Consider the following 123369-nt stretch of genomic DNA (forward strand, 5'->3'; position numbering starts at 1 on the left):
CTGAGCCTGTCTTATAGACATGGGACACACCTGTGCTGTCATACAGGCCTAGGGCACACTGAACCTATCTTATATTCATGGGGCATACCTGAATCTGCCTTATAGACACAGGGCACACCTGTGGCTGTCTTACAGGTCTGGGGAAAACAATGCAAGTGTTACAGGCCTGGGGCACACCTGTGCAAGTCTTACAGGCTTGGGGCACACATGAGCCTGTCGTATAGACATGGGACACATTTATGCAAGTCTTACAGGCAGGAGGCCCTCCTGGCTCCTACCAGCTTTCTTCTGTATGTCTCCAGAGTGTGGTTTGAGAGGTCCCTTGCAGGAGAGTGGTCTTTGGACTTCTTCATATATAACTAAAGATAATTTTGGAAAAAAGTTGTCTTTTCAGTGTTTTTTTTTGTCAACATCATTTAAAATGGTTTTTATTCCTAATATTTTTTTTAGCTCAAGTATTAGTTTACACACATGAAATTAACATTTATTGATTGAAATTAATAATTTTCTACAATTTAGATTAATATTGCAGTGACTGTCTTGTCTTACTACTGTAAATATTTCAACATAAAGCTGGAGACAATGAAGTCATTCACGCCGTGAAAGCACCGTGAGCTGCCGCCTTCTGGCGGGGCTGCTGCACAGATGGCGGCTAGAGATGGGCAGCGTAGATTCCAAAGCCAGAAGAGTCTCCGAAGCTTTTACCAGAAAGGAATGTTTGAGCTCAGTGTTTCACTGTGATGAGATGTACACACTGGGAAACAGCACGTTGCATTCCAGTAGGGCGTGGTGATGCTTAATTTCAATGTCAGCTCGCCACAACTTAGAATCATCTGAGCAAGGAGCCTCTCTGGAAAGGTCCTGATTGCCTTGGTTGATGCTGGAAGCCCCAGTGCAAGTGTAGGCAGCGCCTTCTGGTAGAGGTTTAGGTGTGGAGGGGGCGTGGCAGGGGTAAGATCATCTGCTCTGCCCAATCTGTGTTCCCCTTTGCTTCTGAGGTTTTTTTGTTTTGTTTTTTACCATAGCTGCTGCTGACTTCTTCACTGATAATCAGAATCAGCATGTCTAGGCTTTCTTCATGGACTAAGGACTAGGGATCCTGGGATCAGGACCCTTCCAAGGTTTCAGCACTATATTGGGACTACAGAATCACTCAGCCTGGTGAAACAGGAAACTACTGGGCCGTCAGCCACTTCAGTGTTGGACAGCCACTGTAGAAGATTCCAACTGCTGAGGTACCCAGCCTCAAGGGCTGAGCATCTACCAGGTTTTGCCTCTAGGGTATGATACAGCTGTATAAGTAGACCTATTAAATTCTTCACAGTCTATATCCTATCGGCTCAAACAGAATCCTGACTAAGACAGATATGCATTTTTTTTTCAGTTTTTATCCAACTGTTAAAATAAACTTAAAAGAGCCAGTGAGATGGCTCAGTTTGACAACCAGAGTTCAACCCCCAGAACCCGTGTGCTGAAAGGAGAGAACTGACTGCTGCAAGTTGTCCTCTGACGGTCACACATGCTTCATACATGAACTTGAATGCATACACACAATCACACGATGTAAATAATTAATTTCAGAAACATTTTTGAGTCAGGGTCTCACTATGTAGCCTCAGCTGGCCTGGAATTCACTATGTAGATCAGACTGACCTCTGCCTCAGGAGACCTGCTCGCCTTTGCCTCCCGAGTGCTGGGATGGACGGTGTGTATGGCCATATCTGGCCTGCAAGCTAATTTTGTTAAATTAAAAATGTCATCATAAATTATTTTATTAATCTTTTTCTCATTACTTTGCATTTCCAGTGTACTTAACTCATAAAATTTCTGTTAGTGGCTGGCCTCTCAGCCACTCACAGCTGAGCAGGAGGCCTTGAACTGTTACCTAAAACTCCAAGAAACAAACAATAGCCCTATTAAAATGTTTTATAAAAATCTTCTATTGCTAGCCCACTCATATCTTCCCATAGCAAAATTATGTGTATAATTGGAATATTGTTTTCAAGCTTCTTGTGACAGTAAGATCTAAGTTTGAACATTTTCAACGCTTTCCAGTGTCATAATGTAAAGATCATAAGTGTGTATTTGATCAAAGCAACCCAGATGCCCAGATGTAGCAGCACATATTTGGACAGATTATTATTATTATTATTATTATTATTATTATTATTATTATAAAGTAACCTTTGCATGGGTAGGGAGCCCAGCTGGGCTGGGGGTATCTCCACCAGGTCCCTGGGTGGTATTTCTTGTCACTAGTTGGAAGTAGTTGGAACTTGCCCCAGCCCTGTGTCACAGAGTGTGAATGTGCTCTTGGAGAAATAGTCCCATGAAGTGAAGACACAGGAATGGAAGATGACTTTTTAAAGTAGCATCTCTCAAATCTATGCGCTTTCCCCAAGTTATACAGTCCAAATCATGTAATGTTTAGCCACAGAGGGGTTTTGCTTGTTTGTTTGTTTGTTTTCTTGTTTTATCACTTGGCAACTCAACTGAGGTTCTCTCTCTCTCTCTCTCTCTCTCTCTCTCTCTCTCTCTCTCTGGCAAATACTAAGAAAACATTTGACTTGGGAAAGTATTTGTTGTTCTGCCTATTGTAGCTATTCACTCTGCTCTTGGGAAGTACAGTCTGGTTAACAAAAATACTGTAAACTGGATATCCTAAGAAAAAGAAGCAGCAGAGAGTGGAGTTTATCGAGGCCAACCAGTGCACAGATATTACTAGAGAAGAGAATCTTAGGAAGATTTTTAAAAGTATGTCAGGATTTAGAACTTTTTTGGTCCCCCATTAAGATGAAATCAAACTTTTAAAAACATACAGCTGATTTAAACATCATAACATAAAGATCATAAGCAAGTATTTGATCGAGGCAACACAGATATAGCAGCAGATATTTGGATGAATTAATATTTTATAAAAAAGTAACCTTGTTTACAATGTATACATGCATTGAAATTTTACTCTAGATTGAAATGATACTCTAGAAATAACTTTTTTATGTTTTCATGTATCAATTAAAATTAATTTAAAAATAAAATCAAAATTGACATTGATAAAATATACCAACTCAACTAAGGACCATCCTAAGATTTGATGGTTTTTACATATGCAGTTGGTTTGTGTGTGTGTGTGTGTGTGTGTGTGTTGTTTCAGAATTCCATCACACATATAGATTTGGGTGTTGGTCACCACAATCAGGCCAAGGTCCTGAATGGTTACCACAGAGTCACCCTCTAGTTGTCTTTAAGAAAAAAGAAAAGAAAAAAGAAAACCACTAGTAATATTCTCCTTCAAACCTCACCCCTGGCAAACACTGCACTGTTTTGCTTCTCTTTAATTTTGTCACTTGTGGCACATTCTATAAATGGAAGGACACCATATGTGACCCCCTGAGATGGCCTTTTCATTCAGCTCAGAGCTCTTAGTGGTGTTTCAGTCCGTGTACATGTGTCCCCTGCATGGCTGGAGAGTCCCCTGTGTGGATATGCCTGGTTATCCACCCACTCCCCCGACAGGGGCCTGCGGGCCGCTTCTACTTTGGGACTGCTATAAATAAGCTGCCAAGAACATTCCTCAGGAGGTTTGTGTGGGAAGGCAGGTTTGCTTCTCCTGAGGATGAATGCCCAAGAGAAGAAGGCCTGCATTCATGGTAAATGTATGTTTAGCCTGCTAAGAAACCAACTCGATTTTCAGCACACCTGTAATGTTTTACATTCCCAGCAGCAAGGTCAGAGAGTGAGGCAGAGATTGGCTGAGTGTTCCCTGTGCAGTGCAGAAACCATTTAATTTTGTGTGGTACCACTGGTCAACACTTGCCATAGTTGTCTGAGCTGCTGGAGTCCTCCTGGGAAAGTCTTTGCCCGTGTCTATATCTTACCATGCACGCCTTCTGATTCCGCTGCTGAATCCTGCAGGGCTCCAGGCAGTGATGCCTGGGGCTGTGGGAGAATGGAGAAAAGACAGCCACACAGAAAAGCTGGGACCGGGTAGACCCGGTTCTCTGGTGGGGTGGCCCCAGCACTCTGGAAGTTCAGCAGATTTATTGGGTAAATTTGAAGAGAGAGGGGAGGCCATTGGCTTTAGCTGGATGGGGTGGCAGGGTTATTCCATACTCATAAACAAGGAAGCATCATTGATGATCTATGTCCGGATCAAGGAGACAGGTTTGGCTGATCTGAGTAGGAGAAGCTACAGAGGGGGGAAAGATTTCAGGTCATAAACATCTGGGGGCAGATAAGCCTCCATAGACATTTTCTTCACACACCATCAACACTCACACTTGGACCCCCACAGGAAGGCTTTGTCATTTCTCCGAACGTCACCCTGGGGTGTGTGTGGGTGCTTTGCTAATTTCCCTTGGGTCTAAGCCTAGAGCCCTTTGACAGGGCTGTCCAGGGTCAGCAGCACTCTGTCTTCACTCACTCAGGGACTTCCCCATCTTCCCACATCCATCTAGCGCAGGGGTTCTCAACCTTCCTAATGTGCTGTGGGCCTTTAATAAGTTCCTTATGCTGTGGTGACCCCAACCATGAAATGATTTTCATAGCTACTTCATAGCTGTAATTTTGCTACTATTATGAGCCAAATAATTTTTTGGAGGTAGAAGTTTGCTGGAGGGGTCACAACCCTCAGGTTGAGGCCCACTGTTCTAGTAATTTCCAGTTCCATGTCTTCAGGACTTTGGCCCATTTTTACCTTCTTATTATACAGGGAGAGGGGGGCAGGTCTAGTTTCATTCTCCTACAGGTTAATACTTTTCCCAATACCACTTGTGGAAGAGTCTGCCTTTTCTCTAAGGGATGTTTTTGGTAACTTTGTCAAGAATAAAGTAACTGTAGCTCCTAGAACATTCCATTGATCCATACACACCTCTGTTTTTATATCTCTGCCTTGCCATTTTTGTTTCTATGACTCTGTGATACAGTTTGAAATCAAGTATCAAGAGCCCTTCAACAGGGATGTTAATTTGTAAGGTTTCTCAGAGTAGACTTTGATTGCTGCATGGAAACATTAGACTTTCTTAACTCTGTTAAGACTCTCAACTCCCCCATGTAAAATCAATGGGTCGGCAGTGGTGGCGCACACCTTTAATCCCAGCACTTGGGAGGCAGAGGCAGGCAGATTTCTGAGTTCAAGACCAGCCTGGTCTACAAAGTGAGTTCCAGGACAGGCAGGGCTACACAGAGAAACCCTGTCTTGGAAAAAAACAAAAAACAAGAACAAAAAAAAAAAAATCAATGGGTACAGTTTTAGAGGCGGTCTCCCACTTCGATGCTTCTGCTCAGCAGATAGTTTTATAAGCCATTGGTTTTGTTAGTGAGATGGAGTCCCCTGTTTGATATGCTTTGTATTTGGTATTCTGTGGAGCTGATAGCTTTTGATGATTGTGTTTCTAGTCTGGAGATTGTCTTTGGAGAAGTACATCTGCTGCCTTACTGTTTTCACCACACCCCTCTTTGTAAGAAATCCACCCTTCGACTGGTGCATTTTCAAAAATGTAATGTTGATGATGTTTGGACCACAGAGTTAAAGCTATACTTTGAAGCAGAGGCCAAACTGGTGAAGCACTTTGTTCTAAAGCTCTTGTACTAACAATAGATTTTTGACATCATAGTCTTAAGTTTAAAATGCTATAAAATGATTCAGTAGAGGGCAAAAATGATCACACCACATAACCATTATCAACCAAAGTTCCCTGAACAATCTTATGTGTATCGTATTATTTTCAGTTAACAACTTGTGAGTTCAATAAATAAACCTTAATGTTTCAATTTATATTTCGAGAGTTATTTTTTTAAGTTGAGAGTGAGCGGCTGGAGAGATGGCTCAGCAGTTAAGAATGCTTGCTGCTCTACAGAGAACTCTGGTTAAGTTCCCATCCACTTTGGCTGCCTCACAATCATTTGTTATTCAAGTTCCAGGGGGAACCTGACACTTCTGGCTTCCTTTGGCACATGTGCATATCCAGCACACATGTACATGCAATTAAGATAAACGTCAAATCTTTAAAAAGATATTAAGTCCATGCTGAGACAAGGTTACTGATGTGGTCACACCACCTTCATCGAGATTATAGAGATGCGATGTAATTTGTGTGCTTTATAAGTTGTCATGAAAGCCCATTTAAAAAAAAATCTCTGCTCTTGTTAGGATGCAATGTGATGAGCAGCCGGATTTATTTGTGGAGCAGGACAAAGATGGAACATCCCTTTGGTAAATGGAGGTGCACTCGTAGATGAAGTCCATGACGAGTTTCTAGAAATACATAGGACTCACAAAGAAAAAACTCAGAAGTTACCTTATTAGAAGTCATGATCAAGTTTTCCAATGTGTGTTTACTATATTTTGTGAAGAAGCAAATGTCTGTATAGCTAAAAAGCTAGTAAATTTAGTAGTTAAGGAGGCATAGGCTATCCCTGCAATCAGCTAAGGAGTCATAGGCTGTCCCTGCACATCAGCTAAGAATGCATAGGCTGTCCCTGCAATCTTCTTTGCTATCATTTCCATGGAAGCATGGGCTCATTACATTTACACTACTGTTTTCTATTATCTATTCATTTCTAATAGTTAATGAATATACATTATAATTTTGCCATTCTTGAAATCCGAGAGAAATCCCTCAGTGTCTATCTACTACTGATGAGACACTTAATAAAACTCTTGTGCTAACAGTAGGCTTTTAATACAGTTTTAAGATTGAAATTGTATTAAGTGATTCAGATAGATTTCTACAAAATCCACTCTTCTCTAAAATTACCTTTGTTCTTGACTACTTTCAATTTTGTTTGAGGGGTACAGGGTGCTGGAGAGATGGTTCAGTAAAGTGCTTACTGTTCAAGTATACGTACCTGAGTTTGGTCCACGGCATCCTTGTAAAAGCTAGGCGTGGTAGTCTTCTCCTCCATGTACCTGGTATAAACTCCTTGTTTTGTGTTTTGTTGTTGTGACACTAGTTTCTGATATCTCTGAATTACTCTGGATAAACTGCTTTGTGATGTTTACTTTTGACTGATTTTTAGGTTAGCTTTCAGGGTAATGGGTTTCAATATGGCATCCTCGTGCATGTGTGTCATTGGTTTCTGCTTGTCCCTTCCCTCCATTGCCATCTCCGTGCCTCCTCCCGTGGGCTTCCTTCCTTCCTCAGGCAGTCCTCCCGCCTACTTTTACATCACATCATGGGTCCTGTTACTCTCTTTCCACCTTGAGTAGTGCTACTTCTCCCCCAGGGTCTTCTGGGTTTCATGACTGACCCCTTATATGTAAATATAAACATACATATGTAATTTAAATCTGAACTCCACGTTTGAGAGAAAACTCTGTGATGGTTTGACTAGCTTTCCCTGCTGTCTGGCAAATCCTTTGCCTTGAAGTCTCCACTCTAACGCTGCCTCCTCTATGAAGCCTTCGGGTCCTTGGAGGATCCCAAGGTCACCCACAGGGTGTCTCATATTATTGTAAGAGCAAATGCTTGATTGCTGACTGTAAGCCATACACCTGTGTTAAACACTCAGAACATTGACTCCGGGTCTTAAAAACAGCTGTTGGGAATCAAAGTTGGTGTGATTCTCTCTACAGATGAGATGATGAATCGAGAATGGAAACCAGCACCAGGGCCACACTGGGATGGAGTATGGAGTCAAGCATTTAGCTGACTCTGTTATACCCTTCAAAGCACTTGAATTACAGCAGAATCCTTGACCTGCGTCACATATCCCAGACAAAAAGCTTTGAGTGACTCTCCTGAATAAGGCCCAGTAGAGGGCGTTGAGTGGCACATTGTGATAAATAAAGCCAAGATTAAATAAAACTCCAAGGGGCTGGAGAGCTGGCTCATTGGTTAAAAGAAGCACTTGCTGTTCTTGCAGAGGAGCTGGGTTCAGTTCTCAGAACCCACATGGTGGTTCCCAACTGTCTATTACTCCAGTTCCAGGAACTCTGACACCCTCTTCTGACTCTGGTGTTACCAGGCATGCCGATGGTACACAAACATACATGCAAGCGAAATACTCATACACATAGTCTTGAAACAAACAAACAAACAAACAAACCAAAAATAGAGAGGGCCTAAAGACAGCAATTGCAGACTTGAGGACAAGGTGACAGGTCGCAGGAACAGAGTCAAGCTCTTGATACAAATGTGTGTTCTGTTTTAGGACTTCTGACATCCACAGGCTGAGAAGGTGGGAAGTTCAGTAGTTTCCTTCCTGGTGATGGTGGCAGGGCTAGGGGTGGAGAAGTGGGAGGAGAGGTTAGTCTCATGTAACTCGTAGCAATTGCATATAACCTGTTCTTTACTTCACCTCTAGATTGCTTGCAACACCTAACAGTGTAAACGCCGTGCTAATAGGTGATCTCTGTATATAGTTCAGAGTATACCGATGGTTTCCATGTTTCGAACAGAAGCAGCCATCCTAGGCCCAACACACTAACAGTGTCAGCAACTAGGTAGCATCTTGATCGGTGTGAGAGCTGACTGACACTGTACGGGAACCTGGACTCAGCCATGTGTCAAGTAATGTCTAAGAAGTAGTCTGTGGTGCACGGATAAGACTCCCCAGAGGAGAATGATTGGTAGGCAGAAGAGAGAAAGAAGTCACCGAGGTGCTAATCATGTCTTTGCACCTTCTTGTCTTGGTGTCCCAAACAGGACTTAGCACAACAGGTACGGCACACCCATCTGGAAAAGGGAGGATTAATGAATGAATGAATGAATGAATGAATGCCTCTCTCACCGTTGGCAGGATTATGTCCCCTCTTCTCTCTCCATAAAACGGCACGACTAGCGAGGTGGTCCGCACATGGGCGGCAGCAACTACGGGTGCCTGGAGCGAAGACGGCCGGCTGCGCAAGCGCGTCCGCTGGAGGGTGAAAGTCGTTCGGACTGCGAGGACAGTGACCACCTTCCTTAGCGGTCCCTGTAGAGCGCCTAGGGTGCGCTGGGTGGGAGAGGGCACGAGGAGGGAAATGGGTTCTATGGCTAGAGTCGGGCTAACGCTAGGGGGAAGCCAGCGGATCTTGGAGGTGAGAGGTCCGCGGTGGCGCAGGGCTTGGCCATCGCCTCTAAGAGACACCCCTCCGGGATAGGGATGAGAAGGAGAGCGCTTTGGAGAGAGAAGCCTGAGAATCCTACAGGCTGGTGGAGTTTTTCATCTGGGACACTCCGGAGCTCAGGAGAGAGCAGGTGAGTGTACATAAAGGATCCTCACGCGTAAGCTGGCAGACCCTGACCAGTACACCTGCATGGTACTGACTACAGAGCAGCGCCAACGGGCTTGGCGAGCCGTGGGGTGCCAGGATCCAGTCCTCTCCATAGAGGGCTGATACCAAGCCCTGGAATCTGCAGACGCCTCCCTCTGCCGCAGGGTGGCAGAGTCCTGGGACAAACCCCGAGGGGGTGGCTCCGCCCCAGGACCACAGGGAGGCCCGGCCGTGGGGGGCGGAGTTGTAGCCGCCCCCAATCCGGTGGGACCGCGCGGCCCCCTTTTAAGCTCGTGAAGCTTGTAGCTGCCTCGCAATCTTTTCTCCCTCCAGTCTATCTCCCTTTCACGCGATGGCTTCGGCGAAGACTTGTGTGAACAAGTTCAAGTCCTTCGTGATTTTGTTCTTCACCCCGATCCTGCTGCTTCCACTCATCATTCTGGTACCTGACAAGGTCAGTTGCGTGTCTGGGCAGCCTGGCGGAACCCGGGTGCCCAGTGCAATAACGGGCATGGAACTCGGGAATGCTGAGCTGGAACGTGCGGATTCCTCCGTGGGGACAAGCTCCCCTGGGCGCGTGCTCAGACACTCCAGGCACCAGATAGGAGGTGCTCTGCAAAGAATCCGAGGGACGCAGAGACCCTAAGGCGAACACGTCCTACCTAGAGTGCACCAATTTCAGGGCGCAAGAGCCGTCCGGGTAAACACAGAAACCTGGACGTACGTTAGAACAGATCTGAACCACACAGACCCGGACAGGCTTAGCCTGACTCAGAATCTCCTCCCAGAGGGCACAACCAACGCTAGTTCAGCTCAAAGATAATGCTCTAGCCAGTAGGCACTCCGAGGGCTGGGCTTTCCCTCTGTGCGTCTTCTCTAAGAAAGAGACATTTCCTAGCTGGAGATGCCTTCAGCCAGGGAACTGCAGGAACACGAGGGTCACCTGTGTGGATCCCGCCTTTGCCATAATCTGGCCTTGATTTTTGAAGCTCGGTTTCTCCATCCATTATCTATATTTCTTTCTAGCTCTGAAGTCAAGGAAGTCACTCTCGAGTCCAAATCCTGCTGCAGCCTGAAAGGCAGGTCGGGCGCTGCCCACCGCCTGCTGTGGCTGTGGCAGCAGGCAGGACATGTTCCCAGAGCTCACGCCTTGGGTGGCATGGCACTGGGTTATAGGGAAGCAGTGTCCCCTTTCCTGGCCTCCTAGTGCTCCGGGGAGGAAGGGAGAGAATGAATGGCTTTGGCTGCGGAGCAGGGGAGGGCGGGAGCCCTGGCCAGGCTCTCTTAGACTGTGTGCGCCAGTTTGGCCAGGCCAGAGCTCTTTGAAGCCTTTTGTGGCTGCCGGAGCGGCTGCTCCTTCCTCCATCTCCTCTTTTAGCCCTTTCACTCTCAGCCCAGACAGGAAACCTTGCTCGGATCCTGCTTCCCCTCCACAGGCAGGTTTGAGAAACAGTGGCACTCTTCAGAGAAGGTTTTGAGAGGAGAGGGGTGTCCTCGGGTGGACTTCTATTCACTTCACATTGTGCCTTTCAGCAAGACCCTTTGCTCTCCGGGCCCGGGTGCTTTGATGGGTACAATCGGGTGATTGGATTCTGGGAGTAAAAGGGGATCATTCTGGCTCCTAGGATGGGGGAAAGGAAACCTACTGAGCGAGGCTCCGCATGGGCTGAGGAGAGCAGAGCAGCTGTAATGGCTCTTTAGTGGCCACTGTTAGCAAGCATCCAGACGTTAGGGGCCATTCCTATCTGTGGGAGGCATCCAGGTTAGGAAGCTGTGATTTTAGCTGTGCTGGCGGGGAGTGATGTTCCCTGGAATAATTATAGTTGCTTGGTTGACCTTTCTGGTAGAGGACAGTATATCCAGGATCCCACTTTATTCCTGGCATGTGCATATGCATGTGCACAGGTGTACACACACACACACACACACATGCGCGCGTGTGCGTCCTCTTCTCTGTCTCTCAAGACAGACACACACACACAGAGAAAGAAAGAGAGAGAGAGAGAGACAGACAGACAGACAGACAGACAGAGGGGGAATGTATATTTCAGTGAGCTAGGTTCCCAACTGGGATATGTAGTCTTCCTCTACCTTCTCTCCAAGTGGATTGGAGCCTGGAAGCCCGGGTCGTAGGCTCCCTACTTTTTCTCTCTTTCCTTCCTTTTTTATGCTCACCACCAAGGAGCACCCTGCCCCCACTCACTGTGCCGCCTTCACTGGGCAAGGAAACCCAGAGATACAGAGCACTTCAGGACAGAGAGTCAGTCACTGTCCCCACCGGATGATGCCCTCTGTGGCCCTGAGCCTCACTGTCCCCACCGGATGATGCCCCGAGCACGCACTGCCGTCTGTGGCCCTGAGCCTCACTGTCCCCACCGGATGATGCCCTCTGTGGTCCGCGCCCCCCCTCAGGCTTTCTTCTTCTCTTCCTCCTTGCTTGCTTCTGGCCTCCCCTCTGATCCACTTTTCTCTGAGCCTTCTTCTGCTTCTGAAACCCATTTTAATAAAGCCAGTGACAACTTTAATGATCATATACCTTGTATCTCACTCATCACTGGTCTATATTTCCAGTTGTGGCTCTATCAGATTGTATCATAGAATGATGTCATAGCCACATCACTCTGCCTTGGTTGATGATAAAGATGCCACCTAAGGACATACGGCTTCGAGCGTGCCCCTTGCAGACCAGCCTGTGAGTGCCCTTAGATGATCTCTCAGTGCTGGCCGATTACACTGGGCATGCGTGTGCCTTCTGGTCACCTCTGTATGCTGAGGGTGGGCCTTTCAACCGCAGTGCCCACTTCTGTCTCAGCTTCCAGGTGCTTTTCCAGACACCTTCTCAGTTCCAAGGAAGTGCAGTAAATTTACTTAGACTTCATCATCTTCTCCCAGGTTGCTACTTCCTCCCTAGACATTAGTGTATTATTTGTGTGTGTGTGCGCGTGCTTGCATATTTGGAGGATAGACATCAACATCAGGCTTGGTTCCTCAGCTGCCATCCAGCTGTTTGTTGAGACAATCTCTCAGTGGCCTGGATCTGGCCACCCAGGATGGGTTGGCCTGTCTCCACATTCTTAGTGCTGGTCCAAGTGTGTGCCACAGAACCTGGTGTCTTCCTTTGTTCTAGGGATCAAGTGCAGGCCCCCTGCGAAAAGGGTAAGACTTTCCCGACTGAGAGCTCTCTCCAGTTGCCTCCCCAGACTTTCCCAACATCCTATTTCTACTCTGCACTGTCTGTGGACACTGTGGGGTTTGCATTAGCAAGGGTCTAGCATGTTAACTGATTCATCAGGGCTGAGACATCTCCTGGGCTTCCTGCTAGTGGGTGGAAATGAGGAGTCAGTTAGCCTAGTGGTCTATCCTCTTCCATGGAGGTCCTAGGACATCTACTGTCTGAGTTCTGAGGATAAATGTTATTAAGGAGATTCTGGGTGTCACACCTTCTGTACGGCCCCTCTGAAGTCATCAGTTTACAGATAAGGATGGGAAAAGAGGAACTAAGATTGGGAGATGGAGGAGACTCGTTAATGACAATGTTTAGAATTACTATAACATGATGGTAGACACAGGCTGACTTAGCATCGTTACTTAAAATTTCTCTACAGTATACCTCCTTATTATCCATGCCCCAAAGGAATCCCCTCTATCACCCATCCCTGGAGCTCATATCAATGGCTTTCAACCAGTATTCATCCTATAGGAGATAAAGAGAAAGCTCACCTTTGCTCTCTGGCCGTAGACTAATAAGTGAGGGGTGGCATCTACAGGTTCATTATTCACAGGAAATGGGTCCTTCCCACAAACCATAGTAACTCCAAAGCTCACATACCCTGTTCCAAAGGGGTGCGGAACCTTGGGACTGTAGACATGTTTTTGGGGGATACGAAATGGTTTTTAGGGTAATCTAGTGAGGTTAAGGAGACAAACAGTGGCTAGGGACAAAGTCCACTGGATCTCACAGAATAGACAATGAAATGGTGCCTAAAATGGAGGGCAGTGGCATTTGACAGTTGCTCCTAAGGTATGTTGACAATCCTTGCATTTTTGGTTGTCATGTGATCCGTAGCTTTGTTATTGTTTCAGTGGTCTTACCTTGTAGTCCAAGCTGTCATGCTCATACAGGCCAAGCTGACATCAGATTTGCAAATATCCTCCCATTTCAGCCTCTAGATGCTAGAATTACAGGCATCTGCCACGGAGCCCGGTTCAGACTTCGGTCTTTTAGGAAGATAACTCTTTGTTGTGACTAGAGAGAACGCCACTGGAGTCTATTGGGTGGAGGACAAGGATGATGCTAAACACCCTACTGTTTAGAGAACAGTCCCCACAACAAGGATCTGTCTCCACCCCAGATGTCAGTGCACAGGGTTGGGAAACACTTCTTTAGCCAACAGGGAGGTGTCCTGGGATGTTTATGGGGTGCAGTCTTTCTTTGAGAACATTTGTGTGTTTATCGTGGTGCTAGGACCACACATAAGGAAAGAGGGGGGGCAGGGAAAGGTTGGACTTGGGGACATCCTGGCTCTTCTTGGCCGTCCTGAGCCTTGGAAAGCCACACTGCCCAGGAGCAGGGCATAGCTGTCCCCATCACAGAGACAGCTGCCCTGCTGTGAAGCTGGTATACAGAAGCGAAGCCTGTGGAACCTCAGAATTGTCTCTTCAGTTTGCCAGGTGTGCCTATGTTATAATGCTCATGGCTGTCTACTGGTGCACAGATGTCATCCCAGTGGCTATCACCTCCCTCCTGCCTGTCTTACTCTTCCCACTTTTGAAGATTCTGGACTCCAAGCAGGTGAGTAAGTCAAGCAGGAGCTGGTGACTTCCTGGTCCTCCCATGTACCTTCCTCCTCCTCTGAGTCCCTCTAAGCTTCTGAGGCCTAGGAATAGCTACAGACGTTCAGAACTGAACCCCTCAAGAACAAGTATGAAGACAGATCATTCCAGGCTGCTTTTGAAATCAGTATCTGGCTTGCTTAGCTATCTAGAGGACTTGAGTAGCAGCTTTGGACCCGTGCTGTATGTGATTGAGGACTTCTCTGATGGGACATTCCTGTAACCTTCCAGGTATGTGTCCAATACATGAAGGACACCAATATGCTGTTCCTGGGCAGTCTCATCGTGGCTGCGGCTGTAGAACGCTGGAACCTTCATAAGAGGATTGCCCTGAGAATGCTGCTCTTTGTGGGAACCAAGCCCTCGCGGTAAGCACACCGTCTTTCTCTAGCTATATGGCTCTCCATGGGACCCTGGAACAAGGGAGCAGGGGCATCCAAGGAGGGGGTGGAAGGGTGACCTCTGGGTAGGACAGGATGGTTCTGCGTCCGTCTTTGGGATTCAGGAGAGGAGAGACTATGTAGGACAGTGGTGATCTTTTCAATCTAAGTAGATAAGCTAAACTACCTACACGTGGGCTGGCCTGCCAAGCTCTGGGTCTTGCTAAGCCAAACTTCCCCGCTAAATGGGAGTTTCTTAGAGCTACAGTTGAGTTTGAGGCCTGCTGACCCAAGAGCCAGCAATACTGGCATCAGCAATGTTTGTGAGAAGAGGGAGTAGCAGAGAATCTGTAGTTAATGGTTTTCATGTCTCTGACCAAATCCCTAAAAAGGAAAAAAAGGATTTGTTTCAGCTTATAGCTTTGGATGGTGGCCGGTCTGAGGTCAATTGGTCTTATATACCTGAGCAGAATGTCATGGTGGCAGAAGTATGTGGTAGCAGAAATTCACCTACACCAGACAGGAAGTAAGAGAGGAGCCAAGAGCCAATGGTGCGAGATGCACCGAGAAGGACACACCCAATGACACACTTCCTTCAACTAGGCCCTACCTCTTTTATGGCTTGAGAACTTCACATATGCATATAATGGGTTTTGGGTTTTTGTTTGTTTGTTTGTTTGTTTTTATCAAATCCACCTCATCTCCAACACTACCCCCCAATTCTTCTGCTATCCACCATATGGCCTTTGGTGTAGTTGTGACACAAGTGTTATGGGAGTAACTAACCACTTTCAGATTGGACTTGAAGACTTCTCTAAAAGATGGAACTCATGTCTGGTACCATTAATGCAGCCCCAGTCCCATGGCCGGCGAGGTCCTAAGCTCCACTTCCTTTGTTTTACCACTTCCCAATAATGTGGTCACATTATAAATCCACTGAGGGGTTAATCTGTCTGTTATGCCAGAGCCCTATGAACTCATGGTCTGCCCTTCACAATTACACTCAGAGTTGTACTTCCTGATGAGGTGTGTCCTAGTAAGTTGACCATGAAAATTAACTGTCACAAAGAGGAAAGGGGAAAGGGAAGAAGGGAAAGAGAAACGAGGGCTGATTAAACTGCCACACCATGTTAGAATGCCTGGTCTGGAGTTGACAAGAAGGGTGGCTCCAGCCCCTAGTTATGGCCCTGGGATGTGACCAGTAGGGCACGAGGGACTCTGGCTTTCCTCTCTGCCCTCCTCTGCAGGCTAATGCTGGGCTTTATGTTCGTCACGGCCTTCCTGTCCATGTGGATCAGCAATACTGCCACCACGGCCATGATGGTACCCATTGTGGAGGCCATGCTGCAGCAAATGGTAGCCGCCAATGTAGCTGTGGATGCCAGCCAGGGGACACTGGAGCTGCTGGACAAGAACAAGGCCAGCGAGTTGCCAGGTGCACTCTGGCTTAGATTTTGCAGCCACAGCCTTCTCTGCTGTTGCCAGATGCTGTGGCTTCCTCCTCCTTCCAAGTCTCCTCGTGCCATGTTTTAGGGATTAAACATGCATAGAAAAAAATAGGAAAATAGTTTTGTTAGTATTAGTATTATTAGTATTAGTCTTAGTTATTACATAAAAGAAAGAACCTTTACTCAAACTTAGAGCATTAGCCAGAGATTGTAACTGGTCACATGATAGAAAGCATTGAGTATTCATTTGCTAATTCATTTAGCCTTCCTTGAGCACCTGCCGGATGCTTCTCACTCTTGGTCCCAAGATGGAAAGCAATGAGTTATTAATTTGATAATCCATTCAGGCATCTTTGAGCACCTTCTGGATGCTTCTCATCCTTGCTACATTTATTTTCTTCAGGACTGCCTTCTTGGCTCTCCCAAAACCCACCACCCTTGCTCTATTCTTATAGGTCTTGGGGTCTGCTTCCTACTAGGCTTAGGACTTGGAAGATGCAGGATAGGATCTGCCTCTCCCTCTGCCAATTCCCTGTTCTTTCCCAGGAGTCTACATGGGAGGACCTTGGGATCTGTGCCTGGGTGAGGTCCAGGCAACATGGAGGTGACCAGGCACACTCTGACCACTGACTCTTGTGAAGCCCTGTATGATGATCTAAGTGGGTACCCCTATCCAAAGCACCTGCCTCAGGATAAGCCCTTGGGAGGTTGGACAGCACAGCAGCTCAGAGAGGGAGGACCTCTCCAGAAGGAGAGCCATCCGAGGTAGACTGAGACACCCTTAGATGCAAGGGAGTGGCCTGGAGAAACAGTGAGAAGCCAGGAGATGGATATATATATGTACCTTAAGTTTCTAGGCTTGGCAAGTATAATGGAGATCCCCAAGGAAGCCATGGGAAGGGATTGTGGGAAGGTAGATGGGGCCTGACTGCGATTTGGGGTTGCAGCCAAGGAATACATGTGCACCTGGCAAAGTGTATGCTGGATCTCACATTAGCAGCAATGTAAAGAGCTTTTGAGTGGCTGGGTATGACTGACATAGCTAACATCCCCGTGTCCACCCCAGGAAACCAGGTGGTATTTGAAGACCTCAGTGAGCAGAAGCACGAGGATGAAGAAACGAAGAATATGTTCAAGGCTATGAACCTATGTGTATGCTATGCAGCCAGCATTGGGGGTACAGCCACCTTGACTGGGACGGGACCCAACGTGGTGCTCCTGGGCCAGATGCAGGAGTGAGTCATGACTGTGCCTTCAGGAGACATCACCAGGGGTCTCTGGGGCTGGAGGTCCTTACTCAGCTCTCTTTCCCCCCTATCTTGGCCTGGAGTCATCAGCCTAGTAGGGTGAGAGGATAAAGCAATGTAGTCTTTATGTCCCCTGCACCCACTAAGAGTCTTCCCCGGGAATGCAGACCGGATATGCTAGAGCTCTTGGACAAGATGGCTCTCTGACACAGGGCAAGTCCAACTTCTTTCAGTGGCTCAGGGTTCTAGCTCAGGCAGGAAGTGTGGCCTGGACTCTGAGCTAACATCATAGGAAATGGCAGCACAGTCACTGGCAAATGGCAGTGGGTGGAATTCACAGAAAACAGACATTTCTAAAAGAGCCCCTACCAGCTCACTGACATTGGCTGATAATGGGCACCTCTGATCTCCAAGGTCTACAGATGGCACAGACAGGTGGGCTTGGGCCACTAACTGCTGTGCAGTTTCCACCACATAATTCCACCAATTGGTGGCCTCAAGTGCACTGTAAGCTCAGCCTAGGAGTGTCCCGCTTTGACTGAAAGGGGATGTAAGCTGTGAAGATCCCGTGTCAGAGCTCTGCCTTGTGCAGGGTGGGCTTGGAAGATCATGGGGGAAAGAGAAGTCGAGGCCCCACCATAGGCTTTTCATGGTCTGCTGAGGGTGCCAGACTCAGGGAGTTTCAGGCAGCCTAGTAAATACATGTGTTAATTGAAGCATGTACAAATTATCATAGTAAGGAACAAAAAGGAGGTGGTGCCTCTTTTGTGTAGACAAGAGCTTTGGGCAGGGGTGGAAACGACAGCTGGCACTGGGACTGGGACTTACAAAGGACAGAGTGGCAGACAGAGCAACAGCCAGCTCGTCAGGCCAGAACCCCGAGATTCAGTAACTAGGGTCATTTGATCCTCCACACGTTTTCTGTGATCCTAACCCTAGAGCTTTCCCTGAAGTTCTTCTGCACAAAGGGACTTGCCAAGGCTGAGTGGGGGGAAGCCTTAGGTGGGATTTGATGTTTTTGAGCTAGACAGAGCTAAAAGGCAGCTTAGGGAGGAAAGCAAGGCTCAGAGAGCATCTTCCAGCCCCACTCTGGGAAAAGACCTTAGGGAAGTCTCCCTCAGAAGCACACAGAGGGAGTTTTCAGGGGATCCATGCAGCCCCTTAAGCTGTCAGCCAGATCGAGTGCATGTGTGACAAAGGCGTACTTTTCTAGAGCCTGGGCCGGACTTTTATGAGACATTCAGCAGGGTCTCCATCCACAGAAATGCCCCTGGTCATTCATTCTTCAGTCTTATCTCTTGCCGAGACCATGTACTGGGGTCCTCAACAATAATGAACTGTGGTGTCTGGACCCCAGATTTATGTGGCCTGCAGTCAGACCCATCTTTCAGAGGTCACCTGCCTGGCCTGCACCCCACGCTCAGCATGGTGGTGACAGTACAGACCAACCTTTCTCCTTTCAGATTGTTTCCTGACAGTAAAGATGTCATGAACTATGCAACTTGGTTTGGATTTGCCTTTCCCAACATGATGTTGATGCTGGTGCTGGCCTGGCTGTGGCTCCTGTGTTTATACATGAGACCCAAGTAAGTGTGGGCTGCTCTTGGGCTGGCATCCAATGGTCTCAGACCCCTGCACCAAGCTTGGAGCCCTGGGCCAGTCGACAAAGTTCTTGCACCAGGCTCAGTTTCTCCAGCCTGACCTGCTGGCTTAATACTCTCGGTCTCATCCTAGCTGGAGGTTGCTGTATCTTTGTGTGTATTGTTCCAGGCCAGATGGAGACTTCCTACCTTCCACCTGCTCACCTCCTGAGCACTGAAGACCTGCTCAAGGGCCACCCTTTTCCAGCTTTTCCTGCTCTCTATTTCACCATAGAATAATAGAATAACGTACTCCTCTGAGCCACCAGCGGGTGTGTCCTCTCCCTAAGCTTTGGCACCTATCCTTGTGCCCCAATGGCATCCCTTGACTGTGAACCAGGTCCTCTGACTCCTACACACCTCCCATCTCAGAGAGAAAGGACAAATGTGCCATCCATGCGGTTCAAAGCAACCAAAGAGAGTAGCCTGTCCCCAAATGCCAAGCCAACATGACTGGACGCATTACCGCTTGGTCACGTGGGTCTAGTAGGCCAGGTCACAGTGATCCTCTTGATACAGTCTGAGTTATTAAACTCAGACCTTCACCAAGTTCCTGTGGTGTCCCCCGCAGTGTGCCACGCCTGGAAAGTTTACCTTCCCATTCCCGGCACACTGTCAAGTCCAACCAGAGTCACCTTTGAGGCGGCCAGACTTTGCACAGAAAATATGACCAGGGGTGAGGGGCCGACAAATAGTTTTAGTTTGTTTGTTTGTTCATTTGGGTTTTGTTTTGATTTGATTTGATTTGATTTTGTTTTTTAAGACAGGGTTCCTCTGTTAGCCCTAGCTGTCTTAATCTGTAGATCAGGCTGGCCCCGATTCAGAGGCACCTGACTCTGCCTCCCAAGTGCTGGGACTAAAGGCATGCACCATCACTACCACCACCTTGATAAGCTGTTGTTTTAAAAGATACACATTTACCAGTGGCATAAAGGTGACTGTGCCACACTGGGAGGAAAGGCTGTTGGTAGGAACCACCAAGGAGCCTGCACCTTGTCTCAAAAACTAAAAGCACAGGGCCAGCAGTGGTACAGGGGGTCAGCAGGTAAAGGGACTCGCTGCCAAACCTGATGATTTGAGTTTGATTCCCCAATACCTACATGGTGAGAGAGAACTGATCCTACACATTGTCCTCTGCCCTCCACACTTGCACGATAGCATGTACACACACACACACACACACACACACACCATCCCACCCCACACACAAAACAAACAAAACCCCAAGAGCTTAGAGTGTGGCCCAGTGGTAGAGCACTTCCATACTATAAAACTTTGGATTTTGCCACCAGCACAGCCAAAAGAAAAGGAAAGGACAGGAGATACACCCAAAAGAAAAGGAAAGGACAAGAGACACACCCAAAAGAAAAGGAAAGGACAAGAGACACACCCAAAAGAAAAGGAAAGGACAGGAGACACGTTGCATGCCAGATTTTAAGCACTATACATTTATGACTTAATTTTCATGACAACCTGTAAAGTAAGTGCTAGTATAGTAATTGCCAACATACAGATAGAACAGCGAGAGAGGTTATATGGCTCATGACATATCGTACATTATGGAAGTGCTAGGCCTAAGGTTGGAGTCCAGTCAGTCAGCTCCAGGGCACGTGCCAAGGGTTGCTATCCTGGTGTTAGGAGGATTTCCTATGGCCTTGGATGTCCCTAAAGCCCTAAAGTCAAGTATGCAGCTGAAGCTGGCTGAGTAACAAGACTATTAGGACACCATCAGCCTCCCATCTAGCAGGTGACAGGGACACAAGGGCCATGAAAGCTCAGCTGACAGCCCCAGATGCGGTTCACTCAGCTCTGCGCAGCCTCCACTGTTCTTGTGGACCACAGGAATTCTGAACAGCATTTACCTTGAATATATTGGGACTTCTGGCTATAAGAAGTGGGAGAGCGTGGCTTTCTTCTGCCCCAGTCTTCCTTGGCATGGCACTACGACTCAGACACCAAGTGCAGTGCGGTTTGCAGGTAGCCTAGCTTCCATCCCAGATCCGCGGGATAGAGAACAGCTCGGCAGAAACAGGAGCACACCCCACGATCTCCCTATGCATCTCTGGCCTCCTGGACCAAGCGGGGTAAAACCAAGAATCATGTTTCTTAGCCACAGGAGAAGCCTCTAGTGTTCCTTATGTCCCCATCATTCCTAAGACCCTCACTTGTACCAGTATCCAAGTCACGGCAGAAAATCTGTTTTGCTTGAGTTCGTGGGTAGTGACAGACTTTTACCCAGGACCACTAAGAATGATGTGACATATTATAACTGTCTTGCACTCAAGCATCCTGACCAGGCTCAGCTGAAAACAGGACAAGTGTTCTTTCTGAGAGTTCTTTCTGTCTGGCACCATGGTGAGGTGCTTGAGGACCCAGAGATCCCCCTCTGGGTAGCTCTGTGGCTCTGCAGCGTATCCACTTCACTGTGACTCACCATAATGAAGGCTATTCTTCAGCAGGACACTGTAGTCCCTAATAGAATGTCAGGACAGCCATAGGATCTGCTTGTCTATCTCAAGGGCTACCAGATAAAATGAACCCAGAGAAGTTGCTCATTGAACAAGGGTCAGGGGGTTTGGTGTCACCATCTTAGTGGTCAGCATCAGAAGACTGATTATCACACTTAAACCCAGAGTCTGTGCTATCAGGGACACTTTTTACCAGCAGGCCCAGGCTTCTCACTGTCTGTTCCATGCCAGGCATCTAGAAATGCCAAGGCCATCCCTTATCCTGGAAATCAGGCTTCCCCAGAATAGGTCTGAGGTCTCTAAATGGCAGGTACTGGCAGGTCTGTGCTTAGAAAAGCATAGACTCTGGAGCCAGTGGTGGCAGAGAGGCTCCCACTCACACCAGCAGAGCCATCCCGACACTGAGTGTCTTAAGAGGAAGACCTTCCTCAGTTCAGCATGGCGGTCTCAGCTGACTATAGACACAAGATCCTCACTGCTGCCTCCTTCCCTGACTCTGAAGTACACCAGGAGGCCAAGTTCTGATGCCCTGGTGTCCTTGGGAGGCAGCCATGCCCCTGGGGCCGATGTTGTCACACTGCCCTCAAGGTGGTTCCCATTCAGCACAGCTGTGGGAACCCCCTTTTCATTAGCACAGCCCTCCTGGGACTTTTATGTTGGGCCTCGAAAGGGTTGTGGAGGGGAGAGCTGTCCGTGGACAATGGCCTTGCTCCACTGCTTTGAGGTAAACAGAGGTGGGACATAAGTGTGACATATTTTCTGCATTGAAGCCCAGTTACCCAGTCACTTTCCCCCATAAGTTCCCCTCCTTCTTACCACTTCAAGTTAACGCCACCTGAGGGGAGGCCAGGTAAGCCATCCTAGCAGGCCTATCTTCCAGTGGAACACCCTGAAGGGACCATCCCAAAGTAGAGCCTAGATTGGCTTCTTTCCTGACCCAGCCATAGATGCTGCCCACTCTACATCTCCTGAGCCCTTAGTCTTACACCTTTAGCACTATGGAAGGCGGCTGTGATGGGAAAGCTTGGGGGATCATGCGTGGATGGTACCGGTCTGGGTCATGAAGGCTCTAGAACTTCCCACAGCCCTCTCACTGGGGACCCTGGAGCACAGTCAGTCTTTCCTTTGCCCATGGCTCTGTCAACTCTGCCATGATGACTGCAAGTAGCATGTTCTACCCTCCCGCCACACGCCCTACTCTGCACTGCCTCTCAGCCTTTTAGCCTCTCCTGCTGCTGTCCCTGTGACCTGTCTGAGGTGGCGGTCCACCCCTTTCGTACCATCTCACCCCTATCTCTGGAAGTGCTCTAGGCTCTCAGCCTCTACTTCTCAACAGTCTCTCTGTAAGACGATCTGGGGCAGAGGGTGGGGGCGGAGAGGGAAGCAGAAAGAAATCAGAAGAAGAAAGAGGGAAGGTGGGAGTTGCTCAGGCCCCAGAAGCTTCCCCCCACCCCCCCCCCACCCCCGAGGCATTCCATCTGACGCCCTTCTCTTATTGTTACATGGCCCAGTTTAAAAAAAACTTGCATCTGCTGTGGGAGGAAGAAGAAGGACACTGAGAAGGTTGCCTACAAGGTGCTGACTGAGGAGTACAAGAAGCTGGGACCCTTGAGTTACCCAGAATGCAATGTGCTCTTGTGCTTCTCCCTGCTTATCATCCTGTGGTTCTCCCGAGACCCCGGCTTCATGCCTGGCTGGCTGTCCTTGGCCTGGGTTGAGGGAAAAACCAAGTAAGTTGATATGGAGGGAAGCCTTAGGTTAGGATAATGCTATCTAAATGTCACTGTTGTCAGCAACAGGCATTAAGAGGAAGGTACAACTTGGGCCCTGTGTTCCGGAGCTAGGCTTTCGAGGGACATTCCATTCTGTGGGCTTTGGGGTGCATTTGTTTTCAATTAGTCTTCGGGATGAAACTATGGTTGTACTTGTTTCTGTGGCTCCCTCATGTCCTCAATAAGGCTGAACCAGGAATGTTCATTGGGCTGCGAGTAGGCTCCTTAGAGCCCTGGTTTCTGCCTTCTTCGTTAAGAACCTATCCAAGATGCATCTCGGTTGCTTAGAAACCTAGTTGGGGGGGGGGGCGTGTGTGTGGATTCTCTCCTTCCTCTGTTAGAGAAATATACAAGAAGTGTTGAGGAATGACTTTCCTAGTAAAGGCAGAGATGTGGGTGAGGAAGTAGCTGTCTGCAACTGGCTACTCCATCTTGGTTACTTAGCTTAGTACCAGAGTCCTTGAGACTGCCTAAATCGAGAAGTCTAAATCTTATGGTTGAGAAATCATAATGCTTACCTATAGAGCAGTGTAGGCTGATGGAGGCGGGGGCTGAGGTTCTGGGGTGTGTGTGTGGGGGGAGAGTTTACCCAAAGTTAGAGGCCAAGAATTTCAGGGTTTTAGTTACATCCAAGACTCAGCCTACCAGCCTTTGGGGCCTCTAGTTTTCATACCTCACAGAGCCTGTTTTTTTTCTGAAGGAACATTTAGACATGGAACTGTGGGTTGGGGCAGATCTGTTGTATGACTATCACTGAGTTCCTATGTGCGTTTCCCTATCAGGCATATCACGGATGCCACGGTCGCCATCTTTGTGGCCATTTTGCTTTTCATCGTACCTTCACAAAAGCCCAAGTTCAACTTCAGCAGCCAGACTGAGGAAGGTAAGGTCTGTCTCATGGCTTTATGGCCCTGAGAGCAAAGGGCCCCTATAGAATGGCCCCTGGATCTCGGGGGCCAAGAATTCTGTACTACTGAACAGGACTGACCACATTTCAAAGCCTAGGGAAATGGAGGTTTGTTAAGATACTTGTGTTATCCTCTAGGCCATGTAGAATCTTTTCTTGTGTTTAAACATTTAAAATATCATTTATACACCACAAGAAGTATAAGTGTTTCAAATTCTCCAAAATGCTGTCAATATTTTTTCTCCCTTTCCTGTTTTTGTAATACACTTTCACATTATAAAGCTGTCATCCAAGCACACACAGCCCGAACCCTGCTCCTTACTGTTTAGCATTTTATTTTGTCTCTGTGTTTCACTACAAGCATTCCCACTATACTACGGCTGCCAAATTGACCTCAGATACTTCATCATACAGGGGTCCTATATCCACCCTGCTGTGGAGTATTTTGACATTTTGAATTTTTCTTTAAAGTAATTTTAAATCAAACCCTCCCCATCTTGCATGTGTTCCTATGAGCCATTGTGCATTTGTGGTGGTCAGGGAATAACTCTTGGGGGTTGTTTCTCTTCTTCCAACCACGGGGGTCCCAGGGATTGAACTCTGGTGTCAGGTCTGGTAAGAAGTACCCTTCCTCCCTAATCTTTCCACTGGACTTTTCATGATTATAAGTTAAATAATCTAGATATAGCTGTTTTTTTTTCCCAAAAGGTGCTTCTTTAGGCTAAAAGTCATTATCATGGTAAAAGAATACAGATGACCTAAAACATCTAAATAGTTTTTAAAATATATGACCAAATAACTTTTCTGAAAAGGTGGTTTTGACTTACTGTGCCCTCCCTCAGACAAGCATATAGCCAAATCCTCCCCCAGAAAAGGGTACAGTGGTTATTGAGAATTTCAGTTCATATGCAGGCATGAACTGGTACCTCATTATCTTTTCTGATTCTGTCTCTTACTTTCTAACGTGTGTACACACGTGTACATGTGTGTGCTTTTTCTTCACAGAGAGGAAAGCTCCGTTCTATCCCCCAGCACTGCTGGACTGGAAAGTCGCCCAAGAGAAAGTTCCCTGGGGCATCGTGCTGCTCCTGGGGGGAGGATTTGCTATGGCAAAAGGATGTGAGGTACTCCCCACTCCTCCGCATTGCATCCCTGGGTGTGTGTCTCCACCACAGAGCTGCATACCCTTTAAGCAGGAGACTCTGTGTTGCCATCCTGAGTAGTGTCCTGCGGGGGTAAGCATGGCTGAGGATGCTTCAGCCTTGAAGAATCCTAGGCATTCACCTTGGAGGACTCTCTGGAGTCCTTTATGAATATTCGCACCATGTTCTTTGGATCCTCTAGTTGCTGACCTTTTTGTTGACATGGTTTCAGGATTTCAAAACTTTTCTCTAGCTAAGAACGTAGCATAGGAGATCAGCTTTTAAGAGAAAATGCAGTTCAACTATGTCCTCAGCCAAAGAGGCTGAGTTAGTGTGGGGCTGCTGTCTATCCTCATCCTCTCCCTCAGGCCCTCCCTCTGGCTCCTCCTAGCTCGTCTTTGTCATTCTCTCCCACCCTCCTCCTCCTTCCCTTCCTTCCCTTCCATGCCTCCCCTCCCACTCATTCACCCTCTTCTTTCTCTTTCTCCTTTCTATTTTCTTCTTAATACTTCCTTCCTATGTATCCATTCTATCCATGTCTGCGTCCACCCAACACATTAAGCCATCTTTCCACCCATCCAGAAATGTGATGTCACAGATAGACTTGGTTTGTATTGTGTTTACAATTTTCCCAGCATCTTGGACAAAACTGGCATACCATGAATACATGCATGCTATTTCTTTTCTTTTCTTTCCTTCCTTCCTTCCTTTCTTTCTTTTTTTAAAGATTTATTTACTTATTTCATATATATGAGTACACTGTTGCTATCTTCTGACACACCAGAAGAGGGCATTGGATTCCCATTACAAATGGTTATGAGCCGCCATGTGGTTGCTGGGAATTGAACTCAGGACCTCTGTCAGTCTCTTAACTGCTGAGCCATCTCTCCAACCCCTCTGATCCATCTCTCCAGCCCCACATGCTATTTCTCTAGTGATGGGGATCAAGCTCACAGAAAACACTATACCACCGAACCATATCTCCAACATATATTTATATAATTTAATACACATTTCAGATGAACAAATTCACCAGTCTAGTTACCCCTCTCTCTATCATTCATCTACCCACCAATTCCTTTCCCCATGTGGCATTTTCCTTTACTTATCAAACATTCTAGTATGTTCCTAATGATAGGCCAGGCACAGAGATTACAGAAGACACCAAGACATGGCATCTGTTTTTGAAGAGTTGACAGGCTAGAGATCAGAGTGTGTCTACAAGAGCCTTTGGAAAGAAGTGAGATGAGATCAAAGAGGTACCTGGTTGAGGCAATGAAGACCAGCATTCTAAGGTCTGCTTTAAGGATAGCATGCATGGCCTTGAATCTGAAGGCAAAGGGAAGCAGCCCAGAGTGACCTGGTCAGATGTATACTTGAAAGCAGCCATTCTATCGTCTTGAGTGGTGGTCTGAGGCCAGCAGGGGGAGAGAAGAACTAGTGGGCTCTCTGTAGTCTTCATCTGACTCCTCTGAACTTGCTGCTATTTTGACCTTTTTTCCCTGCCTTCCTTCTTCCATGGTCCCTGCTTAACCACCTCTTAACAACCATGGCTCTTCTTTAGTTCTCCCACAAATATGCTGGTTTCCAAGGCTCTGCCGTTGGCCTCTTGCCTGCCAACTTTCTGTTCTTGTCCTCCTATCTCAGAGCTCCAAGACTAAATCCTCAATTTCTGGCCCAGGTCATTCCTCTAAGCCTTAAGAGTGTGGAAGACTAAGAGGGAGAAGGTGGAAGAGCCATCTAGGGTGACTTGTGACTGACTAGGTACAAGATATTATCAGGAAAGAAACCCTTCGGGAGTACTCCCAGCAGCTGTGAAGGGTTCATCAGCTGCAGATCCCAGAGGAAGAAGCAAATTCTAAATTAGGTCACTGTCTTAGTCAGGGTTTCTATTCCTACACAAACATCATGAACAAGAAACAATTGGGGAGGAAGGGATTTATTCAGCTTATACTTCCACATTGCTGTCCATCACCAAAGGAAGTCAGGACAGGAACTCAAGCAGGTCAGGAAGCAGGAGCTGATGCAGAGGCCATGGAGGGATGCTACTTACTAGCTTGTTTCCCCTGGCTTACTCAGCTTGCTTTCTTATAAAACCCAGTACTACCAGCCCAGGAATGGTACCACCCACAAGGGGTCCTCCCCCCTTGATCACCAATTGAGAAAATGCCTTACAGCTAGATCTCATAGAGGCATTTCCTCAAAGGAGGCTCCTTTCTCTGTGATAACTCCAGCCTGTGTCAAGTCGACACACAAAACCAGTCAGTATAGGCAGGCACGTTGAGCCTGATGTGCTCATGGGGACATTTAGACAGATACTTTTAGATGACTTCTGATGTTTAAATCTAGTTAATAGATCAGCTGAGCCACAAGCAAAGTTGTAGGAGTCAAAAGATTAAGGAGGAAGAAGAGGATGAGGAAGAGGGACAGGGAGGGAGCAGGAGGGGAAGAAAGAAAATTGTAGGGATAGATTAGATTATTACCTATGTGCAAGAGAGAGGATAGAAATGGACTGAGCTCCTTGGACCCTGGAGGAACTGTAAGCCAGGAACCCTGAAATGATGGTCTCTGTGCTTCCTAGACTTCAGGGCTCTCCGAGTGGATGGCAAGACAAATGGAACCCTTGAGCTCAGTGAAACCCGCTGTCATTACCTTGATCCTGTCCGCTCTTGTTGCAATGACCACAGAGTGCACAAGTAATGTGGCCACTACCACCCTGTTCCTGCCTATCTTTGCCTCTATGGTAAGTAACTCTTCTGGGGAAGGGAAGGGGAGAACATTTTGTGGGAAGTTGTGAGCCCACGGCCATTTCCTGAGTCTCTAGAGAAGCAGTAAAATTCGGATCCGGAGCCTCACCAGGCTTGAAGACCAGGATGTGGCTCTGGCTCTGAGGTGGACTTGTGTACACTTGATGACTCTGGTCCTGAGGCCCTTCCTCACTGCTTGGTCTACTCTTCTTTGTAGCTCCCCACCACTTCCCAAAGCATCAGATGTGGACCAGGTGCTTAAACTTTGTTGCATCAGTGGGTCAGATGGTTTGGGAGGAGGAGGCAGGATAGTTTCAGGTTCAAAGTCTACATGATCTACAGGGTGAGTTCAAGTTAGTGAGACCCTGTCTGACAAACAAAAATAAAAAAGACTAAGCTCTTGTCTGGCATGTGCAAGGCCCTGGGTGCAATCAGCAGTACCACACACATCACTACACACTCACACAAAGCAACAACCATGCAACTATTATATTAACCTAACTATCTGGGTTATTTTTCAAGATGGTGGGAGGAGGGCATATATCAACGACTGAGACTACAGAAAGAAGCCCAGGAGGTGGGGGGACTTGAGAATGGGAGGATGGGACAGGTCTTTCCAGCAGGGTAGGCATGAAGACTGAAGGCCTGAAGACTTCCCAGAGATAATAGGGGTCACTAGGATCTGAGACAGAAAATGGAGGCGATGAAGAAAAGGCTGTTAAATATTGATTCCAGTGTTCTATGGGCAAGCTCAATTGTGTGCTGGGAACTAAGGAGGAAGCTAAGCCTGTAGGGAAATAAGCTGTCATCTGTTCTTATGTTCCTCTGTCCGAATCAAAGGCAGCACTGACCTCAGGGGGTTCAGGAAAGCACCAGAAGACCTGAGTCCCCTCCTAGAAGTGTGATGAGAGTCCTAAGACACACGTGGGCTACAGAGAACCTGAACGAGGAAGCCACTGAAGTGTACCCTGGAGAGGAACAGGAAAAGGCTATGATTAGTCTGAGCTCAGAAACAGACTCACAAAAGATCTAAGCCCAGTGCTGAGATTGGTAAATTTCCATCCAAGCAGCATGCGGCATCCACTTTAAAAAAAAAAAAAAAGCAAATCTTAGAGGGTGGTTTTTTGTTTTTTTTTTTCCTATTCCCAAGGACAATAGAAGTGTTTAAAGGTAGCTGTGTCCTTCCCTAAGCGGGCTGCTCAGGGTTAAGGAAGTGGAGAAATGTAGAGGAGGAAGAAGAGGAAGAAGAGGAGGAGGACTGGAGAGGAGAAAGGGGAGAGGACGGAGACAGGTGGAGGAGGACAGGGAGGAGAGGGAGCAGGACTGGGGGGCAGTGTCTTTTGGTGCTGGGCACACAATGGGGATGCTCCTCTCCTGAGCAAAGTCTGGCTTTGTCATCTCCTGTGAACCCTGTGAGCACAAATAGTCCCAGCTGGGCAAATACAGGCTTTAATCTAAGGAGGCAGCTGGCTCCTTTGAAAATAAGCTCTGCTATGGGGCTGGAAAGATAGATCAGCGATTAAGAGCATTGGCTGCTCTTCCAGAGGACCCAGGTTCGATTCCCAGCACCCATATGGAGGCTCACAGCCATCTGTCACTCCAGTCCCAGGGGTCCAACACCCTGTTCTGGCATCCTCTGGCACCACACACGATGCACAGACATACATTCAGGTAAACACTCATGCATGTAAAGTTTTAAAAAATACCAAAAAAGGAGGCTCTTCTAGAGCCAAAATCTCTGAGTAAAATGGCCCAGAACTACCCTGCATGTATGGCCCTGCATGTTCCTGCCTGGACACCCACATGAGGAAAGCGAACCGTGAGTGGTGCTGTATGAATACAGCATCCTGCGGTTTCTGGCCATCAGGTCAGTTTCCACCATTTTGATGTCAAATTGTTACAGTGAGATCTCTGCAGACATGTTTACATGTGGAAACATGCGTGATAAAGAGTCTCTTTGGCAGCTATTTAGATTATGTTATTTACTTATTCGCTAAATAACACAATGAATATCAACTCTGTGCTAGTAGATGTAGCTTAATTTTAATACACAGAATGACACTGGGTTCCCAATACAAAGGGATCCCGTGGAAATATTCACAAGTAGGTGGCTCACAGTACATTTTAGGATTCGATGCCATCTAGAGGTCCACTACGGCTTCTGACTCACAGTAAGTGCCCCTCCCCAGAAAACGCATGAACTAAATTGAAGCCGAAAGGGCCTCCACAGAGGTGGCCTCTGAGCTCAGACTTCTGTGCTCGCAATTATCAGGTAGAAAAGATACATTGAAAGGGATTCACACAGATGTGAAGGTTGGACTGTAGCCCAGGCCTTCGGGAATGATTGTAAAGTCTGGCCCGGGAGCGTCCGTGTGCACTGTACTGTGAGAGCCGCAACGTCGTGTGTCTCTCCAGGCTCGTTCCATCGGCATCCATCCGCTGTACGTCATGATTCCCTGTACCCTGAGCGCATCACTTGCCTTCATGCTGCCTGTGGCCACCCCACCAAACGCCATCGTGTTTGCCTACGGACACCTCAAAGTTGGTGACATGGTAACAGCCCCCTTTTATTTTTGCCTATTAGACGATGATGCTTTTGGTACAAGGGATGTCCCACTTGTGAATGACGTGTGAGTTTCAAAAGGATGGGGCCGGGGCGGTGGTTCAGTTGGGGAAGAGCTTGCTGTGCAAGCGTGAGATCCTAAGTTGGTGTTCTCTGCACCCACACTGAAAGCCAGGCATGGCTGTGGTGAAAACTGAAGGACCTGGGGCTCCTTGGCCAGTCAGTGTAGCTGAATCAGTGGGCTTCAGGCTCAAGGGGAGACTCTGTCTCAGAAAACTTAAACAGAGGGCTGGAAAATGGCTCCAGTGGTCAAGAGCACTCACTGTTCTTACAGGGGACCCGAGTTCCATTCCCAACATCCACACATCCACTGTGGCTTACATCCTTCAGGGACCAGGCACAAACACTGTACACATATACACATGCAGGCAAAATACTCATACATATAAAATAATTCTAAGAAATACTTAAAGGCAGAGAATTATAGAGGAAAACACTCAACACCAGCCCCTGGGCCACAAATATGCAAGCATGAATGAGCGCACCTGCACACACACGAGGCGAGAATGACAGAGGACCTCATGGGATCTGAGAGTACCACAGGACACCTAAGCCTATAGCTGTCATTTTCATTTGTGGTGTATCTCTTCTAGTTTATTGAAATGATCTCATATTTCATATGGCATCTGTTCCCATAAAGGTACTAGAAACCCCTCTCTGGGGAAACCTTCGTAGGTCCCAGGGAAGTCCTGGCTGAACACTGGGAAGGGATGGAGTGGGGCCCTCACGTGGCCGTAGGATCATAACTAGCCAGAGCCTTGAGGACATCCAGGAGGAGCACAGTAGTCAGACAGGCTTGTGGGGTATCTGAAGAGGGCACGCATAGTGGGAAGCCCATTTTCTTGGGAGTCAGTGATGCCTTGGAAGCAAACACGATCACAGGCAAAGCTTTTCAAGCCAGGATGGGCTTTCTCACCTCTGGTGGGGGAAGGACAACTCTGCGGCCCTGGGTTGGGGTTGAGCTGAGTAGGTAAGAGGGAGACGCCAGACCTCCTTACCTTAACCAGTCAGTTAATAATGATCTCAGACCCTCTGCTGGGGCACTCTGGGGGCTCCTCCTGCATATTCTCATTATGTATGTGGATCCCAGAAACCACATGCTGCAGATCTGATTCTGAGCCACAGGAAAAAGTCCCTGCTGGGTGTTAGAGTAATGGCTCATGAGTGTCAGGAAGGCATACAAAGTAGGTGGCAGAAAATGCTACGGGAAGGTCACAAGCAGAGGCTAGTGTCTCTCTGAAGTCACTTTCCAAAATCATAGTGGGTGTAGAGAACCTACCCGTGCTGGCTCCTTCCCAGGAATTCCTTCAGCAACAGTGACACTTGATTTGCTTTGTTCGGAGATGAGAGGAGCCCAGAGTGCAGGAACACAAGGCCCAGCTGAGACCAAGTTGCTGACTGATGCTGTTTTTATTCCCTAGATGAAAACAGGATTCATAATGAACTTCCTTGGGATCCTAACTGTGTTCCTGTCAGTCAACACCTGGGGGCGGGCTGTGTTTAACTTGGATAGTTTCCCTGACTGGGCAAACTCAACAAGGATTAACACTTAGGAAGAACCACAAGAGCACAAGCATGCCCCCCACCCTTTTGAGGACTATGAACCTTTCCGGCACACCTTGCACAAAGCACTGGTGCTCAACCCCCAGTGTGATCCAATGATGTCAACACCCCATGAAGATCCAGCCAACTAGCCACCTCTTCCTCCAGGCTCAGATTCAGAGATGGCAATGGGCAATGGGCAATGGAAAGATAGGCTCAGAAGGGAAAGGAACCCCTTTGAAAGGTCGTAAAGCCCATCTTTCTTAGGACCCTTCCGTCTCTCCTGGGACATGCTCAAATCCTTGAACCATGAAACAGAGGGAAACAGGAGACCAGGGCTCAAATTCTGTACCATGTGGCTTTGAAAGACTACTGGCTCCATGCTGGGCTCCTGGTTCTCACATACCTGTTCCCACGGTCTCCACACGGGGGTTGGATCGCCAGGCTGAGAACCCAGCCCCTGTGCCTCTTCTGGATGTCCCCAGATCATCATCTCTATCACCACAGAGGAACTTTCCATCTAGGACAGAACTCTGATCTTGAACACTCCCTACTTCCAGAATGAGAGTGGGAGTCACAGCCCCCTGAAGACATGGACTCTGCATTGTGCCATCACCGACCACTGAGCAACCTGAGGTGCCAACATCAAGGCATTCCTGCTCAGCCTTGGTTGGCCTGTCCCATACTTGCCTCATTCCATATTCATTAACAGTTTGACCCCCCTTCCCCAGTGAGCCTCCTTCAACCCCTAAATTCTCCCTGGGTGAGGCTCCCCGAGAAAACCCCTGCTTTTTTCCCAGGGAGCTCAGTTTGATCATTCTGGGAATGCTCATCCTGCCAGCCTGGTTCGGATGGGATCACGCTTCAAGGATGGACAGTGGTGTCTCTTTGGGGGGATGCTTTTTTTAAGTGGGATACCCAAGTCTTCCCTTGACTAGATCCAGAGCAGATTCAGCAGCTCACTTCCAAGGGCTGGACTACTGCAGTTTGTCTGTCCTCTTGGACTCTTGGGTTCCTCTGGGAAGGCCTTTCCCTTGCTGGCTGTGCACTGTGGCCAGGCCTGGTGGCAACAGAGCATGGTTGAGAATGAGCAGTGCATGTTGGTGTCTGAGCAGACAGACCTTGCCAGAGTCAACTGACTGAGCCTCCATGAGAACCCATAGGACCCCACACATGAAAGGGAGACAGGAGAGGAAGCTCTCCCTTGCCCTTCTTCCTTGCTTAATTTGCTCTGAAAAGAAGCTTGGGTGGGAAGATAAGGCCCATGGATGTCATTTTTTTCTGGGCAGAAGACAGTATGGGGACCCAAGGAGTCCCCATCAAAGACCAAGTATGCGTCTGGCTCCTTGGGAGGGATGACTTCTGACCACACTGTTGAAGGCTTGCTCTTGTCAAATACTCTGTCTGCTGTGGAAAGTTCCAGTGTGCTGACTGGTCTGTGATTTCGTGCCTTGTGAAGGAGACAGAGGGAGGCAGATGAATAAACAGTTGCTCTCTGTCCACCTCCTGGGTTCCTGGCCTTCCTGGACCCAGGGAATTTACCAGTTATCATATTCCATATTTGCGGCTACCCTGTGAGATGGCCGGTGTTAGGATCCTTGCTCATCCTTGAAGAAAAACAAGACCCAGGGAATCCAGGGGATGAATTCTAGGTCCAGCTAGTGGCAATTTTAGATCCCATAAAGACAGGCTTCTTCTCCTTTTTCCTCCTCCTACCCATGAAGGGCTTTGGTCTTTTGGAGCTTATAGGGAGAGGTATGTGGCTGAGAGCCAGCCTACCCTAAGGTCCTGCTTACCCAGGGAAGGTCTCTAAACATGAGAGCTTCCTTGCTGTTCACTCTGAGACAGACTCAGGACAGTGCTGAAGCAGACAGAACTGGTCCTTTCCCTCAGACTCTTCCAGAGGAAAGTGTGATCAAAATAGTGAACTCCTGGCCAGGCAGTGGTGGCACATGCCTGTAATCCCAGCACTCTGGGAAGCAGAGGCAGGCAGATTTCTGAGTTTGAGGCCAACCTGGTCTACAGAGTGAGTTCCAGGACAGCCAAGGCTATGCAGAGAAACCCTGTCTCGGGAAAAAAAAAAATAGAGAACTCCTGTCTCCCATATCACATTGACAGTGTCTCCTCCCCTAAAACTTGCTGGTCTCCACAGCCCTACTATGACTGACAACCCCTGACTGCTTCTAGGTTCTAGAGCCAGCACTGTGGCTGAGCCAGAGCAGGCCAGCGTGAGTATGACCAATACCTCAAGGACTGGTCTACATAGAACAGGCACATACTTGATGCAGTGAGCCACGCTGGGGCCTTGGAGCCTCTCGGGAGGGTGGCTGACTGGGAGGAGAGGGTTTGGTGAGGTGGGCGGAGGACTCTACCACTAGACACTACCCAGCTGAGGGCTGAAAAGAAGCTCCTGGGAGCAGCACCCATAGTGGAAGAGGATGACTTAAGGCTGTCTGAGTGACATCTCTTGCAGCTGGGTAGAGGTGCACCAACACACCTGGCTTGTGTTCATGTGGAATGGTTTGGGTTGTGAATGACTGAAAACCAAGTGGAAGGTGCATTATCATAGGGCTCTTCGATGTTTACTTAATGGGAGTGTGCAGGTTAGACCATCCAGTCGTTCACTTAAGCCACCACAGGCTTGGGCCCCACGGTCCATTTTTGCCATCCTCAGGGAATTGTGCTTTTGCTCACCCACTGCAGCCGTGGGTCACATCCACATCTGTGTTCCTTCAAGGAGTGAAGAGAAGGTCCAGGAGTTGGGGGGTCTGGTGTTGCCAAAGTAAGTCTTTCTCTTTTGTTAGGGAAGATACAACCTCTCTTGGAGGCCATGTGGGAACTCCCCTTTATGTCTCATCGGGTAGAACCAGGGGACACACGCTTCCTTTGACCAGACACTGACAGAGGAGGTGGGTTTCATTTGCAATACTATAGATCAGGAATTGCCCTGTGTTGCTGATCAAGGAATTTCCACTCACCAAACAAATGAAAAACCTAAATCCTAGCAGAAAGGCCAAAGCAGGGGGAGCTGCTGGGTAAGTAACAGTGTCAGGTGTCATCTCTCCAGGCCACTTGGTGCTCTGTCTCCACAGAATGCAGCAGGAAAATGTTAGAAGATTGCAAGAGAGCAGGTGGCGTGGTCATCAAGGGGCTTCAGCACCACCCCCTTTTTCTAAGGCTCTGAGGGGCCCACTGGACCTCTGAGGTTATAGCGTGCACCATAAATGCAGCTGGGTCCATCCTCACATGTGACAGGGAGCAAGTCAGTCTGGACTCTGGGCCTCAGTTTCTACTGTGGAAGAGCCAGATTGGACAGTGGGAAAGGGCCTTTTCTAGAGTTGGAGATGCCCATCTTAGGTGACCGCCCCACTCCTTCTGCCAGCTATAACGCCTCCTCAAAGGGCCTCTCTGTCCCTGTGCATCATCTGAGAGTGAGTCTGTGACTTTCGGCTCCCATCTGAGGTTTAGCTAGCTGCAAAAGGCCATCTTTGAGCAACAGCTATATTTGCCTTCAACATTTTGTATCCAGGCCCCTCTCTTCTTAACTGTGTGAACCAGATATTTGGGGTCACAATTAGCTGAACACAAAATTCTAATCATTACTGTCTTCTGAATGTATTTACCGGGAACTTAGGAGTTCATAAAGACCTCTCATGCCCAAGCCCATGGCCCAAGGGGATCCTGTGGGTGTCCTTTTCTGTTCCCTTTGAACTCAGTTTCTTTGGGGAATCTGCCTGGGACAGGTGAAGTCACATCTCCCAGAACCCCCTGCTTGCAATAGACAAGCTTTGGCTCCAGACCCTAGACCCTAGGACATCAACTCATTAACAGAGCCATCCTTGAAATGGATAGATATTCTTGGTATGACCATGGCTATATTCTTATTTAAAGAAATAAAAGCTGACTCCTGAATTGTCTGGCGAGAAATTATATCTAGTTTTCCCACCCTAAAGCAGAGCCCCTTCTTCCCAGCAACCTCTTCCCAACCCTGCAGCATCTTAAAAGCCTTGTCTCCTGGCATCAGCAGAGAGTGGGAAGTTTTAGCTTCCTCACATTCGAAGCCTTTTACACAGATGAAACTCCTCACATCACAGGAGGGAGCTTTTCCATTCTACGAATGGAGGTGTCTCATCAGCCTGAAATCTTTGCAACAAGATTTTCAGTTAAGTTGCACTGGAAATTATGGAGCCAGATAGGACTCAGGAGCTTGGAAGAATCATGATCTGCCTGTCCAAATGCCATTTCTAACATGGAGCCTCAGGCTGCCCACACCTTCCTGATCTCAAAGATAGAGGTGAGAATTCAACCTCAGAACACCCTGAATCCAATCAAGACCTTTATAATAAATTATCCAATCAGGCTTTATAGTAACAACAAGTTAATATGAACAAACAATAAGAAATACCAACAGATCAAAGAACTATCTTAATGTTTCTCCCACTTTAGACCTTGAGTCCCCCGAATTTCCTTGCCAAAGGTCACTGCCAACTCTGGCTCACATAGCCTTGTAGAAGCATTGCATATACACAAGACTATATAAAAAGAAAAGCTGGAGAGATGGCTCAGTGGTTAAGAGCACTGGCTGCTCTTCCAGAGGTCCTGAGTTCAGTTCCCAGCATGATGGTTCACAACCATCTGTAATAGGATCCAATGTGCTCTTCTGGTGTCTGAGGACAGTGACAGCGTAGTCACATATATAAATACTTGCTTCCTTCCAGTAGACAGAAGCCTAGAGCATGTATATTCTGCCGCGTTTCCTTCCACCACACGTGAAATCATCTATTTGGGGGTTATTCTATTTCAAGGCATATTAAGCTTGGATAAACTTTTTTCATTCAATAGTTACTTTTAAATCTGAATTAAGACAAAAATCAAAGGGAATGGAGAGATGGCTTAGTGATTAGCAGCACTGGCTCTTCTTCTAGAGAACCCACACTCAATTCCCAGCAACCACACAATAGCTCACAGCAATCAGTAACTACACTTCCAAGGAATCCAATATCCTCTTCTGGCCCTTATGGTCACCAGAAATGTATGTGATACACAGACATATGTGTGGGCAAACACTTACATACATGAAATAATAATATATACTTCTAAAAAGATAAAAGTCAAATTTTGTAGATGACACCATCTTGAAGTGTGTCCAGTCTAAGGCATCTACCTAGTGAGCCATACCCTGATTCCATCACCCTCCCCTCAAAAGATTTTCCCATCTCTTTCAGCGATCTGTGCCTCCTGTGGGAAGGCGGGTCCTGGTTTGTGTTCTTGGATTGGTTTTTGCCCACTGAACTTCACAGGAATGGCATCATATAGTTCATACTCTTGAGTCTGATTTCTTTTGCTTAACAAAATACTTTTGAAATTTATGCTGTTGCTGCGTATATCTGTTCATTTCTTTTCTGCCATTGTCTTGTAGTGTTCCGTTGTGAATTTGTTATAATCTGTCTGTTCTGTTGGTGGACACTTAGGTGTTTCCAGTTTGGGGCTATTATGAATAAACCTATTGTGAAAGTCTCTAGATACTTTGCTTTTGTGGACATATGTTTTCATTTTTTTTTTTTTTTTTGGAGGGCCTGAGAGTGAGTCTCCATCTTTTAAATAGCTGCTCATGTCTCACTGTAATTGGTGCAGGGCAGAGTAAACAAATCCCCTGTTGGTGGACATGTAGGGTACTTTTCATGTATGGCTGGCACTATCCAAGAGAACTCTGTGCACTAAATTTGTGCACATAAGAAGAGTATGTTCTGAGAATGACATGTGGGCTTGAAGGATGTGTATTTGATTCTGAGAAGCCAACATGAAGCAATGTGCTTTCTAAGAGGCTCTGTCCATGTGTGTCTGGGTGTCTGGGTCTGCTCTCACACCTGGGCAACTCCATGTGGAATCATATTCAACCCTTGATCCTTTAAAAATGCTATTTCATGGCATTCATTCATCTGTTCATTCGTTCATTCATTCATTCATTCATTCACTCATTCATTCATTCATGTGATGTCAGGGCCTGATGAATGCTAAGCTCTACCACTCAGATATAAGAACTGTGCATTTCTTTGTTATATTTCTTTAAGTTGTGAATAATGTTGGACATTTCCTTGTGTCTATAGAGTTATTTAGCCTCTTTCTGTAAGATTTCTGTTTCTTGCTCATTTTTAAGAAAGGCATTTAAAAGAGTTCTTTCTAGATCCAAGTGTTGGTGGTGCACACCTTTAATTCCAGCACTTGTGGAGCGGAGGCAGGAAGATCTCTGTGAGTTTGAGACCAGCCTGGTCAACATATCAAGCTCCAATACAGCCAGGGCTACTTAGTCCCTGTCTTAAAAATACAAGAAAGAGAGATGTATAGGGGAGAGACTAATTCTTATTTGTCAGAATTCTACGTGGACGAAATTAGATATGTCATGAGATTTTTGTATAAGACTCTCTGAGACGACTTACCCTGGCTTATTTCTTCTCATTTTTTGTTCAAAGTCTCACATATTTTTCCATAAGAATTTCTGAATCAGCTTCTCTGGTTCCAAAACAACTCTGGCTCTCTGGCCAGCATCTACCTCTCTGTCTCTATCTCCTATTCCTCTCACCCCAGGCAGTCTTGACCCCACTCTATGGACAATCTGGATGGGATAACTGTGCTGTACAGGGCTGCTGTTGCCGGAAGCTAGGGGGTTTTATTAGCTGCATGCCAATAGCAATTCCTCCTCCAGCTGTGGCAATGAAAATGTCTCCAGACATTGCCAGATGTCCCCAGGAGGGCAGAATCCCCTGTGACTGAGAGCAGTGGACTCCCTCACATCTAGCTGCATTAATGGCTTCTGATTGTTCCTTCTCCGCCTCAAATCTTTTCTTAGAAAAACTTCTTAAACTGCTTCACATCGCACACCCTCCCTGCCCGCCTGGCACTCTCCCTGCTGCCCTTGGCTTTCCTCCCTGGCGCTTCCCCCTTCTAACTTGCTTGGTAATTTACCTATTTCCTTCTATACTTTGTCCTCTCGCTCCCATCTCTAAGAATGCAAAGCCCGTGAGTGTGTGTTCACCTGTGGATCATCCTATGCCTAGAACATGGTAGCTACACAATAAATTCTGGCTGGCTGGCTGGCTGACTGGACCAGGATAGATTTGTACATCAAGTGGAAGGTGATACCTTTACAAGGTTGCCTTCTGGGAAAAGATGCCATTTCCTCCTATGGTCACTTTAAAAACAAAAAGATTTATTTATTTATTTTATGTATATGCGTACACTGTAGCTGTACAGATGGTTGTGAGCCATCATGTGGTTGCTGGGAATTGAACTCAGGACCTCTGCTCACTCTGGCCCCACTCTCTCTGGCCCAAAGATTTATATCATTATATGTAAGTACACTGTAGTTGTCTTTATCTGTAGTTGTCAGATCTCATTACGGATGGATGTGAGCTACCATGTGGTTGCTGGGATTTGAACTCAGGGCCTTTGTAAGAGCAGTCAGTGGTCTTACCCTCTGAGCCATCTCACCAGCCCCACATTTTGTTTTACTGCCTCGTGTATGTAACAATTTGTTTTAAACCATCTTTAAAAAATCATTTGTAGGCACCAAGGGTGATGGTTAGGGGCTCTTTCTGGGCCAGCTTGATAGCTCAGCTCGGTCTTTAGAAGCCAGACATGGTTGTTTACAGTGAAAATCCCAGTGGCCCTCAGCTGAAGCCCAAGGGCCAGCTGACCCTGGGTGCACAGCAGACCAGCAGAAACAAGAGAGACTCCATGAATGATGGATTGTCCCTCATACCCCCCAAGTCTTCACCAGGTAGTCTAGGAGAGTATTAGAAGAGAGACCTTGCCCTAGCAAACTGAGAGGAAGGCTCAGCACAAGAACCCCGTTATCCCCAGACCCTTCCAGATGGGCCCGTCTTGCCTAACATGAAGTGGAATCCCCAGTATCCTGGAAAGACAGCCAGCTCCAACCTCTGCACTGGGACACAACTTTTCCAAAGTTCTGAGAGCTCTTTCTTGGCTGCTACTCCCCAGCGTGGTCCTTGCTGGGTCTGTGATGAGGATGAATCTCAGACCCATCCCAACAGATGCAAGGTAACATTGACAGTATCCAGGGTACCTCCAGAGGCCTGGAGCTGTGCCCTACTACCACAAGCACCGAATCCCCAGTGTGGTTGCCAATGTCCTCACAAAACCAGGATTGTGAGATGAGCCCCTCTACTATACTCGGGTCACCAGACTCGTGACAGTTGTACAGGGCAGCGCCCTCTGCCCTGGACACAATGGTGCTTCTCTGAGAAGGGAGCTGGGTTTCTGAGGCTTGGCAGTCCAGACCTGCAGCCTGCAGGGCAGCTGAGACCAGGCTCTAGCCAACTGCTGGGCTGCGGCAGTGTCTGGCGGTTGGCCACTTCACAATGATGGCTACAAGGCTTCTCGATTTACTGTCCCTGTGGTGGGAAACCACAGCTATGATCGTTGGAGGCCTGTTTGAGTGTTGTGACAGAAAGGCCCAGTGCCCAGCCTTCCAAGCTCTTGGAAGCTCTTCCAAACACATCAGTGAAGTTTCCTCAAACACCCTCCTCCCACCTTATGCTCTGCTAGAAGCAAGAAACCTGCTGAGGGAGCGTTGGTTTCTGTGCACCAGTGAGAGACCCGTGATGACAAGGCTGTGGATGGAGAGCAGGGGCAGGGACAGGTGACAAAGGGCTTCCTGACCCTTGGTTCCCTTATCAGTGTTTTTTTCTGAGCCACTGGCTCCTTTCCTCAGGGCCTCATTGGGTGGCTCACAGAGCCAGGGTGATGCTACCTGGAACTTGGGTTTGGTACACAAAATGATTTTGAGAACAGGCAGGAAGCATCAGGACAGAGCTACAGCCCTCTAAACTGTGTCTTTTGGGCTACTAGGTTTCACAGAGGGGCTCATTCTGAACCTGCCAGCTTTACTGTGAAACTAGCTGGCCCTTTCAGCAGGTGACACTCCTTCAGCCATGGAAGAGTTGGGCTCAGGATTTGGGCATAGTAAATTGTAAATGTTGGCAATAATAGTGTAGAGAGGCCTAGGACAAGAACCCTGGGTCCAACAGTCCTCTCTCTCACATTCTAACCCCAAACCGCCCCACTGCTGTTTGAACTGTAGAGTGGGGTCCTCTGGCTTCACAGGACCTAGCTCCTCCATGTATCCAATAGTCAACCTGCCCCTCACTGGGCTAAAGAAGAGACAGTTGTCCTCACAGACTGATAGCCTTGCCTGCCAAACCTTCTGTCCAAGAGCCCTAAGTCTGGCTCTGGTTTGGTCTTCACTAACTCCTGGGTCAGGAAAGGAGAAAAGGAGGGAGGGAAAGAGTCTAGGTCCAGGTCTGAGACAGGCCCCTGGGCTGTCTGGAAGCTTACACCCTGCAATCGAGGGAAACCCTGCAGGGCAAACAGGAGCAGAGAGAGGGCAGGTAGAGCCATGATTATTGGGTGGGGTGCAGAAGAGGCCTGTGGGAGGGCAGGGCCCACCTTGAGAAGGCTGTGACCTAAAAATGGAGCATAAATGTTATATAAATAAAATACCTATGGAGAGTGTTTCTTTTTTAAAGTTAGGATTTATTTTAGTGCTCCCATTCTTAGCTAGCAAACAGTCTTCTCATGCCAGCTTCTGGTGGTTTCTGGCCAGCTAGCTGTTTCAGGTTGGGTGCCCTTAATCGGAGTCTACAGGTGTGTGTGTGTGTGACTGTAAAGAGCAATGCAATTTTGCTTTTATTGACCTTGCTCTGTGCCAGATCTGTGTTGCGGCAGGAGGTCACAGAAAGTAATGGCGTTCTCCTCCTGCCCTGGAGGACAAGCCTGGAGGCTAAGATTAGATTCATCCACGTGAACCACACAGAGGGCCTCGTGGAATGACTCCGTAGGCTTAGAGTCTTCAAAACCTACTTTAATAAGGGTTCTTAAACACTCCAACCTCCCCTCTAGCCCACTTACCAGACTTAAGGGGAAAGAAAGGTTAATAGGAAATGGGGGATGTGGGCCTGTTTAGAACTAGTTCTTTGGGGCAATTCCAATCTTCATTGTCAGGATATCAGCGGTCAGTACAAAACACCAAACATGCATCAGTAGCAGTAGCTGGATCCAGAAGAAACCTCGAGGCCAGGGAAGTGGCAAGAAGCAGCCAGAATACCAGGAGAAGTTTGAGAAGTTCTGTTGTGGATTGCCCTGGTGCTGTTTGTATTTTGATGCTAATTCCACTTCCCCTGGAGGGGCTGCCTGGGACAAGGAGTGAATCAGCAGTTACTCTGGTGACTTCTTGCAAACCTTTCCCTAATGAATAAAGATTTCAAGGAACCCATCTCTGGGAGAGTAGGAAAGACTTCCAGGTTGGAAAAAGGGACAGCGGAGGAGTAGAGGAGACTTGGCTGGCAGACAGGAGCATGGAGGCAAAAATGTAGGTAGCAGAGGCCCCCGGTTCAGGTGGCAGATCCATTGGGATCTGCTATAGGAGGATTTAACTTAGAATGGCTTATGAACTAGGATGCGTCACTCAGCGATTGATTTACCTGTTGATTCTAAACCAAGATTAAGTGGTGTTTTCCTTCACACAGAGACTCAGTAGAGTTCCAGAGAGAAAAGTATGGCAGCAAAGTGTGGGTTTACAAGAGGTACACCCCCAAAAGCCATGGGAATTTGGAGGCGTGGGACTGGCGTGGCAGCGACCTACCATGGGAACTTAGCAACCAGGTGGAGAGATTTCGGAGCTCCAGCTCCGGGTCAGAGAGTCTGCAGAGATGGGATAGGCTGGCCTGCCTGCCAGTGCACTGCCTGCATAGCGTGGATTGTCTTTTTAATATTTCACACTACAAAGTTCTCTGGCACACTTCTCTCTACCAAGTCATGACAAGTGAAGATTAGGGAAGACCAGCAAAGCGCTGCAAGGTGAACAAATGCAAGAGCATCCTCTCACTCTCTGTGGGGTTCTATTAAGTCTTTCTAAACATCATGCTCCCTCTCAAGTGTTCACTCTAGCAAAACATCACATCCACAAGACAGATCTAGAAAAATACCATGTTTCTGTTCTCAGCAAGACATCCACTCATGTGTCTACTCCAGAAAAGCATCCTCTCACGTCTGCTTCGGCAAAACATCTTCTTATCAGGCAGCTTCCAGAAAAACATCACATGACAACAACAGAGTCTTCAAAGAAACCAGAAGTTTCCATTTCAGGATTCTTAGCAAAGTTTGGAAGGCAGATGGTTTTTCAGACTCTCTCTCTTTTTTTTTTTTCTTACAAGAGACAGTTGGGAGCACCTGCTTGTGGGTCATATAAGGGCGAATAACAGAGAAACAAGACTCAGGCCATGTCTTGAGAAGTCTAGTGCTGGGCAGTGGGTGGCGCACACTCTGGGAAGCAGAGGCAGGCGGATTTCTGAGTTCGGGGCCAGCCTGGTCTACAGAATGAGTTCCAGGACAGCCAGGGTTACACAGAGAAACCCTGTCTCAGAGAGAGAGAGAGAGAGAGAAAGAGAGAGAGAGAGAGAAGAGAGAGAGGAGAGAGAGGAGAGAGAGAGGAGAGAGAGAGGAGAGAGAGGAGAGAGAGAGGAGAGAGAGAGGAGAGAGAGGAGAGAGAGAGAGGAGAGAGAGAGGAGAGAGAGGAGAGAGAGAGAGGAGAGGGAGAGAGGAGAGAGAGGGGGGGGAAGAGAGAGGAGAGAGAGAGAGAGAGAGAGAGAGCCTTCAGGGCAAAATAAGAGTATATGCAAAAGGTATCAAGGCAGAAAGAGAGAACCACTAGCCTATATAGGGTTATAAGACAAGGGTCTAGGGAATCTGACTTGATGGGTGCTTGGGAGCAGTGCTCCAGGACAAATCATACTGACACACAGGTCCTGAACTAGGCTTCCTCAGGCCCAAATACTTGTTAGCAAGGACATGGGAACAGCCACGGGGCTGCTGGATCAGGCTAGAGGTTTCAGGACAGTTTTGTGTGGCCTGTGGTGTTCTGAGAGTTGGGTTGTAGATCTTTCTCATGTGACAGGTGGCATTTTGTGGCATACTTTACATCTTTGAGTTTCATGTCCTCATGTCTAAAATTTAAGTTGTGTTGATTTGATACAGCTGCCTGGTAGAAGGTGTAAGCAGATGAGAAGGCTGGCACAGTGCCTTAGAGCCACATTCTGCATCTCTGGATGGATGGCACTATTCAGGCTTTACCAAAGGGCTGCCAGGAGGCTGGACCAAGCCTGGGAAGACTACTCTGACCCCCACTGGTGATACAGATTCATATCTAGGAGTGCCCAATCCCACCTTGGCTCTGTTGAGGTATTATCATGGGCTAAGAGGTGTACTACTCTCTGGCGGGTCTACTGGGAGGGGAGTCTTAATTGGTCCAGGCATGGTTGGTGAAGGGGGCTATCCATGTACCTAGCTGTTTTGTATTCTGATTTTCTTCCCTCCCTCCTTCCTCCCATGCTTCCCTTTACCTTTCTTTCCTCTCTCTTTTTCTAAACTTGGCAACATGAGCCTGCCTGTAGCAACCACGCCGTACAGTCAAGCAGTGGTCCATCCATTTATGTGAGTCCAAATCAGGAAGTTGAGCAGCATCCTGGAATTTTCCAGAGGGCAGAGGCTCTAAGACGGGCTTGACCCAGGCCTGCTCCTCACCTTAATACTGCAGAGCACAGACCTGAGGCCCAGAGCTGGGCTTGGGCAATACCACAGCTCCCCAGCTGCTTCCCACCTTCAGCAGCCTTCTGAGAAACTGCTGCTGACTTGGCCTTTCGAGCAGGCTGCCTGGGAGGGGCTCCAACAAGACCGGCCTTGTGAAAGGCCTGTTACCTGCCAGTGCAGGGCATCCAAAATAGCCTCTCAAAGGGCAACAAACCCTCTAATTCCATGTGTCCCAACAGCAGGTCGGTGTGGGGATAACTGTGATCTGGCTGGTCTCGGGCTGTAATTATGGAGTCAGAATAAAAAATTACAGGCATTGTGTGGGCTTGTTTTAAATATAACGTAATCCATACCGTCCTCTCTCTTATTTTCTAGATTTGAGGTGAAGTCTTTGGCAGCTGGCGTAGGTTTTGCCTGACGTGTAGCAGATAAAAATGGCCCTTTCCCAGTGAAGAGGGCTCTGTGGGAGGCCTCCCCAGACCCTTAGTGTTCCTCACTGCCCTCTGCCCACAACCACACATGGATACCCATCCACGGCAGTCCTTTCTGATTATCATATTCTCCGTATGTGATTTCTCTCCCCAACTGGCCAGAGTCCCTCGTCTTTCTTGAGCCAGACTACAGAAGCATCTTTGTGAAGCTTGGCCTGATACTTAAAAATCTATTAATGGTGCCCATCTGGGTACAGGGAGGCTCAGATCCAAGTTCCTCCTTGACTTCCCTCAGTAAGAGCACAGAAGTGCAAGGTGAGGTGAGGGCCCTGGATTTCCACAGCATGGGACAGACACTGGCTGCTGCTTGTGTGTGTGGTGTGGACCTGGACAGGTTATTGAACTCCAGTGTTTCGTCCACCTCTCTGCCTAGAACGCATGCCAGCATCTCTGAGGCAGACTAGAAGCTTCAAAGTCATGAGGAGATGCCCCTCTCCCAGACTGGCCTTCAGTATGTCCCTTAGGATTTCCCTATCCAAGCTTCGCTGAGTAAGCATGAAAAGAAGGCAATAGGGGCTGGAGAGATGGCTCAGGTGTTAAGACGCCATACTTCTCTTGCAGAGGACCGACCTGGTTTTGCTTCCCAGCACCCACATCAGTGGTTCACAACCACCTGTAAATTCAGCTTTAGAGGACTTGAACACTTTCTCTTGCCTCCACAGTCACTACACACTCACCAGCAGACCCCTCACACAAATGGCCAAACACACACACACACACACACACACACAAATAAAATTATTTTTTCAAAAGAGAGCAGTTGATTTATTGACTTCCAAATAGACATTTCTTGTCATTGCTGGTGTTGAAATATGCAGTCTTATAGCATATATACATATCTGTGTATATATACATGCACAGATTTTACATATATATAAAATTTTTACGTGTGTGTGTGTGTGTGTGTGTGGTGTGGAACCTGAACAGGTTCTTGAACTCCAGTGTTTCATTCACTTCTCTGCCTAGAGAGCATGCCAGCATCTCTCGATGCAGACCAGAAGCTTCAGGAGGAGATCTGGAAATGGACATATACTTCCTGGGTAACTTTGTTTTTAACTGCTAGAAGTTAAAGTGAGGGAGTTGCAGTTTAGTGTTGAGTTCTGTGTCTGTGGTTCTTGTGCTCTGAACTACTCATGGTCTAGGAAGTTTACAGAGGCTTCAACTCTCCAAACTCATCTGCCTCTGTGCACTAGCTGCCAGCACCAGATGTGCTGTCAGGGCCAGGTATGCTGTCAGGGCCAGGTGTGCTATCAGGGCCAGGTGTGCTGTCAGGTCCAGGTGTGCTGTCAGGGCCAGGTGTGCTATCAGGGCCAGGTGTGCTGTCAGGGCCAGGTGTGCTATCAGGGCCAGCTGTGCTGTCAGGTCCAGGAGTGCTGTCAGGTCTAGGTGTGCTGCCAGTTCCAGGTGTGCTGTCAGGGCCAGGTGTGCTGCCAGGGCCAGGTGTGCTGTCAGGGCCAGGTGTGCTGCCAGGGCCAGGTGTGCTGCCAGGGCCAGGTGTGCTGTCAGGGCCAAGTATGCTGTCAGGGCCAGGTGTGCTATCAGGGCCAGGTGTGCTGTCAGGTCCAGGTGTGCTGTCAGGGCCAGGTGTGCTGTCAGGGTCCAGGTGTGCTGTCAGGGCCAGGTGTGTTTTCAGGGCTAGGTGTGCTGTCAGGGCCAGGTGTGCTGTCAGGGCTAGGTGTGCTGCCATGGGACAGCCATTTGCCCTCCATGTGCATTCACCACGTACATCTGAGCACACTTCCCTCAACATCTGCTGTCGTGATGCGATGCCTGTCTTAAATCCTCCTGAGTGCCATTGGAAGGTCAGGAGTGGCAAGAGCCCAGCCCTGGCCACACTGTTTCATAGGGCACTACTAATGGCCTTCTGTCTGCCTGGGGCTAAGTGGGTTTCCTGCTTGAAGGTTGAGTTCTTTCTATAACTTTGGGTGAGGGGCTGGTAGGAGTGGCAGAGCCACTGTAGTCTCTATGACACCCTGGTGCCCACACATATGAATTCTGAGAGACCTACTCATTGGTTCTGTTTAACCACAAATTTCCAACTGCCCAGACATGAAACCCCATTTGGCCAGTTGCCTTGAGGTGTGGCACTTGGGACACTTTATTGGAGAGGGTCACTAAAGGACAGTCTGGCCACTCCTAGCTACTTCATTGACCTTAGTGCCACTGTCTTTAAGCTAAAAGGTCAACTCAGGTGAAGGTATCTGGACAAATGAAAAGGGTCCTTGTTGAGGCCCAGGTAGAAAGATGGGCACCATTGGACTTTAGAGGGGCAGTTACTTAGGGAAAAAGCATTGTGCCCAGAGGCTAGCTTTCAGCTAAGCAGGACTTACCTGGACCCTGATGAAGGGGCCCCTCCCTGACTGGTTAGAATTCAGAAAAGGATCTGAGAGATGGAGACAGGAAGGCTTAAGAAAGAGTGTATAGACAGACAGAGACTGACAGTGCCGTGGAAATACAGACCAGAACAGTAGCTTGGCGGCTGTGGGGAGCCCATCACACAGATACTTATATTAGCACCTACAGGCATGTTCTCTCTCACTATAATCAGGCAAATTAGAGGAATCTTGATGTACCATTTTACACCCACTAAATTAGCGAACATTAGCAAAGTTATAACAGTGCATGCTACTTATATGGTAAAACCAGCCTAAACATACTGCCAGCTCAAGTGTGAATTAGCAAAGCCCTTTAGGGAAGAAATTGGGTGATAGGGATCCAGGGCTATTAAGCTGCTCATACCTTTTTTTTTCCATGCTAAATTCCACTCCTGGGAATGTGTTGCAAGAAAATAATCTAACAGTACAATAACTATTTTGTACATAAGGATGGCTAGCCAGGGCTATCTGCTACATCCAATGTGCTAGTGTACAGTTCTATAAATCATTCTGATTTGAGTCAGGTTTTCACTATGTAGCCCAGGCTGTCCTTGAGCATGGAATCTCCCTGCCTCAGCCTCCCCAGGTCTAGTCCTGAGCTGTCACATCTCCACAACCATTTTTTTAAAATAGGTATTATAATACCTAATTGATCACATTATCAGATTTCTTCTGTGAAAATAAAGATAACTGTACATTAAAGTTAATAATTACATGAAACAGCTACCTGGAAACTCCAAATGGCCCCACCCTGCTGAGGTCCTATATTCTGGCTGCCCATCTGGTTGACCAGTAGTCCCACCCTTGCCATATTCAGCCTACCCTGCCACTCCCTGTCTGGAGTTTCCCTAGGTGATCTGGAAGCCTAATCCACAGACCTCAGGCTGCAGTGGGTGGGGTACTGTGTCAGCAGAACCTGCCCACCTGGCTTGGCTCCCGTGGTGCCCCTAGGGATTTGGAGAGGGTCTCTGTGAGTCACATCTGGAAAGGCCCAAACCAGAAAAAGATAAAGGATGGGGGAGGTAGGGCTTCATTTAAGAAGGGAGATAAGGTGTTTTCCAGGTTCTGAGACATCTTGCTGTTTGCAAGCACAGTGGTCTGTCAAAGCTGGCTGGTGTCTGGATTCCTAGTTGGGCATCATCAGGATGAAGGCATCTTACTGACTGAAGACCAAAGAGGAGGGATCCTGGGGTCACGACTCTTAGCCTGCTCTGACTCAACATTAGGCACAATCTGTCTGCACCACAGTCATTGATTCTGGTTCTTCTCCTTGACCCTTGGTGCCCACCATGGAAGCTGACAGTCAGGGAGGAGTCAATAAACTGGGTGAATGAGCAGGCACAGGGACAAGGCCATGCTGTATGTGAATGAGTGAGTCAGCAGACAATGGCCTCTTTGTACAATGCCTTCCAAATGGACTCTAATCAAGCTCAGGGGATGCTGCACCCGTGTCTTTTTTTTTTTCTGCCAGGGGATATCCCACCACACAGAGGCCAGGGATAGTCGGTGTCCATGTCCAGGTCCACACAAGCCAACCTTGTTCATTTGGTCCAGGGCTGTCCTACTGAACACAAAGAGGCTTTATGGTAGGCTCTGCCTGCTTCTGCTGCTTACAATGTCATGGGAGGGACGGGAGCTAACAAGGAAGACACTATGGAGCATGCACAGAGGAGCTGTCCTTAGAGGTGGCAGTGGTGGGGAGGGAAAATGCCAAGAGGTGGACTTTGGAGCCGAGGGCTGGGTCAGGATCCCTGGGGAGTTGGGACTGGAACAGGGCCTGGAGGACAGGCTGTCTGTCTCACATAAGGCCCCAGGAGGCCCAAGGCAAGTGTAAATCTATCTGAGCCTTCTTTGGCTTTTTGCCCTTGAATCCACCAGTGGCGTTGGCTCAATGCCAGTCAATCTGACTCTGGTTGGTGTAGGATCCAACATCAGTCTTTGTGTTCAAACTCCTAGGACTCTGCATTGATCTTGGCCATTCATTCATTCATTCATTCATACACTCATCCGTTCATTCTGCAGACACTCATAGCATAGCTGCCGGGTGCCGGGGACCTTTACAGGTTTGAGGATATGTGGTGAACAGGTTTAAGTCATTGCCTTCCAGGAGGCAACGTGAGACTGTCAAGTTCTGTGAGTGTTTCAGCCGCTTGTTGTAGTAATTGTTGCAACCAGAGTTACAGTGGTGGCTGGGGATGGCTTTAGGAAGTATTTTGCCTTTTTTCCTGAAACCAAATGTATCTTTTTGTAGTTGCCCACCCTTTGATTCTTGAAGTCCTTCTTGAAGCAGAACAAAGCACCAATCTGGTCTTCCTGTTTAGGACTGACTTGATGACCTCAAGGCTCCTCCTGAGCGCACTGTGGAGGACTAGCTGTCTGACCCATGTGCACCAACAGTGGCTGATTAAGAACACCAAGCCAGAGGAGTCTGGATCCATGTCTGGATTCTGACCTTGCTTCTTCCTGGCCAGGAATGCTGGATAAGGCAACTCAACCTCTTGACCCCTAGTCTCTTTTCACCTACCTCATCCAGATCCGAGAAAGGTCTGGGTCTTTCAGCAGTACCTGGGGCGGAATGAGTACCAGGGCTCAGTAGCCAAACTTCTGGGAGTGTCAAAATGCACACACACACCCCTGCTGAACTAGGCTAGTCAAAAGAGTCTTTTGAGTCCACATGAGCATTTCTAGTGATGCTTTGACTTTACAAGATGAATACAGCTGTGGCCCGCCTGAGTCTCCATCACAGGGCCTTGTCTGACAAGAAGATACACGAAGCATCCCAAAGGGGGCTAGAGTGGCGAGTGGCTGTAACACTGTGGTCGTGAGTGTCACCGTGTCTCATTCTGAAGCAGCCACTTCTGAAGGCCAGCCCGGCTGAAGCTTGCGTGGCACTCCCTTGGTTTCAGCTGCTCTGAAGGGCAGCCTTTGCAGCTGTGCGGGGACTGACTGCCCTCTGCTGTCCGTTGTCTGTATGGCACCAGTAAGCTGACATTGGACTCCGAGCCAGTTCTCAGCCAGGGAGACTCTGAGATTCCCTTTTCTGCACTATTTGTCACAGTGACTCTCAGCAGAAATGTATTCTACCCTGGTGGCTCTACACAAACACTTCACAAGACAGTTTAAATTTTCACTGAGAATTCTGTGACATATTCTATTTTACCTCATGATCAAGAAAATGCTAGTTATGACTCACTAATTTAACATTACACTTTTATGTTTACTGGAATCTGAAAACATGGATTTAATCTACCAATGAGTCCTGCGGGCTTCCTAACTTTGCTGGGTACCAGGCCACTCCAGGCGTTAGCCACATTCAGGGCCAGCTACTCAAGCAACTGGATTATCATTCCTTTAAATCAATGAGCTTAAGCCTTTGAGATATCCACTCTGGGCTACATAAAATATTGGTGAAATCCCAATACTGAGGATACATGTTTCTCTCCCCAGGGAAAGATTAAAAATAAAAATAAAAAATTAACTATCAAGATGATAGAAGAAAACATGTTTCTATTCTCTCTGAGCTCGCCTTGTTTTTCATGCCTCAGCTGGAGAACTAGAGATTTTTGTCCAAACACAGGAGGGAAAGTGGGCCACCTATGGGTGGCTTCATTTATCTGCAGAACTGCCCAAATGTCTCAAAAGGGAGAAAGGTATGAGCAGCTGTCACAAAATGCTATGCTGGGTCACTCTTATGATTTGGTAGAGAGGCCCAACTCCAGAATCTTCCCAGGGCACAGTGTGTGAACCCTGTGTAGACTGAAAGGTTCCATACAGTCTTTTTCAGAGGTCTTGATTTGATGGGTGATACAAAATGGAACTGATTCACACTGGAACTTACTCCTTTTGATTTTATTTTGCATTTTCAGGACAATGAGCTTTTTCAGATCTTGACTATTTTTGTAAGTTCTTGGCAAATTCTGGAGCCCCAGGATTCCAACATGTCTTAACTAATGGAGAAGACAGCCTTGGGGTTTGGAGGCTTATAACCTAGGAGCATATATATTTAGGAACTTTAAGGCTCTTTCTCCTGGACCTTTTAAAGGACAATGTGAACAGACCACATTGAGTTTTCACTGCCAGCTCAGCTGATGAATGGGGACAGTGCAGATGACCCAAGCTGCTGTGTACCTGGCAGGGGATTTTAGCTGTTTCCTTTTTAGCTGTGTTAGCAGGGGTTAGAGTAGGTGGGTGATTTCGGAGTATTTTATTTTATCAACAGGACCCTTGTATAAATGAAATCTTATGAAGCACAGAGCAGAGCTGGGGTGAACAGATTTCTCAGTCTGTTCTGCAGACTGATAAGCAGATGACTCTGTGAGGGTGTTCAGAGGAACCCCACCAAGTGCCTGCAGAAATGGACAGGTTTCTTCCAGACAATGGCAGGTGTAAGCACCCGTGGAATTCTTGGACCCTAGAAAAGATCTCAGCTCTAAAGAATTCTTGAATTCTTGAACAGATCTGTGGCCAGGCATAATGGCCATTTGCCATATAATGAACTCAGGGGCTAACACCATTAGTCTAAGCACTCAGGAGGCAGAGACAGGCTGGCCAGGCTGGTCTATACAGTGAGACCTCTATCTCAAAAAGGAGGGAGAGATGGAGAGGGAACACAACACAGTGGTTTTCATACCTCTTTGACAGTAAAACACGTATGTTCTAAAACACAAGTTATCCATATATGGACATGGGCAGGGATATTGTATAAGTACAAACCACATACTTCTTTTTGGGAATCAATTACCTTACCAATAAAACCCATGGCCAATGTTCCAACGTGTTTTAATGGGACTAACACCTCTTCTGAGAAACCAGTTACCATGTACCCAGTTCATGCCAATCCTGTGAACACATGGCCCTCAGTGTCTGCAACAAGTCTATCAATCCTTAGCTGTACTTGATGTTTTCTTTTCTTCAGATTAATAATGCTGTCACTGTCCATTTCCTGTCAAATGTCCTATTACTAGACACTTGTTAGATGGCTTTAGTAGAAGCCACATGCTCCCTTGCTACAATGCTATAGTAGGAACTCTGGCTCCGGGTGGTGGTGGTGGTGGTGGTGGTGGTGGTGGTGGTGGTGGCGCACGCCCTTAATCCCAGCACCTGGGAGGCAGAGGCAGGTGGAATTCTGAGTTTGAGGCCTGCCTGGTCGACAAAGTGAGTTCCAGGACAGCCAGGGCTACACAGAGAAACCCTGTCTCGAAAAAACCAAAAACAACAACATCAAAAAACAAAATAAAACAAAACAAAACAAAACAAAAAAAACCCAAAAACCTCTGGTTCTGGGCTGTAAATTGTTCAGATCCAGCTGCTTTTCTTCTTCTCCTCCCTGTCCCAAGCAATGAGATGTGTATTATTGTATGTATATATGTCAACTCCATGGAATGGTACTTATGCCATAGTGCATGTATGGAGGTTGGAGGTGTGTTGTGCGTCTGTGTGTGTGTGTGTGTACATGTATGCAGGTGCCTAAGGGGGCAGAAAAAGGGTGAGAAACCCCATGGTGCCAGAGTTACAAGTTCCTGAGACGTTCCCATGTATTCAGTACTTGGAACTGAAGAACAGCACTCCTCTGTAAGAACAGTAAGTGTTCTTAATCTCCCTCCCTCTCCCTCCTTCCCTCTCCCCTCCCTCCCCCCCTCCATTTGAGTCATCTCTCCAGCTCCCTTGTTTTTTAAAAAATATTTATGACCCAATAGATTGATTTCTCTAGCCTTTAGTAGTTCTGACTGGAAGGTCAGTTTGTAAAGACAGAAACACCGCTGCCAATCATGAAATGACACCAGAGAAGGAAACAAGAGAAGGGCACACAGTGGGACTTGAGAAACTGTCTTTTGATATTTAAAGAGATGGGCTGAAAAAAAAAAAAAAAAAAGATGGGCTGGAGAGATGGCTAAGACAGGTTAAGAGAGCTCTTCCAGAGGTCCTGAGATCAATTCCAAGCAAGCACATGGTGGCTCACAACCCTCTGTAATGGGATCCAATGCCCTCTTCTGGTGTGTCTGAAGATAGCTACAGTGTGCTCATGTAAAATAAAATAAATAAATCTTGAAAAAATTAAAATTCAAAGAGAAAAGTGATCCCTGAACTTTAAGAATATGCATGCAGGGAGTGGCGAGACGGCCAGCGGCTGAGTGGTGCTCTCTCTCACAGAGCACCAGAGCTTGGCTCCTGCACCCACATCAGACAGTTCACAACTACCTCACACTCCAGCCCCGGGGAACACCGCTCTCTCTTCTGGCTTCCAGAGGAATCTGTACACACATGGCACACATTCACACACACACATAAGAATATGTACATAATGCAAATAAAATCTGAGCTTAAATATTTAGTACTCATAAACGAATCAGTAAAAAAAAAAAATAAGCAAAGGCTATAAACAAGCAATTTAGAAGGAAATGATGGGAGGGAGGGACCCTGTGTGATGGGAAGAGCAGAGGCTGGGATGACTAAAGCTGAGAAACTCAGAAGAACCCTGTAGAGTATAAACTATAGGTGTCTGAGAACGGATGGCCGGCTGGTGCGGGTGTTCCGAGGCTAGGTTTAATTAAAGGAGTTCTTCAAATAAAAACTGCCAAGTGTATTCAGCTACTCAGGGAAGGGAACTGCAACAGTCAGGGTGAAATGTGGCTGGTGTCTGTGAGTTAAACCGGAAGCATAGGAGGCACAGTGAAGACAGCAGGCAGGAAGCAGCTACTCTGACCCTCTAGAGAGAATGCGTCCTACAGCACCCCCTGGTGGCAGAATAGCAGCACCACAAGGAGCAAAGCAGAAATTTGCAGAGGTTTGCAGTCAAGAGGTAAAGTGTAACTGGTACAGCTAATAGCATTGATAATCAGCACTTATATTTAAGCTCAAATACTCTCCTAACCTTTTTCTTCTTAACTATTTCTCACAGGAAAACGATATTATCATCTTCTTAAAGAGACACAGTGAGCCAGGCAAAGTACATAAATGTAATTCCAACACTCAGATAGTAGAGACAGGAAGATCAAGAGATCAAGGCCAGCCTGGGCTACAGTGTGGCTCTGTTTTGAAAATGAGAGAGCAGGTCAATATAGTAATTGTGTCTATCGCAAAGACTGTGATATGTTCCATCCTGCCCTATGATAACTACTATAAAGGTTTGTTCACAATCCCACCTGGATATTCTGTTACCTAGATATAAAATAGTAATGTTAACCTCCAGGAAAATCTATATTAAATGATAAGGAGGATTTAAGGCGGAGTGGAATAACAGGCTTCTATCTGGCTTGCTATGAATATGAAAGTAACATGAGCCCTGAGACTGCCCATGCTCACTGCCCAGGGAGAGGCTTTAGTCTGCAGCCCTGGGGAAGGGGAGCCATGGCCGAGGCCTCTCACCATCCTGAGTTCAGGAGGGGGAGCTGACTCACAGGGCTCACACTAAAAACATGAAAGCCTTGTAGGAAAAGAACTCTAGAGACTGCACAGGTGCCTGCTAAGTGCTCAGCTGAGTACTGATCACTGCAGGCATTAAGGAAACTACTCAAGGGCAGGAAACTGAGAAGGCTTGTCCCCCCAGCCAGTCTCCTGACTTAGGGCTATCCAGAGAAGACATAACACAGTTTTTGCCTCAGAGAACATTACCCATTCACTTAAAACTAATTTGGACCCATAGAACAGCTTAAAAGTAGATACAAAGAACAAACTGCTTGCAAATAACTTATAAGTTACTAATCCAAAGTCCAAGAACTATAAAAATATGAAAACTATACAATAGTCAAAAAAGTTAAAATTTACAATGCATGGCATACATCAATAACCAGGCATGAAAAATAACAACCACAAAATACAACCCATGATAGAAGAAAAATCAATTAAAAGACACTGTGCCAGAGACTGTACAGATGATAGGATTAAACAAAACTAAACAAAATCATTATCAAAACAAAACTGTATATGTTAAAAGTAATCACAGGGCAGGCAAAGATGCTGAGAAGATATAAAAGGAATTCATGGAGGAATTTGTTTATGTGTGGAGGACATTTTAAAAGATCTAAGTTGAATTATTAGAGATGGAAAAGTTTTACGTGAACTTAAAGAGCTTTAAAAACTATACTGGATAGCATTTATGATAGGCTATGAATTGTAGAAAAAAGATTAGTATAAACATGAAGACGAAAACAACACAAAATATCCGGTGAAATATGAAAAGAAAAAAAAAACCCAGAAGAGCATCAGCTTCACACAGCTTATAAGACCTATGGTGTACGCCCATAGAGAGGCAGGAAAAACATCCGAAGGAATGGTGGCCTCCAAAATGTAAGAATTTTATGAAGACCATAAAGTCAAAGTTTCAAAGAGTATAAGCTACCCCAAATATAAGACAAGGGAAATTATACCAAGGCATATCATAGAGGGCTCCCTCAGCAATACAGAGCACTCCTGACAGAGGCCATGGACACCTCTGTGGAGGAACAAAGGTAAGGCTAGAACAGTGTCGTGTCACTGTTGCTGTTGGAACTAACACAACTCAGAAGAGCGTGAGCAACGTCTTGACTGTGTCAGAGAGGGAACGCAGAATTCCTAGCCTGGAAACATGGGCTACTCCACAGTAGCAACGAGAGAAAAAGCCCTGAGCAGTGACCAGTAAGTACTGGTCCATGTGAGGCTAAAGGCAAAGAAGCAGTCACAGCCAAGACCTCAAGGACCATGAAGGGCGCCTGAAAGGCACCACTGTGCTTGGAAGCATCTTGTAGAAAACACGATGTTGGCTCCCTGAGGATCCGTTCCCAGCCTCTTCCCTTTCTTCTAACGCCATTTAGGCTAGAAAGCTAAATACCTGTTTTCCCAGAATCCCTTGCAGCTAAAGATAACATGTATGATTGAGCTTGGGTCAAAGAGATACACTTATAAGTCCCTGGTATAGGTTTTTCCTTCCAGCTAACATGGAAAAACACTGGTAGGAAGAACAACTACCCTGCTTTCTGCTGTGCCTTCCATCTGAGAGGAACACAGGCAGGAGCCTACAGACACACAAGTATCTTGTAGCCATGAAGTAGTAAGCAAGTGTACAAACAGAACAACGTGCTGTATGCAGGTGGTGAGGCAGTCAATAGATTGATCTGATGGCATTTCTGGATGATAGACTGCGTGACTTACCGCAGGAGAGGTGGGCCGCTACTTATTTTGGCCACTCTGGGACAAGTTTTGTGTTTTATTTTTGCTGTTGTTGTTGTTTTTTTTTTTTTTTTTTCTTACAGCCATGAAATTCTAAGCATTGATTATGGTGTGTGTTAAGGACTCAGGCAGGGGAAATAAAGGAAAAGGCTATTTATTTAGTCCAGTATAGGTTGAGTCAGACATCCAGGCCTTGAATATATGCATTAGCTCTTTTAGGATGAGAGCAATAGAACAAATGAGGGGACAGGAATTCTGTAAAGTTCAGAAAAAGATGTGACAAATACACACCTTGTTAATTGGATTTCTGGTTCTTCCCAGGGCTGCGTAGTCTGGGGAAAGAGGATCCTATCAATGCAAACCTCAAAAATTTTTTAAATTAAATATATATTCAATATAGTATATATTACTCTACTATACTTTAAATTGTATAATATATTTTATATTTGTATTCAATGCACTTATATTAAATATATTTATATTCAATTATACATTATGTGTATTAAATTATATAAAATATTATACACCCATTGATATATGTGTGGAGGTCAGAAGACAACTTTTGGGAGTTTATTCTCTTCTTCTACCATATGAATCCCTGAAATCAAATTCAGCTTATCAGTTTTGGTGGCAGACACCATTACACTCCAGGCCGTCTGACTAGCCTTGCCCCTTTTGTCTCTTTCTCTTTTTTTTGCTTTGTTTTATTTTTTGAGGTAGGATCTTGCTATGTAGCTTTGACTAATCTAGTACTTTTTATATAGTCATATAGTCCTGCCTGATCTTATACTCATAGCAATCCTCCTGCATCAACCTCTTCTAGTCCTGGGATTTCAGGTGTGCATCACCATACCCAGCCATTTCTTTTCAATGCAATAGGCAGTACATATTGTACACCACTCCCAGGTTTTTAATACACACACACACACACACACACACACACACACACACACACACACACACACAAGAGTATGAAAATAGAAGTGATTCCTTTATAAGAATTTGCATTTATTTAGTTTTTCAAACTAACCTGGCTGGTACAGCTAAAGGCAAGACACAACTATTACCCAGCATAATAAATCCAATTGTTAGACTGTGTCATTAAAGGCTTTCTCCACTGCAAATGGAGAATACTGTTCTTCATCCATTATTGTTGCACATGCTGTCTTTAACACTGTGTAACACATGCTGGGCACAGCAGCACTATTTCCTACAGAGAACAATGAGGAAGACACGTGGCATGACTAACAGTAACATTTACAAAGTGCAACAGGCACGTTAGCAACCACCTTCATGGAAACACACTCTCAGTTTGAAGCTGTGGAATGTATAATATAGATTTATTGGCAAACGTGTTCGTCACATTTATTCATTCTCTCTCTCTCTCTCTCTCTCTCTCTCTCTCTCTCTCTCTCTCTCTCGCATTCCAGCTTTTGAAACATGAATAAGTGAAATATGGAGGAAGAAACCTAGATAAAAATCTCTTTTATGAGGCAAGGACAACAGGGAATCTACCAGGATCCTTCCTGAAGCACCCATGATCCAGAAGCAGGAGCCTGGCCTTTCCAGAGGCACATTCCAGTCTTCCAAATACTACTAAAAGAGGAAACAGAAGCTGTCATTAATGGAGAAAAGTCTGGACAAACACATTTCTGACATTATTTCCAGGCTAGTAATGGACAGGAAATCTGATAGTGTATTAAGCGCTATAACTCTATGATTTATTTTGTTACATTAAACACATACCACTTTGTAAGACAATAAGGAACACTGTTAAAGAGAAGCAAATGCTTTTTGTTTTTTATTTGTTTATTTAAGGCACAGTTGGCCATATTAAAAACAATCAGTAAACTGGAAAAGACTGACAATTCTTTGCTATTAGTTAATTCTTTGTTAAGGGGAGTTTTATGAGGCAGAGAGGCATTCGGGTAGCTTTGGGGTGGTGGGGGTAGTTATAACATCTCTACCAGTTATGACATTTCTTCTGACCTGTGCTCCCATTCTTCAGTGGACAGCACAGTACACTCCCTGGGATTAAATTAGTGCCTGGAAGTAGTAAGCACTATAAATCATGAGGAGTCCTGCTGAATCAGGATCATTTGCAGCCTTCTGTTCTAGTGGCAAATAGCACGTGCATTATTGAAGAAGGGCAGAGGGTTCCTTACAGAGCAACACATCCTCTTCCTCTGAGAACACTTGTTCTGCACCAGAAGATGCTCTCCACACACTTCCATGACTGTTTTTCCACTTTCCACAATTCTGCTATGCAGAAGTGAGGGATTTGCTCAGTGGACCATGCTCTAGCAAAGTTGCTAGAAACTTGAATGTTTCTCAACTTTACCACTCTGTCCTTTCTCAGCACAGAGATTCTTTGTTGGAGGAGGGCGGGGTGCTGATGGCCACCACAGGATGATGGCAGCATCCCTGGTTTCCAGGCACTTGAGGCTAACAGTAGACCTTCCATGCCGCCCCAAACACACACGCTTCTGGAGACCAATCATTCCCAACTTGGGTACCAATGCAACAACGATGGAGAGGTAGTTCTAAACTGTAAACTGCAACATGCACTTTGCTCCCTATTATCAAATTCTTTTGATGATCTCAAAATAAAATTCAAACTCTTTACTGTAATCACAGTAAATTCCCAAGACTCTATATAAAGTGGCATCTTCCTCTTTTTTTTCCTTCCTTATATCACACTCTCATATACTAACTGGTCTTTCTCTTCCATAAACATCTTCAATTTTTTTTTTTTTTTTTTGGAATTTGGGTTTTTTTTTTTTTTTGAGACAGGGTTTCCCTGTGCAGCCCTGGCTGTCCTAGAACTCACTCCATAGACCAGGCTTGGCCTTGAACTCAGAAATCCGCCTGCCTCTGCCTAACAGAGTGCTGGGATTACAGGCGTGCGTCACCACAACCTGGCTCTTCAATTTTTTTTAAATGTAGGTTTTCCTTCTGTCTAGAATGCACTTTCCTCTAGCTCCTGTTATGACCCACTGCTCACCCACACAAACTTCAGACCAAATGTAATCTGCAAGGCTTTCCCTGACCATAGCCTCTAAAGAGCTCCTTACTCTCTATCACAAGAAGGATACCTTTTCCTTCACAGGAATACAACAGAATATTGTCTTAGTTTGCCCTTTGTTGAATGCCTTTTCACTAGAGGAAGATCTTAGTCTTTTCCACTGCTATAGCTGACATGCTCTAGTACCTAGCATGCAATAGGTACTCAGTAACCATCTTCTGCCAATCTCACACCTCAGGTCAAGTGTCATGGCTTCTTCTTTACTTTCCCTTCCAAGATTATTATTTTATTGATTATTAGCTGTCCTATTTTTTCTAATACTTCCTGATCTATTTTTTAAGTGTAGATGGAATACTGTAACAACTTAACATGAGAAAACTTATTATGAAATATAATTAATATATTAATAAAGGTCAATTAATAAGCTATGAAAGATGATGCCTGGCCCTGTAGGTTTCAACGAAGTCTATGATCAGGCCAGTAGTCAAGAATCATGACACGTTTGGCCCCTCTTTGCAAATTTCAAGTTGTCAACACATTCTAGAGCTACCTTAGACTATAAAACTTACCTGGTGTAAAGACTCAAAGAATCTCTTTGTCCATCAGCTGGGTTTATACAGCACTACAAATCTGAAACCCTTCTGTGCTGGCTTCAAGTTAATAGTACACTGGGGTCAACAGCAGGATGGTCTAAGGTGCTGCAATGTCAATTCATGTTAAGAGCTCCTAGAAACCACAGCCTGTTTCTTCCACTGATTTATAGGCTGTTTCCATGAAACCAAAGATGCTCGGCTCTCCTGGAAGCTGGCTGGCTGGCTGGCAACTCTTCAGTCCTGGCTAAGGACCATGGCACATCATCGAGCCATTCTGGCACTCTGCCGAGCGGCTTGCTTGTCTCTCCTGGCTGGGCTCTCTACGCGGTGCACAGTAGTCTCCACCCGCAGGGATGATGACGCCCTGACGTGGCGGGAGGACGTTTCCGTGCACTGCGAGGAGGTTTCCACGTGCTGGGAGGACACCTCGAGGAACTGAGGGAGTCGCTTTGTGGAGGGGGTGAGGGAGGGCCCCTCTCGGTGGCGCTGGGAGGTCTCCACCTGCCGGGAAGACGTTCGAACCTGCCGGGAGGACGTCTCCACGCGGTGGGATGACGTTTCCTCGCGGTGGGACGATGTCTCCACGCGGACAGTCGATGTCTCCTTGTGGCGGGTGCTTTCCACTCGCGGGGAGGAGGACTTGCTCCTAAGGGGCGAGGCCATCCTGCCCGTACACCTTGGTCAGGAGGGACAAAGAGGCCCAAGGCTCATGCTCTGCGTCACGTTACACAGGGAAAGGTGACGTCAGGGTGGTGTATTACGTCAGGGTATGCAGCAGGGCTCTGAGACCCGAAAGCCGAGAAGTCCTCCGGCACGCCCCGCTCGATCTCTGCGCGCGCAGCCGGCCCGGGCCACACAGATGGGCGGGACTACTCTTCCCATAAGGGAGGTTGTCCCCGCCCTCGTGTCCCACGCTACCCCGCGACCGGAAGTAGGTGCCGAGGCTTCCGGATTCTCTCTCTCCAATCGAAGTCGCGGTTCGGTCGGGCTGATAGTGTTCGCGCTTCTCTGTTATGGCCGCGGCCGTCGCTATGGAGACAGGTGCGTTGTGTCTTGCACCCCGAGTCTTCACCAAGGGAATGGTCCTACGCCCCGAAATCCTCTCCCGTTTTCCTTTCCCTGCGCTGTTTTTCGGGCTCAACTTGGCATCCTTAGAGTTGGGACCGGCTGAGGAGAAGGCGGTGTTGCTTAGAATATGGCCTGTGAGAACACCTTTGCTCCTGGGTTGCTCACATCCCTACTTCAACCCTGGCTCCTGGCTCAGCTGTGGGAGAGGACTGAGACCTTCCACTGTCTATTCTTGGAGCTTCTCCCGAGAACTTGCCTGAAATGTCGATAACCCGTGTGTTCTAATGCGGACCACCGTCTTCTCTCCATTGTTTAATCATTTTGCATCATTCTTTTTGTGAAGCACTTGTTTTTGCTTAACTGTTGGTAGTTGTGGTTATAACAACATAGGGAGCCGCACAGCTATTACAGACTACCCAGTGATCTCCGCTAACATAGTGGCCTGCAGGTGGTAAATTCCCATTCTACTTACTTTTTCCTCAACTAACTTTAAAGATTTATTATTTTTTATTTTAATATTTTTGTTTTGGAAACAGGGTCTCACTACGTAGTGAATATATATATATATATATATATCTTTAATTTCTAAGGAAGTCTCTTCTGCACTTTGATATTTATTTGAGTTCATTCGTGCGGGGGGGGGGGGGTGGGGGGACGGTGCATGCCGAGGTCAGAGGACAACTTGCAGAGTCCGATGTCTTCCTGCAACCCTGTGGGTTCTGGGAATTGAACCCAGGTCATCAGACTTTGTTGTAAAGTAAGCACCTTTACCCGTTGAGCTGTCTCACCTGCGGTTTATTTTTGTTTCTACAAATCAATATTTGTATTGTGGCTTTTATTTTGGGTGATTTTCTTTTTTACTGTCACTTTTCTCCTAGATGATGCTGGAAATCGACTTCGGTTTCAGTTGGAGTTGGAATTTGTGCAATGTTTAGCGAACCCAAATTACCTTAATTGTAAGTTAAGTACATCATTAACTTAAGTAGCTAGCTCTTAACGATTTCTGAGAGGAGATGCAATTTGTAATAGTATTTATTTACTTCGATGTGTTTGAATGGGGTTTTATTTGAGCTGGTCTGTAAGAATTAACTGAGCAAACAAAGGCTTGTGTTTCTTAGTTCCTTGTGTTCTGTTGGTAGGGATAAGAATATGTTAGAGATTACAAATCAGTAGTCCAGCAGTTGGTTGACATACAGATTGTTTCTTTGTGTCTTTCAGTTCTTGCCCAAAGAGGTTACTTCAAAGACAAAGCTTTTGTTAATTATCTTAAGTACTTGCTTTACTGGAAAGAACCAGAATATGCCAAATATCTAAAGTAAGTTTAATTTTTATAATCCTAAATCTGTGTATACTTTATTATAAATACAAAGTACTGATATTGAGCAGCTTTCTCGGTGTCGGAATGGAAAACGGTATTTTGAATCTTTCTGCTTTTAGTTAACGTAAGACACTGCCATCTCTAACTTGGGTTATTATAGGAATTGCATTTATTTCTGCTACCATTCTTACCTTACTCCCTTCAAACAAACCAAACTATGTGAGAGCCAGTTTACTCTCTAAGTAATATAAGCCAGAACATACCGCTTCTGTTCTTGCAGGCTAAGATTCAGTGAACTGGTTTTAGACCATAGTTCTAATGTAATTTGGTCGTGTCTAACCAACCCATAATCCAGGAAGGTAGGAAGTATTGTTTTCTGGGAGTCTTAGAGGTACTGCCCTTCTTTATAGTTAGTGTCTTTTGTTTCAAGCACTGTGCTAATTGTATTGTGTACATTAAAAGAACAAACACAGACACGATCAAACTCACACTCTGCTTTGACTTAAAAAGAAAAATAAGCTGGTACACACCTTTGATCCCAGCACTTGGGAGGCAGAGGTGGGTGCATCTCTGAGTTCAAGGCCAGCTCAGTCTACAGCTACTTCCAGGACAGCCAGGGCCACACAATAAACCCTGTCTAGATGCCTCCCTCAAAGAAGGGGACAACAGAAAACCAGAAGTTAAGCCTGGCATCCCTTTAATCCAAGCTCTCAAGAAGCAGAGGCAGGCAGATCTTGGTGAGTTTGAGGCCAGCCTGGGTATGAGCATATTTCAAGGCAGCTGGCCACACAGAGACCCTCTTTTAAAAATTAGAGGAAAACATTTCATACTTCGCTTTTTATCCTCATCACTTTTCTGACTTGATTCCTGGGCTGTCTGTAGATTTGCTCTTCATGATGCAAACATAGATTCCTTTAGGAATCCAAATGATAGACTTGAAGTTATTATTAGAAGATTATAACATGTTACGTGCTAACAAATTTTTAGACTGGGGATTGAAAGCCTTAGCTATCTTCTAGTTCAGTCTCTCCAGCCAAGCTGTTGGAAGATGATTATCTCCACTCTGGTTGGAGGCTTTCTGTGAGCCGCTTACTTCATCGATAGCCAGAGGCTAGGGAGCACTTCCTTGTAGCTCTAACCTGTTTGTAGATTTGTTTTTTTTTTTTTTTTTGTTCATCTATGTCCTCTTGGCAGTAACAGCTATAGATGTTTAAATTCAAGAGAGGTTATGAACTAACTTCATTATATCTTATATAATGTTCTGAAATAACATGATAGGAGTGATATTACCAAAGGTACTATAGTAATAGAAATGGTAGGCTTGAGATAATTTCTAGGGGAGTATCTGAATTAGAACTTGGGATGCCTTAAATTATGTTGATAATTAACTTATGAACTTCATCCCAGGTACCCTCAGTGTTTACATATGTTAGAACTGCTCCAATATGAACACTTTCGAAAGGAGCTGGTGAACGCTCAGTGTGCGAAATTCATCGATGAACAGCAGATTCTACACTGGCAGCACTATTCGAGGAAGCGGATGCGTCTTCAGCAAGCCCTGGCAGAGCAGCAACAGCAGAATAACACAGCAGGAAAATGAAGAGCTGGGACAGACCAGGCTCTTAGGACATGTATATAATGTATTGCTATTGTACAGTACAGAGAAAAAGACTCTTCTGCCCCATTAGTGTTCAGAACCTTTATGTTTTGGTTTGCAAACTTTTTGTTAATAGATTATTTCTATTAAACCAGGACTGCTCTACTTTCTCTGGGGATTTGTAAATTTCAGTTGCATTTAACAGAACCAAGTGAATAAGAATGGAAATGTTAGGTATTTTAGAACAGTTTAAGAACATAGGGGTGACATACAGTGTTACCCTGGGCTATATCATTGATCCGCCTTGTATTAGTCATGGTTCTCCAGAGTCACAGAACTTACAGATTTCTCTATATATTAAGGGGATTTATTGTATTTTTAGTCACTACAGTCTGCTGTCCAACTAACCCAACAATGGGCAGCTGTGAATGCTCAGTCCCATGAGGCTAGTTGTTTCAGCTAGTCTTCTGGCTAGGCTAGAATCCTGAAGAAGTCGGTTCCAGCAGATGTGCTGGCAAGAAGAGTGAGCCTTCCTTCTTCCATCATCCTTAAGTAGACCTCCAACAGAAGGTATAGCCCAGACTAAAGGTGTGTGCCACTACACCTGGATTTGGAACTTGCTCCGTCCCAGGCTGGATTTAAACTCAGAGATCTGCTTGCCTCAGTCTCCTGAGACTAAAGTTTCCTGGGATTACCTCACCTGGGCCTAAGCTTTTCATGGCTACTATGCCTTAAAAACTGGATCAAATGTGTGCCCTCCATTTCTGAATTGTAGTTCATTCCAGATGTAATCAGCTTGACAACCAGGAATAGCCATTACACACTCCTTCTGTTTTTAGTAGAGGGGACTGGAGTCAGGGAGCTCTAAGTTCCTTCTTTCTGCAGGAGAGGATATGCTCAATTGCTCCATTTTGTAAGTTAGCTGACCTGCTGGTGGTGGGGAAAGACTAACTAAATGGACTTTTGTCCTTAAAGATGAGCCTCAAACACCTTTGGGAAAGTTAGCATTTATTTGGTAAGTACCATAAGAAGGTACTGTCGTAAAACACTCTGAATTCTTTTAATCTATTTCAAACAGATGTTTATATATCTGTGTTGTTTTTGTGAATGTGCCCCATGTTCTGGTCCTGAAGGAGGAGAGTAGGACATCAGATCCCCTGGAATGCAGTTGAAGGTGGTTATGAGCCACCACGTGGTGCTGGGAACCTGGATTCTCTGTAAGGGTGGCAAGAACTGTTAACTACCGCTCTGTTTTTTGAGACAGGTTCTCACTTTTTAGCTCAGCTTGCCTTGGAACTTGTGATTCTTCCATTTCAATTTCCCGAGTACTGGGCTCCAAGGTGGCTACAGGGCCCAACTTTTTTTTTTTATGTGTATGAATCTTTGGCCTACATGTGTATCTACATACCACTTGCATTCCTGGTTCTCTCAGAGGCCAGCAGAGAGTGTCCAATCCCCTGGATCTGTAGTTATGAACATCTCATGAGCTGTCATGTGGCTGCTGGGATTTGAAGCCACATCCTCTGGAAGAACAGCCAGTGCTCTTTAGCACTGAATCACCTCTTCAGTCCACATTCTTGTATTACTTGCAGAACAATAGTTGGGCTTTTCATTTGTGACAAGGTCTGGTTCTGTAGTCTACCCTTGCTTATGATCCTCCTGCCTTAGCATCTAAGGTAGTAAGATTATAGCTATGTGTCACTATGCCTGACACAATCCTTATTTGAAGAAATTGAGATTTAGATAGTAGTACTTTGCCTGTGGCTAAGAGAACCAGCCTGTTTGACACCATGAGAATCACATTTTAGACATTTGTGAAACAAAATTGCCTGAATTAAGCATATGACTTCCATGTATTTCCTAAATGGTTTAATGAAGTTCTCCATTTCAAAGGCAGAAAAGGGTCTGGCAAATACACAGAGTTTAAGGTAATAGATACTAATTGCTGCAGACTTGGAAATGAATAAGTTTTAATCTTCAATATTTCCTTTGAGCTACTACTACCATACTGAAGACTCATTTTACTCAAATCTTTTAGATAGCCATGTGTTAAAAAACTAATTAACGGCTTGTATTTTACTTCTTTATTGTTTAGACATACAATGATTTTAACAACATCATTTACTCATCAATTCAAAGCAATTATGTGGCTTCTTTTAAATGAAACAGGCAATCAGTACAAAATTGCAATCATTAGGCTTTTTTGTTTTGTTTTTTCCAGACAGGGTTTTGCTATGTAGCCCTGGCTGTTCAGGAACTCAATTTTTAGAACAGGCTGGCCTCAAACTCAAAGAGATCCAGCTCCCTCTGCCTCATGAGTGCTGGGACTAAAGGCATGTGCCACCACAGTCTGGCAAGGTCTGATCATCAAATCTTAATCTTCAGAGAAGATCATCTCCACGAGGTTGGCTTGCCGGCACTCAGACTCCACAAGTTTTTGAGGCTGTAAAAACAACGGTTAAGTTTTCACTGCTGTTATGAATATTCCTAGGGGGTGGAGTGAATACTTTGACAAATTTTTGAACACAGAAATTATGCCATCAGCTAGTTACAACAAGCTTTATTAAATAGTTAGGATGCTTGTCTCAAGATGAATCATTACAACACTTGGCCTGAAAGGCCTTAAATGTCCACACCACGAAGCCCCATAGGCTGGTAACAAGAGTTAGCATGCCCAGTGCCATGTCTTTCCCTCAACTCTTTAATTTAGGATCCTAGGGGCAGGGCTGAAATAAAGGGAGAGCCCTTTTAAACCTGAAAAATGGATTTAGAAAACATTAACAAAGGTGCTTTCAGAAATGAGTCAACTTCCTTCTGAATACAGAATCTTAGAAATGGCTCCAAAACATACCCCAGACACTAATATCTTCATTATTATTATTTATAGTTCACTGGGATTGGCAGAGGAATGGACACCAACTTGTGTGTTTCTGATGCACTCTGAACAACAATGTTATGTTGGAAATCAAAGGTCAAGCTCTTTTAACTTGACTTTAAAGCAACTTGAGTTTTAACTACATTATAGCTACAACATAAAGGTAGATACTTACTGTTCCATATTTAAGTAGTGTAGGCACTGCAGTTATTTTCAGTTTTTGTCTGAAGTCATTATTTGGGTCTTTCCAGCTGTTCCAAAGGGAAGAAGATAATGAAAAATACTTGGTTTATTACAGCTTACTCAACTGTTGACCTATATATAATATATTAGTAATCACTGCTTTTGTGTTAACTTTTCTGTTAACTTATGTGTCACTTTCTGCAAAGTTTAAATTGTGGCTAAGATAAAACATAAATGTAAAGTCAATTGAGTTCTAATTATTCCAGACCAAATTCATTGATGATATGTAGCTGAAACATAAACGGTGAATATGAATTCAATACTTCTAACTGGCTTACCAGACAATACTTAAAACACAGAGCCTGAGCAATTATCTGAGGTCCTTTCTACCCAACTTTTTAATCTAGTCCATGTTTGGAGATAACAGTATACATGATTGGTCACTTACTAAGGTTTGTCTCCTACTTGGCAGTAGATGAACACACAGTCTTCAGCCACATGCTTCAGCCCCTCTCGGATGACTGGCTCAGCTTTTTAAAAAGGTTAAAAAGTAATTATACATCGACTGCGATAGCCCGCGCCCTCCCCAGTCCCCAGTCTTAGACTTTAACCCCTTGTAAGATAGGATGCTAAAGTCGAGTGTCCTCTGGGCTCGTGAATCACTTAAGTCCTAGTCCTGGTTGTCTTTAAGACACACTCAGAAAATCAGCATACATATTTGTTAACGGAAAGATAAACTTGTGAGTCTGGTCTTTTTATAGTGAGACTAATCAATCGTTTGGGGACTGAGAATTTTAAAGAACTAGGTTCCAAGATCTGAATCCATGATAAAAATAAGGGTCATCCTTAGGTGGAGCTAGTAGGGACCTAACGAGAGGCAGGGTGCAGCTCAGACGCTTCTGCGGGTCTGCAGGACCAAGATCCTCATCTCATTCCACTTTCTGACTTCAGCAGGGGCCTTCTTCCTACCACTTCTGTGGCGCAGCAACCCCCAGTCCTAGTTCCAGTCTCACCTTCCACGCAGTCCGGACACCAGCTCTTCCCTTCGGTATCCTTAGAACCGCTGAAGTAGGCGAAAATGGTCTTGCCCTCATGCTCCTTCACTGCCTTGTCGAACTCCTCAAAGCCTAACACGCTCACCTCCTCGAAGGTGGCCATGAGTACAACACTCCAGAGAGGAGCGCAGGAGGTGCCCCAGGGTCCCGCCGCCTTAAGGCGGGGCCCAAGTAAGGCGTGGCTAAGTTTCCTGGTGGGCGGTGCCGCCGCAGCAGTACCGGGCTACGGGAGCCTTGGATGGCCAGAATTCCGTAGGGCCGTCTTTTTGGTCTGCTGGAGTTTCTCTTTTGGCGCCAATTTCCTTCAAACATCTAGCCGGCTAACCTGGTCTAGTCCCCACCGTGGCTTCCTGGACAATGACTGCCAAAGCCCGTCGCGATACGTTGATCTTCAAATGGCTCAGGAAACTCAACGGCTCTCAAACAGCCGCGCGCCTGTTGCCATGGTGACTGGGCGAGAGGCCGGAAGCGAGGCCTAGCTTGGGGTCGCCTTGTGGTCTCTTGATTGCCGCGCCTCGCCCTTACCAGGTGGGCTCGGGCCGGAGCTGGGGGAATTCTGGGAAGCTGCATTAGGCAGAGAGACAGTGAGAGAGCCTTCGCCCCGGGCTTGCCTTGCAGCTCCGCCCTTCCTATTACCTTTCCATTTGTCAGACTTTAGGGGGGCCGGGGCTGGGGGCGGCGTCCGGGATTGGGCGGGGGTTTGGAGAGAGCTGGCAGGCAGAAAGGCAGCGAGGCTGGATCCGAGTGTTGTGAGTGCGTGTGCGGGGCATGCTGTCTAGGGGAACAGGTGCAAAGACAGCGTGCCTGAGGTTGCATTGGGGAAAGGAATTGTCCAGGAGCTGAGTCCGGGCTACGCGGGTGTACGCTGGCAGCGAAGATGCCGGCTCATTGCATGAGGGCCGGCAGGTTGCGGCGGAGTGTTCGGCCTCTGTGGGCAAGGAGGTGGGGTGCAGGGCTGTCCCGAGGCTATGGAGTAAGGCGCCGGGTGAGGTCTTCAGTGCAGCGGATGCTCTGTGCAAACATAGGGAGGCTGAAGAATGGTCGGAGGCCTTTAGTGAAGAGGATTGTGAAACCCACAGCCCCCCCAGGGGTGAACAAGGCCTTTGGGACACCTGGGTCGGCAGGCTCGGTTGAGGGAGCAATGGACCCCAGAACAGTGTGGGTGAACGGGACTGTGGGCGAGCCCGAGGTGGTTGGGCCTGCTGGGTCTGTGTGGGTGACTGTATCTGGGGAGGAGGAGCTAGACAATAGCTCACCAAGCTGTGAGAGGAGAGGTCGCCCAGGAACACTTGGCCATGAGAGCATCCTGGAACTGTGGTTGAAGGTGCAGGCTATGAGGGTAGCTTCAGGATGCTGGGAAGGAAGCCGAGTGGAGCTCCATTCTGTTCCTGCGGGAGAGGGGCCGGTCGAGAAGGGTATTCCTGGGCGAGCTTCCTGGGTCGAGACCAGCCGAGGTGGTGTCACGGGTCCCTGGGTGAGAGGACATACTAGTACATTCCCCCAGGCCTCAGGACTGCCCACAGCTAGGGGAATAGGGGCAGGTTGTGAGAGAGGCTCCATCCTTTGTAGGCAGGGACAAGCTGGGAAGACGTTGCCTGCTGTGGGTGGACCTGAGGTAGTAGAGAAGATAGACTGTGCTGCCTCGGGCCCTTGGGAAAAAAGACAAACTGTGGCGTTGCCTGAGGCCTTAGGATGGTCTCAGGTCTTGAAAAGGCCTAGAGCTGGAGAAGTGAGGGAATGTGGGGGTACTTCATGTCTGTGTGGGGGAGGGCAGTCAGTGCAGGGTTCTGGGGCTCTGGCAGAAGAAGCTGAATATGGACATATGTTATGGGAAAGGGGGCAAACTGAAGGGGGGCCTGATGCCTTGTTGGTGCTACCCAGGGCTTTGGAAGATGAAACGGTCTCCCATGGGGGCCCAGGGTTGTGGCAAAGGAGACAAGAGGTGGAGGATATCGTTTCTAGGGGTATCCCTGGCCTAAGGACCATGGGGCAGCCTGTAGGCGTGCCTTGTGCTAGAGAAGAGGAAGCTAGATGTGGAGGTGACCCAGGGGCATGGGGAGCCACACAGGCTGCAGAACTGTGTGCTTCTGAGGAGCAAGAGATAGGTTCTCGAGGTGCCCAGGGCCTGTGGGGTGTAGAGCAGGCAGTGGGAGCACCCAGGGCTTGGGGGAAGGAGGCAGATGATGCAATAGTTTCAGGGCTGTGGGGAACAGGACAGCTGCCACAGACTGGGGTTGTATCCGGAGATAGGGAAGAAGAAACCAGCTATGATGTGTTAGGCCTGTGGGAGAGGCCGCAGGCTCTGGAAGCTCCTCTGGCTGAGCCATTGCCAGGGCCAGTTATGGAAGAGACATATGGAGGGAATCCTCTAAGCCTGTGGGAAAGAAGGCAGGTCATGAGGGAGCAGGAGGTTCAAGCGCCTGCTGCTTTAGGGACACCTGGGGCTGTGGATCAGGATATCAGGTGTGGAGCTCTCTCATGGCCCTGTGGGAGGAGGCGGGCTGTGGGATTGATTGAAGCAGTTGAGCCAAAGCACAGGTGTGCCACAGAAGGCGTACCCTCAGCTCTGGGTATACCTGCTGCCTTGTGGGTGTGTCAGGAAAGCAGCTCTACAGATGGTGTGAACCTGCAGGGCCAAACTCACGCTGCCTGTGGGAGGCTGGTGGCTCCTGAGGAGTGCTCATCTGTGGTAGAGCATAGTGAATCTGAGGCTCTCCCATGTGCATGGGGAAGGAGACCAGCTCTTGGGGTTCCTCTGGCTCCTGAAATACCTGGTCCTCTGAAGATAGAGGCTGTCTCCAGAAGTTTCTCAGGCTTATCAGGAAGGAGACAGACTGTAGGTATACCTGTGACTGTAGGGGTATCCCCAGCTGGTGTGGGTGTGCCTCTCAGGGTATCTAGTTCTGTGTGGGAGCACAGCTGTAAGAGAGTCTCAGACTCAGGAGGCAGGCCACCTACAAGGGTATCAGTGACTGTGGGGCTCCCTGAGTCCATGGGGGATGCGACACTCTCTGAGGGTTTACAGAGAAGACAGTCTGCTGTGGTGCCTGTGGCTGCTAGAATTTCCACAACTGTAGGAGAGCCCACAACTTCTAGGCTCTTGGGGCCTCATGGGGTGGTGGATAGAGGCTGTGGAGAAAGCTCAGGGATGTGGCAAAGAAGACAAATGGCCGAGGTGCCCACTGCTGCCAGTGTCCCTAAACTTGAGAGGGAAGCAGGCTCTGAAGGTATCTCTGGTCTGTGGAGGAGACACAGTGGAACAGTTCTTGGAGCAGCCAGGGAGGCTTCGCATCAGGGGATGCTTGCAGGCGTTGGGGTTCCCATGGTCAGACATGTACCTGCAGCAGTGTGGGCGACTGAACCCTCTGGAGAGGAGGTAAATGAAGGTGTCTCTGACCTGACAGTGGTTAGGAAACTGTCCACTGAGGGAGTAAGGACACCAGGGGACGAAACAGTGAGTAGAGGAAGCCTGGGACTTGTAGGGAGGGGCCAGGCTGCGGAAGTGTCTTACACAGGTGAGCTTGGTACCAGGATGTGGGTCATTCCAAGGGCTGCAGGGGAGGAAACAACCTCTGAGAATATTCCCAGAGTATCTGCAATGAGAACAACTGTGCCGGCAGTTTCAAGGGAGGAAATAGACCTTCGCCATTTCAGAGATGATCTGCAGGGGAATGGGAAGAGAGCTGTGGGAGGGATTCCTGAAGCTAGAGTGACAGTGAGTGATTTAGGAGAGATGGGGGAGGGTGGGTTGAGAGGCTGCTTCTAGTAGATACACAGAAAACAGTTGGAGATGGCCTGGGGTTCTGGGAGGGAAGAGGTTGGGGGACGGTTTGTCTTGGGTATGGATGAAGGAACTGATGTGTAGGGACCTCATGATTCCTGGAGAGATACTTTGTGGCAGATGTCACAGGGTGTGTAGGGTAACAAATTGGGAGACTTTTGGAAAGATGGGGAATGCATTACAGGAGAGGGCTATCCCAGGACTTTTTACAAGGGAATGGTATGGGTGTGTCTTTGGCCTTGTGTGTGAATGTGTGTGTGATGGTTGACTTGAGGTGTACAGTCTAACCTCTGCAGCTCATTCTGTGGCTTCAGCTCCATCCCTGTGGTGCTGGCAGGCCAATTGGCATTGCCTTACTAGTGTGTTTCCCATCTGCTTCTTGGATCATGTCACTGTAGTCTTAGAAACAAGCAATCGTGTACAGACAGCTGTCTTTATGTTCCTGCAAATGTATCTGCCTTTAAGTGGATCCAGTCTGTAAACTTTGGATTATTTTTTAAAAAGTTAAGCTAGGTTTTTTTCCTCTTAACCTTGAACTTCCCAATTGATTTACTCTAGAATTCTTTGAGATAACAAATTTTCCAGTATATTTAAAGTTTATAATTTCTCAGAAAATTGCTCAATGCAACCATGCATTAAATTGTTTACTGTGTTCAAAGTACTGATTGTGGGAAATAAAAAGAGTAAGACAGGCCCTCAATTCTCAAGGAGTCATGTATATCTGGGAAGCTGAGACACAGACAATGAAATAGGTAAATAGCTATGTGTAACAACATGGTTACCCTCAAGTGGCAGGGCCTTTCAAGTGTGTTAAAAGATCTTCAGAATAAAGAGAAGGATGGGGGTGGAGCTCCTCACAGCATCCTAGATTCTTCAGTAGCCTGAATATGGTCTCACTGTGAATGTGTACAGGGTGGGGATGGTGGGGGAGCTAATTCTAGAGCGCCCATTCAGCTAGTCAAACCCCAGCTCTAGTTAGAACTGCTTGGAATTTTATCTGAGCTACTTAACATTCTGGAATGAATACATTCTCCTCTTATAACCAGAAGTTCTTCTAACTTCTTATAACCAGAAGTTAGGATTTATTCATGTAGAACATGTCCACAAAACTATCAAGTCATAAAAACAATAGTTTGTCCCAATAGTACTAGACCCTTAGGATTTAAAATGAAAATAGCCCAAGGGATTATCATTAAAATAGTGGCTCCCTGTTCTTTTAAAAATAAGAGTTTTGAAAATAAAAGTGGCTGCTTTTATAAATGCGACCAATAGACCTCTTTTTAAGCAGTCCTTCTTGTGTGAGGTTACTGTGAGTTCACTCTGGAATATTGTTGTATATGCATGGGATTGTGGGTTTTTTAATCTGTTATTTGAACATAGTTGTACTGTTTAATTTGATACCTGTTTCATTGAAGGAAGATTTGCCTGATGACTAGGCAGCTGCTCATGTTCATTATCTGACGTGATGGGACCGAGCCAGCCAGCTTCTACGTGTGTTCATCTGGCATCCAGTCTCCAACTGGGTCCAAGGAGTGACCCCAGGAATCTTCAGCCCCAGGTTGTTTTGCTGTTTTCCTTCAGATATTTTTTACAAAACATTTTAAACATGAAGAAAAGTTGAAAAATAAAAAGACATTGAACATTTTGAAGCCATTTTCTAGATTTAGCAGTTGTTAATAATTTGCCCTGCTTTCTGTCTGCTCAACCATCTGTCTCTGAGGTTTGTGTATAAGCATTCCAAAGGAAGCTACAAACAGTGCCGCTTTCATTTTAAATATTTCAGAACACTTTACAAATGAACTTTCTTACCTAGTTGTATCATTTTCATACTTAAGAAAATAACTTAAAAAAACTTAAAGTGTGTGTCTCTGAGTTGTATGTGTACATGTGTGTGCAAGGATACTTGTAGAGGCCAGAAGAGGGCATTGGACCCCTCTTGGCGAGTGTGTGAAGCCTGGTGCCCCTTGTCCACAAACAGCTATTTAATCGCTCAGTCCTCAGATGCATGAATAAAAAGAGTTCAGTACTTAAAGCGCTTTGTGTGTCTAACAGTCAGGCTAGAATGCTTTTCTGCTCTCATTTTTTAGTGTGGTTGGTTTTGTTTCACTGTTTTCTGTTGATGTCCTTTCTGGGGTTTTCTGATATCTTATGCCCACCTCCGAGGTGTACTGAAGCATTCACATGGTTCCATTGCATACCTGTGCAAACAGATGATGAGGACAGTGTTGCCTCCGCCTGCTCATCCTTTTGTTCGTTTTTCATGGCCTAGGGGTAGCTGACCTCGTTAACTCCCAGTATCCTTTGTCATTTCTTTATGTCCTAAGGACCAGATGCATGCACATATTCTGTGGCACCTTCTTTTCTTGATATTATGGCTACTTTCCCACCATGTTTTCTAAGCAATACCGCCACACCAGTTCCTAGAGACATCCTATGTCTTCCATTTCTAGTACTCTCTTCTACGACTATCCCAAAGATTATTCCGTGAGTAACATGGACATGTAGGTTGATTTCAGTAATTGGCAATTACAAACCACATAATAGTAAGTAAGCCTTTATATGTGGACTATTGGGAGTGTGTACTTTTTTATCTCATGAATTTCACTGTCTTTTTATAAGGTTGAACGTTTTTTTAAAGATTTAAAAATTGTTTTAATTATGTGTGTGTGTGTAGATTTGTGTATGTAGTGAGTGTAGGTGTGTGTCAAGGTGAAAAGAACCCATGTTACAGGTGTTTGTGAGCCTCCTCTCTCTCTTTCTCTCTTTCTCACACACACACACACACACACACAAACACACACAAACACACACACACACAGCCCTTTGTACTTACAAATAATATTTTCTTCTGTGCTTTGCTTATTGGGGCTTTGTTTGTTTTTGTTTTGGGGGTTTTGGTTTATTTTAGTGTTCTTGTTTTTGTTTTGTTTTATTTTTCTAGACAGGATTTCTCTGTGTAACCCTGGCTGTCTTGGAACTCATTCTGTAGACCAGGCTGGCCTCGAACTCACAGAGATCCGCCTACCTAGGATTAAAGGCGAGCACCACCACTGCCTGCCTTGTTTAGGCTTCTTATGTGTGCGTGTTTGTTGGTTCTTAGTCAGGGAGAAATTTTACAAAGAAATTTTATTTATCTATTTATTCATTTATTTATTTTCAAGACAGGGTTTCTCTGTGTAGTCCTGGCTATCTTGGAACTCGTTCTATAGACCACGCTGGCCTTAAACTCAGATCTGCCCGCTTTGCCTCTAAGTGCTAGGATTAAGGGTGTGTGCCTCCAGTGCCCAGCTAAGAAATTTCTTTTAATGTAGTCAAATTTATCACTCATGTATCATTTCACTTTCCCTCACATCAGAGATCCTTTTATTAGGCATGAATTTTGAATCCTAATTTAAAGAGACTTTTTGTGTTCACATTAGAGAGGAGTTCATCAGTTTACCTGTCCCCTAGTGTGTATATCAGTCTTGGGGACATTGAATTGAGTTTAGAGAAAAGTCATTCCCCAAATAAGGTAATAGATTTCAGTTACTGTTTGTTGTTGTTGTTGTTTTAGTTTGTGCACTTTTGGTTGATTTCTCTTAGTGAAGTTTTCCCTACTCTTTTATTACCCACCTCCTCCTAAAAAGCTCCTCAAGGTTTAGCATATACATGTGATTGTTTGAGCATGTTTATTGTGAGTGTTAGAGAGACCTCCCAGTGCAGGTGCCCTGAAGTAGGGTCCACTGCATTCTGTGACATGGACGCCCTTACTCCCTTACCTAGTAGGCGGATTCTTTTAAGTTGTAAAGTCATAAAATGATTTATTTCTCTTGACCTGATAATCCGAGAGCATATTACTTCACCTAAGAAAATAATGTAAAAACAGAAAAACAAAACAAAATCCTAAATACACACCTGTACTAATAATGTACCTGTTAATGGAAAAACTAGAATAATCTTATCTGTTCAATACAATTGTAGCTCAGCCTGAAAGGCTGATTTTTGAAGATTAGAAAATGCAACAGTGAAAGTTGTCTTAAAATCCGTGAGGAATGTAAAAGGATGTTTATGTTTAAGTGTAGAACATCATAAGGCTGTCTGTTATGATAAACTCTGGTAAGAACGTAAGTCTGTGTAAGCCTGGGTAAGGAGACCGACTGTTTAGAACAAAGTGCTTTATGCGCTCAGGGTAAAAGGTGTGTCTAATGACCAGATGAAAATCCCGGGAAGACCTAGGGCTAGCATCTGCTGGCATAGTTCTGCTGTGTAGTGTATGCCTGTGGGGCTGTTGTTAAGAAAGCTCTAATCCGGGCTGCAGAGATGGCTCAGAGGTTAAGAGCACAGACTGCTCTTCCAGAGGTCCTGAGTTCAAATCCCAGCAACCACATGGTGGCTCAGAACCATCTGTAATGGGATCTGACACCCTCTTCTGGTGTGTCTGAAGACAGCATCAGTGTATTTACATTAAATAAATAAATAAATCTTTTTTAAAAAAAAAAAAAAAAGAAAGAAAGAAAGCTCTAATCCAGGGTCTTCGTGTCCTACTGGATTTTGACATTCTGAACCAGGGCATATCTGTAATTGGGAGTTGCAGAACTTGCTGGTTCTTGCATGAAGCTTTATAAGTAGCCTTTACAGGCAGACTCGGTATTCTGTTATCAGGTGGAATGCTGTTACTGCAGGATTAGATGTTTTAGTAGAGAACCTTTTATGACATGTATGCAGGTGGTTTTATAGGCACACCAGAAAAATATCTCTTCATACAAATAATCTTCTAGGTAAAATATTGGTCACTGGAGAGAGAGAGAGAGAGAAAGATATATAGAGAGATATATGTAATATTTTTCTAATGTGGGCTTACTTTTGTTTATTTCTTAAAGAACCAACTTCAATTTAATAGGAATGTTCCTACAAATCCCAGCAATTTGGCAGTCCGGTACTCTTGCCCACATGGAATTAAAATTGAAAAACTGAAACACTCATACAATGAATTGTATCATGGTAAAGACTTGGATTTTAGAGCTGGAAATGAGTTAAGCAGTTCTGTCTCATTTTCTGTCATATCAGAAGAGAGGCTTAGCTATGCTGTCCACCTAGCCAAAAGAGATGTAAAACGAAGACAGTTTGAAGAACATGTAAAAGATCATCTCAGAAGTCAGCCCCATAGCTCTCATAAGTGTATGCACACCAAGGTGGGAAAGAAAGACTCGAAGAATCAGGATGTCTGCCATTGCAGCCACCAGCCGTCCAGAGTAAGCATCGCCAGCTCAGGTGCCAAGGTGTATGTGTACACGTCTCATCCAGGACGATCTGATCTGACTGTGCCAAATTCACCGCCTACCCATGATCCAGGACTTCAGCCACAACCCAGACTAGAGGAGAACAAAAACCTGTGGGAACAAAAAGGCCTGCTAGAAGTTCAGCGACTCCAAAAGGAATTGAGCAGTTGTATCCATAAGATAGAAGCACTAACTAAAAAAGGTGAGAACAACTCAGTTCTTATTTGGTAAGATGCCATGGCCTGTGATAATTTAAATGCATTCATTCGTTTGGACCCCTCCCCCAATGCACACACCTACTGAGTTCTGCTGCCTCCTGTGAGCTAGTTGGCTCAGTGGAGCTTAGGACCACTACAAGAGAGTTGGACTTGGAGTCTGACATAGGTCTCCTTTCTTTGATGAGTTTGCTTTGCCCAGCTGCTATGTGTGGATTGCCTGACTGTACATCTAGCACTTACATACAAAGAATCCTATCATATTTGCTTCTTGCAAAATTATTTTAATTTGCTTTAAAAATATTATACAATATGTGTATTGTAGATAAACCCACATCATATATGACCACAGGGTAGAAGGGAAGAATTATAATCATCATATACTATTTTCACAGTAGTTAGTAATGTCAGTATGTTGGTTTGTATATGATTGGCCCAGGGAGTAACCCTATTGGGACGTGTGGCCTTGTTGAAGTAGGTTGTGTCACTGTGGGTATGGGCTTAAGACCCTCACCCTAGTTGCCTGGAAGTCAGTCTTCCACTAGCAGCCTTCAGATGAAGATGTAGAACTCTCAGCTCCTCCTGCACCATTCCTGCCTGGATGCTGCCATGTTTCTGCATTGATGACAGTGGACTGAACCTCTGAGCCTGTAAGCCAGCCCCAATTAAATGTTGTCTTTTATAAAACTTGCATTGGTCATGGTGTCTGTTCACAGCAGTGAAACCCTAACTAAGACAGTCAGGGTCTTAGCATTTCCTTGAGAAGTCATAGAGTCAGGAATGGAGAGTAGGGTTACTATAGCCAACATGTAGACCATCAAGCCCACCTCTTAGACAGTGGGCCATGAAAAGTTGTGTAGCAAAAGGTACTTTTGGGCTAGGAAGTACATAGCCTAAAATTATATTTTGCATTTAAAGCTTAAAACATATATGCTTGTTAGAGAAAAAACGTAAATGCCTTCTTATGTACCTGTTGGATGAAACAAGCTAAAACTACACACTGAGGATGTGGCTGGATAGGAGAAAAAAGAGATGCACTAAGGATGGGTACAGGTTCATCTCCAGGCTCTGAGGAACCAGCTATAAAGAAACTGCCTCTAGTTGCAGAGCAGCAACATCTAAAACAAAGTGCAGCTGCCTGAGGAAAACAGCTTCCACACACAGCCAGAAAGTATCTCCTTCAGTCTTCTAATGAGCACGTGTCCTGTAATGTTTGAGTATCATGGGTGATTCAGAACATCTCCATAGAACACCCCAGAAGTATTGTGGTTTGTTTCTCATTATCCTTAGTGTTGGATAGTGTAGCATGACCCCCCAGATGCTTTAGGTAGAAGCCAAGCTCCAGGGAACAGAGCTCTCCTGCTCTGGTGATCTGGCCTAAGACCAGGACCTTTAGAACTGAGTTTTAGAAGCTCTGTGGAGGCAAGGCTGACCTGGGTTACTTTGTTTACTTGAGTATTTCAGTGGGTCATCAGTAGTTGGTGACTATAATAAAAATGCCTTGACAAGGACACATGGATACAAAGACATGTGAATACATAGTCTCAGCTTCTGATTCAGAAGCCTGTGCTTCCCAAGCCTTCAAGGTGAAGAGTTAGCAACTCCTGCCAAAACCAGTTCCAATTTCTGTTTTTACAGGTCTGTGAGCTTGGATTTTCTCTCTGCTATGTAACTCAAATAGAGGTGGCAATAATTTGGCCTAGAGACTCCTATATGACTTTGACCTGTATGTGCAACTTTTGGCTTCAAAGGTTTGCCTTTCTTAGCAGCCTGGTTGCCTTATTGTTCCTGTTCACCTCATTTCCTGTCTGTGCTGGGATTTAAACCCATGCACACTTGGCAAGTGCTGTGCTGTCAAGCTGCTCTTCGTCCCCGTCTCTTGTGTGTAACAGTGAGAAGATCAAACTTGAGATATATTTACACAAGTAAAGTATTGCAAAATCAAACTTGTCTGTTAAGAGTTTTATAAAAGAATTTATGTAAATATATTTGGAAACAATAGCCTAGAAGAAATGGATAGTTGGCTCTCCCCTGAGCTGTATTCCAGAAATGGACTGCGTTGATCTTTACGAAACTATGGAGAGCCAGTGTGTACAAGAGTGTGTTTCTTGACACATAGCTTGACATTTAGACATCCAAATGACTTTAGCACTTCCATCTTAATATGCTAGAGAAAGAATTTCTCATTTGGATTCAAGATTAAATAATTCAATAAAAATAATCTCACTTAAATGAAAATAGTCCAGTAAAGATTTTTTTTTTTTTTTGAAAAATAGGGGAAGCATTCCACATTTTGGCTCAATATAAAAGAATTTTGAGACAGTGAACTTACTGTCTATTGAAATGTGTTTTGGTGAATTCTGGTGCACCAGAGAGCTTGCCAACATCTTTGTGTCCCTTCTGTTCCTGAGTCAGTACACAGATCACTCACTTAGTCTCAGCCTTGGCTGTTAGAAGTTAAGTCTGCTAAGGCAGCTTCTGTTTCCTTAGTAAAATTTGCCAGCTTACTTAAAGTGTCTGTGTGTGGTTTTAGCCTAACATGGGGAAATACTTTCAGACAAACTAGAAGAGGCTTTGGATCCAGATGAAGAGCATCGAATCCGAGTTAGGAGACAGGAGCAAGCTGTGCGCTGTGCCCGCATGCTCTATGTTCTTCAGCAGCAGGTATGGAAACGCCAGGGGGGTTGGAGCCCGGGGCCTGCATGTGGATTTCCTAGGGACTCACAGTTTTCCTTCAGTCACAAAAAGATGAACACAAGGGCCCTGCATAAATGCTAATGAATTTTCAGGGTTAATTTCCTAAACTTATAGACTAGTAATTTACATTCTTTTAACAGAAAGATGTGTGTGTATGTGTGTGTGTGTGTGTGTGAGTGAGAGAGAGAGAGAGAGAGAGAGAGAGAGAATGATATGCACATGACTAGGCTCCTTAAACTGTTGTTTTTAACTTTGGGGGCATAGACTTGAATCTACTAAAAGAAATTACTCCTGAAAAAATGCTTGACATGTGAGCCTGAGTCTTAAAGTGGTTTTTCTATCTGTCTCAGTTTTATTAAATGGGTTATTCTTTATTTTATGATAGAGAATGAAGACTATTGTCTTTCAAGAAACATTTAATGGTTAATAAACAGGCATTTGCAGTGGATTTCTGAGTGTGTATATATAATGGATCTTTTTAAAAGTTTGTTTTAACTTTAACTTTTATTTGTTAATAAACCTTTAAACCTATTGTGGTCATTTGAAGTTATATTTTGGTTTTTATTGCTTGAATCAAAATGTTTGTTTGAAAGAAAATGTCATAGTTAGATTTTCTTATGTATTCTTTTTGAATCCTATGTTGGTTCTTATTCTACACCATTGACACAAAAATTGTTCTTGGCAAGTGCTGAGATTGTTCTGAAGCATAGATCTACCATGTCAGATTCTGTCTTTGTGTGTGTGTGTGTGTGTGTGTGTGTGTGTGTGTGTGTGTGTGTGTGTGTGTTGTGAAATGGTCTTACCATGTAGCCCTTACTGGCCTGGAACTCAGATAACCACTGTCTATTCCTTCCTGGTGTGGGGATGAAAAAGATCTACTAGTATACTTAGTACAAAACAAGTCTTTAGTGTGGCTCATAAGACTCAGAGAGCTGGTCCTTCTATTGGTCATCCATGGTTAGTTCTTACGGTGGGGACCTGGGGATAGCTCTATTAACCGTTTTGAAACAGAAATCAGTCGTTGTTAGTGGAGATGGGCAATGAATGAGAAGCCTTTTCTCATTTTTAAGTGACTTGAGTTAGTAAGGGTTATGTTTGGATAAACCAGGATCTGTTTTTTAATAAGAAAGATCAATGGACAGGCATAAAAGTTTTGTTTCCCCCTTTTCATAAAACAGGTAAAAGAAATCCAGGAAGAATTGGATAAATTGAGTCCACAAAAAATTAAACATACTAAGAAGGTATGTTATGATTCTAATGAATGGTTATTAATAGAGTGCATTTACAATGTTTAGTCAGTGTTTCTGTATACCTGTTAGGAAGGATCTGAAGCAGGTCACTGTGTGGTCACTCCTGGTATAGACAGGTCACTGTGTGGCCATTCCTGGTATAGACAGGTCACTGTGTGGCCACTCCTGGTATATAGACAATGGGAGAAAAAAGAACTTATTTCTAGAGAATGTGAGGTTTTGCAATTCTCTTCTCTCTGAAGAAGGTTTTACAATAGGGAGCACTTTGCAGATAGACTGCAGATATTCTTAGAGGTTGCTATGGTGTCGGGAAGTCAGAACCTGGAGTAACCCCTTGCTTCTTGTTTGTCGCCAGTCATGGGCAATGTCTAGGCTGGCAGCTGCCCATCGAGCAGCCATCCGGGCCTTACAAGTGTTTGTCACTCAGTTTACTGACCGAGGGGAGCACCCAGTTCCTGCTCGGTGTAGGGAACTGGGCAGCCTCATTCGTCAGCTGTCGCTGTGTTCTGCCAAGCTGGATGCTGATCCTTCTGTGCCAGACGTGGTCATAGACATCTTGCAGCAAATCGAGGTAGGAAATGGACTCCAGTTTTTGTTAAACGGATGTTGTTTCCAAGCAGGGAAGAAACTCTGACTCTCGTTCCAGTTAGTGAGACTATAAGGCAAAACTACTGCCTTGCCTGGTAACTTGGTGCTTTGCAAAGAACGTAAGTTTGTATTTTTGTTGTCTTTACACGCTTTGATTTTATTACATAAAAAAAGAAAGGAAAATGGCAAGGAATTCTCAGATTAGTGCTTACTTACCAGCATTGATCTAGAGAGGTTCTAGAAAGGAAGCACCCATGCAGGTGGGAACTTCAGGTCGTGGGATGACTGGGAACGTCTGCCATTCCTCAAGTGGCAGTGCTGATCGGGAATGGACGAAGGTCTCAGTTCTCGCTGGTTACAGAGACAGCATTAGCAGTGAGCTCTGGCTTTCTGGCTTCATAGGTTTGGAAAGTACTGCAGTGCAGTGAGGCTACAGTTCCCTGACTTACAATATATCCTTACTACTAATTTATACTATTGCTGTTTTTAAAGCAAAGGTCAGAGAGATCTCTTGAGAGCTGAAACTAATTAGCCACCCATGCCAGTATTACTTCTCTCATACACTTTCATCAATAAATAGGAAAAGATAATTCTATATTAATAAGCTGTTGGCCCTGGATGAAGGGAGGATGGTGGAGAGAATTCTAGACAGAAAGACATATCTGACTAGCTCCAGTCCTTAAAGCCTGTTCTGCTCTGTAGTCCTGTTGTCTACAAATGTCTCTTATTAGCTTTGGTTACGTCCGTGTAGATAGAGCTCACTGTTAGGAGTGTGGGTGTCAAGTGCAGATCTCAGAACTTTTGACAACATATCATATCATGCCATTCATGCTCTTTCAACTTACCTGCAAGAGACATTTACTGGACAAAATAATTTCAAATAGAGGACCTATCTTCTGAATCCTAGAAAGGATTTCAAGAGATTGATTGCCCCATATTCTGAGCAAGAGCACCTTTAACAATGCACCTTAAGCCGGGCGGTGGTAGCGCCCGCCTGTAATCCCAGCACTCTGGGAGGCAGGGGCAGGCGGATTTCTGAGTTCGAGGCCAGCCTGATCCACAGAGTGAGTTCTAGGACAGCCAGGGCTATACAGAGAAACCCTGTCTCAAAAAAACAAAAAACACCAAATCAAACAAACAAACAAACAAACAAACAAACAAATGCACCTTAATGTAGATATCCCCTAGTTTTGAAAGTATTCAGTAATGTAGGAAATGAAACACTCGTTGAATCCTTTCCCGACTTACTATCTTGTTTTCATATGGTCCTCTGAACTCAGCCTCCCTCACTGTGCTCGGTTGCCTTTAACTCGCTCTGACCAGTACTGCCTGGTACTGAGTGTGGGTGGCAGAGAGAATGGGAACATAGACCTCCTGCCACCATCGCTGTGGGCACATAGCCACTGGACCCACAGAGTTCCATGAACTTATGCAAATGGATGGTCAGTATAATGTATTTACCCACACAAAACACTATTTGAGTTCAGGAAGTTTTGTTGAAATGAAGATTAACATGTAGCATGTACAGCTATAATCTGAAGACTGTGCTTAGTTTCCAAAGTAATGATTCTGAATTTTAAGGTTAGGGTGCCTCTTAAAAATGGTCGTATCTTTACTGTTGATTTTAACAAACTAGTAAAAGAACTGTGGAAATTACTTTTATTAATTAATCCCTATTGTAAATAATATCAATTTTAAATTACTGGGGACATCTTGTTAACTATTAGAGATAGCCATTTAATGACATGTCTCTTTGGACAGTGATTTTTTTCAGTGTTGTGACTAAAGTCATACTCTAGTGGGATAAACTGAGAGAATAATGACTGTTTTGTGACAGGCTTTGGAGTCTCTCCTGGAAAAGAAATTGTCACCTAAAAAGGCAAAGAAATGCTTCACAGAAGTTCAGAGCAGATTTCCTCTGGGAAGCCAAAAGATCTTAGAGAGATGGCCAACAGTACTGCCCAAGAGTGAGAGGAGACCCTTGGTCACAAAGGAGACATTCCCACAAGAAACCAGTCGACCTTCTGTGGCAAAGAGGCTACTTGCAGGTATATATCTCAAAATGTTACTGTGTGATATTTTGCTCTGTGAAATTGAAACAGTTACTGCATCACACTGGGAAGTCCAAATATGTGGCCCTGTCCAGGAGAGCTACTTGACCCTAGGATCAGGAAGTAGCACCTAGCATTTGTCCTAGGACTGGAGGCTGGAATATGCTTCTATAGAAGACCATGAGCAAGTCAAATCCCCTTTGCTCTATCATAGTGCTAAGCTGCCTATATTGTACTGTGTGTGGATACACACATGTGCACCTGACATCTGTGCATTGCTGGCTCCTCATCCTAGGAGGTGGGATTGTCAGGTTGTGTGGTATGCACATTTGAGCAGATTTTGCCAATTTACCCCTTAAAAGTGTGTATGCTTCTGTTTTGATGAGTGGTATTTTATATAAATGGGAAATGGTGTCTCCCTGTTGCTTGCTGAGCCTCTGTCCTCCTGAGACGTCATGGCTTCCTCACCTGTGCCTATTGCTGCACAGATCTCCCTGTTGTAGTCTTTATCCCTCTCCTTGTTGGGTTCCATGTCTTTACTTATGAATAGAAAAGTTCTTTGGATAGTGTTGTTCTTAATCTATCTATCTATCTTTCTTTCTTTCTTTCTTTCTTTCTTTCTTTCTTTCTTTCTTTCTTTCTTTCTTTCTTTTGTGGCTTACATGTATTATAAATATTTTCTCCTACTTCGTCACTTAGCTTTGGAATTTTGTTTATGGTGTTTCTTTCTGGTATAAAAACTTAATTGTGTAGGCAAATCCCTCAGTCTTGGACATATTTTAATATTTAACAAGACAACTAATTTTTCTTTGCTATTTTTTAAAGCTCTGTTTGCTATTGCTCACTCTGAGAACTGTGGAGTGAGCGGTGAGTGTGGGCATGATGCTGGAGTCTGTGCTAGCTCACAGGAAGTGGTGTCTGCTGCGCAAGAGATGGCCACGCAGATGAGTGTGCATTCCAGCTTCTTTTCTATACCTCAGTCCAGTGTTAGAGCTTTCTACATAGGGTTCTATAAGTTCCTTGCTATATCTATATATATCTGTATATATATATCTGTATATATCTGTATATATCTATATATAGAGAAATATATATATATATTTCTAGTTTTCTGTCTTATAGATTTTATTGCTGCTGTGAATGAAATTTTTATTAATTATGAAATTGGTTATTGCTACTTAAATAGAAGTTGAGTTTGTGCGTTAGCCTCACATCTGGCAGTGCCTTGAAGTCTTTTATTATGACACTGTGCTTCACTGGGCCTGCACGCTTGAAGATTTCTGAAACCAGAGAGCTTTTCTTTCTTAGAGCTAGAGAGCCAGCCTTTGCCCATCTGGGCAAACAGTACCCTCCAGCTGCAAAGCCAGCTGGAAGGCATCCCCAAGTCCTGAAGTAGAGCCTTCCTGCCTGTGTTACTTGGTAGCCCAGGCCAGCCTGTAAAACTGAGGCTGACCTAGAACTTTGTACACCTGTGTGTTAGCTTCTGGGTGCTTGGGACTGCAGGTATGAACTACAATATTCTGTAAGGTGTTAAGTGGGGCCCCATGTCTGCTCCACCACAGGGTTCCGCCTCTAGGGGAGGCAGGACACAGGAGTTTTGACTGCGCTTACCTCTTATGGGTAGCTGCGGACATGCTGAGGGTGGGGGAATTGCAGTCTGAGGTCCCAGAGATAGCTGGCTTAGGGGTCCCCGGGTGGGACTGCAGGGAGGCCGGGGCCTTCTGCTTCTCAGGCTCTTGAGCACCTAGGCGCCGTTGTGAGCTGCAGAAGAGGAAGAACTGAGAACGGAGTTGGGGCTCATGGGCTGGAGCCTAGGGCTGAGGGAGAAAAGAGGGGGGAGCTCTAGCTGGGTCCTGTGGAGAGAGGTCCTTGGCTGGCTTGGCTTAGTGGTTATGGCTAGGGGCACAGAGAGGCCTTCTTCCACTGGAGATTAGATGGCTGGGTCTTTAGACGAAAACCTTCTCCATAGTTCCTATGGTGATCCCTGTGAAAAGTGGCAGTCCTTGGTTTTAAGGCCTTTATTGTCATGATGAAAAGTGGGTGAGTAAAACTGTGCCCCACTTCTCAGGGTGGGCCTGAGGTTACATACCTTTGCAGGGAGGAGTGTCTGGGAAGGAAAGCTTAATTGGCTAAGCCTCTGGGCCTCTATGTACCTCATTAAAATGGAGATCTGTCTTGAGGCTATGTGACCAAAGGTCCAATCCTTTACCTGTGGAGGGTCTTGGGGCGTTGCCCTTATGTGACTGAAGGACACAAATCTATGGAGGGCTGTGACCTTGTGCCAGAAGCCTAGTGTCCAGGAACCAGGTGAAGCACCTGCTGTTCCTCAGGGTCACTGGGGTTTCCAGCCTGTGCTCGACCAGGAACCGACTGCCTTTCATGGGCCTATACTAAGGAATGTGTCTGGTAACCAATTGCAACATTTAAAATGTTTAATATTTAAAATTCCTAACGAATAGTGATGTGTGTTGTAAACTGATGTTTTAGATTTGATGTAATCTAATTCTGTTTTTAGTTTTAGAATCTAGTTCTGTTTTTAGTTATATGTATGCAGTGCCTATAGAGAGCAAAGTGGGCAGTGGATCCCCTGGAACCTGAGTTACAGGCAGTTGTGAGTGTCCTGGCCAGGGTGCTGAGGTGGGCACACATTCTTAACTTCTCAGCTCTCTCCAGGACAGAAGTTAATCCCCCTTCCCCACTAGATAGAGTCTCACCGTGTAGACCAGGCTGGCCTTGAACTGACAGAAATACGCCTGCCTCTGCTTCCTGGGTGCTAGGATAAAAGGCAAGTGTCACTATTTTCAGCTACTAAGATCAAGAAAAACAGACTTTAGATTTACCGAGAATAATGATGTGTTGAATTTTCTTTGATCTTATTTTGTGTATTTCAGTTGCCAATGTTTGCGAGTTTTCCCCTCATTGCAACTTACTATGTCAACATTTTTTATGTCATTTCTGTTCTCTTGTGATCAGAAACTTAGATGAGTGTCTCCTATCTATTAGAGCATTTGTCCATCTGCTGCTCTTTGTGGATCCTGGTCAGCTGAGTGTTTGACCTGCAGCCTCCGTGGAGCCCTGAGTGATGACAGCAGGGGCAGTTCATTGCGGGTGTGGGAAGGGGGTTTAACGCTCAGCTCAGTTCTGACAGGTGGCGTAGGGTCTGGTCCACAGACGGAAGGCTCAGTTCCAGAAGACAGCCCCACTTGAGATACCAGTTGCAGGTCTTAGGTTGTCACTTGCCATCCTAAATCTAGGCTGGTGGCATTACTAACCTAACTCATATATACCCAATACAAAGGCTACCACACAGGACGTAGTGAACAGCCAGACAGGGGGTACCTAAGGCCAGGGCTGTGGGAAGGGCACACCACCTCCAAGCTCCTCGTGTGTACAGCAGCCCAAGAGCTCTCCGAAGCCCGCAGTGTGGGAGGCTGTGGAGCTTTCTGCACATGGGCAGGGTGGTTAGGATGCCAGCCCTACCTGTGTGCTACCTTCCCGGAGTGTAGGGATGTGCAGAGTGCAGGAGGCTTGGCCGGCCCTCACTCACCCTCCTCGTGACCTTGAACAAATGCTTCATTTGTTTTCCTCACCTGAAGAATTTCAGTAATCCTGTCCTGGCTGCTCTGGGCGTCAGCATGATAGGGTGCACATAGATGTGAATTCTGTACCAAACATGAGGCGTGGCTATAGCCACGCTATCACCATTAGTGTGAAGTGAAACCTGGCTCTAGGTAGCTGTCTTTCAAGTGCCACACACTTGCTCCTGGGGAGCAATGTGCTGATCTTTAGCTTTGTTTTCCTTGATCTTAGGATTGTTCAGGTCACATTTTTCTCTTTCTATTTGAGATAGCACTCTTCCTGTTCCTAATCCTTCATTCTTATTTCTGAATAAGAAATATTCAGAAATATTTCTTATTTCTGAATAAGAAATATTCAGAAATATTTCTTATTTCTGAAGTTCCTGCTCCCTACTCAATACCTCCAAAATATTATGGTGAGCCCCAAGGGAGGGAAAATGTCTCTGTGTCATTTGGATTTATGATTGAGCCTAATTGGGTCAGCTTCCTTGTGATTTGAGTAATTGTTGGATAGTGCCTTTCTTAGAGGCTTCTAACCACTGATTGCATTAGTGTAGTGTGTGGGGATGGCTGGTGGCTGCCACTCTGCTGGCAGCTGCCACTCTGCTGGCAGGCAGCCGTGATCTTAGACTCAGCCTCCTGTGGATTTGCACAGCATTGCTGTCTGATTGATGCATTCACAACTGAAAAGGTGTCAGGACCTAGCAGCCAGCGTTGCTTCAATAGATGTAATCTTGGGAGTTACTAAGCTATAGATTGAGTAACAGGAGCTAGTCCTGGCATTCTTCTGTTCTGCTTTGTAATACTTGTTGTGAAACTGACTGAGCTTTGAGAACATCTAAGGAGAACAGTGGTATGGGGGAATCTGAGTCCTGACTTATTGTTGCTAAGGAAGAATCTCAATAAAGCTTTCCTTTGGTGGACACACACACACACACACTTTATATCTCAACTGCAGTATTCCCTCCCTCCCTTCTACCCCCACCCAAATTCACTCCTCTGTTTCCCTTCAGAAAGGGCAGGCCTCTCATGGGTATCAACTAAACATTGCATATCAAGTTACAGTAAGACTAGCCACCTCCCCTTGTATTAAGGCTGTAGGGACACCTCAGTATGAGGAAAAGGTCCCAAAAGCAAGCAAAAGAGTCAGAGACAGTCCCTCCCACAGTTAGGAGTCCCCAAAGAAGACCAAGCTACACAACTGTGACATATGCAGAAGATCTAGATAGTCTCGTGCAGGCTCTCCGGCTGGTGGTTCAGTCTTTGTGAGCCCCTGTGAGGCCTGGTTAGCTGATTCTGTGAGTTTTCTTGTTGTGTCCTTGGCCCCTTTGTCTCCTGTAATCCATCCTCCCCCTCTTCTGAATGATTCCTTCCTTCCTTTCTAGAGGTTTCTGTTATAAGCCTGTTCTTTATTTCTGAGCTGCTTATGTACATGTCTATAACATATTGTTTCACACATGTGACCACATAAATATATATCAGCCTATAATATGATTATTTAAATTAGTAAGACTTATTCATATTAATGGGTGAAGTCTAATTTTTCCAGTGCTAAGGTTAAAACCCAGGGCCTTACACACTAGAAATGCTGAATACCTCTGATCTACATCCCCAGTTCAGAGGATTCTAACTTTTTAACTCTTATATGGATCTCCTTTGTATGGATAAACCATATAAATGATTTTCATATCTTCATACATATTAACAAACAGTTGGGTTCCCAGTTGGGTTGCCGTCAGTCTGTGTGTATGGTACAAGGTCTCACTACTTGACCAGGATGGCCAGGACTCCTGGGGTTGAGCCATCCTCTCATGAACTTCCTGAGTCTCTGAGAATATACAAAGATGTCACCATGCCATTGTGCTGGCTGGTTCTGCTTACATGTGTGAGTTCCCTGTAACTCAGCTGTATACTGAGAATCTTCAGCTGGGGGAGGGGAGGAGACACTGATGGAGTCAGGGAGTTAAGCACCCTACTCCCACACCGCTGGCTTCCTCCTTCCTCCTTCCTCCTTCCTCCTTCTTCCCCTATGGCTGAGCCATGCTTCACATTTCCCCATTCTGCTGGCTAAGAATCCTAGCTTACGGCTTGATTTTCCTGATTAGTAAAGTTTATCAGCTTTTCTTTTTGAGTCAGGGTTTCTGTGTAGCCTTGGCTGTCCTACAATTCACTCTGTAGACCAGGCTGGCCTTAAACTCACAGACATCTCCCTGTCTCTGCTTCCTGAGTGCTGGCAGCAACGGCATGAGCCACCACCTGGCTCTTTATCATCTTTTCATGCTTTTTCTGCCTAATCTGTAGTGTCTATGCTTTGCTCATTTCTCTGTCGGACTGCTTATTTCCCATATACTTTGGTAAAAGTTCTTTGGGCAAGAAAGACTCCTGTCTCCACTTGATTTCCCATTTTGTTGTTGCTTTTCAAGTTTGTTGGATTAATTTTTAGAATTTTATTCTTCATATGAATTTTTAAAATTTGATTTATTATTTTATGCATGAGTATTTTGCCTGTGAGTGTATATGTGTACCACATGCATGTGCAGTGCCCTCAGAGGTCAGAAGAGGGCATTAGATTACCTGGAACTATAGTTAAAGATTGCTATGAACTGTCTTGTGGGTGCTGGGAACCTATCCAGGGTCTTAACTTCTGAACTATTTGTCTGGCCCTTTCATAAGAATTTTAGGATCAATTTGTTTAAGTTTTGCTTGTTTGCTTGTTTGCTTTTTAGTAAAAACTCACTATTGAGCCCTTACTGACTTGGGACTTTCTGTGTTTGTCAGACTCACTTCAAACTCAGAGATCTGCCTGCCTCTGCCTCCTGAATGCTGGAAATAAAGATGTGTACCATGATAGCCAGCTGCATCAATCTGTTTTCATACACAAACATTTTTAATTTGATATGCATTTGAAATTGTAGATCTCTTGGTGGGGAACTGACATGTTACAATGTTCAGTCCATAAAGAAAATTTGATTCAGATTTTCTTTTATGTCCTTCCAATGGCCAGGAATATAGTCCCAGCACTGCAAAAATAAAATAAAAGCTTTATAATGTTTTCTGTGAAATTCCTATGTGTTTTTCATTAGATTTCCTCCTCATTTTCTTGGAGTTTTTGTTTTTGTGTATTTGTATGTTTGTTGTCGTTTGTGGTTCTAGGACTGGAACCCAGAGCCTCCCACATGCTGACACAAGTTTTCAGAGCGGAGCATGGTGGCACACACCTTTAATACTAGCACTCTAGAGGCAGAGGCGAGTGGATCTCTGCGTTCCAGGACAGCCAGGGCCACACAGAGAAACTCTGCCTAGAAAAACAAACAAACAAACAAAAAACAAAGAAGTTTTTAATCTGATGATGGAAAAGATGGCTCAATGGTTCAGAGCACTGGCTGCTCTTCCAGAGGATCTGGGTTTGGGTTCCAGTACCCACATGGTGTCTATACTCTATGTAACGATCTATAACTATAACTCTAGTTCCAGGAGATCCGAGGTTATTAGGCATATATGTTTGTGCTCGTGTGCATGCAGTGCCCATGAAGTTGAGAAGATGGCATCAGAAGCCCTGGAACTGAGATTTAGGATGGTTTTGAGCCACTGTGTGAGTTCTGGGAACTGAACCCAGGTCCTGTGCAAGAGCGTAAAGTGCTTTTGACCACTGCCATCTCTGCTTGCAGTATTTCCATTTTATAAAGACATCATCTTAGTGAGAGTTACTATTACTGTAACTGTGATGAAACACCATGACAAAAAGCAGCTTGGGGAGGAAAGAGTTTATTTTGTTCACAGTTCCATGTAACAGTTCATCATTAAAAGCAGCAGAGGGGGAGGAGTATGGGGGGATATGAGGGATGGGGTGGGGGTGGAGGGGTGGCGGAGAACTCACAGGGCAGGAACCTGGAGGCAGGAATTGATGCCGAGGCCATGAAGGAGTGCTGCTTACTCTTGCTCATCATGACTTGCTTAGCTTACTATAGAACCCAGGACCACCAGCCCAGGGATGGCCCCACCCACAGTGGGCTAGGGCTTCTCCCTTAATCACTAAATAAGAAAATGCCCTACAGCTGGATCTTATGGAAGCATTGCCTTTCAAATGAGGTTCCCTCCTTTCAGATGACTCTGGTTAGTGTCAAGTTGACATAAATCTAGCCAGCACAGACAGTTTGGAAACCCAGTGGAAATGTGACTAAGATCAGCAGGGCGCCAGTGAGGGTAGTATCTCCCCCCACCCCCCTACCCCCACCGCCGAGACAGGGTTTCTCTGTGTAGCCCTGGCTGTCCTGGAACTCACTCTGTAGACCAGGCTGGCCTCGAACTCAGAAATCCACCTGCCTCTGCCTCCCAGAGTGCTGGGATTATAGGCATGCGCCACCACTGCCCGGCTTAGGAGGGGAGTATCTTAAAGTCAAGAAATCTAGAGGGGCCAACCATGGTAAGAACAAGAGATATTACAGAATTAAGACCACGGACAAAAACTGTCTTAATGTCAGTAAATGTGGTCCTGACATTGAGGAGGTTGGTGGTGGTGCTTGGACATTGGACACCTGTGGGGGTATTGCTAAGGAGGCAGTGGGTGTGGCAACAGAGCCCCATGCTTTTCACAGTGCCAGGCTTGAGATTAGATTTTATGTGCTTTTAAGTCATTTCCCCTGTGTGGCTTAAGTAGAATTTCTGCTCTGAAATCTTTGTGTAGATGCGTGCCAGCCTGATGCAGAGCTTCAGAGGCTGGAGAGTGAACTGGATGTTCTAGATGAAGATATTCTTCCAGAAGAAGCCCTCCGTGTATTGGACCATGGTACAGACTTCAAGGATGAAACATTAGCCTCAGCAAAACCACAAGCAGTGAGAAAGAAAACCGTGACAGGGCACATGCCACTAAGGAAGAAAGATACTTTGGAGTCCGCCAGACCACAGCAGGTATGTAGTCTTCCTTTCTTGTGATCCGTTTATATTCATCTGATATTGTCCAAGGTTATGCAAGCTAGTAAGGGGTAGGACCAGCATTTGTTTTGGGGGCAGATGGATATCCTTTCCTGTGTCAGTAAGATCCTAACTAATTTAATACCATGGTCATAATTAGGAAGCTCATCTTAAAATTCAATATTTGAAAATGTAAGGGTTGAGAGGATTTAATATTCTGTTCTGAGTGGTTAGTGGGATATGTTGTTCCTGGGACTGATGGTGGCTCAGTGCTTTTAAGGGTCTTCTAGAAGACTGAGATTAGGCTCCCAGCATCCACATGGTCACTCATAGCTATCTGTAACCCCAGTTCTAGGGAGTCCAATACCCTCTTCTGGCCTCTACAGGCATATGTGGTACACAGACATTCATGCAGATAAAACACATAAAATGTAAAACACATAAAATTATTTTTAAAAGATTATGTTTCTACTAAGGATAATTACCAATCTTTTATAGTCACTGAATGTTAAAGGGCCATTGTAGGTGAGTGCTTATTAATGTGGCTGTAGATGAGTGCTTGTTAATGTGGCTGCAGGTGAGTGTTTGTTAATGTGGCTGTAGGTGAGTGTTTGTTAATGTGGCTGTAGGTGAGTGCTTGTTAATATGGCTGTAGGTGAGTGCTTGTTAATGTGACTGTAGGTGAGTGCTTGTTAATGTGACTGTAGGTGAGTGCTTGTTAATGTGGCTGTAGATGAGTGCTTGTTAATGTGGCTGTAGGTGAGTGCTTGTTAATATGGCTGTAGGTGAGTGCTTGTTAATGTGACTGTAGGTGAGTGCTTGTTAATGTGACTGTAGGTGAGTGCTTGTTAATGTGGCTGTAGGTGAGTGCTTGTTAATGTGGCTGTAGGTGAGTGCTTGTTAATGTGACTGTAGGTGAGTGCTTGTTAATGTGGCTGTAGGTGAGTGCTTGTTAATGTGGCTGTAGGTGAGTGTTTGTTAATGTGGCTGTAGGTGAGTGTTTGTTAATGTGACTGTAGGTGAGTGCTTGTTAATGTGGCTGCAGGTGAGTGCTTGTTAATGTGGCTGCAGGTGAGTGCTTGTTAATGTGGCTGTAGGTGAGTGCTTGTTAATGTGACTGTAGGTGAGTGCTTGTTAATGTGGCTGTAGGTGAGTGCTTGTTAATGTGGCTGTAGGTGAGTGCTTGTTAATGTGACTGTAGGTGAGTGCTTGTTAATGTGGCTGTAGGTGAGTGCTTGTTAATGTGGCTGTAGGTGAGTGTTTGTTAATGTGACTGTAGGTGAGTGCTTGTTAATGTGGCTGCAGGTGAGTGCTTGTTAATGTGGCTGTAGGTGAGTGCTTGTTAATGTGGCTGCAGGTGAGTGCTTGTTAATGTGGCTGCAGGTGAGTGCTTGTTAATGTGACTGTAGGTGAGTGCTTGTTAATGTGGCTGCAGGTGAGTGCTTGTTAATGTGACTGTAGGTGAGTGCTTGTTAATGTGGCTGTAGGTGAGTGCTTGTTAATGTGACTGTAGGTGAGTGCTTGTTAATGTGACTGTAGGTGAGTGCTTGTTAATGTGACTGTAGGTGAGTGCTTGTTAATGTGGCTGTAGGTGAGTGTTTGTTAATGTGACTGTAGATGAGTGCTTGTTAATGTGGCTGTAGATGAGTGCTTGTTAATGTGGCTGTAGGTGAGTGCTTGTTAATGTGGCTGTAGGTGAGTGCTTGTTAATGTGACTGTAGGTGAGTGCTTGTTAATGTGACTGTAGATGAATGCTTGTTAATATGGCTGTAGGTGAGTGCTTGTTAATGTGACTGTAGGTGAGTGCTTGTTAATGTGGCTGTAGGTGAGTGCTTGTTAATGTGACTGTAGGTGAGTGCTTGTTAATGTAGCTGTAGGTGAGTGCTTGTTAATGTGGCTGTAGGTGAGTGCTTGTTAATATGGCTGTAGGTGAGTGCTTGTTAATGTGACTGTAGGTGAGTGCTTGTTAATGTGACTGTAGGTGAGTGCTTGTTAATGTGGCTGTAGGTGAGTGCTTGTTAATGTGGCTGTAGGTGAGTGCTTGTTAATGTGACTGTAGGTGAGTGCTTGTTAATGTGACTGTAGGTGAGTGCTTGTTAATGTGATTGTAGATGAGTGCTTGTTAATGTGGCTGTAGGTGAGTGCTTGTTAATGTGGCTGTAGGTGAGTGCTTGTTAATGTAGCTGTAGGAACTGCTGGGCAGTTAGAGCTTGTGCTTTGAAACTGCCTTATATTTTAAGCTTCCATCTAAGACTTCCTTATGGGGCTGAAGAGATTGCTCAGTAGTTTATCACTGACTGCTCCTCCGGAGGACTGGGAATTGATTCCCAGGACTCACATGGTACCTCAAACCATCTGTAACTCCAATTTCAGGATATCTGGTGTCCTCTTCTGCCCTCCATGGGCACCAGACATGCAAGTGGTACAGGTAAAGTACCCATACACATAAAATTAATTAATTAAAAATTTAAATATCAACAACAGTAGAACTTCCTAATAGTCCTCCAATGGAAAACTGGGGAGATGAGCACCTCTGGTCTGAACATACTTCCTGTGGTGACTGCCTCTCAGCAGTGCTGTCTGCAGGCTTCCATAGCACACAGGCCTTGTGGCATGGCCTTGGAAAAGCTGATACTGGTGTCTCAGCTTCCTTTCTGTTATTGTGCAAAAAGCCACCACACTGTGGAAGAAAGAGTATTTTTAGTCATGAAGGGAAGCCAGGGTGGGAAGTCCGGGCAGGAACCGAAGCAAGAGACCATGGAGGAATCCTCCTTACTGGCTGGCTCCCCGTGCAGCCTACTAGTACCACCTGCCTAGGAGTGGTACTGCTCACAGTGAGCTGGCTTCTTTCCCATCACTCATTAGCCAAGAAAATGCCCCAGACTTGCCTTGCAGCCAGTCTGGTGTAGCTACTTCCTTTCTCATTTGAAATTCCTTTTTGTAGAGGACTCTAGTTTGTGTCAAGACCACAAAGCACTAATCAGCACAGCCAGTAACTGACAGGTCATGGATTGGGATCACATCTTTATTCCTTCCTGATGGCTTCTAGTGAGGTCACTGGGAAGTCAGGCTTGAGCCTGTAAGAGAACACTCTACTTGGCTGCTCCTTTCAGCCTCATGGCCAGTGGGCATTTGAAATTGTGTGATTCGTCGTGATTAGAAAGGTTAAGTATTTTAGGCAAGAATATTTTGTAATTTACCTGTAAACAAGCATGAACTTTTGGAAAGGGAGATTTAATTAATGAAAAAGATAATAAATATTTTAATACAAATGTGGAAAAGCCAAGGATTCTAGGTCCCCCCTTTAGTGTGATTGGTATGCTTCCCACATTTCCTCAGAGTGTTTTCAGTAGCTTTTAGAATTAATGCATGAATAGCAAAGAAGCACCTGGAGCTCCAGTGAGTCAGAGGTTGACTCTACAGTGTCTTTGATACTGGTCTGGCTTTGTAATGCGTGTTTACTTCTTACAGGGACTACACATATTGGAAAGACATCGACCAAACCAACCTTACAGCAAAAGCAGGTTGCAGCAGACAACAGTGTCATCCAGATTAAAAATGAACCGACAGCCTGTGAAAGACCACAGGGCTCCTTGGATTCCTCCAAACCCCACATCCCCACCAGCCTCTCCTAAATGGTATGCAAACATTCAAGGGCCCTGGATTTATATGACTATATTTTCTTCACGTTAGAGCAGATGAACTAGTAAGTTTCAGTCTTTCCCGCGGGCAGAAATTCTTATTTGAATAAGTGATGCATGAGGTTTTTGTCTAGAAGTCTGTGGTTTCTTTTTGCACCTGTCTGTGTGTGGATGGAGCATCTCAATGTCCAGTGAGCATGTGTCTGTCAGTTTAGGAAGGATTATACGCTGTGTTGTCTGCTCTTTGAACAGATTGTGCTTACCTGAGCCTTGGCATTGTATCTCTGTCTTAATGTCCAGTGCCTACACATAATAGGCATTCACTTAATCTTTGCTGAATGAATAAATATTTAAAAAAATTTTAATTGCAAGTCAAGAAAGCTGTGAACTCTGAGCTCATCCATATTTGCCTAACTTTGCCCCACCTGCAGAAGCTAGTCATTGTAGTGCTAGCATTGCTGTCTTGTTACCTACACTCATAGGATAAGGACAGTGTGGAACTGCTGTCTATTCCACAGGGCCAGAGAGAGGGTTCTATCTGGAGCAGGGTCCAGTTTGAATCAGGCCAGGAGGTGGGTGGCTAAAGATAAAAGGGAGCTTGTTGGCCAAGATTTGGGAGTCTTTGAAAACACTGTGGAAAGAACTAGAAGGTCCAGCAGGGCAAAGGAGGAAACACAAACAGCATGTGAGAACAGGACAAGGGCTGACTGGCTGGAAGGGGGCAAGGGGACAAGTGAGCAGCCTGCTTCTAGGGAGGCTCCTTGCAGTTGTGCATGGTGTGAGTCTGTGGAGGTATGATGCACCCCTCAGCCTTGAGAGGAAGGAGAGCGAGCACTAGTCAGAGAAGCCCATGTGACCAAAGCAGGGTCTTCTGACCTGACTGGGGGTTTTTTCTTCGTTTTGCTTTTGTTTTTGTTTTTTATTTTGCTTTCCTAACTTTGCTCTGATTTCTTTGCATTATGCATGTCAATACTGGGATATAAGCTGAGTTGGTAATCTAAAACATCAACAGGTTGAAGCTTATACTGCTAACCACATGCACAATAGCTGCTAGACTAAAGTTTCTCAACCTGTGGCTCATGACCCCTTTGGAATCAAATGATGCTTCCCCAGGAATCACATATCTGATATCTTGCATATCAGATATTTACATTATGATTCATAACAGAAAAATTACAGATATGAAATAACTTTATAATTGGGGTCATCACAGCATGAGTAACTGTATTAAAGGGTTGCTGCATTAGGAAGGTAAAAACCACTGATCTTATGTATGATGGGTGGATATGTGAGGCAGATAAGGCTTCCTGGACCAGAGTGCTGTGTGAGACCTAACCCAGACACTTAGAGGAATGTGATCTGAGATATTATTAGTGATTCATATTAATGTATTTAAAGATTATGTTGAAGTACATTCTTTATTCTGTGACAGTTTTTTTTTTAATTTTTTTAATTTTAATTGAAATAGTGACTGCTTCTTGAAGCAAAGGAATCTTCTCCCTTCAACACTGGGCATGAGAGCTGAGGATCCTCATGTTCAGTTTTCTATGCAGGTGCCAGGCTCTGAGCTGTGGGACAGCATCACACGGTTCTTTTAGGATGAGTCCCAGTGGGTGGGTGACTGACTACAGTTACGTTTTCATCCCATGTAGTGCTGCGTGGCTGAGGGTGAAGTCCAGCCCTAGAGATGCTGCAAAGGAGCAATCCCTACAGCAGGAGGATGCCCACAAGGAAAGTCAGCCGGGAGGCATTGCTGAGCGAGAAGCAGCCAGGTTTGCATTAGCAATTCTCAGAATCAGAGGGCTCCATTAATACAGACTCTGAGGCAAAGCGCTCTTGTCTAAAGATGATTATTTAAAACTAGATTATTGGACTTCCCCTATTACACTCTCCAAGTTACTACAGGCCCACCATACTTTATTCTTTCTTGTTTCATTCATTCAAAAACTTCTGTGTATGTCATTTGCCAATTTGTATGTGGCACAGTAGTATGCTTTAAGTACTTTTTTAAAAGAGCAAATAAGACCCATAATCCCCGTTCTTGTTTGCAGCCAGTGGAAAATGCATGTAATTAGCTGTGACTGAAGATAGAATGTGGTATACACCCTAAGATCTGGGCAGGTTCAGAACAGGGAGTATTTCCCTCTTGCTGCAGAGAATGAAGCTTTGCACAGGGAGGTCAGCATTAAACCAGGACTTGCACAGGCAGGAATAAATGTGAGGGATTTAATGAGAGCATTCCCAAGGATGATAGCAGTGGAAACAGCTTGCTCTGCATTTGTTTGGCGGAAATTACCCTGTCAATTATGGGAAAGTAAAATTGAAAGTGGGTATTAGGGCTAGGGGAGCTCCGGAGGGCGGTGCAGCTCCACTGCATACGTGAAGTCCCAGCTCCACCTTCAGCCCTTAGAAAAGAGTGGGCTGCTAGGTATCGTTCGCATAGCCACAACCACAGGAATCAAAGCACTGTGACAGGCACATACAATAAAATTGTTTACAGTTAACGTCCTCTTTTGTTTTTATTTGGCTTTATTAACACCTACACTGGGCTCTGATTCTTTTTCTAAATAAGTAACATGTTCTGAGATCAGTGGTGGTTGCCTTTCTTGCTGGTAGCTTCTTGTGTATATACTAGTTTGAAGTACTCTTGTGCTTAAATACCCTTTGATAGGAACGTGGTGCGGGAGCTTTCATGGGCACACAGAGGATACGTTACTTTTGAGTCCTTTAACGGAGCCAGAATTGATGCTGGGTTAGAGGGAGGGGACTCACTTCTACTCTGTTTCTGTGGTAATGACACCCTGTGGTGTTGAAGCATGGTTACCTTGACTCCTTGTATTGCCTGTTAGGCTTTCTTGGCCAGATGCTGAGTCTTCCAAAAGACTGAAGGAACTGGAAGAATTGGAAGCCAAAGAAATGGAAAGAAAGCAAAAGCAGAGGTAAGTATTACTCCTGAGGTAAGCAAGAAGGCGTCATCAGTCCTTCGACAGTGAATCACGCTTGTTGACATCAGACATGCCCCTGTGCTTACTGGCTTTCTGCCTCCTTAAGATTTGAAGCCACTTAGAAAGTCTTCAGTAGAGCTGAGATAGAAGCCAAGGGAGTCCTGATTTGGCTTTGAGGAGGGCTGATGTGACTTTACTGCTCTTTAGGCTCGATTGGCTTGAGGCTGAGACTTCTAGAAGAACCAAAGAGTTGGATGAACTGAAAGCTGAAGAAGTGGATAGACTTCAAAAATTAAGGTATATATATGTCTGCTACCTGGGCGAGATAGGGTATGTGTCCCTATACGGATTTAGTTGATCGATATAGTTGGAACTCTAAGAGTGAGTAATCAAAATGAATGAGCATTTGCATGTTTCCATGTGCACTGTGGCACGGTTTCCTGGTTGTATGGTGTGTGAAGGAGAACTACAAAAGCATGTGTGATCTGGAGGTATTCTGTGTTTGCTTCTTGTTTGCTTCCTTATTTATATCCCAAGGCACTGTGCTAGGCAGAGCCAGTCTTCCTGCGTCCATGGCCATGGTCTGTGAATCATGAGTGTGTAGATGCTATTGTCTCACCTTAGCTGAATGCAGATGAGGTATTCTAGATGAGGCTGCTTTTCCCTGTTCATCACCTAAGAATACTACTCTTATTCTTAGAGAAGTTGTGAACAAAGGTAATGAAAAGATGAACTCAGGAATCAGGGCAGTAAGTACCTCTGGGGAAGGAGGGGTAGCGTCTACAACAGTATCATTGGTTTGGGAGGCAATGCACAGGTGTTCCTTTATAATATCTTGAATCATACAATAAAGAAATATGCTTAAGATGCAATGGGGACACTGCCACGGTTGACTGCTTTTTTCTAGCTCTGATGACCATTTACCCTGTAGTAAAATGAACAAGCACTAAGTGAAGCATCTGCACGTCTCACCATCATTCATAACAGCGTTCAGCTCCAGTTACAGGGCTGTGGCTCACCATCATTCATAACAGCGTTCAGCTCCAGTTACAGGGCTGTGGCTCACCATCATTCATAACAGCGTTCAGCTCCAGTTACAGGGCTGTGGCTCTTTTCTTAGAGGTCAAGGTGACTGGCGTTAAGATTTCAGTTAGACAGTCACAGAATCTTAGGATTTGAAGGATACCCCTGCACACAAAGCTGATAGTTCTAGATTCCTCTGGTGTTTCTAGGAAGTAAGTGGCCAACATGGGTATCCATACCTCTGGGATGGTGTGGTCACTGCTGTTGGAGGGAGTCTGCCTTGGTCCTCTAGCTATTATAAGGTTGATTGTCTGTCTGCAACTCCTATCCACTTGCCTTTTGCATATCATTTATTCTTTATGTGTATTTTTTCTGGAAAAAAAATAAATGTAGCATACACATAGAAAAACACTAAATTCACATGCATGATTCAGGATATTATAAATGTACACCCATGCATCGCCTCCTAAGCCAATAATACTGTTTTAGAAGCTAAACCTTCTTTCCCAGAGGTACCTACTGCCCTGATTCCTGAGTTCATCTTTTCAGTACCTTTGTTCACAGTTCTCAAATCTACTGATATATACGTATCTGGCATCTACCTTAATTTTGGAAACAAGTACAAGTTTAGCATGGAATGGTCAGTGTTTGCTGGTGTTAGATAGACTCAGGAGACTAGGTTTTAGAATATGGATCACAACCTGACTTTCAGCTTTCATCAGAGTACTCAGAGTACTACAGGAGTCTAGTGAGAGTGTGAGCGAGTCACGGCAGACATGACAGTAGGGCTCACCACTTCAGGCTGGGGGTGAAGTAGGCCCAGTGAGCACTGGGCGCCTCATCAGGAGGGAGACTGCCTGGCTGTGCTCTGCTTTCTCAGGTCTGGCTGGGCAGCCTGTGGGGATAGGTCACAGAAGGCCAGCACCTTATCAACATCGGGTAAGACAAGCATCCAGGCTAGCTTTGCTCTCGTGGATTTCCATGTTGTCATGTCCTCTTTCTGTTTACATTCTAGCACAGCCTAACTTAGCTTCTTTTTAAAATTGCAATTTTATATCTTTACTTCACACTACAGATAGTTCTCATTCACACTGACTATCTGTAGGGTTTGTGTGTGTGTGAAGTGGGGGCAATTTGATTGTTAGTAGTTTTTGTTGTTTTATCTGTAGGCTTTTAAATGCAGTAATGAGGACATAAATTACCAAAGTATAAAGCCTGCTTTGTGACTCTCCATCTCATTTTATGGGCAAATGCATGCAGATATGATAGGAGCATTTCTTATACACATGGCCCACATGACTTTGTAGAGTCTGGTGTCAGTGTGCACATCTAGAGTTCCCATCTCCTTTCTGGTAAGGTAGGTTTTGTATTTCTCTGAGCATTAGGGCACACTTACTGAAGTGCACTCTATAGATACCCTTGTGAATGTATTCAGGTTAGCTCAGTCTTAGTTACTTTTCTAATGCTATAATAAAACACCATGACCGAGGTAGCGTATAAAAGAAAGCTTGCAATGTCAGAAAATTAGACATGATAGCAGCATGAAGAAATGGCTAAGAGCTCATATTTTATTCTACAAGTGGTAGGCAGAGGGAGGGAGGGAGACACAATGGGAATGGCTTTGAAACCTTAACACCCATCCCCAGTGACACACCACCTCCGACAAGGCCACACCTTCTAATACTTCCCAAACAACAGTCCTACCAATTAGGGACTATCTGTTCAAAAAGGTGAGCCTAGGGACTATCTGTTCAAAAAGGTGAGCCGGTGAGGGCCATCTTCATTCAAACCAGCACAGCCATCTCAGTGATGGCGGAATGGATCTCCTTCACCCCGTGCAGGAGCCATTCTACCAAGCATGAGAAGACTAAGGCAGGAAGAGTGCCGTAAGGCCAGCTCATTCTATAATAGCTTGACCTTGTCAAAAAAATAATAACAGTGATTAATGAGAGGGAAAGGAATCTTTTTTATAGACATTTCAAATCTAAAATTCTTTGTTCTATGCTTGTATTTGCTAATTTTATATATCCATTATTAACCTTATTATAGAATTTTTTAAAAAAGATTTATTTTTATGAGTACATTGCATTTCTTATACACCAGACACACACCAGAAGAGTGCATCAGATCCCATTACAGATAGTTGTAAGCCACCATGTGGTTGCTTGGAATTGAACTCAGGACCTCTGGAAGAGCTATCAGAGCTTTTAACTGCTGAGCTATCTCTCCAGCCCTATAGAATTTTTGTTTAAAATTATTTTTAGTGGAAAAATAATTTTCCACTAATTTTTTTTTGTTTTTTTGTTTTGTTTTTTTGTTATTTTTTTGAGACAGGGTTTCTCTGTGTAGCCCTGGCTGTCCTGGAACTCACTCTGTAGATCAAGCTGGCCTCAAACTCAGAAATCTGCCTGCCTCTGCCTCCCAAGTGCTGAGATTAAAGGCGTGCGCCACCACCACCCGGCTAGTAGAAAATTATTAATATTAAACTTTTCATTAGTAGATAATTATACATTTACACAAAGTTGTAATAATACAGAAAAATTTGGGGTGCTCATTTCTCAGCTACCTAGTGTGACATCTTAACAAACTGTTGACTATAGCCAGAATATAGATAGTGACGAGTGAGGGTGCATGGCACTAGCTGGCAGTGACAGTGACACGGTTTATAAAACTGGGTGTGGTGCAGAGGGAGGGGTGCCTCAGTGGGCCCATGCTGAGGCATCCCCCCTCTCACCTGAGGTACAATGATGGGTCTAGTATAGAATGAAGTTTATTTGGGGGCATGGGAAGGGGGGTTAAGAAGGGAAGAGAGGCAAAGAGAGAGGGGGAACAGAGAGGGATATAAAGAAGAGAAAAGAAAAAAAAGGGAAAACATGGAGGGGGGCTGGGAGAGGGAGAAAGGGGTCAGAAAGAGGACCGCAGCAGAGAGGGGGAGAGAGGCTAAACAGTACCCTGTTGCTAGGTAACTGTTGGGCGGAACCTAGAAGGAATGCTAGCAGCAGTCTGGAACACACCCATCACCACCAGCATCCCTCGTGGTGCACTTTTATAGCTGTACATACTTCTTTGCTGCCCCAGCTACCTCTTGACTCGGTAGGTGTGGAAGCTAATCCAGAGGCCAGCTTGCAGGAACCAGTTCTTTTTTCAATAATGGAGATCAGACTCTGGTCATCAGGCTAGGCAACAAATGCCTTTAGCTGCTGAGCCATCTCACTTGCCCTAGAATTGACTTTTTTCCTAATATAATTCCATGGAGAGTCATTCTAGTTACTACATGTGTTATTTGTTCGTTCATCTGCTGGTGAGTTGGATCTCATCTTAGTAAACAACTGAGGGATATATGGGTTGTCTTTATTTGGCTTGACATTATTGTGACTAAGAATTGTATAAACATCCATGTATTATGTGATGTGTTTTATTTCTCTGTAGTAAGTGCTCAGAGTAAATTTGCTAGGTTGTATACTTCTTGTATGTTTTAGTTTCTGTCTTGGTCAGTGTTCTATTGCTGTGAAGAGACACCATGACCAGTGCAACTCTTATAAAAGAAAGCATTTAGTTGGAGGCTTGCTTACAAGTTCAAAGGCTTAGCTATCATCATGGTGAGTCATCAGACAGCTTGGCAGCAAGCAGGCTTAGTAGTAGAGAGGTAGCTGAGAGCTCCATGCTGATCAGTAAGCAGAGAGAGGGAGTGTTGGGAGAGAGGGAGTGGGGAATTTTGGTCTTACTTAGAACAACTGAATCCATGTCTACCTTTCACAGGAGGTGTTTGTGGTCATGGCAGGTGGAGAAGCTCTGTGGAATGGTTGTCCCTTTTTTTTGCCTTTACCAGTAGGAGTTACATGATTATTCAGAATAGAACATTCTGGCTGCAGACTTGAATTTTCAATTTTACTTCTAAACAGTTTCTCTGCCACCCAGTTAGCGGACAAGGTGGAGGAGGCAGTTCTGGAGCGGCTGAAGCCCCTCTTGATCAAGGCCCAGGTAATTGATTTATCTCGTTTGCTTGCCTTTGGCAGTTCTGAAATAAAAAGAGTTGTTGCCTAGGTCACACTGACCCTTTTTTAGAGGGCCAAGTGTCTCTCTGGTGGTGGGAGGCTGAAGGACAGATGAGCCTGTAGACAGAACGTAGTTTCACTGCTGGGCTCCTCACCACCTCCAGAATATCACACAGTCTCCACTGTCCACATGTCCTCTGTGTGGGGGGAGGGCAAGAAGGTACAGGGAAGTGAAAGAGAAGCTTTGCTTTTGAGAAGGGTGACATTTTAACTTGGGGAAGGATATGAGACTGCATTTTCCGTTCTCCGTAAATGGGAAAATTCATTTATAAAAATGGCATTCACTTAATCATCCCCTGGGTGCTGATCTCTGTGACCTTGATGACTTAGAATGATTGGCTATTTTATAGTTGGAGAGGGAGATCTGGGGCATTTCTGCATGAAGTAGGACTTTCTCAAACATGAAATGACTTACAATATACCAGGATTTTATGTCACTCTCCTGTAAGCAGTAGGATTCAATAGTGAGACTTGTTTATAGATGAGGCCATGTAAGAATATTATGACCTTAACTGGTTGAGTGGCTTGCTGAGTCTAAGAAGTGTTAGGTTATTAGAGTATTGGGTTATTAGGCTGTCTAGGATTACTAACCTTAGAGAACTCCTAGAAATGGAGTTGTGTAGTCTTATTTGACTAGTGAGCAGAATATATAACAGGCAAGTTGATGACTTGCACAACAGCATATAACCAGTCCAACAGTGCTTATAAAAATATCCACAATTCCGAGGACAACACATGGCAATTGTTTTCACAAGGACTGAGTACTTTAATTGCTATAAAAAGCATAGTACAGCTGGAGCTGATGGGTAGTTCCTCACAGGTTATTCTGCAACACGGCTCATTTGTTCTACTATAAATTGTGAGTTTTTATAATCCATGAGTGCATTTGTCCATTTTCATAGAGAGTGAATTCTTCAGTGGAAGCAAATAGTCATTTGAAGGATCGCCCATCATGGAACGCAGCAGTGGCAGCAGCCCAGCCTGCTGAGCCGGTGTGTGGTTGGTGTTCTGCTATTATCACATGATAATGTCTCTAGGTGAAGGAAAACAATGTGTGGATTACTCTGCAAACACTGCGTTATTCTACTCAAGGGGAAGGAAAATTCTTCTTCTTATGCAGCATGTTAATTCTTAGAGTGCCTGTTTAGTTCTGGGTCTGGACCAGCCATGCAAACAGCTCACAGACATCTCTAGAGCCAAGGTTTCTGTTGGTGCACTTGTATCTCTCCCCTTAGGACAGAGTGTAGATGAACTGTGGCCCTGACTGTGGATGGCCTGTAGCAGGAGAATGGCTGCTGCCCTGTCTCCTTTCATCCAGCCTTCTTTGGCTCATTACTAGTCTAATTTCCTTTCTCTGTAAGGCCTGATATTCCTGTTAGGCAAACAAGTTTTGAATACCCAGTACATGACTGTGTCTGGCCCAGCAGAGAGGAAAGGAGGTCCAAGAAAGAAATGAGAAAAAGAAAAACCTCTTTTGTTGTTCAGGCTAATATTTCTCTGCAGGATTTGCTTTTAATGTTTAGGGGACTGTCCCTGACTACCTGGCCTTAGGGACTTTGGAGTAGAAGGTACAGGTTGCATTCCTTTAGTCTTCCAAAGGTTGAAGTGCTTGCTGCTGTAATTGCTCAAATTAAGCAATAGACAGAGTATAAAGGAGTTAGAAGGGAACAGGAGTGAAGTATTTACTTATTTATTTATCTATCTATCTATTTATTTATTTATTTTAATGTATATGTGTACACTGTCACTGTCTTCAGGCACACCAGAAGAGGGTATCTGATTCCCATTACAGATGGTTGTGAGCCACCATTGCTTGCTGGGAATTGAACTCAGGACCTCTGGAAGAGCAGTCAGTGCTCTTAACCACTGAGCCATCTCTCTAGCCCAGGAGTGAAGTTTTAATAGCCCAGTGCCTTTGGGAGCAAGAAGACTGTAGGTCAAGAATGTATCTAATCCATTAAACAGGATTTTAGCTGTAGCTCAATTGTTCTAATTCTTTTGTGCTGCTATTTTGTATTAGAGTCCTACCTGTTGTGCTGAAGAAGAAGAGGGGGAGGAGGAGAAGAAGGAAGAGGAGGAGGATGGGGGAGGAAGAGAGGGAGAAGGAGGAGTTGGGGAAGATAAAAAGAAGAAAAGGAGAAGGAAGAATAGGAGAAGGAAGTAGAGGAGGGGGAGGCAATAATGACAATGACAACAAGCCCAGAAAACATGTTTAAAGTTGTAGGGCAGAACCAGGCCTTATCTCAGAAATGTTTCATTCTTTATCCAGAAGGCATTCTTTGCAAAACAAACAAACAAACAAAAACAAATAAATTAAAAACAAAAACAAAATAGATCAGATTGCAGACCTATATTAGGATCAAGATAAATAGCCAGGTGTGGTAACAGACATCTTTAATCCCAGCACTCTGGAGACAGGCAGGTGGTATCTCTGTGAGTTTGTGGTCACCTTGGTCTACATAGTGAGTTCCAAGACAGCCAGGGCTATGTAGAGAGAAGAGGGGCTGGGGGAGAGAGAAGCAAGCAAGCAGAGAGAAATGCTTTGCCAACTGTAGGGAAAGCACTTTGTGGATTTAAAGAACACAAAGTCTGGAAAGAATGGTAAAGCTCTTGTAGATTATACCAAGAGCAAAGAGAAGAATCATGTACTTGGTAGTGCCATGATGCTTTAAGGAACATTCCCCTAAACGTGGCAGAAGACATACGTGCCCTTCCAACCGACAACACAAATGAAATGGCTGCTTACATTGGCAGTGATGGTACTGCTTGGTTAGGGCAATCATTTAAGTGACTGATAAGAATTGTATAAGCTAGTGCTTTTATTACCTGCTGACTGAGAAGTTCTGTATAGCATCTCTGCCAGTTGTATCGCTATGCTTTGGGGTATAATGATCAGCAACAATCCTTAATTTTTCAGTTCTCTTATATCACTTTTCCACCATTTCTTCCTTCACTGTGTAGGCTTCAGATGTCCATTTTGAATCCAGGAATATTCATCAGCTGGATAACTGTTTGGAAGATACTGCTCATGAGCTCTGGGCTGTGACTCATGATAAGATCTTGGAGTCAGAAACTTCAGCCAGATTGGGGGACAGCAAGGACAGCCCAGATCTAGAGACCATGATGCTCCGGATGGAAGAAATGGAAGTAAGGTCTGGGGGTGCTGCTCTGTTTTTCCAGTAGGGGTCCACTTCTGCTCCTGATCACACTGTGGATGCTCAATATGTCAGAGCCACAACATCCTACTTTTTTTGTTTTGTTTTTGTTTTTGTTTTTTGTTTTTTGGATTTGGTTTTGTTGAGACAGGGTTTCTCTGTGTAGCCCTGGCTGTCCTGGAACTCACTCTGTAGACCAGGCTGGCCTTGAACTCAGAAATCCGCCTGCCTCTGCCTCCCAGAGTGCTGGGATTACAGGCGTGCGCCACCACCGCCTGGCAACATCCTACTTTTAAATCGAAGCTGTTGCCAACTGAATGTAAGGCTTTGCCTTGCTTAGTTGTTTACCTTAATATGTAGGGTATTTGAGAATAGAAGAAGATATAAAGTATTTAGCACATAGCCCAGTAAGTGTTATCACTGATCACTATATATATATACTGTATCACTATATATCACTAATCACTATATATAGTGTAATTCCAAAAACATAGAGGCCCAGACTTGGTGCCACAGTTTGGATAATTGATTTCTGCATCAATCCCTTATAGACACTAATCGGCTGCCTCTTCTACCTTGCTGCAGTAATCCTGTGAAATCATAGATGTCCTCATCTTCTTTAATTTCCAGACTACTACTTTCAGAATGACTCCTTTTATAGACCTCAGACATGAGCCATCCTACTGGATTGTTCAAGAGCAGGAAATCAAAACCAGTAATCAAGTGGTGTGGTCGTCGAGGTCATAAAAACTACTGAGAGCTCAGATGCCTGGCCCGGCTCTGACCCCACACTCAGCAGTTTTGCTTTGGTTGTAGTGTGATTAACTCATTTGTTTCTCATTGCTAAATAGGAAATTATAAAGAAGATAATCTTTGGTTGTTTTTGAAAATTTAAAGATATGCTGTTTGTCCTGTTTTAACTACTTTCCCTCTCTTGGGGTAACTGGCTAGCTCTGAGCTGCCCTAAGCAGTAGAAGTAGATGACTTATGTCTGTCGGAAGACAAACTAACAAACATTAGCATACAGATGGTCCATGGATGGACAGGGACACAATGTGTCTGTCATCACAGCAAGCTCTAGGGGACGTGCTACCGAGGTTGCAGCCATGCTCATCACACTGTCTGGGCCTCCCTCAGGGGCTGCTCCCGTTCTGTCCCAGCAGATGCCGGTTCTCATCAGTGTCTGTTTGCTGAGCTGTTTCTACACTTACTACTTCTGGTTTATAATGAAACTTTTTCTCATGAATTAAACTTTCTTTTTTAAAGAAATACCAGGAGACAGTTCGCCAAAGATATAATAAAATTGTCTACGCTGACCCTCACTTATGGACGCACGAAGAAAGAAATGGTAAGTGCTTCTCCCTAACCCCACCTTCAGTATTTTACTCTGAAAATTTTCCAGCAGAATGAAAGATTGAGAAAAACTGTCCAGTGACCAAAGTCCCACCTTGTAGTTAGTCCTGAAGTTCCCACATTGCAGTTTACCCCTCTGTCCTCAGTCCATCTCAGTTTGTATTTCAGATGACCTTATCTATGCAATTCAAAGTAAATTGCCAGGTAACGGTGCATTTTACTCCAGATGTGCAGGTCAGCTTGAGTTTCATATTTATGGTTTTGTTTTGTTTATCTGGGGTAAAATTTATCTATAAGGGTTAGTGTGATGGCTTAGTGAGAGGCTGAAACAGAACTGACAGAAGCTCTGGAACTAGCTAGCCTGGCATATGCAGCAAGAGAGACCCTGCCTCAAACAAATGGAAGGTCTTCATTAACACCTAAGGTTTTTCTGACTTCCGTGCATGTTCCATAACGTGTCAGTGCCTGCATTCTTACACCTAATATCTCTCTCTCTCCCTCCCTCCCTCCCTCTCTCTCGTTCTCCCTCTTTCTCCCCCCCCCCTCTCACACACACACATACACATACAAATTTGTTAACTAGGAAAATACTACATATAATGCAGAGAATCTTAACTGTGTCATTTGAGGAGTTTTGACAAATGGATCTGTTTCTTACCCAGACTCCTGTCTAGATGTAGCACACAGTGTTGCTACAGAAATTTCCCCTATGTTCTTCCCAGTCAGTGCCCTAACTTTAGGCAACATTGCTTTTCAACCATGTTGAGTACTCTAGAGGTTTAAGTAAGAGCAATCTATTGCTGGATGGATGTTTACTTGACTAACTCTTCCAGTCAACATAGCATTTGATAGCCCATTGTTGCTTATTACAGCTTAGAATACTCCTCACCCACAAATTACTGAATTAGAACACAGATTTATCTTATAAGATTATCTTATCACAGATCTTATTGTTTGAGAGGTCATAAGGCTGAAAGTGAATCTCAAAAAGAAGTTGAGGTACCGGTGCGTTTCCTTCTGGAGGCTGCTGCTGAGAATCTGATCCTTCCAGGTCTTCCATTTCCTAAGGCTGCCTCCATTCCCCAAACATAGCCTTGTCACCTGTTGTCTGTTTCCTCCTGTAGTCAGGCCTCCCTTTGTTTTGTTTCCCTGTTGTAGAGCTACTACAGTCACATACACTGATTGCTCCCCACCCATCTCAGGATCTTAAGGGCCTTTTTGTAAGAGAAGTAACACAGAATCCAGCTATTAACTGTAAACATCTCAGGGTCCATTTACCCTACTAATTAGCCCTCTCTCTTCTCCTCCCTCTTTCTTCCTGAGTAGTACTCTTTGGAAAGTTCATACCACATCTAATTTGCATGTTTACCAGTGAATCTGTATTTGTTTGTTCCTAGTTTGGGACTATTAAATCTAAGCTGCTGAGAGATGCTCAGTAGTTAAGGGCATCTGGAGTTCCCAACACCCACAGGAGTGGCAGCAGGCTGTAACTCCAGTTCCTGTGATCTAATCCCTCTTCTGATCACTGTGGCAACAGGCACACTTGCATACAGGCAGACACTTACATAGAATAAAGATAAATCTAAAAAAAAAAATTAAAACTTAATTACGAATCTAAAAGCCAGCATGGTGATCCGAAGCTGAGGCAAGAGGATCAAGAGTTCTCTCCTGGTTGGCCGAGCGTGGTGGCGCATGCCTGTAATCCCAGCACTTGGGAGGCAGAGGCAGGAGGATTTCTGAGTTCGAGGCCAGCCTGGTCTACAGAGTGAGTTCCAGGACAGCCAGGGCTACACAGAGAAACCCTGTCTCGAAAAAAAAAAAAAAGAAAAAAAAAAAAAAAACCAACAACAATAACAAGAGTTCTCTCCTGGGTGACATGAATTCCAGGCCAGCTTTGCTTACACACAGACCTGTGCCACATCTGCTGTAGACATACTAATTTGTAATCTTTGTGTGGCCCATCAGTTTTCATTTCTCTCAGTTAAGTATCTAAGAAGCAGATTTGCCAGGTCATGTGCTAGGTACCCCAAGCTTCCCGAGAACTGCCAGACTGTTGCCTCGGGGCTGAGCCAGGCCAGCTCCCTTCTCCACCCAGCTGAGCATGCTGGCCTCTGCCAGCCTCAGTCTTGCCTGTTGTGTTCTTGTAATGACTCTGGCAGGGGTACTCATTGGTTCCTCAGGTATCTCAGTTTCATTTTCTTCTAATATTTTAAGCCTTATTATTTTTAGGTCTGTGTATGTGTCTTTTGGGGTGGGGCCATACAGAGGTATTGATTTCCTCTTGTGCTAGATCTTCAAATGGTTGGAAACTGCCAGGTGTGCTGAGAGCTGAACTTGTGTTCTCTTCAGGAGTGTGTTATGCTCTCAACCACTGAGCCATCTCTTCAGGCCTTCAGCTTCTCTTTCTTGATGAGTAGTACTTCGAACCTTTTCAGATGATTAGTAATTAATGATGCAAAACTCTTAATGATATATCCAAAATTGTTTTTTCTGCTTTTTAATTGAGTTGTTTTTAATTATGCAGATTATTTGTGTGTTTTGGGCATAAATTCTTGTCAAGTACGTTTTGGGTTGGTGTGTTCTGTTTCTGTTTTTGTGTTTTGCAGTGCTGAGGCTCACACCCAGAGCCTTGCATGTGCTCAGCACTCCCTGTACCTCTGGGCTGTCTTCATGGCATTGACTTTTTTTTTAAGGTAATTCACATAGTTCTGATGAGTGTTCATTGCTACTTTGTCAGTTCCAGAACATTTATTTTCACACACCCCTCCCCCAAGCAACCGTTACTTCCTCCACCAAAACCCCTCCCAACACACACACACATACCACCACCTTTTGCTGGCAACCATCACTCAGTGGCATTAAAGTTTTAATTCTGATAAAACATCAATCACCTTTGTATACGATTCATTTTTTGTGGCCCAGGGAAGCTTTGCCTGCCACTGAGGTGAGAGGATGATGTTTTCTTCAGAAGCTTTATGGTTTGTTTGTTTGTCTGTTTTAGCTTTACTGTTTAGCCTCATGGTTCCTCTTGGATAACCGTTTGTACTTTGGGGAAGAGGCTGCTGGATATTCACTTGTTCTCTTTCCATTTGGAAAAACAAAACAAAACTCGAATGTTTATACTGTGGCTGTAATTGCTATGCTGCTGCCACACTGTGCTGGGAAGCATCAAAAATCTGTTTCACTCCTGTTCATCTTTCTCATGAAGGAGCAGACGTGAGTGAGCATTGCCCTCAATGGAACGTAAATCCAGTGCTCAGTACACTTCCCTGGAGACCGTGAAGGAAGCTGTAGGTTAGATGCTTAATGCCCTCTTATATCATATGGAATTATTTCAGGATACAAATTTGGGTCATTGTTGTAGGAAAGGGATTCTACATGCTAGGTTTTGACAGAAAGATGGGCCATCTAGCAGAACACTTGTTGTAGGGTATTCGATCACACTGTGAACCCCAAGATTGTTTTATTTACTGAAAAAATCTGTTTCTAGTTGTGGTGTGGTCCAGCCCTTAGCACATATCTTTAATTCCTCTGGCTGGAATACAGACAGGCCCTTAGGGACACACCTTTAATCCCAAACAATGGAAATAAAGTTAGTTTGTAGAGGGAAGCGCCCATGTTTGAAAATGATGTCTAATTGAGTGGCAGACAAAGTGATGAATCAGAGAAAGATTTGACAGAATAGGATCTGCCCAACTCTAACCAGAAAAGAGAGGAAAGGTCAGCTAGTAGAGCGGCAGTGCAGAGAGGAGGAGGCAGTTTTACCAGGACAGTTATAGAGAGATGAGAGACAGGTTGATGAGAGAACAAGCTAGACATAGGTGAAGACAGAAAGAGCCAGAGAAGGAGAGGGAGCCAGAAGATTAGAACAGATTGACAGTTTGAGGCCAAGCAGAGCTATTCAGGAGAGGCTAAGAGAGAAAAGCCAGATTGAATCAGTCAGTGTGGGGAGGATTTGAGCTGGAACAGCTAACTTGAACCACCAGCCAGACCTCAAGAGAGAACTAGCTCTTGAGCAGCAAGTCTCAGAGGCTGGAAACATTCTGGGCCTGAATTAGATTATAAGGGAGCAAGAAGCTTCCAGTTAAAGCAGTACATCCCTGAGACAACAACTGCATCAGGCAGATAAGACACTTTCACAGTTCTCATGTACTCTTCGTGTGTTTTCTGCAATTTTCATGCATTTAGTTGTTACTCACAGTGACAAACCCTGACCTCTACCTCATGGGCTGGTAATTGAATTGCTGTTCTGGGCCTGGCTTGTGTGATGCTACTCATGCAGTAGGATCTTATATAGGCTAAGCAGCCATAAACAAAAGTGCTGATATCCAGTGTGCATCCAGAGCCTTAAAGTACTGGACTTTCCGATCTGAGATGCTCAATGAAGCTTATACACAGATCCCAACATCGAAACAACTACTGCACCTCAAACATTTCTTGTCCTGAGCAATTAGGGATACTGAGCTTTTATTATAGAGCTCTCACCCTTTGCCCAGTTCTTGCCCATGAACACCTACGGCTCGTTCTAGCAGGCTACAGCTGTTTGTCAAGGTACCTTAACTTTCCCAGCTAAGCCCCAGGTTCACTGAGATCTAAAGAGTTTGTCAGTCAGTCATGCTAGCAACATGCCTACTGTGCAAGACCCTTCTAATGATTGTGTAGTCCGACAGTGGATATTTTAGCATTTCTTTTTGAATTGGAGACAGAGGAAAGGGATGTGTTTTACTGATGGTTTGGCCACAAAGATTGCACACTGTGAAAGTCAATTTTAGGAGGGACTTTGTGTCTTTTCCTTTCAAGAGGACAACCTTTAATTGTTAGTTTGTATATAGGTCTCTAAATAGAGGCTACATTAACATTTAAGAGAAGCTCTTTAGAGTCTGTTGTTGTTGTTGTTGTTGTTGTTATTATTATTATTACAAAGGAACTTTTTAGAACACTAAAACTGAAGTAAGTATTGGATGCTTGTAATTCCAGCATCGTGAGACCAAAGCAGGAGTCTGGGCGCCATGCTCCTTGCCTCAGGTACATTACAGAACCAAACTTACCCTGGTCTTAGGAGTATGTGGTGTCTAATCCATTTCTCACACCTCTATGAATACTGAAAAGTGATTGTACTCAGTCTCTGTAACATTGTTTCACTGCTGCCCCTGGCAGGGTTTTCCTGAACGTGTGTGATCCCATGCATGCATGTGCATCAGAAACAGTGTGGTGCTAGACCAGCTCTACCTGAGTGGCACGTTCTTTTTCTTACACTTGAAACACATTTAAAACTAGAAATCACCCAAAACTCAAGAGAGCTCTCAGGCCTGCAAGTTGTAGTTAATAAATTAGTGTTTTGACTCTCAGACAGATTTTTTTACAGAATGTCCAGAGACAAGTTAGATCAGCTAATTAAGTGTTCAAGTCTGAGTGGTTTTCTCCTTCAGTAATCAAAGCATTTAAAGGTTAAAAAACAAACTTCATGACTTCAGACTCATTGGCTGGCAGCTGGGTACCAATAAAATGGTGTCTCCTAGGGCCTTGCAGGGACCAGGCAGGGAGTCTCACGTAGAGCTGGGGAGTAGGTCTCTTTTCTGAAGACTGACTCAGATGGGGTTTTGTTCCTCTGAAGCCCCTCTGCCACAATTCTTGTGTCTTGTGACCTCCTCACAGCTTGCTAGCTACTGCCACACTCCTAAGCCACACAGCTTTTCTTGACAACAGTAATTTTGTGCCTGTCCTTTTTAGGCCTAAACACCCCAGCAGTAAATGAAGGACCTTTGGTTTCCCATCCAATCAAGATCACCAAGACAACAACTCGCAAGTGTCCTGCTGTGAACATCTTGTTAGAAAGGCCCTGCAATGCCAAGTGAGTGGCAGGGACCCTGCAGGATTTTGCTAGTTGGTGGTGTTGGGTGTAGTTAAATTCTGCATTCCTTTAGTTCCCACATGACGAGTTGTTTTGGGCAGGGTCAGTCAAACAGTGCTTCTGTAGTGGGCATCGAACACTGGCACCATAAGGAAGCCTCCAGCTTGGCAGCATTAGCTGCCATATACAAGTTGTGTGGGCACGTAGTGTGAGTTTCATTTCATCTATGGAGCAAGAATCCTTGCAGTGTGGAGGATTATTGTGGTACAAAGAGGAGTGGGCAATGATGGTAGGATGCTGAGCTTTGTTTAGACAAATATTTGGTTACATTTGAATGCCTTCATCCTTCTGTGTTCTCAGCTCACTAGATGAAAGTATGGGAACAGAGGAGGGATCAGAGAAAAAGGAGGCCCCCCTTCCCTTCTTCAGAGAAGATCTGCAGCTGAAAGAAGGCCAAACTCCCCTCTCAGTCCCACCAAGGATGCGGCACAGCATTGGTGATTACTGTAGCCGATTTGAGCAATTCCTACGGATCATATCTCATGAGGCTATAGGTTCCTTCAACCCATGGCTAATAGCTGAAAGGTCAGTAAAATGTCTGTGTCTCTGTTTACAGGCCAATGACTAAATTTTAGAATTGAAGAGAGTTTGGAGAAAGGATCAGCTGAGGCCCTGTTTGCTTTAGGGTCTGAGGCTCCAGTGCTCATGGGCTGGTAGGCTGCCTCCTCTGAACTGCTCTTCAGATGCAGAAGAGTATGAAAACATGATGGTCTTTGCCACCTGGAGGGGTGGAGTGACCTTCAGTCCCCTTCTCTTGGGCAAACTGGCAGGCTGAGCTCAGGGTGCCTAAAACACTCTAGTCTGAGTGACTGAAAAACAACAAGACTCTTTTTCACAGTCTGGAGGCTGGGAGTTATCTCAGATCGGAGTGTCTGGTGATTGTCCCCTTCCTGGCTGGCTGACAGCTGTCTCCTTGTTCAGTCCTCTAGTGACAGAGGTCCTCTCTCTCCTCCTCTTGGGGCACCAGTCCCATCATGAGGACTCCACCCTGTGGCCTCATTTGAATTTCATTTCCTTCTAGGCTCAAGCCATCACACTGGGAGTAAGGGCCTCAGTGGATGAATACAAATATTTAAGTTGGGGCTAATTTTTTGATGCTGATTGTGAGGATTGTGTTCTCTATCACAGAGCACAAGTTTTCTAGGCAGGAAACAGCCATATGAATCCTCACGACTGAGGCACCCTGGCAAGCTGCTGACCCTGAACCCCCAGGTCCTCCTCTGAGTATACTTTAATACAAAGTGCACGGTGGTTTTCATCAGTGAGCAAAGTAGTAGATTGCTTTTTTCCCCATAAGTTTTAAACATGTCTCTTGTTTTGTGTTTGTCTGAGCTTTTGCTATCCTGCACTGTTTCTTCTTAAGTTATTGGAAGTCATATGCTTCCCCAGATAAGATGTGCACTAAGAAAGAAGACTTAGGACTTCAGGGGACCTAGATTCCAACATGGCATGTCCACAAAAACACTTCCAGAGACCTTGCCAGTCAGCATAGATAGCACGAGTCCAGACTGGAAGGGGAAGATGGAGGGCTTCAGGGGGATGCTACTTTGAGGCAGAGTGAGGAAAGGAAACCGCTGTCCTGCCACCTGCTGTGGTGAGTGAAGGAGAAGTGCCCTTGTGTCTCCCTCACAGCTGGGAGAGAAGCAGTGCTGGGAGTCTAGAGAGAGCGAAGGGAACACAAGGAGCACAAGGACGAGGTGGTCACTTCTGCCTCAGAAATGACATGCATGGTGATTTGGACCACTTCTTCCCTGGGGTAACTGTTAATAGAAAAGCTGGATTAAAAATAAAATGCATACACTTGAAGGCATCAAGATCCTAACTAGGTAATGAAGAACAAGTAGGTCAGGACCCTGGAGAAGAGTGTGCAGCCCACAGTATGGTGCTGAATGGTTCACTCTGGAGGGGAGCCCTGACTGCCACAGCCTCCTGAGGCCAGAAGACAGAAACTGGAGCCAACAGTTAGTAGCTATGCTAGTGCCTTGCTGAACTTCCCTTACTCTGTTGGTTATGGTGCTGGTATTTAACCCAGGACCTTAGATTCTCTGGGCCAACCCTCTACTGCTGAGCTACACCCCCAGGCCTTGTATCACTTCCAGTTGAAACCTTGAAAGGTTGTACTCTCTGGAAGGTCAGGTGATCTGGGTATATATGGGTCTTTGTAGGGACTCAGGCTCAATGCCGCATCTTCTCAGTTGCTGAGGTGACTCTAGATGCTGTTGTTCCCCAAGCCTTATATGTAAACAAACGTATCTTCTCTGGGGAAATCATATCATAGGAGACTCTGTTACTTCTGTAATGTTCATAAATAATGTCTATTTTATAGTGAAAATAGCCAGGCAACAGAGAAATATTAACGGGACATCCACAGCCGCTCCAAATAGTGAAACTATTTACAGACTCAAATAGCTGCCTGGGGTGTAGAAATAAAAGATTCAACTTAGGATTCTGACGAGCGAGCTCCTCAGAATCCAAACATACATCCATGGACAAAAACCCATACTTTCTGAAATGAGGAATGTATTAGGTAGGCTCAGTAGCAAATTAGATACAGCAGAAGGGGAACCTGGATGCTTGGAATGTGGAACTCTGTGTGTGTGTGTGTGTGTGTGTGTGTGTGTGTGTGTGTGTGTGTGTGTGTGTGTTTGCGCATGCGCAAAATTAAAGATAAAAAGTAAATGGATGAATAAGAACATAGAAGACCGAGCAGTGTCATCTAATACATGGGGGGTTCTGTCTTGGGAGAGGAGAGTAAGAAAATGAATCTGAAACAAAGTCCAGAGAGACAATGGCTGTCATCTCCATAGTAACAAAGGCCACGAAGACAGAAGAAACTCTACAAACCCCAAGTGAATCTGAAAATATCTCCATATGATTTATGTATTAGTTATAGACGGAAAATAGTGATTTAGAAGGAAGAAGCCTGGCAGACATCACCACATCTGAGTGGCCAAACTTAACAGTCACCAGCAAAGGGACAAGCACTGAGGGGACACAGTATCCCCCCTTCTGCATCTGTTCCAGAACCATGCAGCTGACAGTGATTATAAGAGAATACTAACCAACCCAGGACAGAAGGACAATGAGGGAAACAAGCTTTACTCTCCAAAAACTGTTATGGTCAGAGAGAGAGAGACTGAGGAACACATTTTAAAGGGAAGATATCTAAAGAGACCTGACAGCTGAATAGCCTGGATTGGATCCTGGATTCTGAAAAGTTTTAAGGGCCTTATCTGGATGGCTGGCAAGGTTTGAATAAAGTCTGTACCTAAGATTAGATAATGGTTTATGGTGATGTTACCACAGTTGTCTACATGGTGTCTTTTCTAGGACACACTGAAGTTCTTGAGGGACTCCAGGTCTCCAACACACTTTCTTAACAGTTCAGAAAAAAACAACGGTGTGTTGTATAGACATGCACATGTTTATGTAAGGCCTCTGGGATATGGAGAACCTTGCCCTTTCCCACAGAGAGAGCATGCACCTTCTCTGAGCTGGGACTGGGCTGGGACCAGGTCATTCACTTCCAGTCAGCTCTAATGTCAGCCATCTCAAGGGTGAGGTCCATTTTGTCTGTTTGGGTGATCCTGCAGGCCTTGGGGATCTAGGTGCTACCATCTTAATAACTGGGAGAGCCAGGCCCCCTGACTTTGTTTTTCTTCTCTAGAAGTATCTTGGCTCTTTTGGGCTTCTGGATCTCCACACAGCTTCTGAGCTGATTGACTAGGTTTTCATGAATATTGAGCAGCTCTGTGTTTGGCTGCCCACGCCTTCAGCTGTGTCCTTTGTCTTCCAGCTTTTCAGATGAGCTGGTAGACGAAGCGCTGGGGGCCGTGGCTGCGGAACTGCAGGATGTGTGTGAAGACTATGCAGAAGCTGTGTTCACCTCAGAGTTCCTAGAGGCTGCTGCGTGAGAGCTGTCCAGGCAGGGACCTCAGATCACTGCTGGAAGGACAGCACCACCCGCTGTCAGCCCATGGGGGAATCTTTGTCCTCAGCTGCCCACTGAAGGGGAATGCCAGGGAGGTCAGCCTCTCCTTGTCTTAGCAGTGCTTCTAGAAGTTATAAAAAGGTGGGTTACATTTATTAGCACCTGAGGAGCATGAGACAATTAGAATGGTACAACATTTTCAGAATGTATAATTTTCCTACTGAAATGGTGTGTTCATTCCTCTGACTCAGTTGGAGATCAAAATGTTTTGAAAGGTAATGGATAAAGATATTTCACGGGGATTCCAGCCTCTGTTAAACCCATGGGGGTGGAGGGATCAGTGCTAACCCAAGTGCCATTACTGTCTAGTCCCAGCACCTGGCTCCCGGTGACGGTGGCGAGCTACGTGGAATGCAGAGTAGCGGTGTCCCAAGCCTCTGCTCAGCAGCAGTGGAAGTGGGGAGCCCAGCACACGGGTACACAGGCCCAGCACACCTTTCTCTGTGGCTCACTTCCCAGGGAGTTTCATGTTCTCAGTTTCTCAGAGTCATTTATTGCTATTTTGACACATGCTAGTATAAAAAAAAAATTTCTCCGAATGCAGAAGTTTGAAGACAGGAGAGGGCAAGCCTTCCCCATGCCAGCTCTCTCTCTCTCAGAAAGCAGAAGTTTCTCTGCACCACAGAGCATCCCATCTGGAGGAGGGAGCCAAGTGGATGATTTGAAGACTTCTGGACTCTTCAGAGGACCAAAGATGCCCACGTGGCCTTTTGAAGGCTCGTAGGTCCTGGTGCCAAGGTTTTCAGGAACTCTGAATTGAGACAAAGAAAAGGATTGAGCATACAAACAAGGCAACTGCCTGAAAGACGCTTTCCTGGGTCAGCTTGCCTCCATTATTTGTGTGAGACTTGGTGAAAGAAGTGTAAGGAACCGAGGGAGAGACACGCAAGGAATAATGGGAATCTGGCTACCACAGATGCCTCAACGTGGCCTCCTGGGATTGTTTCTAAGGTACCAGAAGTTCAGGTGATGATATAAGCTTTTTGGTCACAAAAACTGATTGTTGTTTAATATTTCCCTGTTTAATATTACATAACCTCAGAGAGGACATCAAGGGCCCCACAGGTCTTGGGCAGAGAGTTAAGCACACACACTTGAGCCGTAGAGGCCCTTGCCATGGGCAGCGTCTCCAATTGTTATGGCAGTTCTACTGTGCTGATTCAAGAAAATAAAGTCAGCGTTTTAAATTGTGAGCATGTCTATTTGAAGTAATTTACATCTCCTTTTTCCCACAGGTAATGTGAAATGGGATTTACAGGAACCACTGGGAATACTTTTGTATTTGATATGAACATAGTAGACTATTTACCACCTCAGAGAAAAATGAATGCTAATAAAACCTAACATTTATTGAGCACATACTAGAGTATTGCGCTAAAAGTGTTCCCTGTATAACTTAATGCGGATGCACTCTGTGTGAGACAGATACCATCACACCCCCATTAATAGATGAGAGCAAGAAGAAAGAATTTGGGCCATCTAGTCTGTGTTCATAAGATATACCATGGTCATGGAGTCCCTCTCCCACGACAATTACTGTGTCGTGTGCTCCTGCTTCTCCTTGCCCCACTAAGTGTCCTAGACACTGCTTCTGGAGCAGTGCCTTTGCTGAGTACTTCCTGCTGCAGCCTGTTCTTGCAAGTCTGGCCCAGCCTCCTATACCAGGTGACCCTCACTAGCTCAGGTCAGTGAGTCTCATTCTTGCCTCGTGTCCAGGGTCTGCTTCGTATCCCAGACTTGCAGTCAGGGTGAGACAGAAGTGAGCCACAAGAAATAAGAATTTGGAAATGAAAATTCAATCCTCTGACTCTATCAATGTTTCTGCATACAGCCTTGCAGCCAGACCACTAGAATGTTTGCTGCGTGAACTAAGGCTCAGTACCTGTGAATTATTCTCTAATTCCCCTCAGCTTCCTCATGTCCAGTTCACAGCCTGTTTCACTTGAGTGTGTTTATGTTACATGAGCTCCCTCCAGTTTGTTGAGATGCCATGCTCTCTCTCTCTCTCTCCCCCCCCCCCTTCCCTGTTTATTCCTTGTCTCTGTTAGACTTGAGGGTAGGGATTCTGCCTAGCACTTTGTTGCTCTGCGGGTACATTTGAATTAATGTATAGGGTATAGATCACATTCAGTACAGTCCACAGATAGGTGTTGACCTTGTGTGACCCTGGCAGATGGCCATCTAGGAGTGTGCACATTGGCCCCTGAGGTCCACTGTCACTGACTTCCAACTCATTGTGGAAAACTTGTCTCCCTCTACTTAGACTTGGGCATGGGGGTCTGCCCTGGCTGCTCCTGTTAACTGGATGTGGGCCAGGGCTAGAGAACTGATAGAAGAATGAGTAAGGGTGAGTAAGGTGACCCACTCCTCTTCTTAGTATGATCTCCATTCTTGCACCAGTGTGGGTGATGAAAGGTCTTACTTTCTTCCCACTAAGTCCAAGTCCCTAACTCCCTAACCTGGGGACCTCCAGGAGAGTGGGTAAGAGAGGCAATGCTGGGAGGGGACAGAGTGGCCACAGGCCACAGGTGGAAAACAGGCCACACTGAAGCAGAGCCATGTCAGGAAGCCCCCACATGTCCCCTGAGCAGTGTTGGTGTCTTAGCTTGACACTGGTAGGAATGCCTGTGATGACGGAAAGTCAGGTGTATCCTCACTGTGACTCCTGGTCACCATGGAGGTGCCCTCTGGAGCAGTGGTCCTCAACCTTCCCAATGCTGTGACCCTTCAATACAATTCCTCAGGTGTTGATCTCCAACTATAAAATTATTTTCATTGCTACTATGATTTTGCTACTGTTATGAATCATAATGTGAATATCTGTTTTCTGATGGTCTTCTAGGGGTGAGAGGCCCTACTTCTGGGGGTTTCCTCTAAGCAACCCCCAGCTTCTTTAGGTCCATACAGAGCAGAGGAAGGCAGTAATCTAACTGTATGTCCTCATCAGTACTGACTTCCCATGGGGTCTCAATTAGTGTTAGAGCTGTTTCTGGTCAGTTTCAACATGGGCGTGTGCTGCAGGAGCCAGCTGTAAGGGCTGGGCTACATGGACTCCTGTGAACCATGCTGCCATGCGCTCATTCTGGGTTCTTAGTACAGGCCCCTCCCTTGCTGACTCCTGTGAGCAGCCCATCTTCTCCTTCCATGGGAGCGCGGTCCTGAGTGCCCTCTCCTGCCTGCCAGGCCTCTATTCCTCTACCACAGGGCCCCATCATGCGCATACCAGTCCCCAGGGCCTCATGCGTATCTTCAGTCCAGCCGGAGCCTCATGCATATTTTCAGTCCAGCCGGAGCCTCATGTGTATCTTCAGTCCAGCCGGAGCTTGCACATACCCTATTATTTGCCCCCCTTCCACTGCCCTTCCTAGAATGCTGAGTATGCCCAGGCTCCCTCCCTTTTTAACCCCCTTCAGGGTCTCATGTATCACCAACGAAGAGTGGCCCTGGAGAAGACCTTAGCATCTCTCTTCAGTGGCTCCTGACCTTACAGCAGCCCCCTCCCAGGGCATCTGTGCCCAGGCCTCTAAGATCCAGCCTCTCCCCATAGAATCATTCATTCCCTGACCCTGGGTCTTGCAGCTTTGCTCTCTCCCTTTCCCACTCCAATGCTGCCCACCTCCACCTTTTGTGTTTTGACAGTCCTCCTCCCACACAGTATCCCTGTGAGCCCTTTGCTCTCCCACAGCCTTCCACCACCCTGCCCCTCCTGCTCTGCTCCTTGGGTCTTACCGACCCTTGCTAGGCTTCCCCACCCCCACTCCCACCTCTGTCTTCGTCCTGCCTCCTTCCCCAGCCCAGACCCATTTCTTTCCCAAGCATCCTGCCCACTAATCCTTTCCTCCAACTCCCTTTGCCTTGGTGAGGTCTCCTGCTACCCTCCCACTAATGGGCTGCAGGTCACTGAGCCTGTACTGTGAAGCCCCTGTATGTTCCTGCCCCCCTTTGGGGTAGGGGCTTTTAGCAGCTTTAGTCTGCCTCTCAGTGCAAGAGAGTCCATCCATGGGAAAATTCCAAGGAACTTCTGGCTCAGGAATCTTTGTTCCAGTGGGCAAGAGCACTTAAGGCCTGGCCCTTTGGGTTCTGCCATCCATCAAACTCCAGCCTCAGGTTCGCCAAGTCTAAGCTATATTTGACCTAGAAAAGCCAAGCAAACACTGCTTACTCGGGTGCACACAGGAAGCAGGGACTGGAGACCATGGAGACTGGGCCAGCTACCAGAATGTTTGCAGAATTCTGCAGCACCCTCTAGATCTCCCAGGAGAGCTCCAGCTTCAAGATACTCTGTGAGATCAAAGGGCTTTAGTCATCGCTGATACCTAATGGAGTTATCCAGAGAGCAAGAGAGGCTATGTGTGTACCTGGATTAACCACCCACCTCTTTGTCTTAAAAACCCATCATTTAAAAATTCCCAAGTGCCTTTAAATATATGCTGTGCTCTCTAACATATAACAGCCCCTTTGTATACCAGCAGTAGTTCAGGTGTTACAGAAAGGATATAGCCATGAAAACAGAGATCTGCCTCTGGACCTAAGTTTTTGATAATTATTATGCAGGGTTTTTTTTTTTTTTTTTTTTTTTTTACAGCACCTGGGGGAGCCTTGGCATGCACCGAGAGGCTGGGCTCTGGAACGCTGGCCTGGCCTCTTCTGTTGTTTTCCTGCTCACTGTCCTGTGTGGATCCTTCCATGTC

At 45.5% G+C, this 123369-nt stretch overlaps 6 protein-coding genes and 1 long non-coding RNA gene across 24 annotated transcripts; 5 read left to right on the plus strand and 2 right to left on the minus strand.

Moving 5' to 3' along the window:
* Positions 1-9087: 9087 nt before the first annotated feature.
* Positions 9088-33204, plus strand: Slc13a5 (solute carrier family 13 member 5). Of its 5 annotated transcripts, XM_052195682.1 has the most exons (13): positions 9088-9182; positions 9533-9653; positions 13863-13991; positions 14264-14400; positions 15660-15847; positions 16927-17095; positions 18571-18693; positions 22727-22945; positions 23770-23870; positions 24900-25018; positions 27618-27779; positions 30199-30336; positions 31828-33204. In XM_052195682.1, exons 1-13 carry the CDS (start codon positions 9088-9090, stop codon positions 31957-31959), a joined length of 1833 nt encoding a protein of 610 aa, XP_052051642.1. In that variant the 3' UTR covers positions 31960-33204. The 5 variants fall into 5 exon arrangements, with proteins under 5 accessions (XP_052051642.1, XP_052051644.1, XP_052051646.1 ...); XM_052195684.1 differs by lacking the exon at positions 9088-9182 and having other exon boundaries at positions 9508-9653; positions 15711-15847; XM_052195686.1 differs by lacking the exons at positions 9088-9182; positions 30199-30336 and having other exon boundaries at positions 9508-9653.
* Positions 33205-57558: 24354 nt separating this feature from the next.
* C10H17orf100 (chromosome 10 C17orf100 homolog) lies at positions 57559-61006 on the minus strand. The gene is made up of 2 exons (XM_052193879.1): positions 60156-61006; positions 57559-58157 (listed from the first exon to the last, which is right to left on the minus strand). Exon 1 carries the CDS (start codon positions 60840-60842, stop codon positions 60441-60443), a length of 402 nt encoding a protein of 133 aa, XP_052049839.1. The 5' UTR covers positions 60843-61006; the 3' UTR covers positions 57559-58157; positions 60156-60440.
* Positions 61007-61106: 100 nt separating this feature from the next.
* Positions 61107-64328, plus strand: Med31 (mediator complex subunit 31). The gene is made up of 4 exons (XM_052193881.1): positions 61107-61220; positions 62126-62203; positions 62466-62562; positions 63973-64328. Exons 1-4 carry the CDS (start codon positions 61193-61195, stop codon positions 64163-64165), a joined length of 396 nt encoding a protein of 131 aa, XP_052049841.1. The 5' UTR covers positions 61107-61192; the 3' UTR covers positions 64166-64328.
* Positions 64329-66231: 1903 nt separating this feature from the next.
* On the minus strand, positions 66232-68452 carry Txndc17 (thioredoxin domain containing 17). Its single transcript, XM_052193882.1, has 4 exons — positions 68234-68452; positions 67669-67750; positions 67213-67288; positions 66232-66605 (listed from the first exon to the last, which is right to left on the minus strand). The coding sequence occupies exons 1-4, from the start codon at positions 68376-68378 to the stop codon at positions 66537-66539; spliced, it is 372 nt and encodes a 123-aa protein (XP_052049842.1). The 5' UTR covers positions 68379-68452; the 3' UTR covers positions 66232-66536.
* An 85-nt stretch (positions 68453-68537) lies between these two features.
* Kiaa0753 (KIAA0753 ortholog) lies at positions 68538-120037 on the plus strand. Of its 13 annotated transcripts, none has more exons than XR_007979664.1 (20): positions 68538-68803; positions 73472-73614; positions 76916-77516; positions 80087-80193; positions 81405-81467; positions 81832-82047; positions 83902-84112; positions 92378-92601; positions 96076-96242; positions 97898-98017; positions 99095-99184; positions 99398-99487; positions 104116-104194; positions 105171-105260; positions 107230-107415; positions 108690-108771; positions 114507-114627; positions 114988-115212; positions 118484-119629; positions 119914-120037. XR_007979664.1 is itself a non-coding variant. In XM_052193875.1 (19 exons), exons 2-19 carry the CDS (start codon positions 73522-73524, stop codon positions 119915-119917), a joined length of 2769 nt encoding a protein of 922 aa, XP_052049835.1. In that variant the 5' UTR covers positions 68538-68803; positions 73472-73521; the 3' UTR covers positions 119918-120037. The 13 variants fall into 13 exon arrangements, 10 of the variants coding, with proteins under 10 accessions (XP_052049835.1, XP_052049829.1, XP_052049830.1 ...); XR_007979665.1 differs by lacking the exon at positions 119914-120037 and having other exon boundaries at positions 118484-118759; positions 119278-119871; XR_007979666.1 differs by lacking the exons at positions 114988-115212; positions 118484-119629; positions 119914-120037 and adding exons at positions 111383-111469; positions 113754-113801 and having other exon boundaries at positions 114507-114586.
* Positions 69153-72594, plus strand: LOC127694393 (uncharacterized). The gene has a single exon (XM_052195937.1). The coding sequence runs from the start codon at positions 69153-69155 to the stop codon at positions 72039-72041; it is 2889 nt and encodes a 962-aa protein (XP_052051897.1). The 3' UTR covers positions 72042-72594.
* LOC127693239 (uncharacterized) lies at positions 93259-94738 on the plus strand. 2 transcript variants are annotated; one of them, XR_007979667.1, is made up of 5 exons: positions 93259-93363; positions 93468-93571; positions 93728-93805; positions 94040-94325; positions 94378-94738. It is a non-coding gene; the product is annotated as an uncharacterized LOC127693239 (long non-coding RNA). The 2 variants fall into 2 exon arrangements; XR_007979668.1 differs by having other exon boundaries at positions 94040-94299; positions 94534-94738.
* Positions 120038-123369: the final 3332 nt, after the last annotated feature.

This window comes from Apodemus sylvaticus, chromosome 10, assembly GCF_947179515.1.
Source record: "Apodemus sylvaticus chromosome 10, mApoSyl1.1, whole genome shotgun sequence".
In the NCBI taxonomy this organism is placed as follows: Eukaryota; Metazoa; Chordata; class Mammalia; order Rodentia; family Muridae; genus Apodemus; species Apodemus sylvaticus.

Coding starts and splice junctions, on each gene's coding strand:
- Slc13a5 (XM_052195682.1), top strand. CDS start 9,088: ATGAGAAGGAGAGCGCTTTGGAGAGAGAAGCCTGAGAATCCTACAGGC. Junction 23,871..24,899: donor CAGCAGCCAGACTGAGGAAG/GTAAGGTCTGTC, acceptor TTTTCTTCACAG/AGAGGAAAGCTCCGTTCTAT. Junction 27,780..30,198: donor TGCCTATCTTTGCCTCTATG/GTAAGTAACTCT, acceptor GTGTCTCTCCAG/GCTCGTTCCATCGGCATCCA.
- C10H17orf100 (XM_052193879.1), bottom strand. CDS start 60,842: ATGGCCTCGCCCCTTAGGAGCAAGTCCTCCTCCCCGCGAGTGGAAAGC.
- Med31 (XM_052193881.1), top strand. CDS start 61,193: ATGGCCGCGGCCGTCGCTATGGAGACAG. Junction 62,204..62,465: donor GAACCCAAATTACCTTAATT/GTAAGTTAAGTA, acceptor TGTGTCTTTCAG/TTCTTGCCCAAAGAGGTTAC. Junction 62,563..63,972: donor GAATATGCCAAATATCTAAA/GTAAGTTTAATT, acceptor ACTTCATCCCAG/GTACCCTCAGTGTTTACATA.
- Txndc17 (XM_052193882.1), bottom strand. CDS start 68,378: ATGGCCACCTTCGAGGAGGTGAGCGTGTTAGGCTTTGAGGAGTTCGAC. Junction 67,751..68,233: donor GTGTCCGGACTGCGTGGAAG/GTGAGACTGGAA, acceptor CTTTTTAAAAAG/CTGAGCCAGTCATCCGAGAG. Junction 66,606..67,212: donor CACTACTTAAATATGGAACA/GTAAGTATCTAC, acceptor TTGTTTTTACAG/CCTCAAAAACTTGTGGAGTC.
- LOC127694393 (XM_052195937.1), top strand. CDS start 69,153: ATGCCGGCTCATTGCATGAGGGCCGGCAGGTTGCGGCGGAGTGTTCGG.
- Kiaa0753 (XM_052193869.1), top strand. CDS start 73,522: ATGGGACCGAGCCAGCCAGCTTCTACGTGTGTTCATCTGGCATCCAGT. Junction 81,468..81,831: donor AAATTAAACATACTAAGAAG/GTATGTTATGAT, acceptor GTTTGTCGCCAG/TCATGGGCAATGTCTAGGCT. Junction 92,602..96,075: donor AGTCCGCCAGACCACAGCAG/GTATGTAGTCTT, acceptor TACTTCTTACAG/GGACTACACATATTGGAAAG.